Source organism: Diadema antillarum, unplaced genomic scaffold (genome assembly GCF_040938485.1).
Source record: "Diadema antillarum isolate AM-2024a unplaced genomic scaffold, OU_Dant_1.0 scf00000071, whole genome shotgun sequence".
Taxonomy (NCBI): Eukaryota; Metazoa; Echinodermata; class Echinoidea; order Diadematoida; family Diadematidae; genus Diadema; species Diadema antillarum.
The window spans coordinates 13,815,766-13,959,944 of NW_027270960.1; the positions used below are offsets into that span (position 1 = coordinate 13,815,766).

Sequence of the window (144,179 nt, forward strand, 5' to 3'; positions counted from 1 at the left end):
AGTAGCACTATCCTTTCAAAAGTTATTAGAGTTGAAAGTGAAGAGTGTGGACAAGGTTTTTCAGAAATGAAAAAAGGGATTCTGAAGACACACCTAATCACACTATTCTATCAAAAATGTTCGAGATAAACTGCTAAAAAACCCACTTTTCTGCCCGTTTTATGATACCAAATTTTAACACAATGTAAAAGAAGACCTACTCTTTCAGAAAAAATGAAAAAGTCAAGTTCGGCTAGGTTGACCCATTTCACTTATTTTCAGTCCTCACGCAAAATCAGTGTGTGCGACTTTATGTTCGTTTTGAGGTGCACGGTCACATATATCGTCTGTTGACAATGATAAGGGCATTAAGTTGTCACTAAACCCATAGTGTTCGAGACAACTTAACGTCCTTCTCATTCTCAGCCGACGATATGCTCTCAAGACTGATTGGGAATCAAATTTTCTACTTGAGGAGCAAAACATTGGGACAACAGAGATACATTGTAGAGAAGGTGGCAGAGTTCCAACTAAGAAGATTCATTTTCAAATGATATTCAAAGTTATCATGTTGCCACTTTTATGCACTGGCTGATCAGTCAGGCATTTTGGGCTCGCCACATCTTCCTCACATATCAGAGGAGTGAGTAAAACTTGCATCATATTGTGCTGATTCAAGTGAGAAGTAAAAAATTGATGTCAGAGGACGATAGTCCTGTCAGCTCTCTAACTGGCCTTGGAAGCTTCCGGTTTGCCTGCAGTCTATTTCTAGCAGACGCTGAAGGCACAAAATGTCTCGAAAACACACTGATGTCTAGGACCTCACCGCTATCACAGATGCGCAACATCTTGCTCAACGACATGAATGAGGCTTAAAAGCTGGGGATCACACAGGATGCATGCCCCTCGTGACGATCATTGGTCAGATGTAGTAGTGACTCCTCAGAAAATTGGCTCTTTTTGCTCAAAAATTCATGTAAACCCTAAAGGCCTTTTGATCTTCTTGAATGAGTTTTCATGCCATTTGTACTCCAGTCCATGTTATTGGTCAAGATTGTATTTATCCCAATGGAAAAAAAAAAAAACAATGAAAAGTTGTCCACGTCCTCTCCAGGGATAATACACTAATAAAGTAAGGGTTGCTGGTGCATGAAGCCACAAAGATCAATAATTATCACTACAGGCCATGCCCAACACAAATGGGTTCACTCAAAAGTTTTGGAAAAAGACGAGTCTGCAGGATGGAAGGAGAAATGGTAGCAACCCGAAGCTTGGTGAACGACAATGAATCTCACTCTACTGTCAACATCCCCTTCCCTTAAACATTGACCATCAGTCCAAACCTTCGGGATGAAGAAGTAAGCAGTAGACTCCTGTTGCACAGGGGGGCCAACTCCGCCTCCTCCTCAAAAGACGGTGGTCCAGAGGTGGTATCCAATGGCATTGATGATGTTCTCAATGTGCTTCTGTGTCTCTCTGGCCTGCGAATCATGGTCAATGTCTGGCACATCAGACAGGTAACTACTTTTGCTCAGCAGCTCCAACTCCTGGGGAATGGGGATAAAACAACATGGAGATGGTGTGAATATCACTGCACGTTTCATCATAGTAAAACAGATGCAAATGGATGAAGGGATACAAGAATGACACTGGTAGAGTAAAATAATAACAAGATATACAACGTGTAGATTACGTTGTATATGAGATATCAGGGTAGACTGAAATACCGCAATATTTTACAAATAATGCATAGGTGAGAGTGTGTTAGTGGAGATGCAGGGCACTGGAGGGTATTTACAATGGTGAACATGCATGACGCTGTGAATACCCAAGAGTGTGCTGCATCTCCACTAACCTCAAGAACTTGAATATGCACATTACTTTATAAGATGGGTCTATGATCTTTAGTATGATAATACCTGATAAAATTTTGCATTTTAATACATTTAGGCTGCTCTTCATTCCATTGCAGACAACCATGTAAAAGCGACTGCTTGGGTTTGTGCCGTGACCACTTACATACTCACACCATAATACACAGCTAGCTACATGTACTACAACGTAGCTACACGTACAATACACCACCAGAACAGCTAGCAGCTACATTTGTACACCAGGCAATCAGTAACCTGCCATAGGATAACACGCCGTGCTGTTATGCTTCTTTGCTGCACACTTTCTTGCATGCCAGTGTATGTTAGAAAGAGCATAACGAGCACACATGTGACTCAGTTCAGTGCTTCTGATTGGTTACATTCTTGAACCCATTTATACGACACTGTGTAAGAGGAACTCACTGCCATTTCAGTCGTCTCATCCACCGTTAAGAGAACCACCTCGTTGCAAGTGTTGGCTAGAAGGAGCACCAGGTGTTTGATCTTCCGGTCCTCGCTCTCCACGAACCTGGTGATGATGGGGTAGCGCCGGGCCCGCAGCGCCCGGAAGAGGTCGGCGTACCAGGCGTTGCTGTTGTGGAGCAGGTCGCCCAGGGTGGGGTCCAACTTGGAGAGAGGGGTGTGATGGACACAGCCCAGGAGTACTTTGAATTCTGGATAGGACATGCTGGTCTATGATCCAGTTGCAAGGGGGAGAGAGAGAGAGAGATAACAAATAATATGTCTACTCCTGCAATGTTAACATAGACCTGCATGATGCTTTCTTTAACCTCTCTTGCAGAATGCAAGCCAAACTGAACAAGGAAGAAAAAGGCCTGATTGACAAATTGCCCTACATCGACGTAAATGAGCACCGAATGAATCAGGTCGTAGGTTCAAATTCTGCCGCAGTATGTGTGTCCATGATTTTTTTAATCATGGCTACTTCAAAAGTCATTGGTTAACTCGGTGCTTATTTAAATCGATGTAGGGCATTTTGTCAATCAGTTGCAACAAAAGACGAATCGACACAAGAATTTCATTAATTTGAATACAGAAAAGGACCTAATTTACTGAGAAGTCTGCACAAGTGCAAAAAAGAAAACAAGAACAGCAAAAAAAAAAAAAAAACAGCAGTCTGGTAGTTTGTTTATATGCTCATTTTCATCAAGGCCAATTTCCATACTACAATCACTAAAAACAAACTAAATATTCAGAAGTGTTTCATCCATGATGTTGATGCAAGTTGATCAGAATTGCATGTGTGTGTGTGTGTGTGTGTGTGCCTCGATCTTTTTCTCTCCATCTTTTGTGATGACTTACATTAAAGAATTGGGGAAAAACCCTACCGGAAATCCCTAACTAAATCTAAACGAAATCTTTCCTCCATGCCAGTAATCTCAAATGAGGTTAAGAACTTGCAAAAGGGAAGTCAAAAATATGACCAGACATTCCCCTTGAATGAGACTCAGTGCAAATGGGTGAAGAATTAGCTGCAGAAAAGAAATGTTTTCAAACATAAACAAAACAAAACAAAACAAAACAAAAGCAAAATTGACAATTTTTTACTCCTGACCTCAAAATCATCCTCCTCAGCACTGTCCCTCTTTGATGCCTTCTTGCTGCTGGTGGTGGAGGCTGCCATGGCAACGTGCTCCATCTCTTCCGCCTCAAACATCAGCAGCTGGTCCCACAGCGTGTCCCGCCGGCAGTTCATCTCAGCGTTGGTCAGCATCGCCACGATGCGATCCCGAAAGTTGGCAGCCTCCGTCTCGGCGAGCTCGAAGCGCTGCAAAGTGACCGGCTTCTGGCTGAGGGACACCGCCACCTGCATCCAGTTTGGGAGGTCGATAGGTTAATGAAGACAATGGATGCTGATATATACTTCACAAGGATCCAAAACAAGTCAAAGAATTAACCTCTATGATAACACACATTGTAGACAATATTCTCATGTCTCACTAATGAAATGTATTAAAAGTGACTCTCATATTCACAAACGAACAGAATCCTAAACAACACACAATTACATTTACACAAAATGCATTCATGCAAATATTAGGTTGGGAAGGGAAAAGGGTGCCAAAATTCAATGAAAGATTTGCAGATGTTGCATATATTTCAGAGGGATCAACAAACCTCTGGAAATGGAAAGAGACTGGAGTTCTGCAGCATAGTATCCCCATTGCTCACAGAGTGATGAATGTGCTATGTATTTACTCTACAGGATATCATTCTCCAAGGCAACAGGTTTAGTAGGTTTAACAGATTGTACAAAGAATATAAAGGGGTTCATGTCATAAAACATTCAGACACAATGCATGCACACATACAATGTATAAAGATTTTTTATATAAAAAGATGCAAGAAAATCAACATAAGCATCTTGCTTAGTGTTGTCTCTTCCACGAGTATTGCATCTCAAATGTTTTTAATCACAATTTGTATGTCAAATACCTGTAAAGAACTTTTTCTTGAAACACAGCACCTTGACATGGGTAAGGAAATTAAATTAGCAGTTGGCAGGCTCTTAGTGCTATGCTTCCTGAATATCAACCTCACATACCTTCTGACTGTTGGTTTTGAGCGGAAACAGGTCTCGACGACTGGTCACGATGATGTAGAATTCCAGCTGGAGCATATTCTTGTGGTGCATAGCGGCTCCCTCTGGGGTCGCCGGCACTGACATCTCGGCGCCACCCACGGCAGGAGAGTTGGGCCTGGTCTGGAAGCGATACTCGGCCTGATCCCACGCCACCACCACACTCAAGTCCAGGTCGTCGCCGACCACCAGCATGTTGTGGAACCGCGGGTGGATGCTGCTGTGCATCAGACAAAGTGCCTGGTCCACCGGCCCGTCCTGGTTGCCGGGCAACCCAACCTCCGGCGTGGAGTTGGAGGATGAAGGCGGGGAGCTGCAGCGCATGGTGAGTTTCTTCCAGCCAGGCGGGCAGTGCCTGACCAGGTAGTCGTACAGCAGTGAAGCCTGTGTGTTCAGGCTCAGAAACGGGATTGTATCTGAAAGGTGTTGGAAGTTGAAAATCTGGATAAAGTGATCTACCAATTGTGGCAGCAAGATACAAGAGTCATGTCAGTGTAAGTTGGCCAAAGGAAGGGTTACAAAAGATTAATGCACAACAGAATTTGGCATAATTTGATGTGCACCTACATGCATCTGGTATCTGCTGTGGTCAAAGAGACAGTAATTAAGTCACATCGGGTAAAGATTTCTTGTTCATTCACGTAAGATAACACAGTAAGAAGAATGCACAGATACACAAAGAAATTCAGAGATGGAGAACAGAAATACATGTACCTATCACATGGCAAAGGCTTAAAAAGCTAGAACATGACACTTTTGTATGCTGACAAAAAGTACAGTGTCTATGTCTACAGTGTGCTACACACATTTTATGCACATAAAATCTATCAAAAAATTGATTGCTTTGTAAAAACTATAATACGAAATACTGAAAAGTTGTAACCGGTAGGAAGACTATAAAGTCGTTAAAAAAAATTTGGTGATCATGAGACAAACACAATGGAAATGAAAACCGGGGATTCCCCCTTGCAAATCACACAGTCATGATAACCTATATACCTGTTCACAGACTACCTGCAGAATGTTCTGTCACATGGCTATACGACCACGGAGATGACGTATTGCATGTATCGACCCTGCAATCTGGCAATGGTCATTCGACATTTTGACGTGTTTTACGCTGTGGAAGGTTTGCCATGTTGAATGATCGATGTACAAGATGCTTTGGTAAGTAAGGACTGCTCTAATTTTTGAACTTTTATATCCGTTAAATTGATGTCGAGCTTAAACTCACAAACGCATTTATAAAGTGAGGCGAGGGGGGGGGGAGGAAACTGAAGGAAGAACAATTATAGTGGTCTGATCAGGGGGGTGTTTCATCAACCTTTGTCATCGCAAAAAGTTGTCATCACTGACAATCACCATAGTAACAGTCAGTGACCAGATCATCTCAGCCAATCAAAACCAAGGATTTTGCTGAAATTGTCAGCGCTGACAAACGTTGATGAAACACCCCCAGGGTGGTGCAGTGTCAGGCAGTAGGCCTATAGGGCCTACTTATAAAAACATTCTGACATCGGCAACGAGAGTAGCTGATACATTGTGCAAATCGGCTATTGATGGGCATATATAGAATTACGTTGGCGTAGGCTACTTATCGCAGCGTGTGTAGAATTTACTCAGTGGATCGCACTGTTAATCCCAACTGTCAAAGGATGTGTAACAGTACACTTTACCAGCATATGTGCCTGGTATGTGGAATTATAGGCTGTTGATGTTTGTACTGCTTGATATTTTCACTTACTAGTATATGGTACACGTTTTTATATGCAGAGCTCGACAGAAGCGGAGGTCCAGGGACATATAAAGAACTAATGTCGGGCCACCAAACTTCCGAATATGTTGCATGCCTTTTGGTCGCCCGATCGATATATGTATAATATATATATATATATATATATATATATATATATGTGTGTGTGTGTGTGTGTGTGTGTGTGTGTGTGTTTGTGTGTGTGTAACCCTGGTACATTATGTCACAGTGGTAACGTCGTCATACGATGATGGTTCCCAATTGCTAAGCATTAAATTTTATTAAGAATTTCATGCGTGATGTTTGTAACCCTTCGTTTTGAAAATCATTTCAGTGGTATAGTAAGAGTGTGTATAGTCCCAATTTACATCAAACATCGCCCAGAAAGGAGATTTAATGTCGGTATATTAAGCTACTGTTAATACCACTAGGAGATTTGACGTACCAAACAAAAATAGATGTAGTTTGAATATCTGTATTTCTTATATAAAATTGGTTTTGGTGTTTGCAAGACACTTTTTGTGACCGATTTTATTACAGTAGGCAAAATCTAATGGCAATACCATAATAGCGTGATTTTTTTATTCAAGATATTATTAACATGTTTCGACTTGTCATTTACTTTTTTTTCCATCGATGTTAAAGTGTAAGGGTCGAGAGAACGACTACTGCATCATGGGTAAACTTTATAGACAAGAAACGAAAGCAGTGAGAATGCGAACTACATCTATTCCTTACAAACTTAAGACTGATGAGAAATCAATTAGCAAACTGAATTGTATCTCTATTTTAGAGTGTTGTCTCATAATGTATAGGCATACTCTGAAATATCTTCATGGGACAATTGCCGTTGAGTTCATATCGACAGCAAGAACAGAAAATAGAATTATAGCATTCTGCAAGCATGTTTAAAGAATGTTATCATGATATTACAAAGTGTGTCATGATGCAATAATATCCGATGATGACAAAGTAATACAAAAGCGTGAAGCGAAATAAGATGTAACGATGAAGCAAAGGGTCAACAACCTAAGGAAATCAAGGTTAATGAATGACATCAACCGTTTAATTGTTACAATGTAATATAGTAGAGCCTTGTGTCGCCATTACGAAAATGTTTCAATCAGCAAATTAAAATGATTCGAATGAGATTATTAGAGAATACTTGAATATGGAGAGAATTGTTGTTTTAGAAGACATAGTATTCCTCTATGAGCATGCAAGCAGCAGTGGTTGGCCTATTTTATAGCGAATAGCGCATACTAATATTTCAAATGATTGGATATTTTGGAATGTTGGTTAACGCCTCATGAAAAAAAAAAATCTTTCACACAGATGTCCTCGCGTGACAACGGTAAGAGAAAATACTGCATCGTCCCATCAGGACCATGGTGATTGTCGGGGTTTGCTCGTCCTCGGGGCGGGAGAGCATTCAGGCCTTCCAATCACAGCTACGATCCGAACAAGAAGTGGTGGTCAAGTTCATAGAGCTGCCTTACAACAACCTCGACGCATATCGCCTCAAACGAGACTGCGCGGACAAAATCATCCTGTGTCACTCCATCCACAATCGGAGATTCGCCATCACAGATGTAGTGGGCTCTCTCTATGACAAATTCTTGAATCACGCTAAATGCATCTTTGGTATGACGTTATACTCTTCTCGGGTGATTTTGATTTTTCCGAAGGTTCGTTAATCAGAAAATGAAATAAGCGTCGTAATTCCGAAACGCACAAATTCCGTATATATACCGAGATGTTCATTCATGAAAACAACTTGGGTGCAAGTGAACCGTAGGAACTACCAACCTCATTTCGTTATCGGATTAACAAACCATCGGAATAACGAACTTTATCTTATTTTCGGATTAACTAACCTTCGGAATAAGAAACCTCATTTCGTTTTCCGATACAACATACCCTCGGAATAACGCACCATATTATTTCATATTCGAATTGACAAACTTTCGGAATAACAAAGAGTAACCCTCTTCTGAAGAGGCTCTCAAAAGTTCCAAAGATAAGAATCTTCAAGTCAGCACAAAATGGTGATATTTTGTGCAAGATTATGCACAACCAATATTTGGACAGCACTTACACGGCACAACACCATGGCCCTTACAAAAAATGATGCATGTATGAATTTTTTTTACTAAAGTGTGTGTGAAAAAGATCTCGGAGAAATCGTATGACAAGAAAATGCATTATTTTGTTCAATATTTTTCCAACAAACAACTAAATGTTAATTCCTCTTCTATTTTCAAATAAAAGAAAATGACAGTGCATCTTTTTCACCCAAATATTCAAACGTTTTTCTTCTTGTTCTCATAATACTATAGGAAAAGAAAATGTAGCCGTGATAGCCCATGATTTCCCCCAACCAGAGAGCGGGGATGGCGAAGCACGCAAACGACTGACGAAAGTGCGAATGGCCAGCTTCCACATCAAGCAACCGACCACTTTCCAATGCACCGACCTGGCGTTGATATGTGGCAAGCTGGATAAAGTAGTAGATATTGACAATGGCGATTGGCTTCAAGTCGAGAGATTTTTGACACGGAGTCGACAGACTGGTGGAGATTCGTCCTCCTCTTCAACCGTCATCATCCAAATTCATAAAGATAATATTGCTTTGGCGTCATACCCACCAGACAATTTATGATGTAAAAATCTACACTCGTCTGGCAAACAGGAGTGCGTGGACTTGGATATGGAATGCATGACGCTACGATGTGATTCGACAGGGGAGGGTGGAAGACGGTTCTGCTTTTCATGGCTTTTCATTATTGTTATTATTATTTTTTGGAAGGGAGGACTGGTTTTAAATGAAATGAATTCCAACATACGAAGGGGGGGGGGGGGTAGTTGTCGAACCTTCAAAAATACGATCAGCATTATCGACCTACAAATAGGGCAAATAGAAATGAGTACAAATTTCTTGAAATTACTGCAGCAAAATGGAAAAATTGTACGAATATGAACACAGAACACTCGTAATAACTATTTTACTTTGAAGTGGACAGGAAAAAGATTAAACGCAATAAAGAAGGAAATGATGATGATGATGATGATGACGATGATGAGGATCCACAGCATTTGTATGGCGCCATATATCTTTTATAGAAACATTCAAACGCGCAGACTCCTTAGCAATAATTGAATGCCTGGTAAAAAATTTGAGGTTTTGAGGTGATCCAGTCAGTCAATTTCACGTAGAAAAGATGGGAGGGAGTTCCATATCACACATAGGCGAGGAGCAATAGAGGAAAATGCCCGGTCTCACCAAAAGACGTATACTCACTGCGTTGTTTGTTCATACAGTTTTCTCAATATTTTAGATCAATTTCGTTATGTATAAGCATTTTGTTTTTTGTTGTATTTAATTTGTTCTGATAAGTTATTGTATTTGATTATTTTATGGATGTATTATACAGTACTGTTCATGCTGGTTATGTAACAGCGCCATGAGCATCAATTCTTGGTGGACTTCAGTGCATTGTAAGAGGCCACTATTATGATTACGATTATGATTATGATTATGATTATGATTATGATGATGATGATTATTATTATTATCATTATTATTACATAAAATTAAAATTATTATTACATTATTATTACATAAAATTTGGCAACCTTACATCATCATTCTGGTCTTCTATCCGTTCTCCGTTTCTTTTTCACAAACACTGATTACTCGGGGCTTACAGCCAAACAAGCTAGCTTTCATGTAGGTCCCGTCATACTTCTTTTTGATCAACCCCATTTCGATTTCGATTTTGACCAGTTATCATTACATGTAATTACTGTGTTATCACCATGTATATTGTTTGTTTTCTGCACATTGTTCACAAGGTAAAAGAACTTGTCTGGTTTCTGTTGTAATGTTCATAAATGAGAAGTATGAAAATAAAATGAATTGAATTGAATTGAATTACTGTAAAAAACAAAACACTGTAAAACAAAAGTCGAGTGATTTGATTTTCATTCATTTTTCAACAATAGGTCAGTTTGGCCGATTTCTGTTCGCGCATTCCCGTAGGCTTGTATTATGTAGACCTATACAGCTCATCTTTTTGAAGCAATTAAGGGATGGCAAAAAGATGTTCCATCGTACGGAGTAGGCCTATATAGGCCTACTAGTATACAATGTACAATGTATCTCACTTGGCGGTGACTGTTTACAAACGTATAACTAATTTAAGGTTCAGTCAAGGTTCGTAAACAGTTGCAATTCGAAATTGTACGCAAACGATTTTCATCGTCTTAGACAGTGTTTTCTTTTCGTCTTGCTGCAAAGACGTTTGGTCATGTAGGTCTACAGAATTTCTTGGCGACATGCACGACAATACAAGCCATATATCTTAGAATTTGATTGCAACTGTTTTTGAATCCTGCAGAAGAAAGTTTAAATTCACAATGTTCGCAAACGTTCGCAGCTCAGTGAGAGACTCTTGAGACCAATGGCAGCCCAGTTTGAATAAGTGTATTCGATAATCCCCGTAAGGAAATGTGTGCAGCTTCAGTGGCGGATCCAGGCAGAGGCACACCGGGTACCCCCTCCCCCTTATTTTGGTTTAAAAAAAAAATAAAAAGAAAAATGGAGTGGGCGCATGCGTCCCCAGACACATTCTAATTTTGTAAAGGCGTCCCTCTTTGCGGAATTCCTGGATCCGCCCCTGAGCTTTATCACTCATCTCTGCATGAGGTGAGTATAAACTCATTAACCAATTCTCTGTTTAATGAGTTCACAGCAGCCGAATAATTATGTCGACGAAGGTATACCACCGAGCATACGCTTCGATGCACATGCCGACAGGTGTAATTGTTCATCTCTTCATCTTCCCTGAGAACAAAAGGAGAATAGTTTCCTTTCAAGGTATAGCCGTGTGGGCTTACACCGACCAGGGAAGGTGGCCCGAGAAGAAGAAACAACTCTCCTTTGAAGTCATGCTCGACACCGTACATAGAACGTTACGCGTTCAACACTTCGTGTAGCTATGTGCTTTGACAAGAGAGAGTGCATCATGCGGTAAGCAGGTCTTGAATAATTGGAGTAGAGAATCAAAATGCAGTGTAAAACTGTCGATTTTTGACGCCAAAGAGTTAAAAAAAAACACGCTGCATGGAACATGCTTGATTCGGCGGAGCACTTTCTTTCAAATATCACCTTACAGATATAACAAACAAAAATTACATGTAAGCAAAAAGTTTGCATCATGGATAAATATACATTGTAAATGTCTAGAAAAATCTACTTTTAATGGCATTTCGAAGAATCTAGAAATACATGTTTATGAATTCCAAATATCGAGCATTTCATTTAAGATTTTCCGGTAAAATATAGCTTGTAATTCAATGAAATTCGAAGCGCGTTTTTCGTCTCACAGAGTGGTGTCGGGCAGGACTTCATTTGAAGCGTAGCCTATGAATGTTGGACATCTTATATGGTATAAAAATGCATTGAATATGCATCGTGTTTGTCCGAATTACGAAGAGTTGCCACTCCGTCTACACCCCAGCTGCACAGACCAAAGAGGTCACACAGCTCTAAAATTTCTCACAGAGATGATAGTGTTTTCCTATAAAATTGGAAAAAATCCATTATAAGGAATCCCTCCTTTATGATAAGTAAGCTTTTCCGACTATGTTATTCATCGACAACATGAATTGTTTATGAAAATATTTGATATTATACTTTGATGAATAATATTCAGAAAACTGACTTCATGACTCAGGAGACAGCAAAATGTTCTCAAAATCCAGTTGGAACTAAACTTGAAGGGGATATAGAGATGAAATGACAATGTATACAGGCAAACATGAATTAAAAACACATTCTCTCATTTTCCACTGGACCCATATAGATTTGTGCCCGACAAGATACACATTTTCGAATGATTAAAATCATAGACTGTTTGCCCCTCGCACTATACGACTGGTAGAAATCATATCTCGCACGCGTGTCTCTTAAAAATAATAGTCGACATATTCCAAACTCGTCTATTATAGTTATGGAGCTGTTAAAACTGTGCGTTTGAAGAAAAAAATGAAGTATATTAAACGGTTTACTCGCGTAGTTGACATTCGTCACTGATAAGGGGATAACCGCATCATAGAAGTCGCATATAAGATCTCGAGAAAAAAAAGAGAGAAAAAAAAGAAAAAAAGGGAGAAAGTATTAGTGTCAAAGATGTCTGGGGGGAATCATTTTGCTAATCTTGGATTGTATAAGAAAACGTGGAAATAACCGCGGGACGATCGGTGGCTGCTTATACATTTCGATTGAATCTATAATAATGTAGTGTGTGTGTAAAAAATTTTATAGTGTGCATGTTTAAGCGTGTGACGTTCACTCCTGTTGCAACGGAGAGGGTAATATGACGATATTTTGCGATAACGAAGTAATTCATAGTTAAAGTTGCCAAATTTGTCAACATTAAAAACAATGGTGTAAAATTATTAGGAACACTTTTGTAAGTACACGGTTACAGCAAAATTCTTGTTGAAATAAAGTCATTTCCGAGCGTCATTGGCAAAGAACAAAAGAAACATGCTCCGTTCCAATGAGATGCCACTCCTCGCTTTCCTACATTGTACAAGAAGAAATTCACAGAGACTACATGAGCGAACGCTTGTTATTTATATTCGTTCACTTTTCTCCGTGGATAACTTGCATTGCATTAATCGAAAGTGAATATTAGGGCTCGTTATCACGAACATTATTTTATGCCGTTTGTCCGAAGGTTCGTTATTCGTATACGGTTCATCACTGCGAAAATGAAATCAGGTTTCTTAATCCGAAAATGATAAGAATCTTCGTTATTCCGAAGATTCGCCGATAGGAATATAAATTAAGATTCGTGAATCCAAAAGTGAACAAGGAAAAGTAGAAATTACGCGATGCGTAATATATGTCCCCGCCGGAAGTAGCATTTTGTAACAAAATGTGCAATATAGGTAAAAAATCAAGGTCAAAGGTCAAAGAAGTCAAAGGTCAAAATTCTGTGTAGAAGTTTTGAAGCCCTCACCTAGTGCCATCACATAAAGCAAACGGAATCGAAATCGGGTTAGAAATGGCGAAGGAGTAGCATTTTGTAGCAAAATGTACAATACAGGTCAAAAAATCAAGGTCAAAGGTCAAAGAAGTCAAAGGTCAAAATTCTGTGTAGAAGTGTTGAAGCCCTCACCTAGTGCCATCACATAAAGCAAACGGAATCGAAATCGGGTTAGAAATGGCGAAGGAGTAGCATTTTGTAACAAAATGTGCAATATAGGTAAAAAATCAAGGTCAAAGGTCAAAGAAGTCAAAGGTCAAAATTCTGTGTAGAAGTGTTGAAGCCCTCACCTAGTGCCATCACATAAAGCAAACGGAATCGAAATCGGGTTAGAAATGGCGAAGGAGTAGCATTTTGTAGCAAAATGTACAATACAGGTCAAAAAATCAAGGTCAAAGGTCAAAGAAGTCAAAGGTCAAAATTCTGTGTAGAAGTTTTGAAGCCCTCACCTAGTGCCATCACATAAAGCAAACGGAATCGAAATCGGGTTAGAAATGGCGAAGGAGTAGCATTTTGTAGCAAAATGTACAATATAGGTCAAAAAATCAAGGTCAAAGGTCAAAATTCTGTGTAGAAGTGTTGAAGCCCTCACCTAGTGCCATCACATAAAGCAAACGGAATCGAAATCGGGTTAGAAATGGCGAAGGAGTAGCATTTTGTAGCAAAATGTACAATACAGGTCAAAAAATCAAGGTCAAAGGTCAAAGAAGTCAAAGGTCAAAATTCTGTGTAGAAGTTTTGAAGCCCTCACCTAGTGCCATCACATAAAGCAAACGGAATCGAAATCGGGTTAGAAATGGCGAAGGAGTAGCATTTTGTAGCAAAATGTACAATATAGGTCAAAAAATCAAGGTCAAAGGTCAAAATTCTGTGTAGAAGTTTTGAAGCCCTCACCTAGTGCCATCACATAAAGCAAACGGAATCGAAATCGGGTTAGAAATGGCGAAGGAGTAGCATTTTGTAGCAAAATGTACAATACAGGTCAAAAATCAAGGTCAAAGGTCAAAGAAGTCAAAAGTCAAAATTCTGTGTAGAAGTTTTGAAGCCCTCACCAAGTGCCATCACATAAAGCAAACGGAATCGAAATCGGGTTAGAAATGGCGAAGGAGTAGCATTTTGTAGCAAAATGTACAATATAGGTCAAAGGTCAAGGTCAAAGGTCACGACTGAAATTCTGTGTAGAAGTTTCAAAGCTCCCATGTAGTGCTATCATAAAAAGCAAACAGAATCAAAATTGGCTCATAAATGACAGAGAAGTAGCAAATTGAAGATTTTGATCACACACGGACGCACACACGGACGCACACACGGACACACGGACGGACGGACGGACACACGGACACACACACGTACGGAGCCCGTTTCATAGTCCCCTGCTCGAACTCGTTCGGCGGGGACAAAAAAGAGAAGAGTACACTGACACAATTTTGGAATTACAAATCTAAATCATCGTATCCGTTTCTATAGCAAAGTTACGCCTTGCAGAACCTTATTTCATTTTCGGATTAACCACGCAACCTTTTGAATTACGAATCCTGGGAATATCGAATCTTCGGAATGATCCTCCAAAATAAAGTCGGGAATAATGAACGTTCGTAAACGTTCGTAATCGACGAACTTTGGAATAACGAATCAGGCCTTTAAACACATTCCTTAACCATCACTTTTTTATATATTTTTTTCCAAACTAAGCATGAAAGTACAAACTATACTCTGTTTGAAATCGGTTCCAAATTGCTTTTTCATCCAGTGCAGCGTATTTGATATGACCAAATATTACATTGTGTACTAAGCATTGAATTACGCATCATGCGTATCGTTGCCGTCTTTTTTTTTAACATACTCAGAACTGTATTCGTTCGATAAGACGAAATGTCGTTATACTTTTTATGAAATTGCCAATCCCTAGGACTTCGATTATTTATACATGGAATGCAGTGTATACAAAATAGGCACGATCAGACTGGCAAAAGATCGAGAAGTTTAACATCGCGATCTTTATAAGATCTTGAAGTTTTGCCAGTCAGACTTCTCACGTGCCTTATGTTTCCCTGGGTGAGCTTCGACCACCGCTGAATTCTGACGTGACTACTAGTACATGTACCCCCGTTTATGGATGCACAACGTGCGTTGTTGCCTTGACACGTCCACACGAAGAGGAAAAATGGACTGTCATGTCACACGTGCGCACCGTGTGTATACGACGGACCATCGATTACGGTACTACAGTAGTAATTTATCAGGTGCATCAGCGGCGCGCTATGTATGCAGTCTGTACTTCGATCGCCTGTTCAAACGGTTGCGGTATACTAATACAATTACCAGTTGTACCAGCTCGTTTAGCTGACCAGATGAGCTCGAACTGTAGGTATACGACCGCAAAAAGAAATCTATTCTTCTCCGTCAGATTTGCTCGAACTTGGCCCCATTTCTTACTCGTTTGAGGCGCGGCCACGATTAGTAAGAAGCTGAGAGCTAGTACTAGCTAGCCGCGATAACGAAGCCACATTGTGTGCGCGAATGGATTTTACCTGCCGATGCATTGATGGCTAGAACAATACTAGTGGTCCAGAATGATTTAAGCCGATAATTAAGTCATAAAATAGCAGTTGGCTGTTCGTAGAAAAGTCATAGTTTTGAGGGAACTGCCCTGGAGGAAAATATAAGTGGTATCAAAAGACGGATTATCGCCGTGAATAGCTAGTGGTCTATTGTCCGATTTTCACACTGCATAACAAAAGACGGCGATCTCGGTCGCGAGAGCGGAGATGCGGAAGTCGTATTTTGTGCTGTGGCAAAACTACGACTTTCCTACGATTTAATCCTCACTAATCCACCCCTGATCTACAACCACTTTACATTATCTACGCCTCTTTCACTTCTTAACAACAACGTATTCAACACTAAGGCACGAACACGAAGAACCACGGCAAAACTACGACTTTCTTACTATTTTTCAGTAGCAATCTACAGCAAAACTGTGTGCCTTTTCAACACGTAAGTACCACGGTTAGTGCTGGTAGTGAATTATCTCGAGTGGCATGTTGGTCATGTTTCTGAATGTTATAGGAAAAGGGCCGAATGATCTGAGTGATGGTGATGATAATTACTGATGCTGGTGTAAAAGACAGATTGCTGAGCATACTTCTTCTTTCCCCTCCGGCCATGAATGATGACAAAAAAAAATACATACACCTCACAACAAGAACCACATGCTAGATTGCAACCTTCGTAAAGTTAAATCTAAATGCTCATTACCAGCAAAGGGGGAAAACACGACAGTAAATACAAGCGAAGAGATTGTGTATGCAGTCTCTGGTCTTACGAGAAACTTGTGGAAATTTCCACAAAACCAGGTGCCAGACGAAAGAATGCGCGCACTGGAATAAACAGCGTGTAAATATAGCCTGGAAATATTGATCGAAGAACTAGCTCGTGAGTTGAGTTCAAGGAATCATCGCAAAGATCATGATTCTATAAGCAACACATGGTTCTCTGGCCCTTCTTTTGACCCATAGTAGAAATATCGAACAGTCGATTACACTTTAAATTATAATAGTGTGCTTGATCGAGTATTTTAAATGTTTACTGAACTGTAGGAAGGGATTGATTAATCACTCGATTAAAAACTAAATCACAGAAATATATGAAAGGTCTCGTATGCCGAGACAAATTCACTATCCGGTTAGACAGTGGGAAGAGATTCTATCACCTCCCTGGGTGTCGGGAAATTTTCACACACTCCAGGATCACCCCTCCCCCTGCCAACTCCAACATGTTGCTCCCAAACGTGCATGGTGAATGCATGGCGTCTCGATGTCACCGTTAGGTACCCGAGGCTGCTTTGTTTTTGTCTTGGAATATTGATTCATTTCTTGTCATGACATGAGTGTATATTAATCTTTTTGCGTGACTATGTAAAAATTTATGATACTAAACTCGTCTTTTTTTTTTTCCCTTTCAGTCCAAAAGTATCATGACGTTTCAATTGTTCAGAAGGTCTGCTTTTGATAACTCACAGACTATGTAAACACCCTTGCCTGTTCCCAGGCCCTAGCTCCACCCAATCCAGCAATCTACAAACGCGCGCAAATTCTGCCATGTGGTTTTGCCAGCCAGCTGTCGGAATGTGCTTTGAAGTTACATGGCAGCCTGGCCTGGCTGGCATGAATGGGTGTCAAGTTTCAATCAACATCTGCTGTTGTTTTATTCTTTCACCTGACAGAAACACGGAAATCAGAAAGGTGTAGGGAAGAGGTTTTTGTTGTGTGTGCGTGTGTGTGTGTGTGTTGTGTGTGTGTGTGTTTTCTCATTGTTTTTTCTTCTTTTTTTTCCAATGGGATCGAGGCCAAGGCGTGGAAAGATCAGAGTGAAATGAGTACAACTACACAGTGAAAGGAGTCAGGTAGAGGGGAGATGGAATAACCAATTACCAGAAGCATTTTTAAATATTGAAGTACCATTATGTGAAAAAAAAAGAATGCTACACCTATTTTAGTGTTCCTGACAAGGCGTAAGGAGCGTGGTAATAGTCCTCCTGAAAAATGAAACCCTGATAATTGGCCTCAAATATGCTATTTCTCTCTTTTTCTCAACCTCCGCTGTTTATCAACTTCACTTTCTTTCTTTTTTTCCATTAAAACCTTGACATGCAAGTGATTTTTTTTTAATTTTTATATTTTCTGATTTTTTTTTTTGCCTGTTCGGGCAAGTGCTTTACACGAATTTGCAAATCTGCTTGCCCGATCGGGCAAGTGATTAAAAAAAGTTGTGTAGCACCCTGGTTTATGATGGTGCCTCAAAAAATGCTTAGCTTAGAACGAATCGACCATTAATTAGGCCTGTATTTGTCACTACTGAAACGTTTGTTTGGAGAATAAAAAAAGAATGAATAATCGACCTGTTCTTCACTTCTTGTGAATGTGTTGGTGTGATTACGGTGTGCGTGCGTTCATAAATAAACATCAACATTTCCGAGGCCTGTAGGCTGTATGTCTTGCCCCTGACCCGGAAGACAATTCAACCTGTCACAAAACAGTTACAAAACGTAGTGATGATGAATGATGATAATGAAGTAATGATAATGAATATGATATATAATACAGTAATTGAAATGTCGTATTACTTGGGGCCCTCCCCAAAGTGACATTAGTCATGCGATTAAAAAACAAGACGGACTGTTGGCCAGTCAAAAATTTTGCGGACTAGCCAAAATTGAATCTAACTGATCTGCCTGGCTAGTTAAAAAGTTAAGCGCGACCCCTGAAGAACCATTTTTCATTTCTGATTGTAGATAAAAAGTAAATATCCAAATGTTACCGTTATCATTTTCGAAGTATTTAATCAACTTACGGAGCCTGAAATGTTACCGTTTATCATTTTACCGAATGTAAAAGCAAACATCCGACATTTATTTTATTATCGTATACGGAGCCGAATATTACTGCTGTCCACTTCCGAAAGTGAAATGAATCATCTGACAATTATTTTAGCAATGTACTTAACCGAATGTATACTGTTTTTCATTTTTGAAGGTCAAGGCAGAGATCAGACACTTAGCTAACCATATAAAACGCAGCTAAATGTTACTATTATTCATTTTGAAATTTTATAGCAAATATCCGACATTTATTTTAGCATCGCATGGAGCAGAATGTTACTCCCATTCAATTCCAAACGTTAAAAGAATAAAACAATCATCTGACATTTATCTTGGCATCCTTCGGAGCCGAATGTCATTGCTGTTTACTTTCAAACAAACAGGCAAACATCCGGCATTTATTTTATCATCGTACGGAGTTGAATATTAGCTATTTCATTTCCAAATGTTAAGTCAAAATCATACATTGATATCACCATCGAACGCAGCTGAATGTTACTGTTATTCATTTCGAAATATAAAAGCAAACATCTGACAGTCATTTTAGTATCGTATAGCCCGTATGGAGCAGAATAAATACTGCAATTCACTTCCGAACGTAAAAGCAATCATCTGACATTATTTTAGCATCTTCCGGAGCCGAATGTTATTGCTATTTACTTTCGAAAGTAAAAGCAAACATCCGACATTTATTTAATCATCGTATGGAGTTGAATACTATTGTTATTCATTTCCGAACGTCAAAGGGATCATTTGATATTTACTTCAGCATCTTCCGGAGCTGAATGTTATTGCTATTTACTTTCAAACGCAAAAACAAACATCCGGCATTTATTTCATCATCATACGGAGTTGAATATCATTATCATTTATTTCCGAACGTCAAAGCAAACATTCGACATTTATTTCAGCATCTTTCGGAGCCGAATGTTATCCTTATTCATTTTCGAACACAAAATCAAATATCTGACATTTACGCTGTTCATTTCCAAAAGTACAATAAAACATCCGTCATTTTTTTTTTTTTTGTGTGTGTGTGTGTGTGTGTGTGCCCTGGTTTTTGTCACCACAGAACCCCAAAACAAATGAATTAAAGAGGCACACTAACGACAAAAAGAAAAATGGCACGTCTTTGATCACAGGGGAGCGACGTCAAGAAGAAAAGGGGCAGGTGTAAATTGTATGGCCTAGAGAATATCGTTTTCTGCCACATTCTGGGGGCATCACGGCCAAGAGCATCGACGGCTAATTTTCGAGGTCTGCTCTGACAATGGCACGCGAATTTTATTTGTTACGATCAAGAATTCTTTCTTGCCAAATCCGATAGTAGTATTTCATGAAGATAGCGTCAAACACGGAAGGGAGGTAAGTTTCATGTCATAATTTTAAGGAATACGCGGTCAAATAGAGCATGTCAGTGATGTGCTTTCCGTGGAACGCTCGATAACCCTTCCTAATTTCCGCCTTTTCATTCTTATTGTACCACAACACAAGCACCATAGCCTCAAATACGATGGAGAGTTCATTTCCCATTCGCAATTTCAAGGTACGCAAGCACTGTAGAACGCAAGAGCATTCTCTTATTGTGTGTACACTGTGGATAGATCGTTCAAAAGCGCGTTTTGGAGGAGTAGAGTCGCAATTTCTTTAGTGGATTCGCGAACAATAGCGCACAATCTTTTCGTGGAACGTTCAAGAACCCGTCCTCACTAAATCGGTAATGACTTTGTTCTTGCCCGTTCCGCAAACAATAGCGAAATTTCCGTTAGTTTTCCAGCGGAACGGAAGGTAACGCGCCTTTTGTTTCATTTAAGTACCCCGTTCAGAACGCGTTCAGAACGCGAGCAGAACTGCAGTGACTTAATTCCCTGACGCCTAACACAAAAAAAAAACACTGAAAAAAACAACAACTACATAACAGAAAAAGATCTGGCAATTGGCAACTCTTGGGATCGGGAATGGAAAAGCAAATTTATGATAAATTTACAGCTTCTGCTGCAATCAACACACATTCAGCATGCAACCACACTTTACTATTAGTACTGACTTGTCCCCCTAGGTAGAACCTGTCAACCACAACCTCACCTTTCTTGATGCAGTTCTGCCTGAAGTTGGGCGGGTGAGCGTAGAACTTGACGAAGCTGGCCAGAAACGAGGAGACATGGTAGTGGGACTGGAAGCCCATGTCTGGGTCTGCCAGGTAGGCCTGGATGGTACGAAGGTGGAAGTCATAGGCAAAGGAGTGCAGGTGGATCAGGTCCTTGTACTTGTCACAGTCATTGGTGAACAGGTTGGCCAGCTGCAGTTTACAGGTGGGAGGGAGGAGGGAGAGCAATGGGGTTAACCCTTCCCTTACAAGATTCTCAAATACCCCTAGAGCCTGTACACAACTCACTAGGTTTCCAAAAGGCAGTAGATTAAAGGTTAAACTCTGTTTCCATATGACTGCATTAACTGTCAATTTTTTGCTCTAAAATAGAGTCATACGCAAGAGAAATGTGTGATATAACCATGTGATAACACAATTTCAGTTGGGTAACAAACTACATTATATTACCCCACAAAGTACTGTAAGCTGAAAGCATTGCAATCGCAGAGCATTCTCAATCGTGGTTGCTATGTGATGTTTAAATATTGATTATGCCAACTACAATATATTGGGCCTGGGCAGTATCCATCGAGTGAGTAAATCGCATGCGCAGCATGTTATTTGCATGTGATTCAATACTGCTACATTGTACTTGGGCACATTTTGATCATCACTTACGAGTCATGCTCTTCCTACCCACTTCTGGAAGGGGGCGGGGTGATTCAGGAATAAAAGACGGGTACACCCACTTTGATTATTTCACACTTTTGATCTCAAAATACTCCAAAACGCATTCTCCTGGCAAATCAAGTCAGCCAGACACGTTTCTTGGTAGAGCCCTTTGTCGTAATTTGATAATTGGAAGTAAAATGGTGGACAATGAACTTTGAGCCCTTCTGAGAACTATAACTTAGCCGTACTATTGCACACTTGGCAAGAGTTCGCATACAGCTGTACGTACAGTAGCAAGAGATGGCTAGCCATGCATCCAGTTATTTTGCCATGTATCAATTATTACCAGATGCATGATTGAAAACAAAAATTATTTTTTAGGAAACAAATTCCACCCTTCTATATAACAGATGATGCACGTATATTTCGGGTGTTGGGAGGAAGTGTGTATGTCGTTGCTATGGAAACTCATCTATGTCCACAACGGTTGAACAATTCCATACAATGTAGTTACCTCACACACACACAGTTCCTACTGACATACTCAGATCTGAGCATCATTTGTATACTAATGCAAAGAAAAAAAATGATCAGAGTCATTCATACTAGAGTACGCTACACACCTGAGCATTGATAGTCTTTCCTGCTGGGACTCTGGAACTCTCAAAGGCATAAAGCTTCACGCAGAAGTAGGTGTGCTGGAAATACAGAAATCATATAACACCATATTATAATACATAGTTTTGTATATCACAGGTATTCAGTGATATAATCTCAGTTTACAGAGAAACATGTAATCATAGAACAAGTGGCTGGAACTTTCTAAAGACAAATGTCAAAGCTTTACAGAAGCAACATATCTATCTATCTATCTATCTATCTATCTATCTTTCTATCTATCTATCTATCTATCTATCTATCTATCTATCTATCTATCTATCTATCTTTCTATCTATCTATCTATCTACATCTATCTATCTATCTATCTTTCTATCTATCTATCTACATCTATCAATCTATCTATCTATCTATCTATCTATCTATCTATCTATCTATCTATCTATCTATCTATCTATCTATCTATTTATCTAACGTTGTATCTATCAGTATACATACATTGTACATGTGGCTGCATCATATTCATATACACAACGTACATGTACCACACACAGCTGTGAAATCATCGCTATATACTGGATCTTTTTAAAATCGCCAGCGCTGGTTGAAGAATAATAGTGCCCCAAGGAGCTCTCACCCTGAATGACAGCTCAATGAGAATGATGCCTCCTGGCACAGTGATTTGAAGGTGACCTTCAGCCCCCGGCTGGGAGGTCCTTAGCATCAATCTCCCAAACTTGGGCACCTCGGGGCCTCCTGGACGGATGTGGGAGGATCTGAGCAAGCCCAACGAGAGCAGCAGCAGCAAAACAGAAACCAAAAGCACAGGGAAATTATGAAAACATATGGTAGCATTGGGGGAAACATATGTCAAAAATCATGTCGGGATCAGAGGTAATATTCTCATGTGTCGTTCAATTTTTGAACAGCACCCAACTTGCGAAATTTGCAAAAATAAAAGCCCCATGAAATATGTGCAATATAGGGTACACATGTATCTGTACTTGCTGCATCGCCACAATTTTTATATCATGTGATATGATTTTCTGTTTGTATTTCATGTTGAAATGCCAAATAGATAAACAATAATGATAATAATAATAATAATAATGATACTAATAATAATGATAATGATAATGATGATAATAATAATGATAATGGTAATGATAATGATTTATAATAATAATACTGATAATAACAATAATGATAATGATAATGATAATGATAATGATAATAATAATAACAACAATAACAATGATGATAATGACAATAATAAAAATGATAACAATTATAATAATGATGATGATGATAATAATAATAATGATGATGATAATAATAATAATAATAATAATAATAATAATAATAATAATAATAATAATAATAATAATGATAATCACACACAGTTATAATTCAACCAGGGGGTTCATACCTTGGTCTTCCCTGGGGCTGTGTCTCCACGGTGTTAAAGCCAAGGCGCTGCAAGAAATGCTTGTACTGTGACACCATGCTGTTCTTGAGGTCGTTGTGCCACGGAGCCTCACTGGTCAGTCCGGCCGGCCGGCTGGACACGCACTTGGTGCCGTCCGAGGAGGCGAGGACGTGGTCCCTCCACCGGGGGTCGAAAAGCAAGGGCGTGGCACAGTAGTGGACCACCCGGGAGCGCTGCTTCAAGAACTCCAAAGTGTCTTCCTGTGAAAGGTACGGTGACAGGAAGAAGATCTCATGAATGGAAGACAGCCGATGGTTTGACTCAGTCTGTTTTTTACATGTGAATTTCAGAGCTACTGCTCACATGGGTTGTGAAAAACAAGTGATCAGCTTTGAGTATTTATGATGCTGTCGTGTGGTTACTGCAAACATTGACGATGATGATAATGATGATGATGATGATGATGATGTACAGCATTTGTTTAGCGCCATATATCTGATGAAGAAACATTCAAAGACATTTTGCCTTACCAAAGATTGCAACACCTATATCAAATAAACTGATGTAGGTTCTTCTCATTCAGCCAGTCAAATAATACAACGATATTTATATTTGAATCAAAGCACTGCACAATCTCAAACATTATAAGGGCTATTCCTTCTGCTGGATGTTCATTCGCCAGAGGAAGAAAACTAATGATCGGTGAAAGGTACTTTTAGCTTCAAGTGAGTTTATTTCCAGTGCTTTGATTTAAATACACATCATTACCTATATCAAATAGGCCCCAAATTTGTGAGATGACTGCAGCCCATTGGAAGCTGTGTAATACGGCTATTGGTGCAATGGTGTGTAAATCAATTACAGTTTAATCGGCATGGCAGTTGATAAGTATCATATCATATCAAATATTCATCCGTATTGGTATCACTGTGTATCATGTTCAGAGATTTTCTGTCCAGTCTGATTTTAGGCACATAAACATACATGTCAATAATTTTTTAAAAAAAATCTGTACACAAAAGGTACTAATGTGGGACCAAGTAAAAGGCACCCTTGATGATACAACCTATCCCAAGGGGTGTACAAACTCACTGTCAAAATGAATCTGACATTGGTGATAGAGTATAGGTTGTTTTGGTGTCAATAGAGGGAGCTGGTGATCTGGAGACAAATATTTTGGAATAATAATTTAAATACGATTTGAATAGTATGTGACAGGAATGTATGGTTAGGGTGTGAGTGTGAAGTGAGGGAGCAGTGAGAGTGAACAGTTGCATTTGAGGCTTGCTGGCGAGAAGGTGCGCAGACGGGTTGACAAGCCAAGAACAGGGCCTGAGCATCATTGCATTTAATTCGGCTGCGTCGCTTGGTGCATTCCCCGTAGACACCGCTGGCCGTCACTCAAAAAGGAAAAGGAACCGAGAAGCTGTAAGTTTGCAGGATTTGGTATTATTACTCAATTTAGCACCCGGTAGGAAAGAAATCTTTTTTTTTTAATTGATTAGAATAGTAATAAAGAAATGTTAATGTTAAAGAGTATAAAGCACATACACCACGTGAGGTTTTTGAAATATAGCTTGAAATGATGCTTGTTTTTATGTACGTAATGAGCCAAAATATTTAAGCCAGAAGGAGAACTGGTTTGGTAGCGAGAGGGTTAGGTTATTTGTATTACGTCAAAAATGAGATCATTTGAGTGAAAGAAATGGCAATTAGATTTTAATCCTGAACGATGAGTTTTGTTGCTGGTGTAATTGCTACGACATTTTTTCTGATAATTGTAATAATTATGATATTAGTAATATTATCGATTTGTGTTGATACACATATCTACGCCAAGGACGATATGTATGAGGATCGATAAAGCGTAGCTGTGAATCGATTCAGACACAGAAATTAATGTTAAGAGAAAGTATGTTTTTTTGTGAAATTCGGATATGAATGTTGGAACGACGATAGATACAGTATAAAGACCATATATGCAAAGTTAGTAAAAGCAGCTAGAAAAGAGTGAGCTTTTACGGGAGAGATCTGTATTGCTTGGTAGATGAATTCTATCGCTGGATAGTGATAACTGTCCCATTAATGGTGTGAATTTTTATCTATTCGCAGAGGTTTATTAAAACGAGTACTTCTGTGCTTATGTAATTCATTCTATGGCAATTTATTGCAACCGAACCGAAATGTGCCATAATTTGTGTGTATTTTTTTGTAAGAAAGGTCAAAATGAACAGGAAAGAAGAAAGTTAATGTGATAATAAGCTGAGGATGTTCGGATACATTTGTACCTTAACACAGTCCTGCAATGGTGAACACAAATGGTGTATTATAGGAGTTGAGGATTAATAGTCGGGTAGAAATGTATTTTGACAAGGGATTGTTGTTATATTCATAGCCGTCCGTATCCAGGCACTGAGTATCCGGACTTGTCCGAGGACGTATCCGGAGTCGGATACCGCCCAGTCTTTGAGTCTTCGAGTAATCCCACGCCCAGCTGTGGACAGAACCAGGCAGACACACGCGAACCGGACAATACTCACGCCAATCGACCGTGCGTATCCGGCCACGCCGTGCTGCCACACCCGTATACACTTCACGCCGCGACGGACTGCAGGAACAGGCGTCAGCCACCTCGCGTGAACCGCGTATCCGACGCCAGGATCCGGCTTCGCCTGAGCTACACTGTACAGGCATCGCGCGGTTATCGACAACGTGAAAGTGCCTTGGATAATGTAGGGACTTTATTCATAGGGGGGTTTTCATACGTAGAAATGCATGTGCTCATATAGGGACTTAGCAGAAAGGAGGATAATATAACAAGTTGTTTATATACATATAAAATTTTGTTTTGTATTTTGAATTTTCTTTCGGTGACTCTGTGTTGATATTCGGGAGACATTTTACATTGCACCGACTTTGGTTGAATAAAAAGGTCGGATGACCCAATTGAGTTGAAACGATAATTCCCGGTATTCAGTTTATTATTGCGGTCGTCTTCCGAGACACCCTTTGACAATAATTGGCGACCACGAAGGGACCTTTCGAAATAATTCTAAATTGTTAGAGGGGGCATCGGATAGGTGACACTGTTGTCTCGATAGTTGTACTTAATCTCTCCCAGTTGATAATAATTTAATTACTGCTTTAAGTATATATTTGTAATTGTAGCCTGATAATCCAGTGTATAATTCTGTGGGTATTTTGATTGTGTTTCAGCTTCCACTTAGTTCTTCTTCCGGCCTGTGCCCACGGGGAAAGCACCGTCGTTCACGCGCTCGTCTGCTTTTGGAAGTGCCGGGTATATGTTCTGCCGGTGAGGCTCTGTTGGTAAGTCAACCCTGTGCGAGAGTAAGAGAGTGATTGTGATGGATCTAGAAAAGTTAGCCAAGGTAGGGCAGACCTTAGGGTTAGAGGGGACAGAGTTGCAAGAGTTTATTAAGGCGGAACAGGACAAGGCGAGAGAGGCACGAGCGGAAGAGAGACAGAGGATGAAGGAAGAGAAGGAACTGACTGAACTGAAACTTAAGTTAGAACAGGCTAGGTTAGAAGAGGGAGGTAGTAACCGAGTTCAAATAAATACAGTTAGGGCTCCAAAACTTCCAGCATTTCAGTGTGGGAAAGATAATCTAGATGTGTATTTACACAGGTTTGAACGGTACGCTAATGCTCAGCACTGGCCACGTGATGTGTGGGCCGTTCATTTGAGTGCTCTTTTGACAGGTAAAGCATTAGACACATACTCGAGACTGGATGACGACGAGGCACAAGACTACGACCGAGTAAAGGCCGCAGTACTCAAGCGCTACTCTCTCACTAGCGACGGCTTCAGGCGGAAATTCCGTGGGGCAAAGCCGGAAACGGGAGAGACAGCAGCGCAGTTCGTGATACGGATACGGAGCTATCTCGAGAAATGGTTGGAGCTATCCGGCCACAAGCCAACCTTCGAGGAGATGGTGCAACTGGTGCTCATCGAGCAGTTCTACAACGTCTGCTCCAAGGATATGGAGACGTTCATAAAAGAGAGACAGCCGACTGACATAGACGACTTCGTGGACATCGCCGACAGGTTCATTGAGGCCCGCTCGGGATGGCATCTCGGAGGGCAGACGGGTGGTAAGTCCCGAGGTCACATTAAACCTGAATCTCGTACTAACACTTCCACAGGTGATGCTCGACCCCAACCGGGAGGAGCAACGACTCCCCGCCCGGACGGATGCTTCATCTGCGGAAAGAAGGGGCATATCGCCAGGTATTGCAGAAGCCGAGAGACCAGGAAAGAAAAGGCTGCAGTCGGAATCCAGGGTGGACAGAAACCGGATCCGAACCGGAAAGCTGACGACAAGAAGCCCGACAACCGCACTCCGGAAATGCGAACCGGAGCAAAAGCTGGTCGACCGGATGAGACAGATGTTAGCCCGGTATCGACTCGTAGCAGCGGTTCAGAGGGTAAGCGTCAAATGTCAGAGCACGGTAACGCATGCCTCGTAATCGATTCATGTTTTTCTTGTGCAGAGCCAAGTCCGGATATCCGGATAGCGGATTCGGATCTGCCTCTGATGAGTGTTGCGTGTGGAGAGCAGCCAGTTAGAGCTATGCCTGTGAGAAAAGGCATAGTAAACGGAACGCACGTGGACGTACTACGTGACAGCGGTTGTTCGACAGCGGTGGTGCGCACGGAATTGGTGAGAGCGGATCAGATGACCGGATCGCAACGGACATGCATCCTGATCGACGGCTCCGAGAAGCAGTTCCCAGTCGCCACAGTCATGATCGATTCTCCCTTCTTCGTTGGTGAGTTAGAAGTACTGTGCATGAATAACCCTGTGTACGATGTTATTCTGGGCAATGTTGCAGGTGTTCGTGAGCCTAACGACCCGGATAGCAGCTGGCAGGCGGATAGTGGGCTAGCCGTGGAGACTAGGGCACAGCGCAGGGAGGCAGCCAAACCTCAACGAGCGATGAAAGTGCCACGGCAGGCCGACATCGCAACAGCTGACGAGTTTCGTCATGAGCAGAGCACCGATGAATCGTTGGAGAAAATTCGACAACAAGCGGAGAGTAGTGAGGTGAAGACGAGCCGAAACGGGAATCGGTCACGCTTCATTGCGAAAAAGGGCTTGCTGTATCGCGAGTTCAGAGCAGGATGCGGCGAGCGGCAGGAAGTCTCGAACCAACTGGTGGTTCCTCGCAAATATCGACGTCAGATTCTGAGTCTAGCACACGAGTCGATACTCGGAGGCCATCTCGGCGCACACAAGACAACGGAGCGGATTTTGCAAAACTTCTTCTGGCCCAGCATTGGAGCAGACACAGTCAGGTACTGCAGATCCTGCGATGTGTGTCAGCGTTCTTTGCAGAAAGGGAAGGTGAGCAAAGTCCCCCTCGGAACCACGCCTTTGATAGACGAACCATTTCATCGCGTGGCGGTAGACCTTGTGGGTCCGATAGTGCCGGTGACGTCACGCGGGAACAGATACATACTGACACTCATGGACTACGCCACTCGTTATCCTGAAGCAGTACCCCTTAGAAACATCGACACCACGTCAGTCGCGGAAGCATTGTTCACGATTTTCTCACGAGTAGGCTTCCCGCATGAGATGTTAACGGATCGCGGAACGCAATTCATGTCCGACGTAATGAAGGAGGTGAGCAGACTGATGTCCATCCGCCACATCACCACTACTCCGTACCACCCGGCCTGTAATGGTCTGGTGGAAAAGTTCAACGGGACCATGAAACAGATGTTGAAGAAAATGTGCGAAGAGCGTCCCCAGGATTGGGATCGGTACATTGACGCGTTGTTGTTTGCCTACAGAGAGGCTCCACAGGCGAGTACGGGATTTGCGCCATTTGAACTCCTGTACGGACGAGCCGTACGCGGACCTCTGATGATTGTGAAGGAGCTATGGACCGACGACAACCCAGAGCCAGAAACAAAATCGACATATCAGTATGTCATGGATCTCAGGGAGAAACTGGAGGACACATGCAAAATGGTGCATGAACATCTGAAACAGTCCCATGACAGGTCCCGAGAGCAATACAACAGGAAGGCGAGACCCAGGTCATTCAAAGTCGGAGATGAGGTACTATTGCTGCTACCAACCGACCACAACAAGCTCTTAATGCACTGGAAGGGCCCCTTTAAGGTAGTAGGCAAGATTGGAAGGCTCGACTATCGGATCGACCTCGGGACGAGGACGACGACGTTTCATGCCAACCTGCTCAAGCAGTATCATCGCCGCCACGACGAAGATGCAGCAGGACTGGTAAGCCACGACGTCGCTGGCGTATCCGTCATCGAGGAAGACGAGAAAGACGAGGACGTCGACGACCTCGGCCCCGAGCCCACGTCGAATGAGCACCTCATCCAGACGCCAACATTCAAGCAGACGCAGACCATAGCCGACGTAAAGTTAGGCAGCACTCTGTCTGACGAACAGAGCCGACAGTTGAGGAGACTGATCGGAAACTTTCCCGATGTCCTGACTGATCTGCCTGGCGTGACGAATCTAGGCTGCCACGACATCGAGTTAACTGATCCACGACCGATCAAGTCCCGGCCGTACCCGCTTCCGCATGCTCTCCGTAGAGTAGTCGACGACGAGGTAAAGGAAATGCTCGATCTCGGAGTGATCGAAGCATCATCGTCGCCTTACGCTTCACCGATAGTATTGGTGAAAAAATCGGATGGTACGAACCGATTTTGTTGCGATTTTCGCAAACTCAACTTGGTCACGGTACCAGATGCCGAGCCTATTCCCGACCAAGATGAGATCTTCGCCCAACTGGCGAACGACAATTATTTCAGTAAGCTAGACCTGACCAAAGGCTACTGGCAGGTTCCGCTTACAGAGAGGGCTAAGCCCCTCACGGCGTTCGTGACGCCAAACGGCTTATACCAATTCCGAACCATGCCGTTCGGGTTGATAAACGCCCCTGCTAGTTTTAGCCGAATCATGCGACAGCTTCTTCGAGGGATGGAGTGCGTGCACAATTTCATTGACGACATCTTAGTGCACACCACCACATGGGAAAAACACCTGGAGGTTCTGCGAGAGCTCTTCAAGCGTCTTCGCCAGGCAGGTCTGAAGGCAAAACCGTCGAAGTGTTTGCTTGGGCAAGAGAGCCTGGAGTTTCTTGGGCATCAACTCGGCAGAGGCAAGATCCAGCCGCGGACCGAGAAGGTAGAGGCCATCAAGCAGGCAGAACGACCGCGAACCAAGAGGCAACTCCGCTCATTCCTTGGCCTAGCGAACTATTACAGAAAGTTCGTGCCGAACTTCGCGGCCCTCGCGGTACCCCTCACCGATCTGACTCGGAAGGGGGAACCAAACCAGGTGAGATGGGGGGAAGCGCAAGAAAATGCGTTCAAGTGTCTAAAGGGGAAGATTGCAAATGCACCCATTTTGCATCTCCCAGACGTCGATCGCACCTTCTTCCTCCGAACTGACGCTTCGGAGAACGGAATCGGTGCTGTGCTACTTCAGGAATTTGACGACGAAAAGTTCCCAGTAGCGTTTGCCAGCAAGAAGTTGCTCGATCGAGAGCGAAGATACTCGACGATTGAGAGAGAGTGTCTTGCTGTCATATGGGCAGTGCAAAAGTTCGAGCCGTATCTCTACGGGAAGGAGTTCGTCCTCGAAGTCGACCACGAGCCCCTCCTTGCTATGCGGCGAGGCAAGCTCGCCAACGGACGAGTGATGCGGTGGGCTCTCGCTCTGCAGCCGTTCCGTTATCGGATCGAAGCTATCAAGGGGAAGGAGAACGTTGGAGCCGACTACATGAGTCGCATCCAGCAGTAGCACTGATCAGTAAGGAGTCAGGTAAACGGTGACAAGGATGAAAAGGTGTAACAGAGAAATGTCCAAACCAGCGTTTTTCTGTTTATACACAGAGTACGTAGAATGATAATGTCACACGGGCAATCTAATTTCACCAAAATATTTTCTGAAAAAGGGGGTAAATTGTCAAAATGAATCTGACATTGGTGATAGAGTATAGGTTGTTTTGGTGTCAATAGAGGGAGCTGGTGATCTGGAGACAAATATTTTGGAATAATAATTTAAATACGATTTGAATAGTATGTGACAGGAATGTATGGTTAGGGTGTGAGTGTGAAGTGAGGGAGCAGTGAGAGTGAACAGTTGCATTTGAGGCTTGCTGGCGAGAAGGTGCGCAGACGGGTTGACAAGCCAAGAACAGGGCCTGAGCATCATTGCATTTAATTCGGCTGCGTCGCTTGGTGCATTCCCCGTAGACACCGCTGGCCGTCACTCAAAAAGGAAAAGGAACCGAGAAGCTGTAAGTTTGCAGGATTTGGTATTATTACTCAATTTAGCACCCGGTAGGAAAGAAATCTTTTTTTTTTAATTGATTAGAATAGTAATAAAGAAATGTTAATGTTAAAGAGTATAAAGCACATACACCACGTGAGGTTTTTGAAATATAGCTTGAAATGATGCTTGTTTTTATGTACGTAATGAGCCAAAATATTTAAGCCAGAAGGAGAACTGGTTTGGTAGCGAGAGGGTTAGGTTATTTGTATTACGTCAAAAATGAGATCATTTGAGTGAAAGAAATGGCAATTAGATTTTAATCCTGAACGATGAGTTTTGTTGCTGGTGTAATTGCTACGACATTTTTTCTGATAATTGTAATAATTATGATATTAGTAACATTATCGATTTGTGTTGATACACATATCTACGCCAAGGACGATATGTATGAGGATCGATAAAGCGTAGCTGTGAATCGATTCAGACACAGAAATTAATGTTAAGAGAAAGTATGTTTTTTTGTGAAATTCGGATATGAATGTTGGAACGACGATAGATACAGTATAAAGACCATATATGCAAAGTTAGTAAAAGCAGCTAGAAAAGAGTGAGCTTTTACGGGAGAGATCTGTATTGCTTGGTAGATGAATTCTATCGCTGGATAGTGATAACTGTCCCATTAATGGTGTGAATTTTTATCTATTCGCAGAGGTTTATTAAAACGAGTACTTCTGTGCTTATGTAATTCATTCTATGGCAATTTATTGCAACCGAACCGAAATGTGCCATAATTTGTGTGTATTTTTTTGTAAGAAAGGTCAAAATGAACAGGAAAGAAGAAAGTTAATGTGATAATAAGCTGAGGATGTTCGGATACATTTGTACCTTAACACAGTCCTGCAATGGTGAACACAAATGGTGTATTATAGGAGTTGAGGATTAATAGTCGGGTAGAAATGTATTTTGACAAGGGATTGTTGTTATATTCATAGCCGTCCGTATCCAGGCACTGAGTATCCGGACTTGTCCGAGGACGTATCCGGAGTCGGATACCGCCCAGTCTTTGAGTCTTCGAGTAATCCCACGCCCAGCTGTGGACAGAACCAGGCAGACACATGCGAACCGGACAATACTCACGCCAATCGACCGTGCGTATCCGGCCACGCCGTGCTGCCACACCCGTATACACTTCACGCCGCGACGGACTGCAGGAACAGGCGTCAGCCACCTCGCGTGAACCGCGTATCCGACGCCAGGATCCGGCTTCGCCTGAGCTACACTGTACAGGCATCGCGCGGTTATCGACAACGTGAAAGTGCCTTGGATAATGTAGGGACTTTATTCATAGGGGGGTTTTCATACGTAGAAATGCATGTGCTCATATAGGGACTTAGCAGAAAGGAGGATAATATAACAAGTTGTTTATATACATATAAAATTTTGTTTTGTATTTTGAATTTTCTTTCGGTGACTCTGTGTTGATATTCGGGAGACATTTTACATTGCACCGACTTTGGTTGAATAAAAAGGTCGGATGACCCAATTGAGTTGAAACGATAATTCCCGGTATTCAGTTTATTATTGCGGTCGTCTTCCGAGACACCCTTTGACACTCACACTGATAGGTTGTCTGGAGAGCTGTCCCCTCTTCTGCCAGGCCACATACAGGTTCTCCAAATCTTTCTGGACTTCAAGCTCTATGGAAGGCAACATGACACACAATACAATTCTTGATGAGTCACTGTGGACCTACCACACCATCAAACAGAAAACTCATTAGTAACTTTTTCTACTACTTATGCCAGTAGTAATATAGTGATATGGGAGTGACATATGCCACCTGAATACGAAAACAATACACTAAAAGATGCATCAATGCTTTCTGCTGTTTGGTGCATTGACTACTGTAAAAGTGGAAATGTTCTTGTCAATAATTTTCCACACTCAGCTGGAAAAGATAGATTTCATTTTTTCTTTTTCCCCAGAATCAAAACATCAGCATTGCATAGCATTACATACATGTATAACAAGCAGGAATACTTCCACGCTTTTATTTTTGTGCTAGTTTCTAGTCATGTAAAATGTGCAAAAAATTTCCTCAAGCAAAAATTTTTGCTTTTACAGTACAGGTCTCTACTATACGATTTGAAGACTGCCGCAAATACAGGTCACTTCAAATAGTATCTTCTAATCAGGCTAAAGAACAATATGAATTGAAAGTGTTGTGGTTTTAATGAATGAACATATTGCTTTCAGCGGCGAGGTCCAGGTTCAAGGATTGCCATGGCACTCATGTCCTTGAGCAAAACATTCTATCAACAACATTCCCTTCTACCCACTGGATGATGATTGTTAATCTTGAATGGTGACTGTTAACCGGTTTAAGACGAGTCCCAAGAATACTCAGGCAGGTGTCCATGGGAAATGTGTGTTACAGCAAAATCAGTCCATCTTCAACCGGTAGGCGTGTGCCACAGAGAGATAGCCAAGCTGAGATTCCCCTCACAGGTTCCACGATGGGGTGGGTGTACTATGGGTGTAGTCTTCATTCCTACGCTCAGGCAATAGTATTTTGCTTTGATAAAAAAACAAGAACTAACTTGTAATTCAGTTGACAGAGCTAGTCTTCTTTGAAGAGCTTTTCTTGTTAGAAAGTCACTTGCATACACATGTTGTCTTCTTCTGTATCGTCAAGAAAGTAAAGCACAATCTCTAATTCGCTAAATTTCTTTCTGATTAGGTGGCCTTTCATAACATTTCTAAGGTTTTGGTGCACATAAGAGTGACCTCTGACCTTTGCGTGTGTTCCTGCAGACAGTGGCAAACTGGGCGCCGTTCCGGAGGACGGGGTCGTTGAGGAGCCGATAGGGGGAGCTCTGCAGCGGGTGCCGAGGCCTCACGTTCTGCAGCGTCTCGTCAAACGGGGGCAGGGCGGGGTGGAGTCGCCGCAGGTGGGAGGGGCGTGACGAGGACCCCTGGGGGCGGGACCCAAACTCCCTTGAAGGAAGGCTTGTCTGTTTCACCAGGCTATCAATTGCTTCCAGGGAACGCGAGAAGGGGTTGTCACTCTGTGTGATCAGCCAGTAATCAAAATTAATTCTTTGTATTCTAACACAAACAATATAAAAGTACACAGCAAAGAGCATCACAATGTCACATTGCAAATTGTATGAAGAAGATTAATGTATTGACAAGAAAGTTGAGGCCACTATCCTACCTGTACATAAATGCAAAATAATGTACTGAGTAGGTCCATAAGAATAATTTCACAAACTTTTTTATAAAATCAAAAATATTCTTTTTTTCTAGAGTATACATCATCTTAGTTACATCAATTATCTTAGTTTATTTTCAAACTCCACACACAGTAGAAAGGTTGACATTCCGCACAAGTCCATGGTAGAAATGTTGATGTCCAGCGCTGCATCCAGATACTGTACATACTGTTAATTCCACAAATCTGTAATCTCATGAATGTTGAAACTATACATAAACACCTTCTTTTGAGAATCTGCGGTGATGCCTGTTTATCTCACCTGGTGGGCACCAAAGCGGCAGTGCTGGTACAAGCCCATCTTCTGGCTGACGAGGCAGTCCAGGAAGTGCGCCCTCGCGTTGTGCCACTTGACCAGGCGCTGGAAGAGCTTGTCCAGGGCACTCAGCTTGTCGTTGGACCAGTTGTAGACGAACACTTTCACCTGGGACAGATAAGGGGTAGATTGTTGGCGGGATATGCACATTCATAAGAAGTGAGGATCTCAGTGTAAAACGGCAGAGAAACATAGCACATGCATAAAATAGCAGAAAAAAGTGCATTCAATATTTCTAGCATTTACTAGATTGTTTGATATGAAACATCATTGACCTATATTTCAATGGACTATTCAACTAATGTGTGTAGTGTTCAGAGTGACTCTCCTAATGAATGTATCTACAATGCACAACTTGTTATATCCATAGCACACTGTATATTTAACTGATCTGACACAGGTCTTCTTGATATCATTTCAAACTCCACATACATCACGCACGTGTACATTGTATCTGTGCAAGACACGACAATACAGCTGTATATACCCCATTTAGAAATTAATCTATTCTGACTTCTCATTTGTTTATTTCTAGACATGATGATAATGTAACTGCTCTACTAACCCATTGCAAACAAGTCCTGAGTATACTCAGGCAGGTGTCTATGGGAAATGCATGTTATACAATGTCATGTAGCAAACCATCTCATCCATGATAGTTCAAAGATGGGCTATAGTACATTGTACATTGTACCACTGGCAATGGTATCTGTGCATTTGGAACAAGGGAATACAAAAAAGAATAATATGTACATTGTATAACTGGGCATAGACTCCCGCAAAAGGGTGTTAATATCAAACATTCTTTGGTTTCAAGGTTTTCATTCCTTTAGATGACCTGTCTACCACGAATGACAAGCCCTAGTAAATCAGAATTCAGTATTTCAATATCCCTGCCTACCCCTGCGCAGCTGCAAAGGTTTACACCTGTCCCACCAACAAGGGTATCACGGACACCCTTTGTCAGCACCAGAGAAGTCTTGACCTCTCTGAGGGGAGGTGAAAGCAGGAATGTTACTCTCATTACCCTAAATTTTCTATCTTACCAAACTGGGAATTTAAGACTAAAATTTAGAGTACAAAAGAAGAAGCTCACAGATTGAAAAGGGGGAGAGTCTGGGAGACTGATGGTAGAACTAACCTGTTTGTTGGAGGCTTGGAGCAAGAGGAGGCGTTGCCGTGGCACTATGAGGCGGAGTGACTGAGGATGCTGTTTGAGACCAGTCAGCCAGGAGGGTAGCAGACCCTTCTCACTGACCCCACAGCTCAGGTCAAGGGGGTCAAACTGCTGCAGGCTTTTCTGACCTGGTCAGATGGAGAGCACGATTAATATATCATCACCATCACTGTCATTATGATCACCTCCAATATTATCACCACTATTAGCATCATGATCATGATCATGATCATCATTATCATCATCATCATCATCCACATCATTATCACCGTCATCCACATCATGACCATCATCACCATCACCATCACCATCACCATCACCATCACCATCACCATCACCATCACCATCACCATTACCATCATCCTTATCGTCACCACCATCATCATCATCATCATCATCATCATCACTATCACCATCAACACCATCGTTATCATGACAATTGGTATGATTATCCTAATTATTGCATGAAATATTGATATATACACTTTATAATGTTCAATATGGTCTCTTCACTGAAACTGCATTTGATTATTCAATATCCAGTTGATCTGTGTGTGAAATGTGAGAAATCTGATTTGTTTTCCCAAAAAATGTACTGTCTTTGTGATTCTGATGAGGACATGTAGAAGGAATGTAGTGTAACTAAAAATAACATGGTCAATAAAGAAGGTACATATGTACTAACAAAATACAAACTGCAGCAATTGTGACCCAAATAGATAAAAGCTTCAGTGACAACAATGTTACAGTCTTAATTCCAAGACGGCTTGAGGACTCTTCTTGACACCAAGAAGATATGACTTCAAGAAATTCACACCAACTGATATTTCTCAATATTGACGGACCTCACCTGGTAATCTATGGCTTTGATTGACTTGGTTTTAAAAAATTCAAAGGTTCTCCTGTTTGTTTTGGCCAATGAAGGAAGCTCCCTTATAAGAATGTCTTACTTTTTGGATTGGTGAGGTTCGGGGGCTGAACGACATCATCCAGTGGGTTTGCATTCACGCTGTAGCGCCACTGCTGGACATTCCGGCCAATCAGCACGAAGGTCTGCTCACTGCCAGGTAAATGGAGGCTGGATTTTGAAGTCTCTGATTCTTGCCTCTGTTCAGAAATATGGGGCATATTTTCATATGGATGGATGTAAGTTACTGATCATTCTCCTAACATCCTACATTGTATGAACACACACAGTTCAATATATGAGCACTTGCACATATGAATAACATCACTAAACAAGGAATGACATTTAAATCATTTTATCTGTACTACTCGCTTTTCAGGTGAAACACACACACACATACATTGTACATACAACAAATAAAAAGAGAATGTAACACATTTTACACATGCAAGTACTAGAATTCTTTGTGACAATGTATAACATGTGAATTACAAATGTGCTATCAGTTCTGCCTGAGAAAAGTGCCAGTATACACTTTCCTGATGTCAATTATACTGTACATGTATATACATGTATGGATGCAACCCTCTCCTCTCCCCTCCCCCCCCCCCCCCCCCCCATCACATACCAAAGCAATATACAAATGTATATCCAGACCTCCTTCCCCCAGTCCCTCAATAGTGATGTCATGTAACTATGATAAAAAAGCCTTTCACAGTTCAAGTGATTTGTGCATAATCGTCTCTTTCATAAAGATCAAGCAGTGCAAAAAGGATTTTGTGAATTAACAGAATCGTTGTGGTCCGTATGAATTGAGAAATACATACAAATGGTAATTCCTTTCCCCCACTTATAGAAAGATACGGGGTGATAATGTTAACATTATGGCACACTGCCATTAGCCATGCAGATGTGTTTAAATAGGGGAAGCTTATGAACTTAAGACACTCTCTTCCAAAATACAATGTGTACCTTAGTAGGTGGTAGGGTAAAGGACTTGAAAGTCTCCCCGTCAGCCTGGTAGAGCTTGTGGACAAAATCTGTGCTGATCTTTCCCAGCTTGTCCAGAAACTCCTGCAGAAAGACCTCCAGGCTGAATTGTCTGGACAGGGTGCCGGTCAGCAGACTGACCGATGGAGTGTCTGAACGATGCAAAAAAGAGCCAACTGATAATGAAATCCCATGTCGATATTTAGTGCGCCTTTTTATTTCAGTCAAACAAAATAACATACTGTAGTTTGTACATAAATGCTGGCTTGTATAGTACAATGTCATTCAAATGCATGCACAAAGTTCCAAGCTAGGTATCAAAGAAAACTACACTTGTATCAAAAGTTCACATGATTTTGACAAATCATCTAATTTTTTTTTAAACCACATGCAACACAGTATGGTAGATGTTCAACCCACCGACCGGGTCCATAACGACCGACCGCGCATTATAATGTCATTGCGCGTACAGAAAGAAAATGTACGCATGGGACTACGCGCAACGGTGTTCGATTCTTCACTGGGCTACGCTACCGAGTAAAATGTGGCGAAAACAACTAAGTATTCCCTCTAAATTACCGAAATTTAGCAAAATCGAATAAGGTTTATCGTGTAACTACATATAACTAGGCCTACCTTTGCTGACTCGTTGTTAGATGTAGAGTATCCTTCCGTAATAAATTTGACGATTTTGACCGCAAAATTGTCACCGCTGCTTGTACGATCGTGCACACACGTTACACATACACATGACATAAACATTTTGTCGCCCGCTACGACCGTACGAGTTGATGCAGAAACGAGAAATGAATGTGAAAAAACAAACCGACTCATCTAATTTATTTCAATTACGATGAAAAGTTTCCTAATGAAAATCAAGTCAAATTCATCAAACACTCCTTCAAAAGTAATATCGAAGGATTCAAAATATATTCAAATATTATTGGGGAAAAAATGACGGCTAGAAAAAAAACATCGGCCTGTCGAAAAAACGCATTTAAGTGCTCTTTATACGTATTGTCAGGGTGGTCGGTAAAATGAGCAGAGCAACTGAGTGCGGAAAAAATGACACCCCACGCGTTCGAAGCCGCCATCTACGAGCGCGTCCCTCAGATCGCATTTTCAGTGCGCGCTTGTGAATCCGGAGTATTTTCTCCACACGTGAGTAAAATTTCAGGCAAATTGTGAGATTTTTCACGTTTCTATTGATAGCAAAACGTTAGGTGTCCGGTATTATGAACACCCAACCATAATAGCTGGTAAGAACATGTTGTTGCTCATATTCTTGGTGTAACCCACAAATCATTTGGAAACACATATTCAATATTGCAGTACCTCGATGTTTATATGCGCTAGACTTGCAATGAAAAATTCTGTTCTATTGTCATTCTGTTACTACCCATGAAACAAAGTGTCCTCCCAGAAACAAACAAACAAAAATCAACAACAAAACTTGGTCAAGATATACCGGGATAAACAAACCCACTTTGATGTAACATTACAAAGAATTCAATGACTACTAGTACAATGTACATGTAGTTTGATATACCAGGAATGATTGAACTATCCCTCTTTATTAACAGTAAGTTTGGTATCAGTACATATTTTTAGACCAGAAAAACAAAGCCCATTTGTCCAGTGGAAGCACCATTCGATGATGAAGGCCCCATAAAGTTGAGAACAATACAGTGTAACAGATCATTCCTTGATACACGTAGGTATTAAAGGGGATGGCTAGTAACTGATCAGTGGGAATCAGTGGGAATGTTGGGTGATGATTGTCCCAATCCTTGTGGGATTTATTTAAGAGTACATTATATATCTACTGTTGGGTGAAAATCATTTGCTTCAGAATGGTCTCATATTCAAGTAATGTGCAGTTCAATGCTTCCAGGTTAGCATGTCTGTACATTGATGGTACATTAAACTGTACATTAAACTGCACATTACTTGAATATGAGACCATTCTGAAGCAAATGATTTTCACACAACAATAGATATATAATGTACTCTTAAATAAATCCCGCAAGGCTTGGAACAATCATCCCCCAGCATTCCCACTGATTCCCACTGATCAGTTACTCGCCATCCCCTTTAAGAGCAAAGCTTCAACCTCTGATGGGACAGTTACTCTTACCCAAGTCAGCTAGGAACTGGAACCAGCGTAGTGCCAGCCCTGAGTACGTGGGATGAAGCGTGCCAGCCTTTCCTTCTTCCGCCTCTTGGCGGCGCTCTCTCATCTCTTCCTCAAGACGGCGATCCATCTCCTGAATCTGCCAGCTGGTTCTTCCCTCTTGGCCATGTTCCTTAAGCCAGTAATGAAGACATCACCAGAAAGAAGTAAAAACCATGCGAAGAGGTTATTTAAGATATGTATTGTACAAGCGTTGTATGTAAAGGAACAATAAGTAACTCATTCTTCTGTGATCCCAAAGAGTCAAAATGATCTTCAGGGATCAAACTGCAAGCAAAGCCTACGTATGCAGATCTAAACAGTCAAGCACATACATTGTACATGTACAATGTATGTAGCAATTATCTACCTGTAAGCAATATCACAACCCCCTAGCCCTGTATTAATTTTGTGTGCATATATGTACCCACATAATAAATATTATAATATGAATCAAATTTGAAAGGTGTCGAACCATCACCGCATTCAATGGATGTAATAATATGCAAGACACAAGTAGCATTGATATTCCTGATTAAAAGAATAGGAAGCACCTACATCCCACCAATTCAACAATACCACTTTTGCAAGGAAAAATGGCATCGAATAGAATCAATTAGTAAAACCCATACACACCAAAATCTAAAAGCAGGACTACTTGCACAGCAAAGATATCTACAAATATCAAACTACAGGCTACACGGGTTAATGCAAAATACTGCAACTACAAATAAGTGTTATTTACACAGTTAAACAAAGAAATCGTCGAAGAGTACTCACAACTTTTGGCCACAAACTTAAAAGAAAAGAACTTTTTAAAAAAATGATCAGAATGTAGTATTTCCTTGTGATGCAAGGCACATGAGGAAAGGGGACAAGAAAAAAAAAAATCAAATCATGAATGAAATTTCTGTCTAACACAACAATGAACTGTATGTTGTATCTTCCTGGACTGGTCACTGTCTTTGAAGACACCTGCTCAAAGATCATGAAATCCATGAAATATCTTCCGCTGAGATAACAGGTGGGACTAGTGAAGCGAAGATGCAATATTATGATGAAGTCACGTCATGAACATTTCTTCCTACTCATCTCATCACACTAAAAGGGACAACAGAGCTGGGCACAATCCATGAGAGCTGGGTCCTACTGGTGGATGCAGAAGGCAGTAACTCCAGACCTAAGATGCAAGGTAGAGATTTCTTTTACTACCATACGTAATGGCACTGCTAGTGAGGTGGTGTACCTTAAAGCTCAACTCCCTGGCTATCCTGGACTTGGTAGGGGTCAGAGGTCGAGAGGTCGAAGGGGACAGTTGTGGGGAAATCCCCCCAATCAGTCGCCGGGTTCGTCCCACGGGTCCCGAGGGCGTGCTCTCACCAGACGACGTGCTGCCACCGCTGGCGATGAGGCCTGGGGTAACTGACTGGGAACGCTGTAGATTTTGTCATAATGACACGCACAAACTCTTGTTAGAAACAGTACAACATGTTAGTAGAATTACGATATTTCCCTGTGAATTGTACACTCACAATGCTGTTTAACCTCCATAGTTTTCTCTTCTTTTTTTCCCTTTGTTACAAACAATCAATTTTCCATTCCACATGCATCCTCAGAAGTTTTTCTTCTTTTTTCTCCATCAAGCAGAGCCTTTGCAACAAAAACAAACAAACAAACAAGTAAATGCAACTCAACCTTCAAATACATTTATAGAGAAGTTAAAAGGCATACATTGTAAGTCAAAATTGCCAAGAGAAAGAAGAAATTTACTGAAAATACAGTTAAATGGCCTTAATATCAGATTGTTTTAAATGTTAAAGAGTAACTGCCTTTAAGTTGGAGAAGCCTACTGTATGTTTGTAAAATAAAAGGGGCGATAAAAACAAAAATTCTCGTTCCTACTTTCCAATAGACAAGATACAATCATCCATTAATGACATTATAATAATGTCCATGACAAACACAAGTGCTTTGATAGTTACCGCCCAGTTTGCCACATGCTGCTTTCTTTTTTCCCTTTTTTTTCACACAGCAAGGGACTGCCACAAAAAGAGGGGCTCCTAACTTTGATGCCTGTTAAATGCACTGCCCAATTACATTTTTTTTTTAAACAGGCAAGAAACGGCCATACACAATGTTATTCAAGTGTGTAGGAGGTACAAATGTACATGTGTCTTGTCTTGTCTGCAGGAAAAAAAAATCCATCATTTTCCGGAATATAGTTACTTTATGAAAATATCAATGAGAGTCAAGAACCACCTCAGTCTATATTGGTTCATGACAGACTCTGTAAAGGTCATTGTCTTGTTGAAAAGGGGATTGTGATACAAATGATGAAAATAAAGATAACATCTTTTAATGGACAGACTGAAGAGTGGAAAAATTAAAAGGTACGAAACAAAAACGTGGAGAGAATTGCTGAAGATGAAGAAGTGCCGGCGACTGCAAACTTTACACTCAGGCAGGAAAGAAAACATATAATGTATGACATTATAGTGATCCTTTGAGAACGAATCAAAGAGCAAAGAGAGATCGTGACCGTCATTCAAAATTTGCTTGGATTATTTCATGCACTGCAGCGCTATGAGTGGGCAGAACCATGAAAGCATGCAATTAGTGTGTGGTGATGAAAACTTTCAAAAGGCAGTTAGTGGAGCTGAATTTTTAAACGTGTAAGGGTTTTTTAAAGTAAAAAACAAAACAAAAACAAAAACAAAAACAAAAACCCAACCCAGCCAACAATACATCCAAACAAGTGGCACAGAATATTTCTATCACAACACAAATTTCATTCAGTTGCACCAAAAGTGCCTACAATATGATTCATCTTTAACCTCAGAATTGTAGATGGAAATTAATGTCACTATTAAGGCATTCTAAATCTACAAAGATACCACTGAATAAGCATGATATACATGCACATGGTATTTGTTCACATTAAAAATATTCACAAAATATCTAATAAACATACATGTACATGTATCTGTTCATATAATCCCTTTAAAGTATTGAGTCTTGCCAATTTGCTTAGTGATCAATACCATGTAACATTCTTGCATGTGATCATACAACTGTAAATATTTTGAATTTATGCTGAATATAACTCATCTTGAACACACACATAACACAACTGCCTTATACACTATAAATGAATTAGATGGAACATATGTTGGATGTACAATATATTCCACCTTACACACATACATGTACGTGTATATAGGGATATACACCGATGTATCACCTTCAAAAACATTGTGACATCAAAAATAAAACACATTCCACTTTGTTACAAATGTATGCCATCCACAAACCAATTAGTTCACATGGAAGAGATCACAGCGTCAAGTGGCAAATCTTACATGCTTTCTGTTTCCACGTTCTAATCCTTAAAGGGACATACATGTAGAGCTCATAATAATCAGTTAATCACATTATTAGAGTTACATATTCTATGCACCAAAACCCCACAAGCGAGGGATTAAAGTTAACAAAATGATAGTCTTTGCTATCAAGTTGGAAGAACTCTGCACAATTTGCAATTTTTCAAGCAATGGGTGCCATTCCAGAAAAAAAAAAATATAATGTGTATAGCTGCTCCTCACTTATTCATAAGTACAGAAAAACAAACATGATTTGTTACCCTATACAAAGAACATCACCAGAATACACAAGTACTTTACATCACACACACCTGAAAATGGCAAAACTACAAGAATAAAATCCTAAACTGCAGCAGCTGATAGAATAGACATTGTATCATATGATACTATGCACAGCTGTTGTACGTTTTGTACTTGAGCTAAGATTTTGATTTGCTTTGATCACATTCCAAGCAACATACGAACAAAAACTGAATTTAGTGGTGTCTGTTTAATAAGGACACATAAAATTGTACCCTCATCAGCTTCCATCAATCAAGCACACATTAAAGACAGAAGATGTTACACACAATCCTGTGACTGAAAATTTCTGGCACGTAATTTTGAATACTTTCAATTTGTTGGCATTCAGGTTTTCAATGAATTAATTTCGAAGCATCTACTGGGAACAATAGAACACACAAGCTTTAAAGTGGGACAACAGTGTTCTCAGCAATTCACAAATATGTATACACAAATCTGTTCAAGTACCAAAAAGAACACACTACCACAAATGCAAGAAAAAAATGTAATTATTTACTACTGTTATGCAATTAGGTTTGGCTGATAAGCTTAACATTTTCACGTAAGACGCTTTTGGTATCATCCACAGACTGATTTCCTGATACCAACACCATTACCTTCATGTAAATGGGATTAGCACACACATTGCACAAGTTGTATATTCCCTGTACAATATACATACACAAATATCAAGAAGACCACAAATGTGCAAAGCATGGCACATAAAAAAGAAGTTAGATATTAAACATTATCTTCGCCCGAACAGATATTTGCTGTAATCTTTTTAGTCACTTTGCTATTCATTGATTCTTGTAACGTATAAATGCAACAAATCAAGAGAAAACAGCCTACAATAATGCACAATTGATTCGCCAGAGGTTACAGTAAAAGTAGAAAACAAAGGCGTATGCTGATCGTATGTTTGATTATAATGCAGAATAGCGCAGATACCCCATGTACCACAGGATATCATATCACAGTACAAATTGTTTCCAGTGCCCACTAAAGTGCTTCTAGCCCACATACCTTCACTGTACCAACTAGAACCCATTGTTAGGCATATAAAAGTGCAAAGGACATTTTCCCTTAAACTATTCTCTACTCTTGACAAATTGCTTGACTGAGCAAGTACAAGCTGTAGCAAGTGAAAGAGAGAAAAAAAGTATGTATCAGGGTCCAGCAGTAACTTTTTCCTCTGGCGGTCAGTTCATGTCACTTCCATCTTTAAATTTCAAATTTAGGTGGTCCAAAAAAGAAAAAAATGGATTGGCCCACAATAAAAGGAACATATCAATCTATTTTGAATTCTATTTACCCGATCACGCGACCAAGAGATAACATACTTGGAAATTTGGTGGCCCCACATCAATTTTTAGTGGCCCCGGGCCACCATGCCACCCAAAATGTTGAGCCTTGTTTATATACACTGTGTATCTTTTAACATCCCATCCTTCATTGAAGTCATACATCTATTGTTATAAATACTACAAATCACAATAGCAGCACACAAACATTTGCCCCACACAAATGAAGGGAAGTTGAAAACACTAAAAACCCTCAAGGCAACCTTGGAAGATTCTAAAATTTTGGCATCAAGAATTTCGAGACATAGGGATGATTAGGTTACCCCCTAAGATGTCATCAATAATAAAAAGTTAAATTCACATCACCTCACAGGTGGTTAGTTAATTCATTCCCCAAATTCTATTATTATTGCCACAAATAGCATACAAGTGTAATAATAATCATCCCACATGACATGACTCCGGACAAGGTTATTTGTTTGATTTGGTTTTGAGCAACATCAGACCAACTATTGTGATTCCATTCAAAGAACGAGTGCACCTTCATATACATGTGGATTGAGTGAATGCAACAATATTAGTAGAACACATCAGTGAAAGTTTGAGGAAGATTGGACAATCTGTTCAATAGTTATGAAGTCTTGAAGTTTCAGTGCCGCCATCGCTGTATGAGAAGACTACTACAGCTTGTGATGTCACATGTGTAGAACGGTACACAGTATATTAAGGAAAGTACATTGTATAAAGAAAAGTCAACATATTTTCACATTTCTCGCATAATAATAGAGCACATGACTTGCCTCTTTCAGAAGGCAGGAGGAATAATATTACCCTTAACATATGTCAGTAGCGAGTTGAGGGAATGAGTACTTTTTTCAAAACATGAAGTTTTGTGGAATTCTCTTTATGTTTTCCCTATATCGTTTCACGCATGTGACATCATACACTGTAGTAGTCTTCTCATCCAGCAGTGACTGTGCAGAAACTTCAAAAATGTGAAACTTTTCAATGGATTGTCTGAATTTCCTCAAACTTTCCACAATGTGTTCTACTGATATTGCTGCATTCACTCAATCCTAAAATGTTTATGAAGGTTGACTTGTCCTTTAAGACCCTAAATACCCCTAGTACCCTACACTTTGTTTATTCATTCCACATTATTAAAAAAAAAACAACAACAATAACATTCAGCATCAGTCATTTCTAAACAAATTTCAAAATGTTTTTCTTGGAATACATTTTGTCACATATACATTGCTGTAGCTGTAAAGAGAACACCTTGACATTAATTTCATTCCATGACAAGTGTTGTGCATGAAATGTTCTGCTTTCAGAAATCCTCCAGAAGTTGTACTCTGAAATGTTCTCATTTACTCTCAAAATAAGAAAGAAATTTAAAAATCTTTGCTCCAAAGCGGTGAGTGGCTGCAATGCTGATATGAGTTGCGATTAATTGCACGTAACATGGCTGATCTTGTCGAAGCGTTAATGTGAGTTATTTGTGGCACATGCAGGCTGAAGCGCAGACTACAAGTTGCTATACATGTGTATGCTCAGAGGGGAAAAAAAATGGTATTGTCATCTTGAAATTTACGATCAGAAAAAGAGTTTGTTAAAGAGACACTGCTCCACATCTGGACAAATTTTGTCACTTTGAAGCTACAATATCAATTGTCAACCACTGTAGAGCTCAACATACTTCGCTTTGGTGATACAGAAAAAAACTGTAAAACCAGCAAGTTGGATATCTATTCAATCTTTTTTCGAAATTTTTTTAAAGAGAGCAATATGTGTATATGGGCAATGCTTAACTGTTAGATACAGTTTATTCATGAATGCATCGTAAACACAAGCTTTGATATATTTGAAATTATCAAGATGCGTCATATGGATATCATTTCAAGTACATGTACTTGCGCAGTATCTGAGCAGAGTTTGTTCCAAAAGTACTCTGCTACTGCCGACGACAATACCACTTTTCTTTCCCGATCAGGCCAAAAAAAATCACATCTTTCCATATAATAATATAGAGAAACAAACAAAATGGAATGCAACACCACCAGAGGAAAAAAAAAAGAGTCTCTTGCGAATGATCGGCACTCTGTGTCTACCTTCTGTATTCTCTTCAGCAGCAGCTTTATATCAGTGCTGAAGAACTGGGGGCTCTCTCCGACTGACATGGAGCGCTGCAAATTAAGCGGTTAACGAGCAGTCATGGAAAAATTGGTTAAGACGGGACGTGTATAATATGCATGGTGATCGTACATGATGGCCAGTCCGTTCCATCTCATCATACAGCACAGCTTCTGGTGCCAGGCGAGAACATCACAGCCTTCTCAACAACAACAACTACATTCATCCTCACACGAAGACACATGTATAATAATGCACTACTGCCCTACCATACACTTGTGTGTTTTTATCTCTTTCACTCTACCACTGTCCTACACATTAAAGATAATATCGAGTTTTGGTACCTCAAGTTTCCCTGAGTTTCCTTGTCTTAGTTTGTGTTTCAGGTTAAAGTACCTTTCATATAACTAACACTGTGAGACTTACTCGCCCCAAAGTGCTCTCATGTCTTAGTAATCATGCAATAATGGTTTCGTTACAGAGCAGAGCGGGCTCTGAAAAATTCGAACAAGCCGTTAGTTTGACTCGACGCGGTATTGCGAGAATCAATATAAACGTATTGTACGAAACCATTATCGCATGATTACCAAGACATGAGAGCACTTTGGGGCGAGTAAGTCTCACAGTGTTAGTTATATGAAAGGTACTTTAACCTGAAACACAAACTAAGACAAGGAAACTCAGGGAAACTTTTGAGGTACAAGTACCAAAACTTTATTATCTTTAAACATACACTTGTATGATAGTGATTTTCACAGTACATGTGTACAGCTGTATGTCTATCGGGCCATGAACCCAGCCCTACTTCATGCAATGAAAAAACAACAACAACAATATTAGAACAAAAACATGTTTCTACCATCTAATTACGACTTGCTGCTTAAATTCTTAATTTTCAGGAGGCAACTTTTCAGTTCGTTCATACGATTTTCCTGCATATTGACTCAATTACTTTGTCGGCCGACAAAACAGGCAAAAAGGATGTGCTTAAAGAAGTAAAAGTTAAGCATTTTGCAAAGCCTCTTGTGCTAGATGGACCAAATGAAATGTTGATGTGTCTGCAATTCAAAGTAAATGCTAAAAATCATTGTCATAACTAAAACGTGCAGATTCTAGCTTAAAGCTTTAGTATAACAATATCATGACTACACAACATAGTTTGATGCAGATGTAGAGTGTGTGCCAAGAAAGCTCTGCAGTTTAAAGAAAAGAACGGATCATAATGATGCTGAAAAGCATGTCTTAAACAGATTCATTCCTTTCTCTTTTCTTTATACATGATGGAAACCATCAAACAAAACTAAATCATTCAACTTTTTTCAAAAGGACATGCAACTTTCAAACAAAACTGGAAACCAACAAACCCTTTATACAATTAAAGGCAGTTTCTGAGGAGCAAAATATTGAAGCAGTTACAGCGACGCAAACTAGTGTTATGAACTAGAGTGAGGTTATAACTGGCATAATTCATTTTCAAAGTGCATTGCCCTCTAAGAGGAAATGTCATGGATGCTAGCAAGGTCAAATTTCTGCAATTGTAACCATGGTAACATCATTGAAAATACTGGGATGAAAAAAAATAGTGAAAACAACATTCTGTTTATAAAATGATGCTGTACATATTTGGACTGTAGGCATATGATCATTCACATGCAATACAGCAAAGGATTGATGGCTATTTGGAATAAGCATGTAGAACAAGCTCGTTGAGCATTTCTTTTCTGATAATCTTGAGTTACTTGCAAAAAAAAATGAAGCTACAGAAAAGCAAAGTCATGTAGAAAGACAAGATAAATTAAGGAACATTTCACCTACACATCCCTCAGCATTCCTAGTATGGCTAAATGTGCCTTCTACTTTTCCTGGGTCACCAGACTGACTGGCCAAGTTTAATAGGTTTGGCCATAAGATACATGTACAATGTACCATCTGTGATGGTCTATTAAAAGTGTTATTGTTGTCATACGGTAGTTTGGAGACGGCTTTCATTTTCAAACTTGATTCAAATTATATCATACCCTCCAACTTCTTCATTCAAAACAATAACAGAAATGCTTCACAGTATGCTACATGTACTTGGAGAGGAAATGGGGACCAGAAAGCTACATGCTTACACGTATTTCGACAATCTACATCGTAATATCTACATGTACTCGTGCAGATATATTGTACATGACTTTTCCTACAGTGGCACAGAGGTATAAGGTATTATCATATAATTGAAGGTCACCAGTTCAATCAAATAGGAAACACAGCTAAAACTAAACTGTAACAATGCATAACACTACTGATATTATATGTGCAAACCACTTAAAGGGTAAACTATGTGTAGGTACATTATGTAATAACTGGGTTAGGTTCAACTAGTAGAGAACAATACAGAGGTTACAGATATTTCTATACACTGCAGCTCAAAAGAATTAATCATAGACAATTGAATAAGCACGATTTCTCACAGTAACATGGATATGCACACCGGGAAGGGGAGAGGAATTTGTGATATGTTGTCTCTAATCTCTAATACTGATATCTTGTGTTGTTAGTATACTGACATTTTATGTAATATATACATGCTAACAAAAAAAAAATAACTACATGTAAAATATAATAAGCTGCTTCTCAGTTTGTATCAACATAAGGTATGTCCTATCATGAATATGAAATGTACTTGGTAATGAAGATTTATGCTTTAATGAAATATAGAACAAAGCAAGTCAAAGTCTCATCAAAGTCTTTTTGTCTCTTTTTACAGACTTTCTCCTTTCTCACTTTGAAAAAAAAAAACAACAACACAATAATTCAAGATTCTCAAAATCCCTCACATTAATCTTTGTTATCCCCCAACCCTCATGCATGTTTTATAACTCAACCACTCACAAAAAAAAAAGAAAAAAATGAACAGGAAAATATTCGAACAAAATTCACACCAGAGAAGATAAAACAATACTCAAAATTTCTTTATAATTTTAGCAATCACTGCACATCACATCAAATAGTTTTTGACCCAAGGAATGAATCAGAACTGTGAAAGTGAAGTGTGCAAGATATATATCTTCATCACCAAGAAGGATGAGGTTGCCTTGGAGCCCAAGTCTAGTGCTGAGTGCAGTTTACTTCTGGGACTTGTCGTCGGGTGCCCGTGCATTGGCCGCTAGCGCAATACAATTTGTATTGCGTTAGCGGCCAATGCACGGGCACCCGACGTTGTAATGTAGCCAGCAAAAACAAGTTTATGCTGCTTAATGAGGCGGCATTTTTGCTATTTACCAAGAGCAAACTTGGCAACTGAAATATCAAGCCTTGGGTTATTCAGCAAGAAAATCTAAATGTCTGTGAGATGTGTGCAAAACATTTTGTAGCATTTGTAGCATTCTATTCCCACTACCTCACTTCCATCAACTTCCCCCTCATAGCAAAAAAAGAAAAGTATCAAGGAAATGGTATTACACAAAACTACCTACTTTACCAAAAATAAGGTTTTGCCTTTCCGTTATTTATTTCAATTCAATTCAATTCAATTCAATTTTATTGTCCGTTTCTGGAAATTTGTTTTGTTTGCATGCATATCCTCACTTTTATTTGTTAGTCAACCTCACTCTTTTCCATTTCTCTTGAGTGGATATTCTATTCAAATTTTTGTGAGTCAGCATCTGCCTGCAGAGAATCAACATGACTATTATGTCATTTCTACCACTGCTTTGTGTAGGTCATTATCTTTTTAAAAAAAATCATTTCAAGGTTATTTTCTAGCCATTTTATTTCACCATATCATCCTGTGTTTATGTGCATTTTTCAATGCACACGCTCATTACTTTGTATAATTTGTCTGTCTACTGCAAAGCAAATGTTGCAGAAAACATTACTGACAGACTGTGATGACATTTTCTGAAGAGCTTCATCAAAGACCAAAAGATATATACACAGATATTTCCGCGAATGAGGAGGTCACGGACATTTTTGCGAGATGTTGTTTTCGCGAATCGACACAGAGGCCTACATAAGCGCACTACTACCTGAGCATATGGTGACAGTTTCGCGTGTTGTTAAATTCACGGTCCAACTGTGATTCGCGAAATTCGCGAAAATTAAACCCTCGCGAAAATAACAGCTTATACAGTACCTAATCAATTTAGCAGTGATTTGGCTCACAGTCTGAATTAAGACTACTTTGTCCCATTACCTCCACTAACCTGGCAGGTTCTTTACAACCTCTATTTGAAACTTACAGGCAATGAACTTAAAGTGTATCATGTCATCACCACACAAGAAGGGCATAACTGACATAGTGGTCATTGTGTCATTTTGTCGTTGCACAGACCAAAGCTGTGAAATGCTCTTGATCGGTTATAAAAACTCTTTAATCCGACTTTGCTGCTGCAGGCGCTTTGGAGTTTCAATAGCACTGATATTATTTGCAACTGAATGCATTATGGTTTGTCAAATGTTTGTGTCGTGATTTGCGAGTTAGTATTCCACAACAGATAATTCACATAGACTATAACATTTCATTATGCTAAAAGTATTCATTTGATTATTGCAAATTGTTAGTAGCTAATGGTACATTCCATCTGTTCCCCATTATTCACATAAACACCTTTTCCTGGTACTCTTTAATACTGTCATGATATTTACATGAGGAGCATTGTTTGGAAACTCTAGAGAGTAAAATATGGATGGTAGACACGAATCTCACCTTCATACCAACTGGAGAAGAGGTTGGTCTCTTTCTGGGGTCAGCCAATGCATATTTCCCTGGTTCCACATGAACTTGAAAGAGTGGTTATGGATGTCACATATAAAAACATAAGCACAAAACTTTAAGTCAGCTTGAATTAAAAAAAAAACAGACCTGGGTGAACAAGAGGTGTCAAAACTACTGACATCAGAATATCAACTGATAATCTTCCTGTACTATGCCATTAGTAGCTGATTCAAGCCGTACATTTAAACTTAAGTTTGCTCTTGTTTTCTGAGATTGTCCAACAATTCCACCTGAAACTAGGCCTATAAAAGTAGAACATGTCAATTCAATGAAATGACATCAAAAACATATACTTGCATTGATACAATCGAACTACAGAATATCAGACTTTGACTTTGATCTTTCTCAGATTCAGCCAAATCTTTGTTCATGAAATTCACTAGCATACTGCAATAATATAATACAAACTGAATATGAAAAATATTATATGGAATGCTTGAGCTTTTTTCTCAAGTTTTAGCCTCATGACCTGCACACCTTTCCCCAAACAAATAGGCGATTTACCTACAACATTCATGTGCAATGTTTGATGTGATGAAATTTTTACAACATCTATATAACACAAAATACATTGTATGTCTAGTGAAACTATGATGTTCATTATATTTCATGGTCTCTTTTCAAGAAGGTGTTCAGAATATCATCCTACCCAACATACATATAATATTTTCTTGCATTACTTGGGGATATGTATCAGTCAATATAATTGACATTTATACTTAAATCATTTATTAGAGTGCCAAGCAAAGGAAGTACATTAGCAGGCAATATATATACATGTGGTCCTTCCTTGCAATATACCGGAATGCCTACCATGAACAATATAACAAATATTGCCTGGGGGGGGGGGGGGGGGGGGGATATCTTACCTATAGTGGGTGAAGGCGGAGGGGAGGACACATGTTCCCTCTTCGGCCTTGCATCCTCCCCCGGGATGTGGGCCATGGGGGCGGTGAGGACGTAGTATTCGGTCAGCGTGTCGCAGAGGGCGTGCTCCACTGCATGCTGCAACTGGAGGGCGAGGTCCACGCTGCCCCGACACCAGATGAAGAACTGGATCAGTGCCACAGGTCCTGCAGCACGTACATGTACCAAATCAGGAATCAGAAATGCGACAGATATCAGAAGCATATTGACAGCAACCTGCCTTTACCTCATTGTAACTGACTACCAATTAGGAGTTAAATACAATATGAATGATGTACTGTATACGCCATATATCTAGCAAGCCTAATTTTTTTTTTGACAATTCTGAGAGTGGTTAAATTCTCAATAGTGAAGTACAGCTATACTAAGGACAGAGATATATACGTGTGCACATCACGTTCATGTCAGGATCAGAATCAATATGTTCATGTTTTCTTAACCCTATTTTAACTGGGCTATTTGAGACCAAGTTTTTACTGGGGGGGGGGGGTCAATTTGACCCCCCCTTCAGATCTCAGTCGCCGATCGCGCGATCGCCTCAAAATTTTGCCTGAACATAGAGGCGGATGTCAACTACAAGATTACATGGTCATACAAAAGAAAAATTTTGATTTTCTATTTTTAGTAAATTAATTATGCAAATTTACCCATGAAATCATATTTTCACCTATAACTCCATTAAAAAGACTGAATGATTGCTAAATTTTTGTGTAAGAGTTCCTCAAGACACATTGAACAATTTTCTTGTAAAAAAATAGCACGATCAAAATCAGTTTCTTTTGTTTTTTATTGTTTTGTTAATTTCTTATGTATTTCATTGTTTTTTTACCTTTTGTTTTCTATTGTTTTTTTTTTTGGCCAAAATTTGTTGCAGGCACTTTTTCAAGCTTATCTACATTAAAATTGGTTAATTTCAATGGTTAAAAGTTGACATAATCTAATTCATATCAATTTAACCAAAAAACACAATTTGCATTGGATTTGCACACGATATCATGAATTTGAGCCATTTTCGGGTTGACATGCATACGCAAAACATTACGTACATGTAACTTCAGAATGGTGTACCCGGACATCGCAAATTTGGTCTCAAAATATGCAGGAGACTTCGAAAAAAAAAAGTCAGGAAACAACGTGGCAAAATCTTTGCCCATTGCGGAATCACGGCGCGAAATGTCAAGGGGGGGTCAAATTGACCCCCCCCAGTTAGAATAGGGTTAAACTTGTGGATAGCACTTCATTCCAGAATTTGTGAAGATAAAAAGAAGATGCTGTATACAGAATCATATGACTCTCTCATGCATACATGAGCAAACTAATCACAAAATACTGTGCTGTGTCCATCGGACTGCCATTAGAGTCACATGCAGTATTGTTCTCTATCTCACTGAAGATGGGGAGAATGGTGTTCTTTAGAGGAAATTGGTAAAGTATTACACTCAACTGCAGTCTACGGTGTACCTGGCTATGACTGAGAGCCCTTTTGGGTGAGGGTGGGGTGAATGCGCAGTAGGCTGTACAGTGCTGTTTTCCATCCAGAAGTACTTTAACTGAATGATGTCCTCTTTCTTATACTCCAAACCACAGGATTTTGTGATGATTTCAAGCCCAGTAGACATTAACACAGAGCAGACTGAGAACTACACAATTCATGCATAGAAGTACAGCCGTATATTTTTACACTTTACACTCATGAAATCATGCACTGCAGTCAGTCAATCACACGCACACCAGTGGCGGATTCAGGCGGGGGCGTGCGCCCCCTCTTTATTTTTTGTTAAAACAAAAGAAATTAAAAGAAAAAAAATGGGGGGGGGGGAGCGCGTGCACCCCCATTCAATTTTGCAAAGGCGCTTCCAATTTATGGAATTCCTGGATCCGCCCCTGCACACACATACACATGTACAACACTTGGGTCCCAACCTGCGTTCAACCTACCTGGCTTCTTGGACGGGGTCTGGTTGGGTGCATACACACTCGTGTTGACCAGCGTCTGGAAATCCATCTGACCAAAGGGATCCTTGTGGGAGATGACCGATGGCAACGGGCAGTCCATCAAGACCACAGGGTTGCCACACCCATCTACCAGGCTGGTGGCCACACAAGCAGTACCTGATACAATGAATGATAATTGATGTGATTAAGATGTAGAGTGATCAGAAAGGGAGGTTTGTTCCCTCTGCACTCATTTACACACTGTATTAAAGTAAACACATACATGTATTTCATAAGTCACATATTCACATTCATATTCACATTTACTACTGACTTCCTGACTTCCTTTACTACTAAGTTCCTGGGATGACGAAGGATACTAAAAAATTCCATTTGTAAAAGTTTAGCAGGTATCTATTAGAGTATAACAATACCAATGTTGTACACTTCTTCTGTTTTGAAAATGAGTGTGTGCACAACTAGCAATTTACTGTTCTCCTTTAGCACTGAAGTTCACAAAAAAAAAACCTTCATATATTACTGTACTGAGAATTGACAATGCGTCTCAAGCTTCCATTAAACTTTGTTTCACTGCATGGATATTGGTCTTCCTTCAAAGTTTAACGGACAAGTTCACCTTCATAGACATGTGGATTGAGTGAATGCAACAATATCAGTACAACACATCAGTGAAAGTTTAGGGAAAATCGGTCAATCCGTTCAAAAGTTAAGAATTTTTTAAGTATCTGCGCAGTTACTGCTGGATGAGAAGACCACTACTACAGTGTATGATGTCATATGCGTACAACGACATAAAGAAAATAAAAAGATAATTTCACAAAATTTCTCTTTTTGAAAAAAGTGTACATTTCCTCAACTTGTAACGGACGTATGTTAAGGGTAATATTATTCCCCTTGCCTTCTGAAAGAGGGAAGTCAAAAGACCTTTTAAGCGAGGAAAGTAAAAATATGTTGAATTTTCTTTATATTTTCTTTATATCGTTGTACTCATGTGTCATCACAAGCTATAGTAGTCTTCTCGTCCAGCCTTCAGTGAGCAGAAACTTCAAAAGTTCATAACTCTAGAACAGATTGTCTGATTTTCCTCAAACTTTCACTAATGTGTTTTACTAATATTGCCGCATTCACTCAACCCACATGTCTGTGAAGGTGAACTTGTCCTTTAACTGATAGGACATTTTATAGTATTACAGACATCCACATCGCAATACAACCTCCTACATAGCACCAATGGCCAAGCACGGGAATATCTAACTCAGATATACTATGCTGTGACTTTTCAGAGTGAGTATTGTTTCATCTTTCGTCACTGGACATACCAGTTCCACCTTCTGCTTGGTGCGGCCTGTTGTACAGGAAGACGTCCGCCTCACTGGGCTCCATTGGAACCCCATGCCCGGTCGGGAGCTGCCAGCTGTGGCAGTCCTGGAAGTGGTTCTCAGGCTTGCCGTCGATGTACTTGGGCGGGTGCAGGAACTGGTTCTGGAGCAGGTTCTGGCGCAGGTAGTAGCGGACAGAGTTGAGGTACTGCATCGCCCACTGAGGGATGGTGAATTGGTAGGACTCGGTGGGAGGCTTGTTCCATGGCTGGATGAACTATGGTGGGGAAAAAAAATGAGACAGTTGACCGTGGGAAATGTGTGTTATAGCAAAAAAAGCTTGTCCTTAAACAGGTTGAAGTATTGAGTTACCTGGACATCATCTGGAGTCAGCTTACACAGAGGGTTCCTGGCCAGCATATCAGCAATCACATCCAGCGTGGCAGACTCCAACTTCTTTCTCAGGAGATCAACAAGGTCATTTGTGATCTCGGGACCTGTGGCAGTTAGAAAGATATTTTTCAGAGCTCATGTTTGCAAAATATTGTGAGAGATCTTTCACCTGTCAAAGGCTACTCCCAAGTTCTCGGGCAGGTGTCTATGGGAAATGCACTTTACGGCAAAATCAGGTTGTCCTCAACGGGTTTTGTCAAACAAGAGCAAAGCATCTTAAAATGTTCAACAATGGGTTCAGTAATAAGATCTTCAAGTCAAAGCAGTAATATTCATGTATGTACGTGTGTATATTCATATGACTGTATGTTTGTGTGTGTAAGGCATGTCTATATGTGTGGGTATACATGTACAATTGTATATGGATAGATGAATGGATAGATGTATAGACAAAGGGATACATACGTGTCCATTGTAGATGGATGGATATAAGTACTGTGTAGATAGAGGTTTAAGTTCATGCACGTTTGTATATCTGAAATCCTTCACATAAAGGATAACTTAAGAAATATGTTTTTGTTTTTTTGTTAACACACCTTACGCATTTAAATAAATAGCAGATTCATAGCATACTATTATTTTTCACAGCATAAGAGCAAATACAGTGGTTTCAGCTTTAAATGTATCTCACAGTGTTCTGCCCTTAAAACCAAATACGACATTCAGATAACATTTAAGCAAAATGAGAGAGGTTGCAAGAAAAGGTTATGGATAACTTTTAACCCTTTGCAAAACATATCTTCTGGTTTTTGACTGTGTGTATGACTCTGCTCCTAAATAGTGATCACAAGTGTTGCAAGTGGTTATAAAATTTGTGATTGTATAGAGTTCAGCAATGGGCATAGAAATGCATACGTACAGTACATGTTGAATTCATGATGCACTCAAAGTTCATAGTTTGTGTGTGTGTTGTTTAATTTGCAAGTAGCATCCAACTCACAAAATTTGCAAAGATAATACCCTACAGAATAATACAGCTTGAGTATAAAATAGATGACAAGCTAATGTCACAAGCCTACCTGCAGTGGTGACGCCAAAGACGTCCACCCTGATGATGTGATGTCCACCCTGTAGACTGGACGCCTTGGTGGTCACTGAGGAAATGGACTGGGTGTCAAAGCCGGAATCACTACGAGACCCCTGAAAACAAATGAACAAACAAACAAACAAACAATTTAGAATGAATTTGTGCCTGTAATTCTCCCTACTACAGAACTTGATATATGAACGTAAGAACAAGAAACTGAGCTTACCAAGCATCCAAGAATACCCCGGTATGTCAATATCATTGGTCAAACATCTATTGATACTTTTAAAGGATTTCCTACTATAATTTTCTGTCCTCTGTATTTACCATCATTTGAACATTAGGAAGTGCTAACAAAAATAAAGTTACATTGAGTGCATGTATGTATCTTCTCCAAGTGATACAACTATCCTGTGTTAAATACAAGTTAATATACGGTGTAGCTCTCCACTCAAAAAACTACACCAAACAGCATACAATGTAAGCAACATAAAATGATCATGACTCTTGCAAATATGTACCGCCTGTATTTGCTCTTGTAACAAACTGCATGAACCAGTCATCTCATACTACTTGTGCTGATGGAGCAGGCTTTGGATGTGAGTCTTTTACAGTATTTTTCAAGTAAGTTTTTTTTCAATGGATTATGGATAAATTTTCTGTTAAAAAAAAACTGTTCACCTTCACAATAAACTATTAACCTGTTGAGGATGAGTCCCGAGTAGACTCGGGCAAGTGTCTATGGGAAATGCGTGTTGTACGTAGCAAAATCAGTCCGTCCTCAACGGGTTAAAGTGACATGAGGACAGATCTCCATTATACAATGTACTTTGTGTGATCTGACATTGTCAGTCACTGATTGCTAACATTGTGAAATTGCCTAATACTTTTTTGCGCTGGGCGGGGTAAGATGACTTTGGCGTGTTTTTACAGTACCATTCCGCGAAATCAAGATATCAACTACTGGGACAATGTAATGCTATGGCAAGCAAAAATATTCATGTGCTTTTATTTGTGCGCTACGTAGTTTCTGGTTGCGTGAAAATTTCAACACCTCAAAAATCTTCACTTTTACAGTATTTCTTGGATGTCTGTTAGCATCACTCACCATATGTGAAGACACAGAGTCATCCTCAAGGTAAATAGATCCAGGGATGGTGTTCAGGGATTGGATGGACGTCGCTCTTGACACTGAAAGCATACACAACGATTAAGATAGGATCACCACTGGTAAATCAAATCTCCTCTAGGAACAAGGCAGATTAGAGTGAAATATACATTTTTGCATATAATGATCTAGTATTTTCACATCTTTGATCATTCAATTTCACAGAAAATATTGTGCAGTAATTTAATTCACAATGTCAACAGGATGCCACTAGACTTTACACAGTGACCGCTGGTCACACATTCACTTTCAATTTCAAAGAGTTTCGCTGGACATGTGTACATTTCTTTTACGCACATTAAAAAAAAAAAACCTACAAAATGCTGAACAAAAATGAGGAAGCTAGACGAAAAGTCGAAAATAAACTGAGAGGGAATTCCCATTCCTGCAGCCAAGGAATGCCCTCATCCCAGCCATCCCATCTGCTCTTGTCCCTCTCCTGAAGATCACCAAAGAAGAACTGCAGCTATTAAACATCACCACATGAAATGTTCTATGATAAAGGATCCCCCCTTCAAACATCCTACCTGACTGCGAGGCTGGCTGAGAGTTTGGTTGTGAGGCGCTGTGAGAGGACTCGGCTATCGAGCAGAGGCGAGAAGAGGCTGGGTGGTTTGATGCCACTGTCGATTCATACAGTCTTGGCAGTTATAGGAGAAAAAAAAAAATCAAAATAACAAATCAGAACACCTGGAAATGAAGGCCAACACTCAAAACAGTGTATTAGTACACCTTTTCACAGGGAAAGGGGTGGGTCTGAGAGACACAAGTTTGCCTCTTGCCAAAATTAATCTCATCCATTTGATATGCAATGCCAAATGTAAATGTGATGCAATACTTGAAACTTTATCTCATGATATATTTTAAAAGCAGTGGTATGAATCAAAGCAAAGTATTGTGATCAGTATCAAAATATTTAATAACATACCTCTTTACATTTCTGTGGGACAATACAAACAGCAGGAAAAATATTTCAATCTTACATGTGGTTTAATACTGAAGACAACACAACAGGGAATTTTGAAGATGATGGATAACAAAGTGACACATAAGTGATTGATATGATTTCGGTCGAAGAAATTAAGAATTAAGATCTGACAGATGATTTTCTGCATCACTGTGACTGGACGAGGCAGTTGTGACATCTCATACATGTATTATCTTCTTTCATCCAATTTCCATATTTCTTGCATATATACACTACCATGGAAGTCACAAATAAAAGTATGAAGACATGACAAGAATGTCAACTCTTTTATATACAATGTAGGCTACCTACCTGAGATAGAATACCTCCCCTGAGCTCTCCCTGTACACAAAGAGATTTTTCCTATCTTGGACCGCAAATGCAGTGAGGGCCGTTTTCATCGCCTGTAAGCCTAAATAGGGTGAAGAAAAACAAGAACAATCAATGACAATGAAAATGCAAGCTGTCACTTCACTATGCTTGGGGAAGGGATATGCGGGAGAGGAAACCCAACTGCCAAGAAGATTCCTTGGTATTACTGAAAACATATAACTGCAATGCAACTTTCACAGATATTATGCAGAGTTTGTCTGCATTTGCCAGAGGGAAACTATACTTTCAACAGTCTACCATAATGATTCATTTACAATATTCTTTTGAGCATATTACAATGCAACTTTAATAGAGGTGACGAAAGGTCTGACTGCATTAGCCAGTAACAACTAGAAGAAATCATGTCCTTGATATTCAGTCTAGAGATGTTGTGGTCTGTCGCTGTAAAACTATACAGGCCCCTTCCTCAATACCTGCAATCTCTTCACTGTGATAAATATTTTTTTCATCTGAATAACTTGCTCAGATCAAGCCGTAATCTCTGAAATCTTATAATGCCGATGGATATTTCATGTCTAACATTCTTAAATATCAAGTAGTTATCATCAAGAGCCACATTGGCAGTAAATTTTTGGTGGTAAATTTTGCACTTGATTTGCATTCTAACAATCAAGTACACATGTACAGCTGTATGAATTTCAAATACTTACTTCTGTGAGTTATATTTTTACTGGCCCCTTACATTCTCACTATGAAGGACAAACAGCTACAGGCTACATCTACATGTACCCTCTTTGTATAACAAATATTTTCTATGAGATGTGCATTTTCATGATCACATGTTGATTTTCAGAAGTAATATGTGTTTATCTCACATTTGAGTTGCAATTCAACAATCAAATCAAGGCGTAAAAGGTATCGCAATGACAGTCATATCCAATGCATTCTAACAAAGCGACATGAAATCTTAGACAGTTACCCCTGGATGCAGCCCCGTGTCTGTGTGAAGGTTTGAGTCGTGAGTGCACTTGGAGCGAGGTAGTGAAGACCCTGTCACAGGCAAAGTGGCCTGGGTTGAAGTCGAGGGTGGCAGCCAAGTAATCCTTAGCTTCCTGCTCACTTTCATCAGCATCTGAAAAAGTGATGAACATTCATTTCTATCATTTGAACACTGTCAACGGTAACTCTTGATTACATAATATTATATGCAAAGCTTTGTCTTCTTCTTGTGTTTTTCTCTTCATACTGATTGATAAATATCAGTTGGAATTACAAACAAGCCCAACCTCATCAAAGTGACAGATTATGAGTTTACTGCTTAAGAGAAATCAACTGAGACACAGTACAATATATCAAAATCACAACTGAATAATGCTTGATGTGAAAATTGGAAAAAAAATAAGGTCTTGATCTGAAATCACTTTAACCACAGCTTTGAAAAACAGAAGTCAACTTCATTATTCAGTGTCAGATCATTGTATCTCTAGAGTCCGATCAAATCAACGGATCTCTAGAGTCCGATCAAATCAACGGAATGAAACATACATGTTGTACATGTACCAGGTAAATCATTTCAAAAGTAATGCTACATTGTACCATTTCTTATATTCATTCTTTCTTATGAGTATGGTATACCATATTACAAAATGCTACCATTTATTTGTACAGAACTTCAATATGAGGGTTATACACGTGTATGCTCTCAATGGGTGGGATGTCTCTTCACCGTGAACCCACCTAGGTCATCAGAGAGCCTCCTTTCAATGGGAAGGGTGTGGTCCTCCTGCTTCCAGATGTCCTCATCACTCTCAGGGACCAGCAGCCGGTTGCACACCTTACGGTTGTCAAGCTCCTGCAGCAGCAGTCGCTATGGATACCAAAAGATGCATGCCATCATGTTATCATCTTTCAATTCACTGGTCCCCCTGCTTCATTGTGAGGGATTAGGAGACAAACTTCTGTCCTGCTTAAGGTGGCTACAACTTATGCTGTGTTCTGTACTAACTTGAAAACTACCTGCCCAAAACACAGTACGTGGGTATAACAATAAACCATGCACACTTATTGTGACACTTGACACTCACAGCAATGGGTAGACGCCTGTTAAGATGAAAAGAGACATCATAGCTATCGCATGGCAAGTGATAACACTGCACAATAAGCAATTTTCTACTCTGTCTGAGGAACATTTCAAATAAGCCACTGCAGTGAAGAAAATGAAATGCCTGCATTCAGTTTGTCAGGGTATCATTAGTAACTACACATCAACAAGGGACAGTGGTATTTTTCAGCAAACGTACAGTGTATGACTGCATTTTGCAACTTGTAGTCTCTATTTTGTGATGACAGAAATATATTACAGACATTACATAACATTTTGTTGTACTAAAGCAGAGCTGCCATAGGTCTGGCTTGCAATTACTGCATGCAAGCACAATATCAGCAGATTTCACACAGAATGTGATGTCCAACTGCATTTGCTTCAATATAGAATTTTAGATGCTAATAGTAATACAGGACAACATTAACGCATGACTAGTGTGCACTACAGTGTATTTTTCTTGCAAATGTTACTGTAGTATCACTAGACATTACAATAATTCTATTTGGAACATTCTACATAAAAATTATCATTTTCATCATTATTATATCATTGATTTAAATTCAAATACAATACAATACAAATACAAATGAATGCTTTGTCATATCCAACACAAAACCGTATGTGAAACACAGCTCACAGCAGAGCTTTCACAGAATAATGAACCAGGGAGCTGTTTCATGAAGTCATCACATGGAAGTCTTTAGATAAATCTCAGAATGACCATAGTTGCTCATATACATGTATGTATTGTAGCTATGTAAAGTAAAATCCATTTCATTAAGTCTCTCATAAGTGCATCTTATGAGCGAAAAGTCTCCCATAGGACTTCTACAAAACGAACCCCAGGTGTCATGTGGCACAGACAGAGAGGTCATGTGACACAACACTTGATATGTGAGCAGATCACATGACATCATTATCATTGAGGGAGACTGTGATCTATAAATGAAAAGGTGTGTATAGTCTTACCTGGTTCACCAGTCTGCACTTGTTGGAAATGGCCTCTGACACAAACTGGTAGGTTTCCTTCTGATCCAGTAACTTTTTGCTCTCATTTCTTTCTCTGCATCAACACAAAAACAAGCAACAAAAAACAATGACATAGTACGAAAATAATCCAATTGTGTATGATGGCTAACACAGTAATTTCAGCAGATACTGTAGACTACTAACAATAGCTGCACTGTTTACAGTGCACAATTACGAGTAATTGAGGGTAATGTGTAACATTTTACAGAAAATATATTTCATATATACAAGTACGTATATATGGGTGACTTTTGGAGTGGCAAGACAGCATGTCACCTAAAATGGGGCGGAAAAAAAAGAATGAAATATCAAAAAGACATACACATGTAGGTCCAAATCTGCAACGGCACTGTGGTTGTTAATGCAGTAGCGCCATCTACTGAGCTAAAAACCGGTTCATGGCAGTAACACAATGAAGTGAGAACAAATACTAAATACATGCACATCACCTCATTTCATTCTCTCTGATACATGTATCTTTTATAATTCATCAATTGGTGTATTTGTGCATTTAAATGCGGATCAAGCATCTTAAATTACTTAACCCTAACAGGGCCGCTGGGGGGTGGGGCAGAATCTGCCCCCCCCCCCCCCCCCCGACGTTTCGCGCTATAATTCTGTAACGTGAGAAGGCCTCGTCGCGAGGCTTCTTGACTTTCTTCAATCAGGTCTCGCGCAACTTTTGAGACCAAATTTACAACGTCCGCGCATACTTTTTTGAAGCCACGCCTATTTTTGTAATGACATGTCGCCCCAAAACGGGCACAATTTTGTGATTTTGTGTACATTTCCTATGGAAAACAGTGCTCTGTCATGAAAGTCAGAAAAACCTGATTATTTTTACAATTAATCACTTTCATTGATTGATTTTATGCTAATTATGGTAGAAAAGTGGTCAGTGACAATTTCCAATAAAAAAACAAGGAAAAAACAAAAGATGAAAAACAAAGAAATACGTAAGAAATTCTGAAAACAATAAAATACATAAGAAATGAAATGAGTTTTGGGAGTGTTTGTGATTTTTAATTGTTGAATATGCTAAAACAGATTTACAGACCAAAAAGTAGACTCTGAATGCTTTTAATTAGGCTAATATATGATCTTGAGCTTAATTTGCATAATTAATTAATTCAAATTAGAAATTGATCATTTCAAAAAATCTTATAACACAATCTTGTAGATTATGACGTGGGTGTCACGCATGCCAAATTTCGTCGCGATCACACCATCAATGGCTGAGATCTCGGGGGGGGGGGGGGGGGGGGGGGGCGGAATCCGCCCCCCTCCGGATTTAGCTTAGCCAAAAGAGCCCGGCCTGATTAGGGTTAAAGAGGGTAACGGCAAATGAATAAAAAATGAATAAATGAAAAAAAATATATACATATACAGCGTCTATCAGACACAAAAACAAAAACAGAAAGAGATATCAAGTCATGAGCCATTTGCTACCTTGTGTGAAAGAACAAGTTGACCTTGTCCCTGCAGAGTTTGAGAATGAGCCAAAAGTCCGGCATCGTGCCATGGAAGACATCCATGGAGGTGGCGAGTTCTTCCGGATCGACATCACTGGAGCTGGCCTCGTAGCCTGCACATTCAGGAAAGACAATTTTGTGCCGCAGAAGCTTTCACTTATGCATCAACTGCAACCAGACGTAGGGATACTCTTTTCTATCCTTTTCCTTTTCTATCATCTGCAGTGTCAAAGTGTTTTCATGTTTGTACAGGGAACACACATCTTTATTCAAACTTTGGCAAGTTTTGCAACTTATGTTATTAGAGAGCAAATACTGGTCTGCTTGAAGAATGAGGGAAGTTTTGCCATTTTGATGGTACAAAGTGTTTTAAAAAAATCTGAAATATATAGATTCCCTTTTGACTCAACAAGATAGGCATTCTGATACATTTGAATTTGATAATTAGTAGAATCAGGATTTTTGCTTAATCATACTTTTACAACAGCTCTGAATACTTCTGTTGAGACATTGACAATGATTTGGCATTCAACTAAAGATTCATTCAATCTGTAGTATCAAACACTTGAATTTCTTCAGGACATACAAAACACTATGTACAGGAAGGCCACAGGTCATTAACTATACAAAGCACAGATACAGGATCACATATGGTGCAACCAAGAGAGCAGCCCTTGACAATCACACACGCACCTTCTTCATCATTATCTCCTGTGCTACCACTCTGGCTGACGTAGCTCTGGAACAGGCTGGAGGGCCCGCTGGATATACCCCCACTGCCTTGTCGGCTGTGGGTGGGCCTCTTGGTCCCCTCCTGGCCCCCGGACCCAACCTGAACCCTGACCGGTGAGCTGGAGGTGGAGGATCCCAGAGGGGAGGGGCTGGTCACTTGGCTGGTAGGCGAGGGCGTGTCGTCCGGAACGTGGGACAGAGTGGTTGATGCTGATTGGAAATATTTGAGAGGAAAATATAAACAGAATACCATTATAAGTCAAGGAAACATACAAACCAAAATCAACAGACCTGATGATATACTACTATATGACACACTCACTCACCGATTTGTACAGCTGTACAAGGAACTCCATTTAACCCGTTGAGGATGGACTGATTTTGCTACAACATGTATTTCCCATAGACACCTGCCCGAGTATACTCGGGACTCGTTGTCAACGGGTTAACAAATATAGAGACAAATATTATTAAAGCACAAGCAGGTTTGACTGCATATATATATACCTTGCTGTATGCATTTCCTAAAATTCTCGCATTGATTCCTGTTAAGGGTGTATACAATGCCTGACATTACATTACCAAGAGTGTTTTGAAAACTATCCTGCTTATAAGACACAGAGATCACACGAATTGACATCGCATGGTTTGAATCAGAAGTACATTGCACTTGAAATCCAGAAAAATGATTACTATGCAAGTAATTCCAACTAGTACCTTTTGATAATTAGCATTCACTAGCTAGTTCAAATACCTTGTTGTTGAAACTAAAATTGTAATTACAGCACAGCGTATACCAGAATAGGAACTTGGATGTCATCAATTCTTTCACAAGTGAATACCACAAAGACAAATGTCATTATAGGCACCGAGCAAAATCTATGCGGCCACAATCGATGAACAGGTTAATGCATCTATGCAAAGTCCTGATCAAGCTTTATGAACATTTTTTTTAAAAGACATGACCTCTCTTTCTCACCAAGTTCTCCATCTGATAGCACAGCCTCGTCGCTCGCCCGGGTCAGAACCTCAAAGCTGATGCTGCTCCTCCTCAGAGTGCTGGTTCCCTCTGAGCCCTCCCCGCTGAACACCTCCTCTTTATCACTTCCATCCTCATCATCATCACCTGGCTGGTTTCCCATGGCAACCTCAAGGTTGGCATCTGGCTGGTCCATGCAGCTAGGGTCTTCAAGTGTTGGCTCTTCAGACAGCACCTTTGAACAAGATTAAGATGGAGAGGTCGACAGGCAGACAGGTAAACCTAACGATTGCATTAACTGGATTTTATATTGAGAGTAGTCACATAATATTCCAGGCATGTATACATACTTCCTTAATATGCAAACAGGAACAGAGAAAAAAAAATGGTAGTGAATTTTTGCGGTTGATCATTCATCCAAATTAGTAATGATAAATCTTTCTACCTCTTGATATAACTCAGAAGGAAATATATGAACGAATGAATGTACACAAGACAAATGTGACTTCAGATGTCCTTCTACGTAAATGTCTTCTTCTCCGGAACATACCATTATCATTATTATCATATTTCGCATCCGTAAAGAACAAAGACTCATATGGGACTAAAGCCATGAGTACAGACAAAACTTTCATGTCAGAGTTGTGGAGATAGTCCTCACATACCCTTTGGGAAGTGCGTTATAGAAATACACGTGCTGTGAGGTATTATAAAATTTTCTTGCTCAAGAAGGCACTGTCAAGCTTACAGGTCATTTGCCATATTTACACAGATGAACTCATCAGAGATATGTGTAAGAAAATACTCCTTTCCACTGTGTAACACAAGTGATACACATACCATGATAGAGCTGCCGCTGCTCCTTGAGATATTATCCTCCGCATGTCGGACCATGTCATCTCCCTCCGCCCCTTCAGTGGGAAACTCTCCCTCCGTCTTGTCCACGTTCCCCTCACCAATTTCCTTCTCCTCCCTATCTTCAGCTTTTCCCTCCCCAATCTCCTCGCCATTTGCCCCATCATCAGCTGGCAGGGGCTCGGTCTCCATAGCGACCAGTGTCACACCCTCATCCAGGGTTGCCTCATCCTCCACATCATCCATCTCCTCCCCTGGCTTCCCATCCTCCTCCTCTTCTTCCCCACTGTTGCCATGGCGATGACTTGCAACATCACCGTCCTCCTTCTCCAGTGAATCTAAATCAGATGGATGCCGGTCCTTGCTCTCTTGCATCTTCATCACACTACCCGCCCCTTGGGTCAAAGATGGGTCAGAGGGAGCATCTCGCTTTTCATCCTTGGTCCTCTTGGCTGGGTGCTTCTCAGGAGATGGAGGGGTGTAGATGATGGTGGTGGTTGGGACGACCAGTCCTACAGGTGGATTCATTGCAGTAAAATATCCATTTTCGGTGATTCTGCTCTCACTCTTTGATTTTATTGGCATTATTTCTTTCACATCATGTCATTTACCAGCAAACTATCCCTTCAGCACACTGTTGTCACTCATGGTTTCATTCACTTGGAATATGCAGACAAATGATTTCAAGCTGAATGTCATTAACTCTAACAAAATATCTGCATTTGGCAATAATCTTTAACATGATGAATGAAAAAATCCATGAATAGAATGGTAGAGAAGCATATTTAGTTGTTTCTTGGCATACTTATCATCATTTATATTCCCCCATTTGCCATATGCAGAATGAAGTTTAAAATTTAGTGGTTCTAATCAATCACAAAGTCTATCAAGTACAATGTAAGTTTCAGCAAAAGAGAAAAGACAACATATATAGGGAACTGGTTTTTGTTCAAATATCTGACCTCTATTCTCAGTTTATCTGTGAAAATGTAAACAATTTTTTTTCCTGAATATCTGAGATGATGTGCCACATACACTGTACGACGATGACTCAAACATAAACAGACAAGAGAGGTCTTGTTGCACAGATGTGAAGGAAGAATAAGAGCAGGAGTCTGGCTAGGGTGACAGGGAAAGTGAAAACCAGGGACGTGTTGCATAAGACTATGGTAACTTTACAATAGATGGTATATAAATCTGCAATCAATGATAACTACCATAGCAACACTATTCTATAGCTAACAATCAAAGCCACAAAATCACTGATGGTTACCAATAATTGCAGAATTACCATTAATTGTAAAGTTACCATAGTTTTACACAACAGGGCCCAGAACATAACAGGGAGCAAGAGATAGATTTAAAAAAAATCAAGCGATGTTGAAGAAATTCAAATTGGGTCATTTGAGTTACCGCCCTACATCACCAAGTAACTCAAATGACCCGAGGGCCAAACTGACCTTGACCATCCTTGGCTGACCCCTCATGGTGGTCAGTCTGCCGCTGCGCCTCCTGGCCCTGCTCCCGCAGCTGAAGACAGGACTCTAGAGCCGTCTTGATGGCCTCACTCTTCCGCAGGGTCTCGGCGTGGAGCTGGTCTAGGGACAGGTAGTAGTAGTCCTGGACCTTGCTGAACTGGTACTTTGGGATACTAAGTCTCTCAAATTCCTGGATAATGACATGAAAATTCAAGGACTGTTTACCTCATATTCACAAAACACACACCTGAAACAAATGCAGAATGCTACCATCTTTGATGTCACAGCATACAACTACATGTATAACTACATTTCTAAACTCATTCAATTTGCAGTCGCGCTAGTTGGGGCAAACAGCTGAGCACAAAACTCACCTTTTTGCCAATCTATGCATTTATGATTGACACTATCAGTACTTTTGAGCTCTTGCTGATTATCTTCTGAATATTCAAAATCATTAACATTTTCATCTTCTCTACTGTCTGTTCTCATCACTCCTGATATGAGTGTCAATTCTGACAGATACGTGGTAAAAAACAAACAAACAAACAAAGACATATTAAATCACTGCATTAGAAATGGCTACATTATAAATGATAGAGAACAGAAGAAAATGATGTATCCTACATGTGTATGTACTTTTACGGAATGCTTATCTGTGTTGATATCACCTTCTTGACATACAGCTATACAAAAATCCAGACCATTTAAACCATAATGGTGTTGCTGGTACTGATGCCAGAAATTTCTTACACTCGTGAACTTTGCCAGGCTCTGCTCGGAGCCAAAGACAAACTGCAGGGCCAACTCTTCAGCTATGCAATTTGCCTTCCCAACGGAGTGTTCCACGTGATCAGCCACCATTTCTAGGGTTGCCATGGTAACTTGTTTGGTGTAGAGCATTGCGGACACAATCTCATCTTGCAGAAGCCACTTCACCTGTAAGTATCAAAGACAAAAACAGTTCTTTCATTTCATTTTCATACATTTCATGTACAGTACTGTATTTTCCTTTGGCTCATTTCCAACAAAAATGGTATTATAGTAAAACATTTACAAAAACATACTGAAAAACACAATATTTTTGTGGCATGAAATTTTTGCAAATGGGAGCCGACGGCCTTTATATTCACAGCATGGAATTTTCGTAAGTTGTCTCTAAATTCAATGCATATAGTGTAGACAAGATCTTTAGTGTGCCTTTTAATTTCACGAAACTCAGGTCTCGCAAAATTCGCGAAATCACAATGCACGCGAACATTCCTCGTTTTACAGTAGTCATACAAAATCAGTACAATATTGTGATAAAGGGAAATACTGCGAACGGAAATACGATTTTATGCTGTGACTTTATTCCAACTCATTGAAATCGAGAAGGATGTTGTAAAAATAGATACACCTTCCTCCCAGGTCTCTCTTTTCATAAAAAGTGAGGATAAATAAATTCTCCTTAAAGTGAAAAACAAAGTTCTGGTAAGGGCTTGAAAACCCGTCTGGCACCATTTCATATTTGCTTGCAATTTATCGAAAGGGTCTACAAAGAAACTTACCTAGCTGACGTGGTTTGCCGGAATGATGAGTCGTTTTGGAGTATTTTGAGAAAAATAATAAAAGTCGGAAAACCGACTTTTATTCCAGAAGGCTCCAGACTAACTCGGTCTCAGAGAAAACTCGACCCTATTTCAGACAATTTACACGCAGTTCGTGATCGCCATTTTCTACTGTAAAATACGAAACGAGGCCTAACTGAACAGACAGGAAAGTGCGTGCTAATCCTGTATAAAACAAATGGACAGCGCGCGGTCCTCAAGCCTATACGCACATCACCTCAGTTGCTGAGACGCGCGGTCTTTGAAGTTTTTGTTGTTGTTTATCAAGCGTCTTTGATTGTCTTTAGAGGTGCTTGACAGGCGCACAGTAATTTTGCATGCGCGCCAAAGAGGTTTTTTATGTGCGAGTTGTAACAATTCGGACCATTACTGCGAGTACTAGTAGCCATCAGAACGCGAAGCGCTACAATGTAGTTTATACAGGCCGCTCCAATAGTAGGACACTGTACAATCCAGAGGGACAACCAATACAACTCAGCCCGCCGTCAAAGCGAGGCCGAGTTATCCCCGAGTCCGAGTTTAGCCTGACCCCGTTCGGGTGAGTTAAAGTTCTGAGACTGAACCTTTTTGGTTAATATTTCGCATTTTCGTCGTTGCCCATCGAATATCTTGTTATTACAGCGTTATTCCGCACATTTCCTACAAGGCATACGTTCACATTTGGGAGCGAAATTTGACAACTTTTGCAGGCATACCAGAACTTTGTTTTGGTTTTAAGCATCAACTTCTATGGTGCAATCGGACATTGTGACTACGTACCAAGCATCAACATTAGGCAAAAAAAAAACATTGTTGTATTGGCGTAACCCGCCCGACCCTAAAAATCCCCCCGACCCTGAACTTTTCAACAACAAAAAAAAGGAAAAACATCGTTTTTACCAAGAGAGGGCGCGATGCGGGTTTGCGAATTATAAAAAACAACAACAACAACAACAGCTGGTGTCGGAAAATGGCCGCGCAGTACAGCGTGTCGGCGACCGGCAAGTCCGGTTCGAAGATTTCATTTAATATTATTCGGAGAATCGATTTGTCTGTGGCGCTGGGTGATTTAGCCCAGGAATTTGTCCGTTCGTATTCTGACCGGTATGTCGTGACGGCTTTTAAACCGGTGATATAACAAACTTTGGATGCAACAGACCCTCTCTATCAAATGGGGTTTTATTAAATACGAGTTTTACACGTAAAATACGGTCAGGTAGCAAAAAAACAAACAAAAAACAAAAAAAAATCTGCCCGCCCGACCCTATTTGAAAATCTCATGTTACGCCAATACAACACTTTTTTTTTTGGGCCTTATGTACTTCAGTGTAATACGTATTTGTTAGGATCAAGAAAGGCGTCGAGTTTTCATCTTAATAGTGTCACTGACCTCCACTTCAGTGGCATGGATCGCATCCCTCTGAGCATCTGGAAGACTTCCAAGGGAGTCCATCATATCATTTGCAAGCCTAAAAGTAAGAGGACACATGATGTTTGAATAAAAAGTATGTACTAATCAAAAAAAAAAAAAAGATCAAGTATATAATTATGCTATATTCCCATTCATATTCCACAAGAGATACAATGTATGATGATGGACTGACGGCAGAATTCAGAAATTTGGGACTAGTGCATACACTTCATCAAGCCAAACTGCATTTGCTCCTTGGCTTCCTATGAGTGTATTTTCTCTTTAACCCCTTGAGGATGAGTCCCGAGTATACTCGGGCAGGTGTCTATGGGAAACGTGTGTTGCAGCAAGATCAGACCGTCCTCAAACAGGTTAAAGGAAATGAATTTAGCATTCATAATCAATATTCATATCATATTGGCTGGCCAGGGAATATGAAAACAATCTGCCTGAGACAAGACTACATCAAGTACGTTGGAAATTAGTGAAAAATTACACAAAAACAAAAACAGAAAAAAAAAATATTTGTGTGGTGGTAAAAAACAAACAAACAAACAATTGTGCGCTACCATTTCACCAGTTCCACATAGGAACCTAGTGGCCTGCGTATTAAGTCTATGGGCATTTCAGAATTCAGTATGGAATGGGTTAAAGCAAACTTTCTCCTGTGAAACATAGCAAAGAACCAGCAAAGAGGGAATACATGATTCAATGAACCTTTCCAGATGGCTGGAATTTAAGAACAATATCCATAAATCTAAAGAATATCCAAGCTTTAATTGCATTTGTAAATCAGGGTGTTACTGAGATATGATCATTGATAGATATGCGTATAAAGAGACAATTGATTGGCTTCAACTCACTCCCCAACATCTGAAGTGGAGAGAGTGTTGGCACGGAGCTGGTCCGGTGCATCGGGGGCGGGGGACAGGGGAGGGGAGTGCTCCGTGAATGAGGCTCCCCGGTACATGTCCTCATCATCCAGCTCCCCGATGTCCTGGGGGAAGTCCAAGTCAGGCGGCAGGGTCAGGCAAATAATGTCAAGGGTCATGGAGAGGTTGTTGAGGTCAAAGTCCTTGGATGGCTGAGACTCCAAGCATGTGATCAGTTCACCTACAGAGGAAAAACACACACAGACTTTGTCAGAAATTTGACATCAGGGTGCTCACCATTACTATACACACTGCATACACACAGGCAATCAGTTTGTTGTTGCTACATCTACATATGGTTTTTGAGCCTCAGGTGTAAAGGATATTGACAGTGAAACAATTATAATGACAACATGAATGACACAGGCTGAATGAGAGGGAAAAGTGACGTCGAGGAATTACAAAACTGAAAAGCAGTGGGCTGCGAAACATCCCAAGATATTTTTTTCTTTCTTTTCATAGGAGTGTATTGACCATAGGATTTGTTATTTTATCAAAGGTTCTACATGTACTTACACTTTGAAGCTGTATGTACTGTAACTGTAAATATTGGTTTCACCATGAAAGGACTGAGGTACTGTATGCTAATGAATAACTGCTGTCTTTGCAGTATGCTTTTTAACACATCTGATTCAGTTTTTATCATTGTTTCATTAAAGTGTAAGTGACATGTCAGTCAGCAAAGCAATGCAATCACTTGAAGGATAAGACATACATGTATCTTGTCCCTCAATATATAAGAATTTTGACTTACCCAAACATGTTGGAATGGTCCTGACCGTCAGATGACCCATGTTGGTCTGCAGCTTGACGGAGCATACCAATGTGACAAAGAGGGGTGAGATCTCCTCCTCGTAGCTGCCCATGACCGACTCGACGGAGCTCCTCCCGTGGCTGGGATCCGAGAGGAAATCGATGCTGTGATCGTTGGACTTCTGGTAGACGTCCGGGATGGAATTAATCTTACTGTCGTATTCCTTCAGGTGGAAATCGTCATCCTGCTCGTAATCCTCTTCGTTTTCTTCATCCACGGTCCCATCAGTGTATGAATTCACTGTCCAAAGACAGGAAAGAGAAAAAGAAAAGATAATAAAATCTCACATTCAGAATGACTTTTTTTACTTTTCTCTTCCTTTTTTTTTTTTTTTTTTTTTTTTTGGGGGGGGGGTTAATTCTTCACAAAACATGCAGTGTACAAATATGCTTGACTAATTTCCAATGACCCTCATATCCTACAGTCTACATGTAGGTCCATAGTAGCTCAAAGTCTTGCATGACTTTTGCATTGCCAATACAATATAAACAACAGAAGTATTAAAGCTGAACTTCAGGTTGCACAAGTGAATAAAATTGATGCTCTTACTTTACATGACATTGTACATTTGAAAAGGGAGAATTTTAACATAACTATGGTAAAGGTTATGACTTGACACTTTGACAGATGAACTGTTGGACTGTTATACTGTTAGACAGACACATGGAAAATACTTCTTTTTTTTTTCTTTTTTTTTAATGCAACTGTCAAGAAATACTGATTCATGATCTCTAATTGTTACCAGTATATAACGAGCCTCATGTAATACATGCAATACGAGAACATACCACTAACCATGCAAAGTACATATGAAGAGTTTGATCGCAAAAAACAACTTAACTCCATTCATGCTAAATTGAGATATTTGTGATTAAAGCTGCTAAATAGTAAAAAAAAATGACACGAAAGTTTGGAGTACAGTGTATCTTCATGCATAACTTCACGAATATTCATTTATAAATTACATAACAACTGAGGTATCCTTGGAAAGATTTCATTTTGCTCTATCTGAACATGGACTTACTCTAAACCGTTTTAAAATGGCACTTAGCCCAATTTGCAATTAAACTCTTCATATGCAGCATCATACATACATGTAAGTGTGTCTCGTTCATGCAATTGTGCATACATCGCACCACATGACTGACTGAAGATGCGTGTGACTATATAGTGAAGGGTGAGTGGTTAAGAGTGGGACGAAATTCTGAAACCAGGCATTGCTCACTTTTAAAGCAATAAATACATACATGTAGGTGGAACAGATTTCAATGCTGGAACACACAGATATGCAGACACACACGTTACACATAAAAATAACAAAAATAACAAAACAAGAAAACAAAAGAAAAAAAAATAGCTGTGTACATGCATACATTGCACTTTCCAGATACAATGCATTGATCCGTGGGTCAAGAGGTCAAAATCTGGTCAAAATTTTATGGCCGTGCCCGTGCCGACATCAGGGGTGTATTCCAACTTATCAAAAAGACACCATGCAAGCAGCACACAAGGGGTCAGCTATGTATGTGGCCTCAATATTTTTAACTATTTTCCTCTTCATACAAAGAAATTATGCATGTCCTTTTGGGCAAAACCTCATGTTTTACCAGCGACAAGCTTCTGGTCTGGGTTACGGCAATGGTCATCAAATGGCAGCAAGATTGATTAAAGCTATTAATGTCTCTGCAAATCAACATGTCTTGCATATAATGCTTTGAAAGTTATGGGAATTTTGCAAAGCCTACATCATAAGGAATTAACATAGAGCTATATAAAGAGATGATTGATATTTTAGACAACCCCCAAACTTTGACCGATGAATATTAAAATATACAAGCACTATTCAGCTCCATGTCAAACGAATCTTTGCATTGGTCTGTACTGAAGACAAATGTAGAGTGCTATTGCAGCACAAACCCAGAAATATTCAGCTCTCAGTAGTTGTCACTGATAATGATTGGAAACTTCAGTCATATAATTACACTCTGCATACATAGTGAAATAATCACATCTCTGCATTTTACACTAAAAAGTTAAGAGTTAGACTAGAGTAACACACAGCACACACTGCATGGGGAATGATGTTCATGATAAAGTGTGTTTATATGTGTGTTTGTGGACATGCTTCCTTTAAATCGAATATCAATGTGGAATGTATGACGTATTTCACATCACATAATTATGACTGGCCTGGAGGTACATGTATACATATCGCATACGCTGTAAAGGTGCATACACTTGTAGTGGAATATTTTAGGGTGGGTTTTTCACAGGCAGATATGTACATGCTCAATTTACTTCTGTGTCTGGCTGATGTACGGCCGTTGGCAGGTTTAGCCAGGTTTAACATCGACGGTGCTACACACATCAAACACATCATGAGAAGAGTGGGAAAAAATTAAATTAATTCCAGTACGTACATGTACGATACATCAGAAACACTGTGCACACAACCCAACTCAATTGCAATCTCTGAAATCGCTCAATCTGAAAACAGCTTTAAAGATCCATTCCCAATAAATACTCAAATGGAATGTCTATACCTGCAATATCATCATATCTTGAACACACAACTGAGCTCAAACAAATGTGTCCAATTTGTAGTGTTGTTGTCAGTGATTAACACATTCCCTACCAGATTCTGAATCGCCAGTGACTTTGCATAGGGTCTACCATAACATGCTACCTGTATGTAATTCCTTTTAGCCATTCAGATACTGTCTCTACCATGCAAGTCACACCAGACTTGGAAAAAAATAGAGAAGCAGAATACTCTTCACAAGTTTACACACTTAATTAAGTGCAAAGTGTATGAAAAACATGACAATATTAATGCATAAATCGCTAAGAAAAAAAACCCAGAGGAAAATAGAGGAAAAGAAACACCACATATACAAATCTGTAGATCAAAAGGCACAGGGGGGAAAGAAAGACATTTGTGTTTATTTGTGAAACATACAGTTTCGCAGCTTTAATAAATATAAGTGACCATGCATCTTATAAAATGTAGAAAAAGTTGCCTGCATAGATTTTTGAGTGGACAAGCACCGTGCTTTTTGCGCTTCAAGGAATACTGGCAGTTTGGGATATTATCTCGAGAGGTAACCTTTCTTTCGAAGTTTTTGGTTCCAACACCAAAACTTTGAAAATTCATAACTTTTGCATTGATTGTCCGATTTTCCTCAAACTTTCACTGATGTGTCCTACTAATGTTGCTGCTCTCACTCAATCCACATTGCTATTTGGGTTCGGGTTTCCTTTAATATGTATTCCAAGCTGCAGGTTAATCTGTGCACAGATGCTATCATAGCTAGACAAAGGGAGATGTTCTCATAGAGTGTATGGATCCCAAGCTAGTTCCACACACAATAGAGGATGAATAATAAAGCACACTTTGATTAACGTTTATTTTAAATCATTCTGTCCAAAAGTGTCCCAGTCCTGCAGGTTAAGCTCAATTTTAAGTGGGTTAGGAACAGCCAATTTTGATGACCAGCATGTGACTTCAGAGTATTAAATCTCATCTTGCACAATTTGACCTCAATTTAATCATTTCACTTGACAACTTGACTTTTGTGATGCAAAGCATAGGCAGATACATATTAGGAAAATACAAGAGTACTGTAAATATTACAGATTTTTTCTGATGTTGACACTTTTGTGAATTTCACTCTCTACTGAACTAGTGTAAAACTAACAAAATCAGATAATTTTTGGAAATACATGGATATGAACAAAAATGTTATAGTATAAAAATCATAAACAGGAGTATGTTTACTGAAACAGGTCCAGCACAAAATATTTGCTCCAAACACACACACACACAAAAAAAATGCTCTGCACACACTCACACACACACAGAAAAACAGTTATAGTAAAAGAACACTACAAGAGGTGGGAGATACGTACAGCTGACATTTTCCGATGAAAAGACCTCCGGTGTGTGGGAGGCAGAGGGGCCGAGGCTGCTCCTCAAGTAATCCATGTGAGCTTCGCTACTCTCGTGGTAGTCCCTCTCAAGAAATACCTTTAGGCAAAAATGTGAATGTGAGCTTATAAAGCACGAGAAGTTGTACCACCACGACATTAACTGAAAATCCCCAATATACCTCACTATATTTATTGGTATGCAACGTACATTTTATGGTGACACAACATTTGCTCCTTCAGCAACTGCTCTGTTTATATTTTCTCCACAGACTTACAATCCATGTAGGTTTAGGTTTAGGGTTGTGATAGGGTTTTAAGGTTAGCTTGATTACGATTAGGGTTAGGGTGGTGTTTGTGGGTAGAATTTATGTTTAGCTTAGAGTGCAGGTATTTCACGGGAGGAGCAAATTGTCACAGGAGCAAAATTATGTAATGGAACTATATTTTACAGAAGCTGTGAGGATACAGCTCAAGCATGAGATGTTCAAACCTTCACGGCATTACCGAAACACCAATCAAATGTCCTATGTTTATCACAGAGAAAATACATTCAGTGAATACACAATACTTTCCTTGAGATGCATTGGGCATAAGGGAAGAGTCTTTGGACTGTTTACTAATAAGGAGGATACATTCATGGCATACACATAGTTGTGGATGCACTGTGTGGACTGACAGGTTTTCTCAACAAACTCACTAAAAAATACATTTAATGTGAATAGCAATGATGCTGTAGCATCGCCACATAAAGTAAGATTCTCTCACTGAAGTACATAGGAAGAAGACTTCTTGTTGGCATGATCATTCATGATCTCACACCCAGGAAAGCGAGTGATTGTGATATGTGCATGACCTTCACTCTTACATGATCTTCGTCATCCTCGGCATTATTCTCATCCGCCCTGTCTCCCCTAGCAACATCTTCCTCCTCCTCCATCTCCTCCTCCTCTCCATCTCTCTGCATGTGGTAATACCAGATGTCCGGGTTGGAGGGCACCTGTTTAAAGTGGGCACCCATCACCTGGGTGAAGCGTTCCCGGGCCATGGCGTGGAGGCCCTTGGTGATTTCGCACTGGCAGCCGGGCATGGCCGTAAGGTCCTCCAGCGGGATGACGATGCCAGACGACTTTCGGCCGGCGATGCTGGACTTGAACTCTGACCTGATGTTACATAGAGACACAAAGTAGGTGATGAAGAACCACTGAACCGACAACCCTAAGATCTTTTTTGTTTGTTTTCAAATTAAAGTTTTACTATGGATGCAATTGTACCTTGGGGACTTAAGGGACCGATCTAGAGGCTTCTGTGCACCATCTCCTTCCATCTGGTCTGCAAACTTGATCTTCTTCTGTAGCTTTTCTTCAGCCTGCTTCTCTGCATCCACCTGTGATAACAGAGTCCAAAGATGAGTTGGTATGAGGACAAACCAACGGCGACACCCAGGAAGAAAAATTCAAAGTTTTATGTACATGCAATTGACTTGTAAATGTGTACCCTATAGAAGTACAGCACAGAACCAGTGATATTCCCTCTACCCACCAATTTACACTTCCCTTTAAAATTACACACCATAACTTACAAGGTGGGAAAGGCGACATGGATTGGCAACAAGCAATTCTGATTCTTAGAAACTTTTGACATAAGGGAAGACATTAGTATTGGCGAGGCATCTTCTTGTCAACTAAAGAGAAATGAGCCTTCTTTTCCAGGTAGATTGAGCATGAGCAACACAAGTTGAATCTCATGGAATGTCCACACAAAAGGATTTATCCTATTAAGATAAGGCCACATTTTCTCAAGAATTTCTCATGGAAGTTTTGTAAATGAGGGGTACAATGTACTGTATGTAGTAGCTCTCAGACTCATCATCAGATAATACATAAATACAACACAGCAAAACTAACAACTTCACAAAAACACTGGGGCTAGAAAACGGCAAAAGTAATAAACTTATTTTGAAGTTAGTGTGGCTACATACCTTTGCTCTCACTCTGTAGACATGGCCACAAACAACTTGGACAAACTCTGCGATGTCGATCTCATGCTGCGAGTCCACGCACACCCAGTCGATGGCAAACTGGACGTCACGACAGTCCACCCACTGGCCCAACTGGAGGCTCTTGAAGAGGCCAATGACGAAGGTCTTGTGGACTTTGTCCGAGAGGTGACCGCAGAACCACTCCAGCGCCTTGCCGACATTCTGACTGGGCACAGTGAACAGATCTGCAGGATAAATAGGAAGCAGCAGAACAAGACTAATGATATAGTGATTACAACCATTTCTCAGACTGCTTTTAAAGCAATTATGCTGCACATCTAATATCTTATCATATTTTATGGTACAAAGAAACTGATTCTGATAATACATGCATGGCAAATATTCTATATTGCAATGTACTTCAAAAACAATAATGTGAAGAATGCAATTAATCTCATAATGCACCAAAAATGATTTACCTTGAGCACATTCATAAATCATATACATCGTGTGTACATACAGAAAAAACATGTAACAAGTATACAATGTCTTGTAAGGCATAAAGACACTTTCCATTGTAACTATCACTACTTTTTCCAACAGCAAAATACAGACTGTTTGACACTTTGTTTGTCTAAGCATACAAAGAAATCACATCATGTTAGTCTACTGTTCATCACTGGAGTATTATAAAATGCATACTAGAGAACAACATTACGTCGTATCCTACCATTCTGCTCACTGGCCGCACGAGACCGATGTCTGGGCACCGCCCTGGGAGTGGGCGGGGCCTGGGCCTCAGCCTCCTGGGTGGCAAACGTCAGGTCTTTGAAGACGTTTTTCACTGAGCGCTGGTCCAGCCGCCCCAGCAGGTGATTGGTCAGGTTGGACAGGGAGCAATCGTAGATGAATATCGGGAGGGCCAGGCTCTGCTTGGCCGACCCTTCCTCACAGGGTGATCGTCCATCAGAAGCTCCAATCTCCGACTGGGATGCTTCCACACCAGTGCCATCTGAACTCTCAACATTGGGGTCTTCCTTTTTCATCATTTCCTCTTGGTCAACATCATCCGTCCCTTCCTCCACTTTGTCCTCCACTTGCTCTTCTGGTTTCTCCATGAGAAGCTGCAAGTCCTTGTAGGAGGAGGGCACAAAGGCTAGTATCAAGTGGTCCTTCCCAACGTCCGTCACAAACATCGTCCACTTGGGGATATTCCGTGGTGCGTCCACCACCAGGCTGCTCAGGCCGTGTTCTGGGGCCTTCACAGTATCTTCCATGCCGTCTTCATTCAAGTCCCTCAGCAGGGCAGAGATGTCCGCCACCGTCAGGGTAAACGGGAGAGATGCATCGTCACCCTTGTGGCGGTCAAGGATGGACTGGGCGAGGAGCAGGCTGTCCCGGGCCGAGAGGTCTAGTCGGACACTGGTCATCGCCTTCAGGGAGCCCAGGAGCAGAGTGAAGAGGATGTCGTTGGGTTTGGGGTGCTGAAAGGGGTGGCCTGACCGGACATTGGCATTCTCACTTTTACCTACATTGTACAAAGACAGAAATGGACATGGCACGCCTCTTACGGTACATCATATAGGAAGCTTTACACTCTTACGTCATACCAAAACCTTGTGAACACATGGTTCTGAGAGCAAAGCAAAGCAAAGACATTATCAATCAGATGTGATAACATTAGATCATTGTCCTCCAAAAATGGGACTAACCCCCATCAGCAGAAAAGAAAAATTCTCAGAACTTGCAATAAGTTCTACAGGTACACAACAAATATCCTTTACCTGACACTGCAGGAGGCAACTAAAGTCTTCAAAGTCACATAATTTATTCTGAGATAATTTCACTGAACAAAGGTGGCGCTTGAATTATAGAATCATTCAATCAAAAGATAAAGGCAGATACATACAATGTATATACAATTATATCACAAACACACAAACAGACATACACACACAATACAGTATATTATATATATATATATATATATATATATATATATATATATATATATATATATATATTATATATATATATATACATATATATCAGATAGATAGATAGATAGATAGATAGATTTATTATGATGATCATAAACCACAAACGAATCAATGCTACACTGGTGCCAATGAAACGACTACATCCTACAACTGTGCCGACAAACTTGTGAAGCTGTGAAACTAACCTGGTATGAACGTGGAGCACACGACATGGGCCTGCTGGCACATTGGTAGCAGTCCCAGGTAGTCGGTGGAGTACGGCATGCGCTGGATGGTCTCGCTCAGCGAGAAACCCTGGCCGGGGGAGCCCTGGAATGAGGAGGTCGAGGCCATCTCCCGGTCATAGTCCGAGGAGCACATGACCCTTAGATGCTCAAAGTTTAGGAGAACAGAGATGATCTTCTGATCCATGGGAAAGATCTAAAAACAAGCGAACAAACAAACAAAACCACAGAGTGTAATGGGAAATTCCATCATAATATTACAGTACCTCGATCTTCTCTACTCCTATTTGATTTGATTTATTCACTCTCCGTATGGCATCATTTACAATTTTTTTTTCAACATAATCAAACATAATAATATACAAATATGAAACTCATTATAGCTAGTTTCAACAATTTCAACAATTTTGATTACAAATACATTTAAGACTAAATTACAATACATGTGTTATGAATTACCGTACATTTGAGTCTTGAGCAATCAACAGAGTGGATTTGGCATCATAGATCATACCAATTATCATTATTTATTTATCCATTATGTTGCTTTACGTGAAAACAAAACAACCAGGGAAGAAGAGCAGTAAAAATTTGGAGAAAATATCGGACACGTAACAAATGTTATGAATTGTAAGACTTTTAGAGTATTTTTACAGCAAATTGGAAATTTTGTGCGATCAGTGTGTTGAGTGTTTTGTGTCTAGATAGTTTCATGAATTTCCATTTTTCTACAATGTTTAGGCACAGACATTACTTATTTGCAGGGAAGCATGTATAAGAACAGCTCTGAAGAAAGTTTTCTCCCAAAAAACTTTAAAGTGGTGAACTTTTTTGTACGAATTGAATGGAACTTTTTTGTACGAATTGAACTGCTCAACAGCTACATATAGATTTGTACATGTACACGTTTGTAGATCACACAGAATTACCAATTTGTTTCTTACTCTGGACTTTAAAGATTTATAGCTCTGTCTTATGTTTCCAAGTTCCCCCAAAATTTTTAGGTACAGTATGCTCCTCTGTTTGTTTGTTGTTGTTGTTGTTGTTTGTGTGTGTGTGTGTGTGTGTGTGTTTTCATACAAAGCAACATAATATCAGAATGGAATTTCCATGTAAGAGGGAGGTTCAGCATAATGGGTAACAGTTAGGAGCAAGTTCATGCCTCTGACTGTAGTTACCACAGTTTGGATGACTACATATATCACTAATCATCTAATGACACCAACAGGAAATAGACTACATTTTCAATGAAGCCAGATATATTGGGAATCCACAAATACATGTACCTATGTTCTACCATTTTTAAAGTGCATAAAGAAATATGTATAAAAAGAAAGAGCTCTGATAGCCCATATCAGGGTTATTTGATAAGAACAATGAAAAAATGAAAGCATGTGAATTGATACACACTGTACAGTATATGCTGATACTATGCATATGAGGATATTATGTATTTTGTGTTCAGTCTGCTTGTATACTTTATAAGGCATGATCATCAATGCTATGACCATGTAAACAAAGACTAAAAAAATCCTATCAAGAAGATCAAAGATCCTATAAGAAAACACATTGAGAGAGCTCTTCTACTCAAATGCTACTGACTACACATACAGAACATTTAAGTTAAGTGCATTATGCCAAGGCATCATCATATTCACCACAGACGGAAGGGCGGGGTAGGTGACCCCATCGAAGAATGGGCACTGTTTGGGAGGGTCAAAGATGGTGCCACTCTGGGGCTCAATCCAACACTCGGTCACCAGCTGAAGCCGGCCATCAGCCTCGGATGTATCCTGACCATCTCCATCCTCCTCGTCCCCACCCCTTGATCAAGAAAAAAAACCCGAACATACACATCTTCTTGAGATAAATCAGCATCAAGAGTAACTCTTTACATCAAATTGAACATATACATGTACGTAACTTTTCAGATTTGTAGAAGGTAATATGTCATGGGCAAAAAGCACTTTGTTTCGGAGCATGTATCATATGATGTGATACATTTGTATACAAAGTCAATTTCAACTTCATGATGTACAATGTTCATGTGCATACATTAATTTTGCTTTCTGCATCTAACTTGCAGAATTTGTTTTTGGAATATACATGTTGTATCATGATTCATTTCCATGCTTAAAACCTGTTATTCCCTCCAGGAAAGATGAAGTTGACTTTTGCATATTTGCAGTACAGACTAATGTTACATTCACATAATACAGTCTCAACTACAGAACTGAATACACCAAAATTTTGACAATAGAATGATTTTGTTTTCTATTATCTTGACCTTAGGTGACAACAAACACCAAAAAGACAAAGAACTAAATACTCTCATTAGTTTTGATTATTTTGAGCTATACACATCACACTACAATCTACTAATTCATGTAAAGGTATATTTCAAGCATGTACAGTGTAGTCTCACAATGTTTACACACCATTTTCATCGGATGAACGTGGGGTAACTTTCTTCTGTATTAAGAACAGCTACAAATATTTTGAAACGTTCTCAGTTTCACTCACGATATCGTCCTGTCCCTCTTGAAGGTGGCTGAATGCGGAGGAAAGATGATGTACTGCAGGAGGCACGGGAAGACATCATGGCCATTGGTGGACGATGTATCCTTCGGGGCGGCGTCCCTGCTACCAGCCATCTCTGCCTCTGTCTTCTCGCTTCTTGGCTTCGTCTTCTCCATGATGCTGGCAAGTGGGTTCTGTGTCGTAATTGGGTGAGAGCACATTGCCAGAAAACGCCACTGTAACATGACTGTGAAATGCCTGTCAGTGTAAGCTCAGATCCTCTTCTGCTACAGGGAAACCCTGTTACAACGAGGTTGCCGGTACCTCCTATTTTACCTTGTTACAAGTGGTACCTCACTGTAAACAATTAAAGAGACTACAGTAGCTAAATACTGTAATGGAAAATGGAAACTGCTGAAATTACCTTGTTAAAAACAGTACCTCGTTGTAATACGTGAACTCTTCATCAGATTTAGATTATTTTTCGCTGAACAGCACTATCCATAATTACGAAACAAGAAATTCTGCAAACTATCATCTATATCACATGCGCACCTCATTTTTCAAAAATTCAGTTATATATCAGGGCCCTCATACAGTATATGGTATTCTATCCCTAGAGAAATTAAAGCATCAAAATCCATAAATAATTTCAAAATTAGATATAAACACTTTTTATTGGAAGATTACAAACATAGTTAATTCAAGGCGTATTTTTGTTGTTGCTGTTTTCTGTGTTGTTATCGTCCATACCTCTGTAGTTTTCTTTTGTAATGATTGCATTGGTTTGACTTGTTCTGTTTTGTCAACTTAACTGACATTTTTTCCTTAAATCTGTCAAAGGTATGTATATTACAGTACAATGGGTCAGCTACTCACAAGGGCTTTTTCCTTTCTTGCTGCTTCCCCCACCAATGGCATTGTCTCTGTATGTAGTCATACCGCCACATTATTTTTACTTGTATGTTGTATGTCCTATGCATATTTCTCTTTTTGTATCTCATTTTGTACTTTCATGTTTTATTGTATGCTCTGTATATTTTTAATGCTTGGTGCAAAATACATTAAACTGAAACTGAAACTGAAACTGAAGGATAAGCCATTTTCACTGTTCCTGCATCCATTACTCAGGTACAGAAGCCAATGACAAACATAAACCCCACACAACGCAAACGAGACGGTAGATAGGGTAAAAGTAGAATCCTCAACCCCCTCCCCCAAAAAAATAATAAATTAGAAAATGAATAGATAAACACACACAAAAAAAAGGAAAATAAATGAATAAATAGATAGATAAATGAGTAAAAATAACGACCAATTCCAGAGTTTGACATGAGCTCTTCATACTTGATAGTGAATTACATGTACCTATCAGGAATCTCAGTATGCAGATTTGCACCTCATAAATAGTAGTAGAGAGACAGAAAAGTAAATGTATTTGGATGCCCTTCTGAAGTCTAATTACATTGTACATTTTACTGGTTGCTTGAGTACTTGGAGTATACAATTGTACATGCACTCTTCTCGTCAAGCTCATTGTAACAATCCAGAATGCACAAGGTTACCGTACAGTAATAGCTGAAGCCAAACCTTCATCTTGAGCTCCATGACGAAGCTGAGAATGCCACTTGTGGAGTACGCCACATGAAATCCTTGCTGGAGACGTAGTCTGCACCACAAGATACAAAGTCGATGTAGGGCAGTTTTTCAATCATGTGCAATAAGATATAACAGTGGTTGGCAATAGAGGCAGTAAAGAGCAATGGTGTTTTTCACATTTGTGTATTTTACTGAAGCAGTGGAAGCTATCATCATGTAAGATTGTAATGGTCATGAACATGAGAGAGACCAGTAATATAGGTTTTCCCACCCAATTTCATCAGATTTGCATTCGATTTAATGATGCAAGCATTCATTTTCGAGCGAATTTGAATGATCACCGAGATAAACATTCAAAAAGCTAAGTAGTTTATTCAATCTAATTTCATCAGCATTCAAATTCCTGATTTTGTCACATACTGTAAACATGTAAACAGCGCGTTCAAATTAAAAATGCACGTGAAACGCATTCAAATTCGCACCAGCACAGCTGTGATGAACATTAAGGAATTCAAATTAACGAATAGACGAACATTTACAGCATCTGGGCAGTGTTTTTCGTTGCTGCTCATGTTCTTTGTAAATTCTCCATCTGTTTGAATAACACAGTACAACCACTCTCAGACGTACATGCCAAGGTGCCTGGCGCGTTAACAGATCGACAGCTGAAGAGACTGAGAGACTGAACATCGAAATTATGAATAATTATGTGAAAGAAAGAATATCCCAACGCAGTGTATCTAACACACATTTCAAACCTCAAGCGTGACTGAAAACAAAATCTGTAATACGACTGTAATCACACTTGACATATCGATGTTTTCATGTGATCTCTCATTATGTGAGCAAAGTCGGAGTTTAACCATTCTGTAAAATAATGTGATATCCATCTTGATGGGGATATAAAGTGAAACTAGCCGAATTAAAAAAAAAACATGAAAAGGAGATGTTAAAATTGAAATGATAACACTGAAAGTTGATGAATTTGACATTCATCAAAGTAAGAATATTTGTAAGAATTGCATAGAATTACAGGACTTGGTTATGCTAACTGAATTTGAACGTTCAAAGGTCGAAGTTGTGTGCCCATAAAGGAAATTGAAACTGGTATTTGGTGCGAATTTGAACGTCTGTCCAGCTGGCGCGAAATTGAATGCCAACTTTGAGCTGTTAAATTGAATGAATTTCTCTCTAAATTGAATGAAATAAAATCTACAAGGAATGACATGAAATAAAATTGAATACTCAAACAATTAAAATGAACCGTGACAGTAGAGCAGTGACTAAAATCCCTTGAATTTGAATGCCTTGTCATTAATTCGAATGCAAATCGGATGAAATTGGGCGGGAAAACCTATAGTACAATATATTTCTTAACAACAGATTATGAAGTGTATGGTACCACTACCAATGTATACATACATGATTATTCACATATGGACTCTTGTTTGCTTGCTTGGTTTTGAATTGTATTCATATGCTGGATTTTTTCATGAACATTCCGGGCACACTGTCAATCAAATTTGCTACTGGATAAAGCTGCATTCTGTCTCAATCTACCTTTCTTTCTATACGTCTCTTTAGCTACTCATCCATGCATTTTTCTATAGATCTATCTAGATCCATCTAAATGAATGCATGTATTTGGCTTCAGCTACAATTGTATGATGTAATGTTACAGGTGGAATTGTGACAAAATAAAATCATGAAAATGTATTTAAAGCAAGACTTTAACGCATTTGTGCCACATTAAAAAGTTAACAAATTTGCACTCCCTTTTAATGAAACCCTTTCCATGTCGATGACCCTTCAGGAAATTCTCTCTTTCTCCCAATCTCTCATGGGACTCACTTGGTGAGGACGTCCAGGATGTTGGCCACAGCCTTGGTGGACATCTGGACGCTGTGGTCACCCTGGGCCTCCCAGATCCAGCGCCGGTGGTGGAGGTAGCACGCCAGGCGGTTCAGGGTGCTGCTCGGCGCCTTGCTATTCATGTAGACGGGCACCGAGGTGGCAGTCACCTCGATGGAGGTCTTCAGGTCGGTGAAGTCAGCCGGCATCTTGTCATACCTGGTGTGTGGGCAGGACAAGGGGGGAAAAAAATCATCAGTGTTCATTGATGTAGGCTATGTAATCAACAAATCCTTGTCTACAGCCAGATCACATGACTGCATAAAACAATAAAAGCAAAAGGCATATAACTATCTTACAATTTGATTCCCAGTGACTATGCTTTTAAAATTTTCTGCAATAAGTTCTCCTTGTTACCTCCATCAAATGCTTTTGTTCCTTTGAATAACTGGTATCCACCCCCTTCCTTTTCTTTTCTTACACTGGATTTTTAAAAATAGGACCTATCCTTCTCCTGCTCCTGTGCAACAGATATGTAATATCTGAATTAGCCCATGAAAGGCCTGTATTAATTCACACAAACATATTCCAACAAGAACTACAGTGAGTGCATAATACATTTACCATAATCAGTGCATAACATATTTACCATAAAAGAATGGTACAATTCTGTACGTAAATGATGACAGGTTCCCCCTTTGTGACTTTCAACTCACCTCATGAGTATCATCTCAATGGGCCTAGAAAGGAGTACGACACAGGAGTCGTTCCCCATACCAGGGGGCGTGTCGGAGTCTGATTCGTGGACGACCGTGGTCTTGGTGCCGTGCTGCTTGTCGTAGACGTACGTGGAGACTTTCTTCTTTGGCATGGTGAGGGCCAAGAGGTCCTTTTTTAGCTCCATCACAACCTGAAAGAAGAAGACCGAACATTTTAAACACAGCCTACAGAGGGCGCTTTCGCAGTGGTGACGCAGACAATAGATTGTGCCTGTCATGTGCAAATTTCTTCAGTTAGCATTGCTATGAGCTTGAAGGTCCCCTAAAATCTATGGCTGTCCCCCAAAACAGGGTTGTACAAGCCCCGATGCAGCCAAAGGCATGATATTGTTTATGGCATTTACATGTACATCTGGGAACATTGCAACTTTAATAGCTGAGCTATATCGTTGGACATTTATGAAAGAGCTCGCATGGCACAATGAACTAAAGGATGCAGTACCCTCATGGTTGGTCACCTCATGTACATGTACTGTACAGCATCAACTTGCAAAGTTCCCTAATGCTTCCATTAGAACACCATAATAAGCTCATCAAATATCCTTACATCAGGACAACCTGCTCTAAAGTAGTCAAAGCAGTTAACTCTCCCACTGCCAACATAATACTCATTTGTGTACATTGTCATAGGCGATTGAGGTGGGTGGTTGTGAAGGGGTTAACGGAACATAATACAAAATTAATCTGTTTTTACAGAGTGAACATTTCTCATCTCAGACCAAGTAAAGCCATAAAGGAACAAAAGCATCATCATAGTCCATTTACATTCTCACTGAAGAAATGTGGACAAGATTGGATTACTATTAGGCATCGACCAAACAGAATCATAATTATAGGAATTGCGACTGTATGCAGAAAATTGCTACTAGAAGATTCATGAGGAGATGCATAAAATTTATTGTTTCAGGCTAAAATGGCCTCCACAAATTCTACTCTGGTTAATATGAGTGATTTTTGCTGGAAATAGGGATCACTGAAAATACACAATAACATCTAATGACTGTCCTCAATACAAGATTTGCTGCCAAACAAAAGGATGAACTGAACAAATTCACAACAGCAGCAACGACTGGAAGTCAAGGTCACCTTGTTTCTCTCGTGTCCTGGGGTGCCTCCGAGGAAGGCTAGTCTGAGGACCAGTGGGGTCTTACTAGACACCCTGATGATGTAGAATGATATGGGTGGTCCTCCTGATTCACTGTAAAAAAGATGAGAAGAGGTAAAAAGGAAGATAGTCTTTGGTGGGTTTCCACGGTGGTAGGACATTTAGCGGTGGGTGGTTTCAATGTACACCCTGTACGTTTCTCTTGGATCGTGACACCATCCACCACTATTATAGCAAAATAAGTGCTACACACATGGATCTCAAATGAAGAGGACCACAATGACATACAGTACAAGATGGGGCCTCTGGCTCTCAAAACAGCAGATCCTGCATTTGAAGCTTTCTTGACCCACATGTAAAAACGGGTCCCCCCTCCCCCCCACATACACACACCTAACTTCAAGAAGTGCTGCCTCGCATAGTGTAATCAATGATTTATATATTACAATTTAGACAGTAGAATAGGCATGAGAACAGCAAACATGGTATGAATAACAAATTTACATTTGAATACCTTTGAAATACTCCCATGCAGTTTCCAAATTACCTGTTTTCATATCAGCACCAAACTTTCACTGAAGTGTAATTACATTGTATGCTATAGGTTGTAATTATTACACTGGCACAATTCCACTGTTGTATGAAACATTCAACCGTTCAGAGGCCAAGAGGTTACAGGACAAGTGCCCTGATGTTGTATTTTCCAATGCAAGGCTTACTTTGAAAGTAAATGTTCAATATCCAGCACTGAGATTGCTCTCTACTTACTGTATACGCTATAATTTTCGCGTACATAAATTTTCGCGAATTGCCGCTGTCACACATTTTCGCGAGTGGTTAAATTCGCGATTGAGGGACCAGAGAAAATATGAAGTGGCAAAGAAAGTGTGAATTTTCAACTTACTAGCAAATAAGAATGATACTAGTTATACACTGCATAAAAAAAAAAAACTTACCAAACTCTGCTAACTAGTAAGTTAGAATTCAACATTTTTGAAGTGGTTAAGTCCATCGCGCTAGATTTCTGATGAGTGGTCCCCTTGCGATAATGGATTGGCTCTCTACAGTATTCGTAAGTAGACGTGGACATGCTATATGTACGTAAACAAGCTTAGCCAGTACAGTACTAGTAGTATATGGTCTGTTCGGTAAGCCATGACATGGTACAGTTTACTACTAGTACTGAAATTTTCGTATCATCAAGGCAAGGGATTCATTTTGGAAGGTAATATTTTCGCGTGTTGTTAAATTCGCGAATAGCTCCCGACTCGCGAAATTCGCGAAAATAAAACCCCCGCGAAATATATAGCGTATACAGTAGTTGGTGCTGAAGAAGAACAGAGCTAAACACACTGAATACTGGGCTCATTAGTGCATAAGATGCAGTCTACACATCACAAATGCCAATGCAATGACTGCTTAACAACTGCATGTACAAATGAACATGGCACTCCGTAGTAATTGATTATGCACGACCTTGGTCTTCGTCAAGAGTGTAAGTGTGCAATGGAGCTGGGCAGGTTGAGGGTTAACATTGCGAGCAAAATGCACGCCCTGAGAGATGCTCTTCTTGGAGACACAGTGGAGGGTGTGAACTCACGTAAAGTTGAGCTTGATGTAGCTGTGGTTGTCGAGGAGGATGAAGGTGCTCTTCTTCTTCAGGAGGCTGTTGACCTCCTTGAGGGCCATGCGGTACTGGATGCTGGCATACCGGCCGCTGGAGTTGGGCAGGTGCAGGTGCTTTGGAAGGGGTCTGCAGTTATTAACGGGGGGGTGGGGGGGGGGGAGGGGAGAGTTGACGGAAATGTGTCAAAGACATAAACGCAAGAGCATATACCACTCAAAAGAATCTGTACCTCAAGGGAATGTAATATACATGTACCACTTAAAGGAATCTGTATCTCAAGGGAATGTAATGAAATGCATGACAGTAGTAAAATTACAGAAACAAATTCACTGTAAATGGCAGTTTGTGTTAAAAGTGAAACATCTTCATATTGTAGATTAGAGAACAGAAAATGGTTAAAATCAGTACTCAATGGGCGCCTCTCCAAAAATATGGTCACTACAGGACAGTAAAAAGATAATCCAGTGGGGGTGGGGAAGGGGGGCGGTGGTGGAATTGCATGAATTTTCACTTATTTGCCATTTTCTCAATGCATGATATTTTTTCTTATGAATCCATTTGTGTCACATTCATAGAATGGTAGAATACCACTCACATGTTTGCCTACACATCATTCCACTGCAATGGAAGCTACATATTGAATCATTCATTTCAATCTCAATTTTGTTTAATGTTGAGAAAGTCAGAGCTTTGCTTTGATCCAATAAGATTCCACTTTAACAGAGTTCACTGTGTACTTTGGTTTGCATACTCACAGGTCTGGCAAGAGGAGCATTCCGATGCGGTGAGTGTGAAGCCAGCGTTGCCTGCATTGTATGAGATGTACAACTCAGTGATAGATGCAGTGACAAGAATGCTTACACCCAACAGACAAACTTCTAAACAGACTTGGTAATAAGTACAGTTGCCTCCTCTTCATTTGGACAGACTGGGTGTAGCGAGCATTGTCCAGACAGGGTGTTTTTTATTTTCTAGATAGGTATACAGTAACTGCCTCACTAGCAGAACAGCTTGAATGTTGAGAGGATAGTCCTAGTTAGGAGGTGTTCCTCATTAGCTGACAAAGAATAAACAGTGACCATTAACACTGGGGTGCAGTGAAAAGGCTTCTGTCAGCAATTCCCTATGAAGAACTTCCCTTCAAGACGTTTATGTTGAATTCACAATATCCTATGTACATCTTCCTCCCCTTCTTCTTATCCTGTCACATGACCAGTGAACAAGACGATTAGAAAGCCTTACCATCTCTTTGGTTCCATCAGAGCGATGCGTTTCCAGAAAGCAGCAAACTGATCCAGCCCGGAGTCCCTTTACAAAAGAGAAAATCACAGAATATGATGCCATAACATTTTACTAGTTGAAAAGTGATCAGAAGACTATGAAATATACATAAGAAATTCTTGTAAGAAATCTGTGGAAGCCGAGGGAAGCATAATGTCATCCTTGTTGAGTACAATGCAGCTGCACCATCAAAGTGATAATTTGCATAATGGTAAATATTGTAAACAAATATGTGCAAGAACCTACAAAACACAATGATTCTGCAGCATCTTTGATATAAATGGGTGCAGGAACAAAAGAGTGTTGTTTCAAAATACAACACTGCTACACGTCAGTTTTGAGTTGATGTTAGTGCTTTTTGAAAGTATCAATAGATGAGACATATCGACTCACATGTAGCCAATACACCAGTCTGTCATAACCTGTTGAGGACGAGTCCTGACTTTACTCGGGCAGGTATCTATGGGAAATGCGTGTGTATAGCAAAATCAGCCCGTCCTCAATGGGTTAAAGAGCCCCCTGTCAGTCTCATGTGGATCGCAATGTTGGCCAAAAATATGATAAAAAGATTCATACTTGATCTTTTTAATGATTGGCCTTGAAAAATATTAGAGGAACCACAAGTGGGCCTCTGGTTGAAAAAGGTTGAAAAACATGATTATGGAGGGCACTAATATGCAGAGTTTAACTTAAAGGAGATGAAATTATCACAAACCTATACCCTGTCACTAAGTCTTGCAGAAAGGCAATTATGTTGTGGTAGCTGTGTCTAAATCAGGGATGCCAAACATAGAATGAAAAAGGAAGCCTGAAATACATCTAAATGAAGCTACTTTGTACACAAAATGCTCTGAACTTGGATACTACCAGGGCCTGCATTTAGGCTTTTGCCTGAAAACTGACATCTCTGCCAAACATAGATGCAATGAGTTCTACACCAGGTCTCCTGTCAGCAAGAAGCAACAGCATCAACAAAACCCAGCATCCTCATGTCACCTTCCCTTCTTGATTTAGTCAACTCAACTCACTTGGGGTTGTGGGGCTGTTGGGCAAGAACCGGTGAGGTGGAGTTGGGGGGCATGTAGAACAGAGGCATACCCCCCTTGGTACTCTCTGGCACTGTGTAGTAGATGGGGTTGGCCGCAAAGGACTGCAGGTGCACTAGCAGCTGGTCTGTCTCTCGCAAGCTGTTGGAAAACAAGAAAACGGTCGCCAGGAATATTCAGCATTGCGGAATTTTCCAGAAGTGTCATACTCTACTAAATTAGCCAAAATGCATGAACATACACTTTTTTTTGCTGCTGACATATCAACATATTTACTGAAATAGTGTTGAGTCTGTAATTCCATTACCAAGTCCACTGACAAAGATCCAGCATGTAAACAAATTAAAAGTTGCTATATTTACAGATCTAAGCTACAGGGGTGTAAATATCAAAGATGACACCAAGTATGAACACGTGTGTGTGAAAGACAAGAACAGGGACTAAAGGATGAGTCTTCCCAAACTCCTTTCCATTACAGCATGTCTCAGTCCGCTCAAACCCACACTACATTAAACATCCACACTGCAAATCTTCCCCTCCCTCCCCCCCCCAAAAAAAAAAACAACAAAAAACAATGTTGCTTCAAATGTCCTTGAGAACAATCATACAAGTGTACTGTAAACAGGTACTCCGCAAGTCAACTGAAAAAAAAAAATCAACAACTCACAAAAAATATTGCCTCCCGTAACACAAATGCACTATGTATTTTCTCCACGGTGTGGAATCACTATTAAACTTTTCATCTGAAAGAGATATCACTTTAATATTTATCATTCCTTCTCACTTGTTTTTGATACTTCTTACCTGTATTTGGAAATTTAATCACTTGCAACATTGTCTTAATATTCCCAATTAATCAAATGCTATACCAGTAAAATATATGACATACACACTAATAAAGTTGAAGCTCCTTTTTTCCTATCTCTCTTTTCTGCATACTGTCACTAAATTGTACAGTTTAGATTGGGCTTGTGTTTTCTGTGAATTATCAAACAAATTGCAATGACATACTTAGCACTTTGTTCAAGTGGAAAACAGGAACCAATGAAATACCATATAAAAAGCAAAAAGTTACATATCAAATTTATCAAAATAATCGATCAATGCCATCAAATGTGACTCCCTTGTGACTGACCCACTTGACTATGATGTTACCACGGGCAACAACAACAACTAACCTCTGCAGGGTCTGCCAGAAGTTCCTGACCACCTTGGTGCGGTAGGTGTTCTGACGGCTGTTCTTCATGGGGCACGTGATGTCGTGCAGGAACTCGTAGCTACCTTCCATGATGATCTCCACGTGTGTGACGTGTCTGGGACCCATGAGGAGGGGGACAAGAGCACAGAAATAAAAAACAAGAACAAAACAAGGGCCAATTATCGGTATCGCCAATACCTAGGTGCCGTGCGCAGAGCAGCATTTTAGATGCATTATGGGATAGCTCAGGGGACAAACTTGCCCCCGGTTTCGGCTGCATATGCACTCAGTCACATACTGTCTTTATCCAGGGGTATTTTTTGTTGAAGATTTCTTCGCTTTCCATCATGTGACCAGTACATTGAAGCCTAGCAGTACTGAACCATGACTCTAGCGGCCGCAAATCAGTAAAATTTAGAAACTTTCAACTCTTTTAAAGCTGAATTATAGCCAAGAAAAAAGGAGTAACAACGTAAAAGCAGACAAATAACTCCATTGAATCGTATGGGAACTGCAACGCGAGCGAGACAACCAGAAGCGACAATGGCACCGAGGAATCCCACAGTGCATCTGTGACAGGGCTCTTCAGCATGAACAGAAGTTTTCTGCGCATTGGCAATACCGAGAATTAGTTACAATTGTATAAGTCCACCATCTACGAAACCAATGAAGTGGAAATCAGTCTGAGCTATTGTACTGAAAGGCATTCATGGGAAGGCATTAGGAAAACATCGCACAACATTTGGCAGATTATCTTTACTGTAAGCCAAAGGAATACAATTGTTCATAAAGAAAGACAAGGTGTACACCTAATATTAATAAGAATACAATACACTACAATTGTAAACAAAAACCTTTAGAATCTTAAAGCATATTAAACTGCCTTACCTGCTGGTATAGAGAGGCCATGGGGCTGTCGCTATGTACTCTATCCTGGCATTGTACTTCCATGGCAACGCCAGACGTACCTCAATGTCATTCCCATCTGTAAGGAGATAAAATTTGAAAGCTACGATTGATAACATTTGTACACACAAAGCCTAATTCATGCACTTACATGTATGATATCTATGATTATACTCTGGTATAATTTGGTTAACATACATGTATCATGTCACAATGGAAAACTAGCACCAAAGATACATTCTATAACAGAAAAAAAAACATTACAGGTGCATATCAATGCTCATCATCAACACACGTCATATAACATTTGCTGGGCACCAACTAAAACCACTGTGCATTGCCTGTCCCAATTCATATGACATGCTGGAAAACAACCACATGAAATGCATGATTCATGTTTACAAACTTAGCATACATGTTGCAAATCTTATCTCAAGCAACTTGATAGAAGGAAGTGTATTCACAAGAAAGAAAAAGAAGAAAATAAAAATTCCCTTGCTTAACAACTTTCCCATTATCAAAGAAAGACTATGTGTACATGTACATGCTACAAAAAATGGCATAAATACCAGGGGGTGTGTTTAAGTTTGTACAGTTGTGTGCATGGGTGTACAATGTATGTACGGAATGTATATGCCTGATTAGTCAAAAAGGGCCTGAACTTTTGATCCTAGCAGAATCGTCATCAGGGGCAAAATGACAAACAGGCAGGGAAAGCAATCACATATAAAGACTTCACACAACAAGAACAATCATGGGAGGGCTAGGGACACAGAACAAAGAAAACAAAAGGAAAGGGTCGGAGGTTATGGGCAAGGAGCCAAACAGCTAAAGGTAGGGGGATTAAAGCAGGAGGGTGGACAGACAAAAGGCAGAGGTGGGTCAGTGATGATCCTGGGGATCGAGGGGGGGCAACCTGTGAAGGATAAGGATGAATAGGAGGCAAAATCAAACAAGATATTAGGAACAACAGACGGATAATGAAAGGAAAAGAGTAAAAGTAACAGCAGTATTAGTGGGTGGGGGGGGGGGGGGGGGGGAGGGAGCAAGCAGCGAGCCCTAACCTGGTGTACCAAGAAGAGGCAACAAAATGAAAGTGAGAGTCAATCAACAAATTCAGGTTACCAAACAGACAAACAGATTCAAAGTATATATGAAATAATGATAATAATAACAGTATCAATAATAATAATCAATAATAATAATAACAATAATGATACTAGCAATACAGTTGTAATAATGACAATTATAATTATGAAAAAAAAACACACAAAAAGGGGGGAAAAGCACAAATTTATTTGACTGACTGTTGGTCAGGAGTGCATCCTTGATGGTGTAGCCCTCCCGGAGTCGGATCGAGAGGACGTTAGCCAGGCCGGTGTGCAGGGTGGTGCTGTTGTGCTTCTTACGGATGAGTGGGATTGTGCACAGTCCCTGATCATTGAAGGCAAACGAGGGCTGGATGCTGGAAGAGATTTTGGGGTGTTTTAAAAGAAGTCACTCCAAATTACACATTTTCTGGCTGCTGATATTGACCGACTGACTTGCCACAAAACAATCTAACCTGATATAGATACTTTGTATATGAATGGATGAATTCATAATCATCTCACAAAATTCAAACTCACAAAAGGAAACGAATACATTGGCCTATACATTTGTGTATCCGTCAATGAATTCAAAACTCGCGAAAGGGAATGAGTACGTGGACCTATCCATCAATTAATCACTAAATCAAACACACAAATATTCCAGTACACTTACTTTTATAATCTATATTGCCAAAAGTAGTTCATGCCCACTGCATTTTTATTCATAAAATCACTACCAAACCCACATAGAAATTCGCAATTACATAGCTTTACACATTTAAAAGATTGATAACAGTAATAATCTGTATTTTAGAACATTTTACAGACAGCAGTTGGATCCATGGCATAGTGTAGTTTCCATATTGAACTTATCAAGTAACTCAAACTGCATATATCTGAAGAGAAAATTACAAACTTTTCAAGCACATCATATTAGATACACCAAGGCTCAAAATCAACATCTTACCTTTCAGCCCATCCAGAGTCAGAAGAGATTACCTTGTGTTGACGGCCTGAATTTGGGGGAAAAAATGACCGATGTTAGCTGAACAAACAAGTCTATTGACAGCTATTCGGAGCATATTCTTACTTTATTATGACACACACTATGGTACATCTTAGTGGCGCATCACAATCAGGTTTTGACAAAGTTCCTATATATGTCTGCACTTCTCTGAAACACAAGATCTGTGTACAATTACACTGTATTTGTTTCGATCTATTCTACATGGCCACTAGGAAAATACTTAAATGCTTATATGCAAGCCATCATGGGACTGACAGTCCCCTCCAAATGGACAACACAGTATGGACAAAATGCCTCGCCTAGAGGCACAATTGCTGCAGCCAGCGGTTTAATCATTCTATTTGACTCTGCTTTACGTTGTTGAATAGACGTTTAAACTTGCTTTAATGTAATATTCGGAAACATCGCACTCATAAACATTGAATATTTGTATAATCATTGTACCATACAACATGATAAAGTGATGTTTTCACCTTTGATGAGATCAATCTTGATACCATCAAGTCCTTTTTGGAAACTCCATGACAAGAAGGCTCTGTGGTATTGATTCATCTTCCCATCTTCCAGAGATTCCTGACATGGATTAAAAGCAAGGTCACAGACATAGGTGTAATCAGATGACTAATAAGATAAAGACGATTCATCTCTACTTCAACAACAACTCTCTTGTTTAGGTGTAATCTCATGACTGATAGATAAAGATGTTTGATTTTTACCTCAACAAAAACTCTCTTGTTTGTTTATTAATTCATTTATTCACTCACTCATTCATTCATTCCTTCTTTCCTTCCTTTCCATCTATACCTCAGCAACAACTCTCTTGTTTGTTAATTCATTTATTCACTCATTCGTTCATTTCCTTCCTTTCTTCCTCCCTTTTCATCTATACCTCGACAAAACTCGTTTGTTTAATTCATTTATTCACTCATTCATTTATTCATTCATTCACTCATTCATTTATTCATTCATTCATTTATTCCTTCCTTCCCTCCCTCCTTCAAAAAAATGAACAAATCGCTTCAAAGGTACAAGTACACAAATACAAAGAACTGAAGATAACTAATGCAGAGAAATGGATATGTCTGATAAGTACTTTCTCACAAGGTTTTTTTTTTCCCCTGCAAATCTTCACAACAGCCAGGGATTCACAAACTTTTGGTCTAAGCACACTGTTTGTGTCTAAACCTTACTTTCATACAGAAATCTTCCCTTTAATGAGAGAGTGCAATAATGTTGAACCGACATTCTATCATTTTCCTTTTCCCTGCATTTTGTTTGTTTGTTTGTTTGTTTGTTTGACTGGGTTGTTCTTTACTCATACATGTAGCTTTTTTTTTAAAGAATACTCAAGGTCTAGCAAACATCCTTTCACTCAAGATTCGGCACTCTGTATACTCAGGCAAGTGTCTATGGGAAATGCGTGTTGTAGCCAAATCAGCCTGTCCTCAATGGGTTAATCAACATTCTTTGAGTGAGGAATAGACTTCACTTACAAAGCTGGGGCAGCTGGAAAGGAAAGCTCCAAAGGTTGCCGTGGCGATGAACTGCATGATCTCTGTGTGGGGGACATAGCCGAAGCCGGAGTGAGGATGGAAGCCCTTGCCCAGCTGGATGAAGGAGCATGCCGTGGTGCTGGTCCTCATCTGAGACAGGAGAGTGTTCAGTGTGGGAGCATCTGGGACTGCAGCCACCCCGTCGGTGATCACTACAATACCTAGATGGGCAAAGCCAACAGCACAACACAGTGTGTCAATACCTGTCTACCATCTTGTTTTATCTTGTGCAACTATGGAGGGCAAGATGGAATGAGGGAAAGGTTAGTTTGACAACCTCCTCTTGAAAAAACAAAAAAAACAAACAAACAAAACTATTCTTCGCCCCATCTCTGTAATCTGATCACAATTACCTGAACAGTAACTACACTTCTTCCATGTTGCACAGAATACAGTGTTTTAGTGTCATACCTGCACTCGTGTTTTCTGGCAGGAGCTGTAAGGCAAGGACGCCACACCACAGCATGTTGACGAACGTAGCCTCAGGGTTGGCCATCTCCACCTTGGGTGGAGGCCGGTGACTGGTGCTCCCCCTCCCCCTGCCTGGGCTGTCTGTGTGACCACTCCCAATAATGGTGTCCAGCCCATCGGTCAGCCAACCATCCACTCCATCGAGGGCGACTGGTTCAGGGTTGTTTGGCCGCAGCATACCTGTATGACAGAAGGTCAAAGATCATCTCTTAGAGTTTGTTAATTATCCCATTGAGGATGGACTGATTTTACTATAACACACATTTCCCATAGACAATTGCCCTAGTATACTCGTACTCAGGACTCATCCTCAAAAGGTTAAACAGTTCAAACTGAACACTACTGTAAGATACTATGTAAAATTCTTCCTTCTTCTTTTCCCCCATTGTTTTATAACTGAAAAGTTACAAATTTTCTGCAAACTCTATTGGGATTTCAGATTCTCAGCAGAACAGGGTAACCCTGACAGGGCTTTGTTCACTGATTAGCAGCGATGTCTGGAAACTAATGGCCAATAAATAGAGATTACCTAATCCCCCTAATCCCTACTAAGTGTCACTGTGTCCTTCCCTGTTGGACTGAGATACATTGATACACCTGAGTAGGCTTGAAAATCTACAACAAACTATAGGTTAGATTACTTTAATTGCTTTAACATGAAAAGCTTGGTAAGTTGAGACAAATGCCTGGTGACATAAAGGGTTAAGCAGTGATACAGGTGCAAGTTAGAGTACCGGGTACACCTAGGGACTGTATTATTAGCCCAGGGAACCTGAAGTATGGTGGTTGGGAAATGAACTCTTGCTTAAACTTCTTTTGAAGAGTTACTATTTGGTTCATAAACTTTAACAGGACTTGCTCACTGTAAAATGCAAAGTGAATGGACTCTTTCTTTGAAACTGACCACTTTGATTGAGGAGATACTCTTTGATTCACTGGTACTCCGCCCACCTTTGCGAGCAGACATACTCAAATGTTTAGTATCTTGTGAGAGATGAAGGCAGTCAAGCCAGTGTTAATTAGTACACTCACTATTGTAGATCTTGTTCTCAAAGTCCTCCAGCTGTGAATGGATACGTTCGAGGAACACATCAACGTTCTGAGTTGTCAGAAGGCATCCTTGTACCAAAACCTGCAACAGCAAAGAAGTTTCACACACATGTTTCTTGGAATCTGCTACACCGACAATTTTCTTTTATTTGCAAAGAATGTAATACGTTCAATCTTTTTACATGGTAGTGATCTTGATTTGCATTAACCGTTTCTGTGGATGTAGTGAATCAATATTTCCCAGAGTTGTTTATACTTATAAACTGCAACTGAATCATTTTCATGCTATCTTGCTTTACAAATAGATGGCTAACATTGTTATCTCTTGCACTTCATACTAAGACCAGGGACATCTCTTCCATATCCTGTTTTAAAATAAAGCTGTGGTTGTTACAAGTTTGTACTGGTAGAATTTACACACACACAATAAAACACACAGACACAGATACATACAATACACACATACTGTGTACATCATACATACATACAAATGTGCAGACACACACATACACAAACACGTACAATATTTCTGCTTTGTACATATACACATGTACATATCCCTGATGTATTGCGCACAACTGCTACCACTATTGCTTGCCTCACTACTTCAATGCTGACCACCCACTCGGTCACTCACCTGCTGAGTTGTAAGTTGAGCCAGGGGAGTGTAAGCGATGACCGTCACATAGAGGTGGGGCGAGAGGAGAATGGGACTGCCCGGTACACAGAACTATGTACGAAATGGGACAGGGAAAATCACAGGAGAATTTAATACCCAAGCAGGTTCATTCAAACTTGCACAGGAAGTTTTGCCTCTGACACCCTTCACATGGACACATGTTTTATGCATACAATTTTAATCATTTCAAATTACTAAAAATTGCAGTTGCCCCATCAACAGCTTACTCACCCCAACTGATTGGTTGTTCTATGGATGTTGCCATTATAGTTAGTGCAATTATCACAAAATGATAGAACTGAAAACTCCTTTACGACACATGCCCTGGCACTGAGCATGACATCATACACTATAATATCATTCCTTCTGAAAAAAAAAAAAACACTCTAATGACCTAGGAGTACCTTTCTACTTTATTGCCTCATTTTCCTTATTATTTCATAACTCCTCCTCATGGAAAATGAAAATGAAAGGAGGTTCATGATATGGAGGTACTGCTGGCCAAACTATGCAGTCCACGGCATTGTGATTTGAAATAAATGAATGGAGACTAAATATTCCTTGAGACTTTAATCTAAAAAATCTACAAACAGTACGTATCTTATCTGTAAATGCATGCATAAAGCACGCACTATGATGCACCTCACTTTTGCCCTACACCTCTATTACCATTGTAATCTTTAACATACTGGTTCATTTTTTTTTTTTTTTGTCTAGATATTGCATAATATTCTGCAAATCAGGCATGCTCTAGTATCTTAATTTGAGTCTTGCTTTTACGGCATAATACTCACTTTACTAAATGGAAATAACATTGTAAGCTCTTACATGAAGGTAAGCAAAATAACATCTGCATTCTCTCCATTAATGTGATAGCATGTCATGCAGAGATTTCATTCACTGGCTTACTGGTCCATTAAAATATCCACATTTTGCTGTTCAACTTACTGGCTTTGTGATTCCCTTCAGGTATTTCTTCAGCGCTGCGTGACACTCGGCTATGTGGATGTTGCCAGATAGAATATCCTAGAATTAAAAAAAATGACAGGAATATTCTTTCATATTTGCAAATAAGTATTCCTGTGATGATCTCTACTACAGCCTAATTACTGTTAATGCACTGGTCAAGCATATGTTATGTGTGTTGCCCAGTGCTTGGCAATACAGATTCACACGCGCATTATGTACGTATGTCAACATGATGAATAGCACTTTATTTGCAACAACTTGGAAAATATACACTGTACTACTTTACACAAATGCTGACTAATGTGGTGCAAAATCTTGTCATTTCTGAAATGGAGCAATTTATCTGTGGGAAACATTCAATTTACAATGCTACAGGGGTACAAGAAATTTCAAGAATAGAAATATGTATCAAATACTTCTTATTTCAATACACCAATAGACACAGATTTACAATCCTCACAAAATATCTAAGTTTCTGTATTACATCAAGTGTGGGCCTGTGTTACTTTACTTTAAAGGAATGGTACAGTATTGGTAGAGATGAGAATTTGGCTTTTAATTTTTTGCGAGATACCAAGATAACACTTATAATATAGTACAGAGCATGCCATTTTAAGAGGAATTCAAAGTTTATTTGATGAAAATCGGGTTTGGAATGACTGAAACATCCAAAAACAAAGTAAAACAAAGCAATCGTTAGTCCCACACTTTATTAGAATCGCTCTTTTTGGATATCTCAGCCATTTCAAAACCAATTTTCACCAAATAAACATTGAATTCTTCATAGAATTACATGCTCTTTCATATTTCATAAGAAGTTTCTCATTATCTCACCAAATAATGTTAGAAACCTGAAATTAGGTCTCAACCAAAACTACAAAACGATCCCTTTAATATGATACTGATGTATCTCCATATTGTAATTGAGCGCATTTAGAAAAGATAAGCTTCTTCCTGACACCATTTACAATCTACTCATATTACAAGCAAACCAAACAAGCTGTGCACCACGAATAAACTCACTACAGTGGTCATTGATGGACTTAAATCCAGTACAATGACAAGGCGGTAACGACGGGCCAGGAAGGTTACGTGACAGGTTGGCAGGAGACGGTACTGGACTTGCTGTCCCGGCGCAGGTTCCTGGGCTGGAGCTTGCTTCTTTGGCATCACAGAAAGTATCTCCAACTCTTCCGTAGAGTTCAACTGTGAGGTTAAACATTGTATGTACCATGTCGTAATTACTAGTCTCATGCTTCTGTTAAATTGTTTCTATCCACAGAATGCTGTACTTCCACAAAGTGGGACATCCTTCCTCTATGAGATTCTAAAAGCTCAAAGATGTTAGATTTTTTCAAGTTCCAGTGTGCAAAGGATTGAGATGATATATAATATGCATGAATTGAACAAAAAAAAACACAACAACAACAACATAAAAAACTGGGAATGATAATGATAATGATAATGATAATGACCTCTTCCTGCACTGGCAAGTAACAGCATAAATGGATGAAATGATTGTAAACATTAAACTACATTTTGTGTGATTGCTTACTTAGGACCAAGGAGACTGCATAGTATACGAATAATTTATGAGTTGTGAGTGCATAGGGCACGAATATCGCACGAGGCACGAGATAAGCCACTGGTCTATTCAACAAGGCGCGTAGCGCCGCGTTGAATAGACCAGTGGCGAATCTCGCGCCGAGTGCGGTATTACGTGCCCCAATGCACGAACAAAATCATAAATTATTCGTTTTATACAACACCTTGTCCACAATCACAGTACTAAATTAGTGACCGCTTACTCAGGAAGGCCCAAAAATAAATGTAACATCAGGCAGAGAATTGTAAACCACCCTGTGTACTGCTTTCAAACACTCGTCATGATTCGACCACGACACAGGAATCACAAACTCCGCAGGGTCTATACCCATTATACGCTTACGTTAGATCGAGTTAGGCCTGACTGTTAGGCCGATCTGAGATGTCGGTAGCTCTAGTAGTAGGTCTAGACTTTGTCTATTTCCGAAAATGATTTTGTATAAAAACACAGAAAAATAATCAAATTACGGTTTCTCAACTTGAAATGAAGTCTTGATTTTGGGATCACTGTGGTCCACGTAGCAGATCAGAGTCAAAAGTAAAAACACAGCAGGAGGTGTAAAGGCCGCGATACATGCAACTAGCTAGGTAAAGTAGCTGCGCGTACACGTTAACGTTGCAGTACTCCGCCGCGCCTGGTATGGGAGACTTACCGGCAGCGCAGCGCAGCCGGCCAGCACGTACAATGTACACTGTAGTTTGCTGGCGCTTTGCTACGGGTGGGTGTGAGCCACAGAACATTGTGAGCGGCCATGCATTAGTAGCCCCCCGCGAAGCCGTGCTATAGTACCTTCGAGCCATGCAATAGGCCCATGCCAGGGTCCTATTGTATGGCTGTCACTCTCAATGAGTTTGATAGGTATTTTCTATTGAATGTCATGTGACATGTTCTTGGCCAATTACAATTCGACATCATTCTGAGGTGTTGTATAATAATGGCTAAAACTGAGCAATGAGCTATGTAGGTCAAAGGCAAGCATATGGACCAAATGCATGTTTTTGGTTTTGTTGCTGTTTTTTTTTCTCTCTCTCTCTCCCTTACTTTGATTCATTGAAAAAAAAAAACTATATGACAAGAGAGATTGATACTTTGTTATGATAAATGCAGCATACTTGTTCTAATACAAATATCTTTTATTTATTTTATTTTTTTATTATTCATTTTTTTTTTTTGGTAATGGGTGCATTATAGGGAATATAACAGACTGCCATTGTAGCTCCTCAAAAAATATAATTTGAAAAAACACTGCAGTACCGGTTGATGGATATGGTTATAATGCCTTCAACTGGTTGCATCTGAACAATTACTGTTCCACCTTGACACCACTTCAAATAAATAATTTTGTATACCCACTCTATGGATAATTCCTCTCTCAAACTGCACAAAATTTGTTTCTCAAATTATTCTGGACAGCACTCCTGGCACAAGAAAAAAAAAATAAGAACACAAAAAGAAAAATAGTGACTCCAGTCAAGACAATCTTAGGCTTACCAGATGTTGCTCCTCCTTCACAGTGATGCATTTATTGATATTCCTAAGAAACCAAGATGCCCGGATGTTCCTTGAGATGCGGTACTCCTCCTTCATCAGCAAGTACACCTCAGCAGCATCCAACACCTGGTAAGGAGGAAACATCACACGAATCAAGTGCACCATGTTACAGAGATGCCAGCTTCTTGACATAAAAAACAGACAGAACATCCTAAAAAATATGTGTATGATTTTGGAGAGGAATATCAGATTTTCATAAAACCTTTATACCACCACTACGCACTAGCCCTGGGCCTGTAAAATGTCAAAGCAAAAAATGTTTCCCTGGTAAGAACGGGAAAGTAAAAATGTTGCACTACACATGTAAATGTAATTACTTCATTAACTTTCAGGAGAAAATTGAACAGCATCCGAATAGAATCTACTAGTTTACATGTAACAGTTAGAGGTCTATTTCCTGACATTTATACTCGTCACAAGGTTTTTGTGGGGGTTGCATGAATTTATTTCTACTTGATAGAATAATGTGGTTTTCTGCAGTTTTCTGTGGTTTATCTACAATCTTGATCTCTATTTAATAACTTGGATATATATAGCTGTCTAACGTCAGGGTTAAATTTTGTCTGTTTCCAGGAAAAATGTGCATGGCAGTTGAAATACACCCATGCCTTGGGTGTAAATATTTCAACTATTTGTAACATGTCATAGAAACTAGTGTAGACGATCTAGAACTCTAGACCCTAGGCTACGGGGCCTAGGCCTACATACTCTAACGTAGAGTCATTTACAAATGTAGATCTACATCATAATTCACACATGTTTAAACTTACACTGTATTCTGTAAATTAATCTAGCAGGATTGTAGGAATCTACATTGTATCTATATAAACTACGTTAGTTGTATAATGCTCTTCTTCTTCTTCTTCTTCTTCTTCTTTCAATAAAGTACAGGCCACCTTGTGGTGTATCAGCGTACTGGTGTGGTGCTACAGTATTGTAGGTGCAGCCATGCATATACAGTGCATTTCAAAACGTTTGCTCATGAAAACACATATGTACAGTGCTAGTTAAAATGTGCTGCTAAAAACTGCTCCTGCCATCTAGCAGAGCTGGAGATGTTTCACCTCTTCCTTGAACATCAAAGGAGAGGTGCAATTGATGGCTTGGTCTGGTAGGCTGTTCCACAGTCATGTTGTGTCCGGAATAAAACTTCTCTGGTAGATGAGGGTACGTGCATGAGGAATGCTCAGCATCTGGGAGTGGCCCCTGCGGGTCCTGGGATTCGTGGATAGAATTGTATTGGATGGGATGTCTACACAAGAGTTCATAACACAATACATCATGTAGACTTTCGCTTGAGCTCTACGTTCCTGGAGTGAGGGCCAGCCCAATCTATGAAGCATGTCGGTGACGCTGCCTGTTCGTTGGTAATCCTGAAACACAAAGCGGGCATAACGGCGTTGTACAATCTCCAACCTGTTGATATTGACCTGTGTAAAAGGGTCCCATATTATGCTGGCATACTCCATGATTGGTCTCAGGAGGGTCAGGTAGCACAGCACTTTGATCTTTCTTGGACATGCATGGATGTTTCTTTGAAGAAAGGCACTGGTGGAGTTGGCCTTCTTGGCAACTTGATTGATATGGTGGTTCCAGCTAAGGTTATTCTGAATGTGAATACCAAGGTATTTGGCTGTGTTGGTGTTTGCCAGTGGCTGGCCATGGATGTTGTATGAATTAAGAAGTGGTTTCCTCTTGTTGGTGAGGTGAAGCACTTTGCACAGTTTGTTTGGGTTGAACTGCATTAACCAGTCGGTCTCCCAACACTGTAGGGCATCAAGATTTTGCTGTAATATGTGGGCATCTGCTTCTGACTTGATTGTTTTATAAATCATGCAATCATCCGCAAATAACCTCACAGTGCAGTCGGTGGATAGACACTCAGGCAGATCGTTAATAAACAGAAGGAACAGCAATGGCCCTATGACACTTCCTTGGGGTACCCCTGAAGCAACGTTGACAGAGCTCGAGATGGAACCTTCGAAGATCACCCTTTGAGTTCTGTTGTGGAGGAAGTCAGCAAGCCAGTTGTGGAGTGTTCCCCTTATGCCATAGTAGTCAAGCTTGTAGAGAAGTCTGGAGTGAGGCACCTTGTCAAATGCCTTTGAAAAGTCAAGCAGTATGACATCAATCCGCTCTCTATTATCAATACCCTTTGCAAGGTCATGAATTGCTAGGATGAGCTGGGATGTGCAAGACCTCTTCTTTCGAAATCCATGCTGGACATCTGACAAGATGGTGTGTATATCGAGATGGTCCATGATGTTACTGTGAATGATGTGTTCAAGCATCTTACAGGTTACTGATGTCAGTGAGATGGGCCTGTAGTTGGAGGGATATCGGTCACTTGATTTAAAGACCGGAGATATATTTTCTATTTGCTGCTTTCCAGTCAAGAGGAATCTTGCCTTGATCAAGAGATGCTTGAAAAAATATGGTAAGGATTGGTGTCAATTCTTGGGCTAATTCCTTCAGAAGTCTGGTAGGAATTTCATCAGGACCAGTGGCCTTATGGGGATCAAGTTTGGATAAGAGCTTAAAAACACCAGCGGGGGAGACTGAAATGTTTCCCATGCTTGGATATGGACTTCTATCCTTGTAAGAGATCGTAGATACATCTTCATTCTTGTTAAAGACAGAGGAAAACTGTTGATTCAAGACATTGGCCTTTTGCATGCTATCCAGCTGCAAGAAGGATCCACTTGGTGATCTTAGCTATTCGTTTGATCGTTTGCTATTGATGTACTGCCAGAAACGTTTTGCTACTTTACACTTGGGAAATTTATTTCAACGGATACACGTCTAACTTTGCTGCATTGTACATCTTAGTACATCTTAGACAATTGGGAGAATATTGTAGGTCAATAGTAGTAGATGCAATTAACAACAGAAAAGTTAGCGTATGGGACCGTGCAAACGTATCGCCGCACTTACGATTGGCTGCTGATTGCGTCCTCCCCCATCATCACTGGCACGGCTTTCTTGAAATGCCATTCCGAAATTTATTTGATTATCTGCGTGATTGAGAGGTGTAGTACAGCATTTTGGTGGACATTGCAGCTGCAGTCAAATTAATCTGAAAATGGCTCGAAGAGTTATGGCAACACTCGATTTTGCCTTGCACCTAGTGCTTTACCAGCTGAGCTGAGTGCTATACATGTCGCCGATTGTGATTGTCCCGTCGATTTGGTCAATCACGCACTCAAAATACAGTGGCGTGTATGATACCCTTGTTGTACCACCGGGCACCGTGTTAGCAAGTTTAGGCCTACGCATTTTAATTGTGATTGATTGATTGATTGATTGATTGATTGATTGATTGATTGATTGATTGATTGATTGATTGATTGATTGATTGATTGATTGATTGATTGATTGATTGATTGATTGATTGATTGATTGATTGATTGATTGATTGATTGATTGATTGATTGATTGGTTAATTGCAGTTGCGGATCCAGAGGAAGGGGGGGGGGGGCAAACCGGGCGCGCACCCCCTCTTCATATTTAGTTACAACAAAAGAAATAAAAAGATAAATTGGAGGTGCCCCGGCCCCTTTAATATTGCAAAGGCGCCTCCCCTTTACGGAATTCCTGGATCTGCCACTTGATTGATTGATTCATTGATTCATTGATTCATTCATTCATTCATTCATTCATTCATTCATTCATTCATTCATTCATTCATTCATTCATTCATCGATCGATCGATTCATTGACTCTAATTGCTCACCGTGGACATTCTTCATACATTCGATATTACAACGCAAATATTCACACATAAAGTATAACAGGGTACACTCCAAAATACTTAGACCTACAGGTATATTCATAACACATATATCACATTATGTTTGCCTACTGCCGTTGAAACTGAAGCTGAAACATATTGACATATAGAGTATCATAACACACCCCACAACGTCTGACATTGAACCGACATAACTAACACAAGGACTATTGACATCATTTTTCTCAATTTACCCTCCTTATAACTAATCACGTCAATGTTCGATCATTACGCCCTATCAACCTTTCCTGGAGTGAAAACAAAAAAATACGGGTTTATTTATCATACCTTACGAAAACAAATAATAAACCACAACCGCACTTTTGGGTGACTGATATACCCCCCCCCCCCCCCAAATCGACGCATAAATCGGATAATCCGTTAAAACGTTACCGTATTTTTTAGAACATCCGTGCAGTCACAGCTGGATGAGAAGACTACAGTGTATAACTGTCACACGCGTAGAACGATAGAAGGAAACGATATAAAGAGAATTTCACAAAATGTTAATTTTTGAAGAAAAAAAAAAGAACACATAAGACACACGCACATTCCCTCAACTTGTCACTGACGTGTGTTTAGGGTATGCCCCGTGCTGATCTATAAAGAGGTTAACTCAAACAGACTCAAATTCAAACTTCTTTAATTATGAGAGAAAATTGCAAAAATGTAGAATTTTCTTTATAACTATCTTCTTAGTATCGTTGTACACAATATCTCTCGTGCCATCACAAGCTGAGTAGTCTTCTCATTCAGCGATGGCTGCACTGAAACTTCAAAAATTCATAACTTCAAAGTTTGAACAGATTGTCCGATTTTCCTCAAACTTTCACTGATACGTTTTATTGATATTGCTGCATTTTGCATATATCAATTCACATATACAGAAGCACACACTGTGTATTGATTTTTTTTTTTTATGAGAGTAATATTCTCTTTTTGTTTTCTCATATTGTACAGGGATTTGTGCATTACTATCCGGCCGGATTCCTGCACGCAGGACATTGCTATTGGTGAACCACTGCTCGCACAACGTAGTGTATAGTGCAATGCAGTGAACATCCTCACGATCACAAGCTGCACACAAAATGGTCGCAGAGGGAGCTAAATATACCCGAGGACAGCTCTTTTTCCAATCTGTCAGGAACTGTTATAATTGGCACAGTACTCCGCGGTACCACGGCGATAATATCCCAAACCATTATTGCATGATTACTATTAAAGATATGAGAGCATTTCGGGGCGAGTAAATCTCATTGTAAATGAAATGTACTTTAACATGAAACACAAACTAAGACAAGGCAAACTCAGTGAGACGATGTAAAGGTACCAAAAATCTATATTATCTTTAATATCCAGAATTTTGGAAGAAAAATATTGAAGGGATTAAATTGTTCCGTAAATACCATGTTACTCACGAGTTCCACAAAGGAATGCAACATGTCTTTTGAAGCAGAGCTTAAAATTTGTTGAAATCAATAACATCTCTATAATACGTCTTCTATTATCCAAACTCTATGGGAGAGTGGCTTAAAGCATGGAACGTCAACCGGACAGTCAGTGGAATGCCCTACCCAGATTTCACTTTTCTGTCAACGCCGAGAGAGAGAAAAACAAAAACAAAAACAGGACAGAGGGTAAATTCCCAGGGAAGTTGACACGACTTTTGCTCGTGTTTCCCCCTATTTTTTTTTCTCACTCCATTTGTCAAGTTCACTGCAACATAAATACAAAAGAGTACTAAACGCGTTTGCACTTACAAACCACACACACACACACACACACACACACACACACACACACACACACACACTCTCTCACACAATAGTTTAATCACCGTGGTAATACAAATTTTAATAGTGTCAATTGGCCCCTGTGAATATAGATACGACAGGAAAGTGAGCTCCCTCGATAGAGTAACATCTATAACAGTGAAAAGGACGTACCAGCTTGTTGACCCCTGCACAAATCGTAACCAACAATCTTTAAACAGTGTTTGGATGTATAGAAATAATGACAAAGTGCAATTCAAGTCTTGACACCTCTCTAACATGTGTTTTGATGTTTGATGTGGAAAGCATTATAACTATCGTAACTATCATCTTTGTCTCCATTAACAACAGCTATAGGTCAATAGTTTCCAAATACTGAGTATCTTTCTATTAAAAATAAAATTGCGCGCAGCAGCAGTTCGAGATGAATACACCGGTCACTTTGGCGTATCCAAACATATCAAAGTCCATACCAGAGAAACCAGCTGCTGTGTAGGTTAGCTCTCTTTCCTTCTTGCCTGCCATTGTTGTCATTGGTGCTGAAGCTGTCATCGGCCGCATTTACACAGAGAAGAAGTATTCTCTGTAAAACGGAAAGTATATGACTATAGTTTCAACTTTATACAAGGGCTCACATCTCCATAGGTTACTTTAGAGACGCAAAACCCTGTCACACGTATAATACTCTCGGTGATTTTATGTATGTACGGTACCTCGTATACCTCACATTCAAACATTTTGACCAAACGGAGCTCTAATCCACCGAACTTGCTATCTTTGCAGTTGATTTTTATAATGACACTTAGATGGCTAAACAGTATATTTTCCTTGAATTTATGAGAGGTGGCCGATCTTTTCCTGCCTGAGAAAGAGTATTTAGCAACATCCTCATTGTGTATCGGATTTTTCAGCAAATTCAAAAATTAATGTGCCCATCATCTAAAAAAAAAACACCTATCAATAAAGGCAGAAATCATATTGGGGGTCGAATGTCGATGCAAATGACCTCTTCAAGAGAAATATGGCAGTGCCCAGCATAAAATACATTTTTAGCGTTCCATCATTCCTCAAATTCGCTTGGTTCCTGTGTAGGGCCTAAATGTGGCGATTTTACTTCATTGTGCAAAGACTCCCTACAGATTGACCTCCCGATCATAACTTGGTAAGTCGATACTAATCAAGATGAGCACACGACCTCCTGCTCGAAGGGTTGCAGTGATCGGAGGCGGACCCTCCGGCCTGGTCGCCATCAAGACCTGTCTGGAGGAGGGTCTCGACGTCGCGTGCTTCGAGAAGTCGAAGATGATCGGAGGCCTGTGGTACTATCGCGAAGATCGGACGGAACAGTCCTGCAGTGTCTTCCGCTCCACTGTTATCAACACCAGCAAGGAGACCATGTGTTTCAGCGATTTTCCGATCCCGGAGGACTGGCCGAACTTCCTACACAACAAGAAAGTCCTCAAGGTAATGATCAGAAAGAGGGTGGAAGTAATGTTCATTCTAGAAATACTCTTGGAATGAACTTCAAGGGCACAACTTTTAATCCCTTCCTCCTCCCCTCCCCCTCTCTACTTGTATGTAGGCCTATGTATATGTATGTAATATAATTACATAATGAATAAATGAATATATATATATATATATATATATATATATATATATATATATTATATAAGACATAAATGCATTTGTATAAACTTTCAAAAGTATTTTTGTTTACGATCTAGATAAGCCCCTATACATTATTGAGGCTGCTGGTAAATACATTGTACTTTTAAAAAGGGCAATTGGAGTGCATGCCAAATAGAGTAGTGTGGAACATAACTTGCTCAACAGATATAAAATGTGTTTGTCTCTCATCAACATATTTCATAATTTTGTATCCTGGTCTCAAACACCATATTTGATGACACTCACAGACAGAGGTAGGTTAAAGAAGTAAATGTGCAACAGATTCTTTAGAAGATTCATAAAAAAGGGTATTTTAAACAAATCTGAATCAGAGTACAGGTATAGCTATACACCCATATCATGCCGTTTATACCACATTCTCTCCTTGAACGTAGATGGACATAGCGTTGAAATGTGAATGCTTATGTGAAAAGTATAGAAAAAAAACTACCACCTTCATTCATGCAGTACTCAGTATCAGGATTACGTGGAATTGCATTATGATCATAATCACCGCCAGTATTATTATCGTTTGCAGTCAGTCAACATTAATTTCCAAATGCCTTTTTTACCATCGCACCCATGCAGTATTTCGAGATGTGCGCCGATCACTTTGGCCTGCGCAAACACATCAAAGTCAACACCAAGGTCAACAGTGTTGACCCCGCTTCCGACTTCGATGCCTCGGGAAGATGGACGGTATCGGTGAACTCGATTGATCACGATAAAACGTGGGAGGAGACCTTCGACGCGGTGCTTGTCTGTACCGGTCATCACTGCACACCAAATATTCTACACTTCGAAGGTATTTTATCTTTGTCCGATTTACAAAATTTAGCTGATAATGATAATGATGATGATGATTATGATGATGGTGATGATGATGATGATTAGTGATGATGATTATAAAAAATGATAATAATGACAATCACCACCATCATTATGATCATCATAATCAAGCAAAACATAACATAATCATAGTAACAAAAATACAAATAATTTGACATGGTATTGAATAAAGTATCATTCAGCGATCAATTGAAAATTAAATCTGGTGCTATATTTACTTTTACATTTACGATTCCGTATCGCATACTTTTCTATTCAAGGTCCTGGATTTTTTTCACTTCGGTCCATCTGTAAAGAAATGGATCAAGCTAGTTTATGCAAATGCATCCTCTTGTGTATTAGTTAACGGATACTATACAGATAGATTTGAAATAGGACGAGGGTGTCGCCAGGGAGATCCTTTGTCCCCCTACCTCTTTTTGTTAGTCAGTGAAATACTTGGTATCCTAATACGACACTCGGATTCTTTAGTTGGATTGCATATGAATGGGAAATCGCTTAAACTTTTGCAATATGCAGATGATACCCTTTTGACACTCAACGGTTCAACCCAGGATTTACAAAGTGCTCTTACAATACTTAATGAATTTGCAAATATGTCCAACCTCAAAATTAACGTAACTAAAACTCAAGTAATATGGATTGGGAAGAACAGAACTTTCAAAAAAGAGATTTTACACGAGTACAAATTAAACTGGATATCTGAAGGATATTTCAGGTACCTGGGCATTGATTTTTCAGTTAAATTATCTGAAATGGTTAATCACAATTATCAAGAAAAGGTTAACGAGATAAAACGTCAGATAGCGATATGGCTGAAAAGAACATTGACTCCCTTAGGGAGAGTAACGATAGTAAAATCTTTATTGATACCCAAACTGAATTATTTGCTTTTATCTCTTCCAGAACCAAAATTAGAAATTATGAGTGATGTTAACCGATTTTTTTATAAATTTATATGGCACGATAAACCTGATAAAATAAGTAGGAAACAAATGTGCCAATTATACAGTGATGGTGGGGTTAAAATGACAGATATTTTTATACATTCTAAATCACTCAGAATATCATGGATAAGAAGATTCTTTTGTTATCCAAGTAACGAAAATTTCATTTTACATATGTTCCAATCATTCTTGCCTCCATCATACACATCTCTCCACTTATTCACGGGGGCTGAACATTACAAAGAATTAGCCATTTCAATGCGCAACCCATTTTGGAAAGAGGTATTATTAGCCTTTTCAGATTTAACCCAGTCCATTGTAGATAATATCGCATGTCAACCCCTTTGGAACAATCCTAGAATACAAGTTAATAATAATGTAATCTATTATAAGTCATGGTGTGCTAAGGGGGTACGTTTTGTTAACGATGTTCTAGAAACAGATGGAAAATTTCTTTCATATTTTGATTTTCAACGTAAATACAATGTACAAGTAAACTTTCTTCAATATTATGGTTTGTGTAATGCTATTCGATTTGGTTATAATAAAAATGTCATACCTAAGATTATGGAACCTACATGTATTATCCCTGAAACATTGTTTTTAATACTGAAAGTGAAAAAAGGTTGTGCACATATCTACCAGGCTTTCTTGAAACATAAGACAAAGGAATGTAAAAGTCTTATAAAATGGAAACAGGAGTTTGATTTTGACAATATCATTTGGAGTTTTTATTACCAAATTCCCTTTTATTCAACTGTCGATGTAAACATGAGATGGTTTCAGTTCAAGATGCTAAATAGAATTCTTTATATGAAAGACGCTTTATTGAGATTTAAATTAGTAACAGATAACTTATGTACTTTTTGTAATAACAGCGAAGAAACAATTATGCATATATTTTGTTCTTGTATATATTCAAACGAGATCTGGTCAAAACTTGAGCTTTGGCTGTCCCGTAATGCTATTCATATTAAGCTTACAAATCAAAATAAATTATTTGGTTTTTATGGACGTATTAACAGTGCCCTCAATTGCATTATGATTATAGTAAGGAAATAAATTTTTACAGCCAAATGCAAAAATTGTTTGCCAATTTTTGAACAAATCATGTCAGCGATAAAAAGTTATTATGATATGGAAAAGTATATATGTAAAACAAATCTGAAAGAAAAGAAATTTATGAAAAAGTGGTTACATTTTACTAAATGTTTCTGATTGTGTTTTCTTATGAAATGATTTGTCAGGTAATTTTCTGACACTTTGAAAAGAATTTGCAATTTATAATTGATTTTTGTAACTGTTTGCTGTTCTTATTGTATTTAGAATGGCCAAGAATATCATGTGTTAAATCTGCATGTACATACATATCTCTTTTTGTATATATTTGTGTGTATGATATTATTCAATAAAGGAACCCTGTGGAAGGGGGAAAAATATTTACTTTCCGTTAAGGCTCACATTTTCACAACTTTGCATGCAAATGTTGTAATTGTCTGGAAGTGGTACAATCAGGGTTATCAATCCCATATTTTGATATATTGTAACCAAATCTCTCTTTGGATTATGTATATTGTATATATATATATATATATATATATATATATATATGCAACCCCCATACCCCTTAAACTCTGTCTTAACGGGGCGACCAATGTTGTACAGAGGCGGATAAATTTTGGTCTGGTCTGTTAGCTTCTCTCTGTACTGGTCGGGGGTTAGCGAATCACATAGACACCAATCATCAACAAATTATCAAAAGTTAGAGAGAGACTAAATATTGCTTCACAACAACAGTGAACATAAAATGCGGGAGAAAGGTAAAATTTACATGGAAAGTGTCAATGCTGCTAACAGCATATTTATTCACCGACCTGCCTTCTCGTAGGTCTGAAATAGATAACTTGTTTACAAACACCAATTACTTCCCTTACAACACAATTGAACACATCACTTATCAATTAACTCTTCTGTTCTACACCTTTGGAGACCGGTTTCATATTCTACTATCTTAATCTATGGGAAAGGGAGGGATTTGGTTAATAGGGAAAATGATGTTAGTGGGTGTGGCCACTTATCTCGACATCGGCATGGTCGCGGGATGAGGTTCTCGTCTGCATGTTGATCGAGCTCGTCCACGGGGCTGGGCGTCTGTTAACCGGTCTGCTTTCACTGCTTCCTTAAACCGTTCGTCACCATTGCAGTCCACGTTGTGGCAACCTGACAGGACGCTTCAACATCTCTGCTGACATCAGTCGACTATTTCGAGTTCGTTACACCCCACATTGGTGTAAACCAAAGTTCTGTTTTGTTGTGGTGTACAGTTTCTCGACTTGTTGTTGTCCACCGGTTGACTCATTGACTCTGGGGCAGTCCAACCAAGATCCTCGTCACATTCACAGCGTCGATAGAGTTTAGTTGATTAATATGGAGGGGAGCATGATGTACAAGGAAAGGGGATCTCCTGACTCTATCTCTGTTGTCTCCAACTATTCAAAGTTCCTCAAACTTCCAAAATATTTTGCAGCCTTTGCTTCACTATAGTGTGAAGCCGCTCCCATGATGCTCGCAATTCTCCAACTTCTCTCTCTGTTTCCCCTCTCTCCTATCAATAATCTAACTCTCCTCAAACATGGTCTTTTATAACAAATTTACTATTGGCATCCTTTCCCTAAAATTATTTCATTGGCTAAATCTTATTTTGGGGTGTGATCTTCACTGGAAATTAATTTCTTATAGGTCAGATCTTCCATTAGCTCCTCCCATTTGTTTCTGTGGAACTCCGTTTTCTCTGATTCACGGGCATCTCAATTTCTGATAAACTCGCCCACTGTCTTTTGGTTTCTTTATTTCCTTCTTCTCTGTAACCACTGGTCAAGACTTATTGTTTCTTGGATAATAAAATCATAAAACAAATGAATGATAGTGTCCTTATGACGTCCAACGTCATCGTCATCATTTTTCTGGGTTGTTGTCCCTGAATTTGTCTTTGGAATTCCTGTCTGACCTACTGCACTAAAGTACATCAAAATAAAGGAGAAGTTCTGGCTGGAGAACGACCTTCCAGCTGAGAGGGTCATTCATGTTTAGGGATCAGAGGGCGGAGAACTGACCACTAGCTGGAGAAAATAGCCAATGTCAAACTCATAAATTCCTAGGACCAATAACTTTTCTTGGGAGAGGAGAATTGACAAAAAAAAGGAAGTCCAGCTGGAAGCAAAATAAAGGGTTTCATAAACTCCAAGAAGGGGAAAAGACTGATTCATTGACGTCACAGGGTGACTTGGAAAACAACTGTAATGCTTCTGTTTTCTTTAACTTTCTATCCTATTCTATTCTTTTCTTTATTATATGTGCTAGTAGCCATCTGGGCTACATATATATATGTATATATATATATACATACATACCTATTAGTTCCAGTCCAAATGTGGCAGTACTACCAGAAGATGCAAAAGTAGGTGGCGTCAGTGATCGCAAAATTAGCATAATGAAAATTAGAAGCAAAATAGAAACGATTGTGAGGAGTGGATCTTTAGTAGAAATGGTAGCGATGTTTTGTTTTGTTTTTCTCTCTCTCTTTCATCCAATCTGGGCATTTTAAGAGCGCTCTCTTCCTCTCTCTACCTTGCAAGTGCGTCCAATACCCAAGGATTTTATCTACTGTAGTAATTTACACAATGGTGTAAATTCGCAACTCATGCAGCTATATGGTATCATATTTTCCCACTATAATACACCATTCTTCTGTCGTGCTGGATATATCAATAGAGAATCCATGTATCTCTTTTGAGATAAGCCCTGGTAGAGGCGGTATGGTGTGTGTGTTTTGTGTGTGCGTGTGCGTGTGCGTGTGTGCGTGCGTGTGTTATGTGCACTCGTGAAATTAATGCTACATCATGCCAGGACCCCTTGTGGCCATACCAGAGTAATATATAATATGTTTTCGTCAGGATTAAAAGATTTCTTGGGCTGCGTGATACGCACCCACGACTATTTGACACCAGAGAAGTACCGTGACAAGAGGGTGGTCATCGTCGGGATCGGGAACTCAGGAGGCGACGCGGCTGTCGAGCTCGGGCGAGTAGCATCCGATGTAAGTTTATTCCTTCATCAATCGTCTTTGAAGTGAAGTCGTGAAGATAGAATTTGACGAGCAGACTATAAACCAGTTCTTTGGCGACACTGAATCGCAGCACCGGAAGTGCAGGAGAATAATGATTATATAACAGTGCTAATGACAATACTATAAGAACTATTGTCATCAAAGTTATTATCAATAGGGGCCTGCTGTTAGTGGTATCATGTATAGTGGCAATGATTATGAAGTCAATATTCAGTGGCGGATCGGGGGGGGGGCGTAACTGGCGCTCGCTCCGTCTTTATTGTTTGTTAAAACAAGATAAAAAAATATGGGGGGGGGGCGCCCCCTTTTAATTTTGTAAAGGCGCCTCCCCTTTACGGAGTATCATTTGCCCCTTACTCGAACTCTTTTTACAAAATCTACGTTTATCTACAGTGGCCCAAAATTATGGAATTCCCTCGAGAAAAATATAAAAAATTCTACTCGTTTGAAATCATTTTCTAGTAATTTAAAGAGATATCTGATTAGTTTATATGTACCCCATGATTAGTTTGCCTGATTTGGAATTGTTATTCTTTTTACTTCGCCCTGCATCGAGAATACTGACCTGCCCTTCGCTCTCTCTCCTACCCCCTCTCTCCCTCTCTCTCTCTCTCTTTCCCAACTCTCTTCTGTGTGTGTAGACCTATGTATGTGTGTGCGTGTACGTGTGTGTGTGTGTGCGTGTGTGTGTGTGTGTGTGTGTGTGTGTGTGTGTGTGTGTGTGTGTGTGTGTGTGTGTGAATGTGTATGCTTCATGTTACCATGAATGTAATGAAAAGTGTATACTTCCAATGACTAACTTGTACGATACATGTATTGTATTATGTGATAAGCAGAGATGTATTAAGGTATTGTAGTAATGTAACGTAAGTGAGGGGACTGCACTATACAAGTTCGCTTTTTAGCAGCCCCTCAATTTTCATTTCCACCAAGACCTTTATGAAACAAGATGTATTATATGTTACAAGGTATGTTATCATTTCACGTTTGTATTACCTATGTATATTGATTGGAAATGAAAATAAAAACATGAATGAATGAATGAATGAATGAATGAATGAATGAATGAATGAATGAATGAATGAATGAATGAATGAATGAATGAATGAATTCCTGGATCCGCCTCTGGTACTGATTGCAGTGACACTAATGATTTATATAAACTCCACATTTTGGGACAAGATCATTGCTATAAAGTCATAATGAGGGAGAGGGTCAAAGCTGTGTGTATACGAATGAGTCTTTGAATGATCAAAATAAGAAATCACCACAGATATGTGAAGTTTTAGTAGAAAGTTCGATTTGATTTCTTTCACTATCAACACCGTTTGTTGTTTGTTGTTGTTTTCTTATTTTAGTCAGGTTTCTTTTTGTTTTCTTTTGTTTTGTTCAGGACAACTTATCCGTAACGCGGCAGTTACGATGCAGTGAGATCGCAACTGAGCATCGCGGGGGGGGGGGGGGGGGGGGGGGGGTCAAGGAGAGGGTTGTAAGGTGTACCTCCAATAACGTTCATTGAAAGTATCTGAAGACCTTACTTACTGGAACGCGCCTCCTCAAATTTCAGTATTTTTTTTTGTCTGTTTGCCTGTCTGTCTGTCCACAAGCAAGGCTAGCGGTGGTCTTATCCCATTGGTTACTGAGATTTGATACTTATATATACGACAGATACTCCTTTCATTTTGTCTTTTCTTTTCGAGACAGGTAAGAAATAATGTAAATGATATTAATCTGGGTTCCTGCTCAGATGTGCCATGTTCACTCTTCTATACTCTGCTTGCCTTTTTGTTTGTGGATCCTCTCCTTAGTTGTTTCTGAGCACGAGAAGTGGAGCCTGGATCAAATACAGAATCAGTGACAGAAGTCTCCTCGTCGATCTCACAAACCGTATCCAGCGATCAGTGTCCATCCGCCTCCAAGAAAGAATTCTACTTAATCGGAGCAGGTTAGTAGCTCGATGCATAACAACTTGTCTGTCTGTATAGTTCAATGGACTGATGCCGACATTAAATCATAATCCTACGATGCGTACCCGAATCAGATCGATCGCTCGTCCATCATCCACAGCTTACTTATGTTGATCTCATAGAAAACCAACGATTTTTTTGTAGAATGCTAATGATTATAATTCATAATATATATATATAAACCCCTCCAAAAAAAAAAAAAATGTTTGGAAATCTGAGTTTGATCAATCATTTCTCATTTTTCTTTAGAAATGAATTATTTGTGCTTAGTACCACACAAAGATTGTTTAATTCTCTTTAAGATGATACCGTACTTGTTATGATTATCGTATACATGGAGGTGCAGTGTTTACAGAGGTAGAATAAAATGGCCCAATTTTTGATGTTCCTGATGGAGTTTCCTCGTTATGAGCGAGTTCCCCATTGTTTATTTGGTATTCATTTACTGTAACATCAGCATTTTTATGGAGTGAAACATGTATGCGTTCAACCAAACAGATAAACAGATAAACATACACACACACACACACACACACACAACACAACACACACACACACACACACACACACACACACACACACACAAACGACCATGACTCAAACCATTTTATCTCACAGAACCTCGCCACATTAACCACAACAAAGACATAAAGAAGTGAAATGGCATGGTCTTGGTATTATTGGAGTTTCATCTTTATTTTGTCTTCATTTTGTCGTTATTTTTTGTCTTTACTTTATGTTTACTTTGTCTTTATGATAAATGAACATGATCGGGGCTCAGAATCTGGTGGACGACCGCATGGCACCGTGTCCTCATACTGTTGATTAGCTTCGTGATTCGCTGCTGAGGAATGGCGTTCCACTCGTCAACCAGTACCTGACGGAGTCCTGCCAATGTCGTTGCATTTGTGACGCTCTTCCCCACAGCTCGGCCAAGTTAATATGATCCCAAAGATGTTCTATGGGGTTGAGGTCGGGGCTGCACGCAGGCCAGTCCATTCTATAGTGATGCCCTCTCTCTCTCACAAGAAAGTTGCGCACAAGTCTCGCTCTAAGTGGTCTAGCGTTGTCATCTTTTTGAAGCATCTCAGCTTCAGTTTGCCCTATGGCGCGGGCTTTTTGAACATTGCTTACACGTGGCATGATGTACAACCATAAAACTTGATGAGCTATCAAAATTGCCTGGCATGGCACCACTGAAAACTTGAATGTGAAGTTACGATGTCTATGGAAATTTGCCTTCATGGCTGACCAGTTGAGAACAAAAGACATAAAACAAAAGAACATGTTCTCTGTTTACTCTTCACGACCATTCTCATTCATAAGGACCGTTCTTGTTCATTTTGCAGCTTTTCAATGCAGACCTCATCAGACACTTTTGAGTACAGCCCTTTACTTGATAGCATAATCATAATGAGTAGGATATCATTTCAAAAAGGATTTGATGATCTTTCCATTGATATCAAGCTTGTATTGTTTATAGTGCTTACAAGCTGGAGAAATTTACCACTGAAGTCAGATTTCCAAACTTTTTTGAGGGGTTTATATATATATATATTTGAATATCATATGCGTATCTACCATGATATGTATGTATATTAAGTAATGACACAAGAGATCTAAATAAAAAAAACAACAACAACAACAGCCGGCGCGTCCGTGACAGTGTCAGTTCTCTAAGACACTGAAAGTTGATCCACGGCTCTTCAGGAGGTGTCGCACTGTTATCCGGTCAGTGTCCGATTTCCAACCTGATTCAGTTCGGTCAGACTGTGTTGGTCGATTGCCAGAAGTGTCGGGTATTATGGAGTCAGATGAATCGGAAGCCGTAAACGGCTGACAGACTGGGACGGCTACCAATCTTTTATCCGATGTTTGATCTTTTTGTCGGATTTACAAGAAAACAAATGACCTCAAACGTAGCTTGCAGGTAAAATTTCATCTTGAGTCATCGCAACGCTGACTCATTTTATGCAGATTGAGATCAGAATTCTAATGAGCCTGAGGTGATCAATAGGGCCTTCACACGGACTGCGAAATGTTGAGTGTGCAGGGCCAGTGTGAGAGCCATGGTCATGATGGTTGTGTGCAGGGCTGGCATCGGCTGATGTGCCACTTTCCGAAAAAAAAAAAAATGTTACACCGCATCGATGTTAACAACAATTGGCAAGTACTCTCTGGTCTGTGTGCAAGTGAAGTAATTTATTATTCTAGCCAAGTGCCGTCCAAATGAAAACTCTCTTACGACATCTGACAAAATAACGTGCGATGTGACTTTCCGTGTTTCTAGGAAACGTGTCGACCACGAACTCATTGGCCTCAAGCCCGACTTCGGCATCACTGCCGCTCACCCAACCGTCAACGATGACCTTCCGGGCTGTATCATGAATGGCCTGGTCACTGTCAAGCCAAACATCCGTCGCTTCACCACGAGCGGAGTTGTGTTCGAAGACGGCACCACGGAGGATAACATCGATCTCGTCGTCCTGGCAACAGGCTACAAGATCTCCTTCCCTTTTCTCTCCTCTTCCGTGCTTCCGGTCAACGACAACCGTGTTGAGATGTATCGCTACGTCTTTCCTCTGCACCACAAGCACCCAACCTTGGCAGTACTCGGTCTGGTTCAACCCCTGGGACCTACCATCCCTTCATCTGGGCTGCAGGCACGTTGGGCGACAAGGGTGTTCAAAGGTAACTATGTAGCACCCATCTGCCGTTACTCTCTGTCACTTTCAGCGGATTGTTTAACGTTTTCATGACTATCTCCGTCTCAGTTTCTAGACGTTAGACCAGGAGGTTAGGGAAACATGGTACGTGTAATGTATCAGATATGCATAAAGTCAAGAAGTTATTACATGTCTACTTCCGTAGATTAATGAAGAAAAAGCACCACATTAATGTTTTATTGATTAACATCGTGACTTCATTTTATTAATCACACTTATTATTTGATTTGCGATTTCTCTAAATTCTCTAATATTTAGAGCTGCAACTCAGTGAAATTATGTTCCAACACGTAATTAGTGGCAATTGTATAATTATTTAGAACTGGAGTCAAAAGGGGCCTGAGCTTTCGATCCTAGCAGACTCTTCGTCAGAGGCAAAATTAATCGTATAAACACTTCGTCACCCTTTTATGTCCAACTGCCGCTTTTTCACTTAAACATCTTTTACAACTGTGTGATAGGTTTTAGCTCTGTAATCAAAAGAGCAAGTCACTTGAAGGTTATTCATCGCAAATCACATTGAGATGCATTCAAATTTTGCCTCTGACGAAGATTCTGCTAGGATCGAAAGCTCAGGTCCCTTTTGACTCCATTTGACTCCATTGGCTCGCCTTTATTGGATAAGCAGTTCTCAGCAGCTTTTTTGCTACATTATTTAGAACTGTAAGGTGATATACTGGATGATGATAGGTGAAAATGTGGTTGACCATAGTTTAAAGGCTATTCGTCTTCCCTATGGTAACTTTTACTATTTGGTTGTGTGGCGTCACACTGTCCCGAAATTGACACGAGTTGGCAATACGAATATTGAATTTTCAATTTCGCGCAAAGTGGCCGCTAACATGGTCAACAGCCGAGTCAAGTACAATGTCTACAGACGGTCGCACAGTGGCACCAGACCGCACTCACGAATGACCCAATGTTATGATCAGAGCTGAACTTAAATATTTCCTCATCGTGTATCCATCTTTGCTCAATTTTGGGACAGTGAGCAGGGGCTGATCCAGGAATTCCGTAAAGGGGATGCGCCTTTGCAAAATTAAAGGGGGCGCACGCACCCTATTTTTTTATTTCTTTTGTTTTAACCAAAAAAAAAATAAAGATGGACTCCTGCATAAAGGATGTTGTTTTCGGTAATATGAGAGGATATATTATTTTATAACTATGACAGGTGAGAGTCATCTTCCGACCAAGGATCAAATCAGAGCGCACATCAGACGCACACAGGAAGCCATGGACAAGCGCTACAAGAAGTCTCCACGTCATACAATCCAGGTATATTATTATATATTATCACAGTCTCATTCATTAGGTTGTAATGACGATCATGATAATGATAACAATAACACAATGAAGTGATATCAACTTAAACACAAATGATGATATAGAAAAGAAAATAAGATGACCTTTCAATAACGCTCACTTTACAAAATAGGGCCTACCACTAGTGCCTTCATCAAAATTATTTACTCTTCTGCAATATCTTGGGTCTTTTTGCGCATCAGTTTGCTATGCAGTCCATGTCAGTGTCATGCATTCGAGTTCACGCACTGTTTGAATATACACCCTGCCGTCCGTCACAGATCGACGTCATGCCGTACTTGGATGAAATCGCCAGTGATATCGGCGTCAAGCCCAACCTACTCGTGCTCCTTGTAACTGACCCGGTCCTTGCCTACCACTACATCTTCGGTCCCTACGTCCCCGCCCACTATCGTCTCTATGGCAACCATCGTTGGGCGGGAGCACGCGAGCACATCATGACGGTGTGGCAACGCGTCCATAAGCCGTACAAAGCCAGACGAGGCGGGGCGTCAATGAAGGAACTTGAGGGGGCAGGTCCAAGGTTCGGACTCTTCCAACTCTTCATCGTGCTTGGCATCTTGGCGGTCGTCTACTTCCGGTTTTTCCAAAAGTAGTCACGAAGAGCGCCACAAGACCCCCTTTGTAATAAGATTAGATTAGTGTGCGGCATGTTACCCCGCGGAATCTCGAAAGCGTGTTATTTAATTTTTTTTTTCATACCTGGAATAGTAGTAAAGAGGACTGGTGTAGGGCTGTATTGTGTTGCTGGCAACATTTTTTTTTTTCAAGGAGTTTTACAGAGGTGCATGATAAGTATGATATAATTACATGACATGATAATTTTAATTTTGTTTATTTTCATTTCATTCTTCACTTTTCTATTTTTTCTCTTCTTTCATAATATGAGCTCCCCTTCCAAGACAGTTATTAATACGAGCTCCCTCGTGGGGACACTTTATTAGCATAAGTTAAGTGATAATAATGCCTACTCTGAAAGAAAGATGGGCCTATTATTCAGTGGGGTGAAGGTTCAGATGTGAGTTGTTGTTGTTGTTTTTTTCAGTTTGTCTCTCTCTCTACAAATTTAATATGTAGAGGGAGACAAACTGAAGAAACTCACATCTGAATGCCTGATCTGTTTATAATATTGTTTGATTTGAATTCAGTACAGTATTGCCTAGGGCAAATTGTTCATCAGTAGGGCCTCATTAGTTTTATGATAACTATTCAACATATTAAAGTCCTTGGTATTACCAGATAATCACGTCGAATCATGTAGTGTCATTATACCGCTACGTATACATTGTATTTGCAAGCATGAATCACACTGCACGAGATATAGACGAGTTCACAGAAAAACTTCAGATACAACATGTGTGACTCACGCATCCACACACACACGTGCACACACGGGCTCACACCCTCATAAATAAACATTGTAAACCTAATACCGCACTGACAACAATGATACCAGCAAAAACAACAACACACAATTCCCCAACCGACTGACCTTTTTTTGTTTGTTTGTTTATTTTCAAGAAGTCTGGGAAGTGTTATTAACATCAGTATCTAAATTTCGTCATAGTAGGCTCCTAATATCATATTTTTGTACAACAAGAATGATACAGTGATATGTTGATTTCATATCATATAAAAAAACACTTCATAATTTATTTCGCTGGAATACAATACACACACCCACATACACACACACACACACACACACACACACACACACACACACAATGTTCTGGTAGGCTACAGGTTCATACATGTGTATATAATAATGATAGATTACAATCTCATTTGTAGTCCCCAAAGCGCATAATTTTCAGTCCCTATAAACCCATATTTATATATATGCGCTCAGGAATATTAGGACTTGTGAGTGGGTAAACGGGTTTTCATCGAGTTCTCAAATTACACGGAAAATATCTTTCTGAAAAGGAAAATGTTCACAACCTTTTACATAGTAATCAAAGAATCTTCATCCCTTATAAATGTTATGATCTGACAATTTTCATTTTTTAATAACGCAGAAAAAATGAAATAAACATAACCAACAAAATTTCAAAGTTTAAACCAGAAGTCATCTGGACGAAGATGTCAGACTTTGATCATTGTTACCGAATCGTAATTTACTACTAATAAAAAATTACATGTAAATACAATGACAGGAGAGCTGCAAGGAGCCAATTATGAAGAAATACATTGTACAGTATACATTTAACAAGATTAAATCCTTCCTTCCATTTTGGTTGGTGAGTTTTATATCACTGTATACGTGTATGTCCTAACATTGACCATTTCTGTCGTAGCTGGCGTACTGATTGTTGTAAGGCACGGCCGCCATACACATTGCAGCCCGACGGTCACACTCGCACAGTCTCTGCTCACATTTTGAGTTCAGCTCTGAGTCTATATATCGAAGAAGAACAATAGGAACAAAAATTATACATTATTATAATAATATGCCTAATAACAAACATGACAGTATGACAAACCAAATCTGTAATACCATAAATAAGAACTTGCCACTATGATTTTTGTAATCAATTTAGGACCTGTTGATGATATTGATGTTACTGTTGTTATTCCTATAATGATTTACTGTTATTCTCATTATTTCTATTATTGTTTGAAATACTTATGTATAATGTTAGTTTTTCTGTTACTTTTATTAGGCGTATAGTAATACTATTGCTGCTATTGTAAAATGGTTATATGGATCCATGATCATTTTGATATGCCTAAGAACAATCACGTGACGGGTCTCACGGACTGCGTGTAAAATATAGTTATCAGAGACTCCAACCCCAAGCACCTTCTGATCTGGAGATTCTCCCGCCCGAAACCCCTAGCAAACGGGAGATTCCAAGTTGATGTGTGCGAAGCGCGAAGTTCCTATAGAGTTCTAGATGTTATCTGGTGCTATCTAAGGCTTATTTTTTCAACATACGATAGCAATAAGTAAGAAATCCTTTCCAACGGGAGACACAGAGCCAGGGCGGGAGAAATCAACTCTCAAGCGGGAGAAAGGGAGATTTTGCAAAAATGGGCTTTCGGCGGGAGATCTCCCGTCGAAAACGGGAGAGTTGGAGTCTCTGAGTTATTGTCTGAAATAGTGGTGTTCTCCCCGAGTCCAAGGTTGCCTGGATCCTCCATGGATCTATACTTCTATATTTTTGATATCAAAATATTCCAAACTACTTATCCTGGCAAATCGCGTCAAGCAGGTAAGTTTTTTGGTAGTCCCTTACGAAATATTGCAAGCAGAATATGAAATGGTGCAAGACCGGTTCTCAAACCCTTACCAGAACTATGTTTTACCTTGTTCAGGACGTCACTGGAGATGCTTCTGACCCTCGGGTATACACTTGAATGTTATGCAACATGCACTCGGTGGCGCCTCTTGTATGTCTTGTACACCATTGCATACCCTCGAGTGCGCTGCATCTTCACTAACGCCCTCTTATACTTGTGCATTATTGTATACTATTGGGCCTACATCCTACTATCCACTAGTACTACATGTACTATAACTACTAATAAGAAATGAAAACAATATGATGAACTCACGACATGTGATCACCGAACGACTGAAGGGACCACCGCCCCCTTGGGAGACGCAGTTGTTGACCGAGTACTGGTAGACAACATCGTAGATGTTGATACCGCTCTCGCAGTAGTCGAGAGTCCCGTCGAGGAGGGCGTTGTAACAGTTGTCGTGTCTCTGACAGCACCTGTAAGCGGACAAGGAATGACGAGTGCACGTCACGAGACCGACACCCACTAGTCATACAGCCCACAAGTCATACAGCTCACAAGTCATACAGCCCACGAGTCATACAGCTCACAAGTCATACAGCCCATGAGTTCGACACTAAGCCAACAAGGCCCACGAGACCGGCACATTACGCGCCGTGTTGTATCTGTCGAACTCGTGGGCTGTTTTTACTTAGTGTCGAACTCATTTTACTATACTAGTGTCGAACTCATGGGCTGTATGATTCGTGAGCTGTATGACTCATGGACCTGTTTCAATGTCGAACTCGTGGGCTGTATGACTCGTGGGTGTCGGTCTCATGGGATGACCCCGGAATGACGAGAGTGTCACTGAGAAAATGACGGTTGACTTTTTTTTTTTTTAATTTAGAGAAAGGAAGATACATTTTGGAAGGTGCTATTCTCCAGTTTGAAAAAAAAAGTGAAGATTAAAAACACATACCAAATGAACTGACTCGGCGTAGTGCATCTTTTTTTTTTTTTTTTGGCCCTGTATCGAAAATATCGTATTACCCTGCTTTTCACTTATTCTTTAATACTCCTCTCTCTTACTTTCTCCATTCATTTCCTTTCCTTAATGAGTATTTTTCGTTGTTCTTTACTGGGGGATCGCACACTTCTGTCTTTCTTTTGTTGTTTGTTCTGTTTTTGTTCTGCGCCAGTGTGTGTCTGTGCGTCATGTTACCACTGGTATAATGACGAGAATATCTTGCACTGGTTAATTTGCTTTATGTTTGCTGATTTTGTAAGTTTAGCGTAAATCTATTGTTGTAATGTACCGAAGTGAGCCGATGGCATTATTGTATATATTTATTTTTCATATTTTTTTAGTTTAAAGCCCTTTAAATTGTCCTTTCCATTCTTTAATGAAACGCGATGCGTTTCCATTCGATATTATTATATGTTAAATGAAACAATTAGACTATTATTGCCGTACATAATATTCGTGTATATCGTTTGGAAATAAAGATACAGGTATGAAAGAATGAAACGCTTCTTAGAAAAAGGACCAAATGATTATGACAAGGTCAGCGGAATAAGGAAAATTGAGGTTCTGCAAATTTTGATAAAGAATTATAGGCCACGCGTTTTAGATACAACATACTAAATGACAATACGCACAGTACGCATAGTATAGGAAGATTCGAGATTTGGTTGCTCAGTGGGAATATAACACATACCTAAATTGACCGACAGACAGACAGAGAGACAGACAGATAATGACTGACAATTGCTCAGTAGAGCTTGGGTAGGATACTTACTTATCAAGGGCATCCACGGGATCACCGGATCCACCAAGTCCACAGAAGCAGCCGTAGTCACTGTATCGAAGGACGGACTGTCCGGTCGTGCACACTAGCATGTTGCCGAACTGCGATATGCTCCGCTCTGTTCTGGATGAGACCGGACCTGACGTCAAAAATCAGATTTGAGAAGATAAAAGTACAAAATTCGATAGGGTCGTATAAAAAATACTTCTCACATAACTCACGTTACATGTCGACAAGGAATACGAGCTCGATCTTTCTACCAGATATCAATTTCGTTTCATTTCATTTTTTTTCCCATTTCATTTCATTTATTTTCATAGTAAAAAAAAAAAAATCATTAGGGCCTAAACAATTTCATAACGGAATCCCATTCAGTGTTGGTTATCAATAAAAACCTATTTGGCTTAATGTGAAAAGGATAGAAATATCGGGGCAAACATGAGAAATTGCTTCAAATTGGTATTAGGTTTCCTTCATGCTTTCAACTTTATTGCCATCTTAGAGGCATACTTTACCATTTGCAGATGAAACAAAAAACCCAGTATTAGTGCTTCAAAATAGTTCTAAAATGTGAGTTAGGGATGGAAACAACCAATTTAAACATTTGAACCAGTATCATCTATGTTAAGTATCGTTGAATATACAAAATGTGAACAATAGTTATGATAAATGTGCTTCCAGACTAATCCTCTACAGTTATGGTTAAATCGGAAAAATAGTGATATCTCCTTATATTTTAGGCTTTATTGCAAAAATATTATAGGGCGTACAGTATATAGGAGGTTTTTGAATACAACTGTCCTACACAATAGCATATGCATCAAAAGTGATACATGTATCTTGAGCATTTTTTAAATCACTGCTCCCAAAGGTAAATAGGACCCTGACCTTTGAACAAGGCTCGTGACTGAGGTTTATAGGTCCGGCTGAAATTAGACTAATAGAAACAGACGAGACCTGGATGAACACTTGGGCGAGTGCATGGAGCATGTTGCCAGGACTTTTCGAAATTGGTTTCGATTTCTTAAATAACTTCCTTTTTTTTCCACGATGGGAATTCTCGACATCCGTGCTATGACTATCTTTTCTTCAGCCAACAAGAAGCTGTTCATCAAAATCCATCTCTCTCGCGATTCAGGGACGACATACTTATAGTACTATAATAGGCAAATTTGAGTTCTTTTAAAAGCACTGAAATAATGGACTGTGATACTGCTTTTTTCGATTAGTCTTCCTTTGTGATGGGTGATGATAACAAGCAACGGTGATGACAATGATAGTAATGATGTTTGTATCCTAAACATCTACGTGCTAATGGTTATAATGATGAAAGTTCACAGTAATGATATCATAATCATCAGAAACGAAAACAAAAAGTAATGAAACAAGACCAGTATGGACTTCACAGTAAACTGATGATCGCTTTAACATCCACAATTTGACAAAGTGAGAAAAAAGTGAATGGGTGTATAGATAAAACCTAGGAACAAAAAAAAATCAGTATTCATGCGCTTCCATTGTCTGTCAGATTTTATTATATTTCAATGAATACAATGTAAGATTAGGGAGGACATTATAAAGGATAGGATGACTATCATGAAAGCTTGCCCACGGTTGTTAAATGATTGATAAAGTTCTCTGAGTATCAAAAGAGAGAAATAAAAGTTAATTCACAGTAATGCATAATAGAGAGAGAAAAAAAAGAGGAAAAAATAAGAAAGTTTTATTACCTGCCGTCGTGTATGACAGGACAAGGAAGCACACTAAGGCTCCAAAGCAACAGCCAGATTTCATCTTGACGTCTGTGTCGAGAACACGCTTCAGAACAGTTTAAACGGCGAGGCGGGATCAGATTCTCTTCTTTGGCAGAAAGCGTTTTTGCGACTGAGGAGTGAGACCCAAATCTTGCTCTATTTAAGAGCTTCTCCTATCTCCGTTTATATATCTCTCTCTCTCTCTTTGTCCTCCTTTTTCGCTTGTCTATCTATCTCTCCTTTTATTCAGTTCCTATTCAGTTACTTGTTCCACACTTTCTCTCTTGCCTTATATCCCCTACCCCCCCCCCCCCCCTTGTGTGTCCCATTTCTGGAACGAAGGAGATAAGTATTATTCGCTTGAAATGCAGAAGCTATATTACGATTGTTCGCGCCCCATTGACGCAGAATAAAAAATAAAAAGAAGACTGGAGCTCTTTGTGCGTGACAGTTCTAATCCATTATTGTATCCGCTTGACTATCAGAGCGTTGTATTCATGGAAGTCGTGTTTTGCCCGTGCTCAGAAGCACTGTGCGTGAAGGACCATGGCCCGAATCGATTCCAGTCTTTAGTGATCACATTGAGGTGCCATGTATATCGTTTTGTGTTTATGTTCCAATGACCTTATGAAGGTTTTAGCTGGAATCTAGCATATAACGCCAATTGAGGTCCGCAAGTCCGCCTGAGGTCCGAATGTGGTATCAGTCGGATGTACACTGTACTATTTCTTTTTTTTTTAATACGCCCCAAGGTGTTCAAACGTGCCACAGAAGTAAAAGGTTCCGGGTTTGCTTTGTTTGTTTGTTCGTTTTATTATTGCTCTTTAGCTGAGAATGTTGTTCCGGTGTTTAGAGAGGGAACTAAGAATGCTCCTATATACTCTAATGTGTTCCTTTTATTGCGGCCTTACAGTGAAATTGTATATTACGACTACTTGCTAATATAAGTACGTGACAGTCATAGTTCCTTGGAATGCAAATTTCAGAAATACAATACATAAACACTACAAAATAAATTTTGTGAATTGTTTTAGAATCGCCATATCCATACAGTGCTTTTTGTTGAAGGTACGAAGCCCACTCGTAAAATGTCATATTCCACAGCACGTGCCTCCATTATTTACCAGCATCTTAAAGAGGTTGGGAGCAGAAGTTTTCCTCCAATTTTTAATCGAACTGTTGTCAAGGTGACCAAAACTTTCAAATCAAGTTTTGTGGAGTAACTCTTCACGGAGGAATTGACAGTTTTCAGATATGCGATAGTGAACGAGAATTGTAAAAAAAAAAGCAATATCATGGCCTACATTATTTCTTAGTAAAAAAAGAGTGAAGAATTTACTATCTTGTTCTTTGAAATATCATAATAAAATCTTTGAATTAAATTCACCATGTGTCTTCAGACAAGATTAAAACAGAGTATACCGCGCTTCAACAAAACTATGGCAACACCCCTCCCCCCCCCCATTTTCCGGGAGTGATGATATCACATTTATAACGAAAATAATACTGAACTGAGAACTGATATAACATGTACATAACTTCCTCAAGTGTAATGAATGAGTTATCACTATATGCAGAATCATAGGAACTTTTACTGCGTACTTCAGTGTACAAAGATAAGACAATGATTTATGTCGAATTTTATAAGCAGTAGTTATGTCTCTTTATTGTCCAATTTGCAAATAAATGTATTCGAAATAATAACATCATGAACTTCCTTTGTTGATTGAATCTATACACTTTCTAAGAACTTTTGTCTTTTTATGTCTTGTAAATAATTATATTATATCCATCACAATACCTTCAGAAATATTCTAATTGAGCTATTTTTCTATCAACACGTAAAAACATACATAAGCAATGTCTAGTTGCATGGAAGTTTTTCTTAATCCATCACTTTCGCCTAAATCACAATTATTTCAGCAAGAGTCTGCACTTTATCACGAGGCCAAATCATGTGATGTGTGCTGCTAAATCTCCTTTAATGATCTGTGACATCGGTATAGAGATAGTTATCTTATCTTATCGACCAGGCTTCCTATTCTGATACCTGTCATGTGTCTTTGACTGTAACAGTTGCTTTCCAAACGAGTTAATTTTATGCATCCGCCTTCATAATATGCCCATATAGAGGGGATGGGGGACATACTGATACAAAACAGGATCACCACTGAAGCGAATTACAGAATGATGTGAAACCTGCCCACTTCACCATAAAAATCAAGGAAGTATTTACTTTGATGACACCTTTGAGTCACAATACGTGATGATGTCAGTGCATGCGGTTATTATGCCCTAGAGACCATACTGAACAGGTGAATAACTTACTTACTCTTTTGTAATGAAATGGTTTTCAGACAAAATTGTCCGAAACTCGTTTGATGATATCTATACGATCAATAATAATGATAGGCGCAAATATCAATCTAATAGACCATTAAAACATTCTAGTGATATTTAGCTCTCGGCTGGTAACTGGAGTGTCTGTTTTCGTAGAGGTATAATAATTTTTGGAGACAGCCTAAGAAGTGAACCGACTCGAACGACTCACATGAGAGGGTGACGACCGTGCCACCTTTATCCATTGCCACTCATTTCTATACATCACCAGCCTTTATAGCTTATAGGCCAATCGAGCCTGAGCAACGTGTATGAAGCCCCGGTCACACAGCACTCCACGTCCAAATCACGTACAAAAACTTATGAAAATCTGGTGGACGTGGTCGTAAGTGGTAATTTTTTGGTCAATTTTGGTTTGGCCGTGCTGTATACGGGTTATGGCCGTCGGCGGCTGTTCCACTGCTGAAGCACTGTCTAAACTCGGCTAACCACGTCCAGCCATGTGTGTGTACGCGGAAATATCCATTTGTCTGCGATAAGTCGCTAAACACACGCTATTCCCGTGATACCAACGCGTACCACGCGTCAGATGACCGTGCTCTGCCCGTGACAGACCGCTAAACTTTCGCGTCTTTACCGCGTCTCCCCAAGTTTTAATCACTTTCGGAACACGGATTATCACGTGCTTTTCACGTGTGTTGCGCGTCTTTACTACGTGTGCCGCCCGTGGTTGCCGGCGGAATAAAACCTTGAGCAGTTCAAAACTTTTTACCGCGTCCGACGCCGTTCAGATTTTTCCCCGCGTCCTGCCACGTCTATAAATCGACCGTAGCTCGTCTTAAACTCGACATCAACGCGAACAACATCGTCTCCTGCACGGGAGACCACTTTTTGACGTGTTTTGGCCGTGATTAAGCCGTAAAGCGCTGCGGGTTTGACATCAGTTTAGAACTGAAGACAGAGGCAGCGCAGTTACAACGGGTGCACGCCCGGAGACCGACACCCACGAGTCATACAACCCACGAGTTCGACACTAAGCAAACAAGGCCCACGAAACACAATTGTGATGTCGAACTCAGGGGCTGTATGGACTGTATGGCGCGTGAGTGTCGGTCTCGTGGGACAACCCCGTAAGGACTGAGTCTTTTCTAGTAGACTGTCTTTGCCATCTAACAGGGTATCATTTTTTTTTCTTTTTTCTTTTTTGCTCCCGGCCTGAATGCCTATACATTTGTAAATGATGTGATCTGTTAGTATAGCAATTACTCGAAATTCCTTTTTTATGTTTCGTCAAAACTGGTAGAATTGCAGGCAAGAGGCATCGGAAATAAAGCTTACCGTTATCTAGACAGCGTATTAAAAGTAAACAATAGATATTACCGTTAAAGAATCAGATAATCCCGCTATTGCTTTGCCTATTACAATGTGACAATGATGCAATTATGTCGTGGAATAACCATTCATTTCAACATCACATCAAAAATTATCTTACTGATAAAGTATATGTGTTGTTTTCTTGTTTGCTTTTGTTTGTTTTGAATGTCACATCATTTCAACACAAGCTTTTCTAGTACCTGCAAATTTCCACTCTTTGAGTATAACAAAGACGCATCCGGATTCGCGACGTTATGAGTGAGTGAGTGAGGCAAGAATCCGACCCAGAGTCTATTGATACAATTGCGAAAACTATATACCTATTCGAATACTGACTCAAAAACCTTATCAATGCAGACGTCCCGACGTTCCCCTCGTCGGTTATGGGCTTTATGATGTCATAATATTACCAAGAAGTATAGGAGTTATCGATCCATAGGAGCAAGAATACTACACTGTACCAACATGAAAACACGGAACAACGCAAGTGGCTTTGTCCAAAGTACTTTCATTGGCTTCACTCACACACAACAACACGTGAAAGCATTTCTCTTCCTAGAACTGCTTAGCTCTGAATAATTGAATAAAGTGACAAACTGGGTCAGAGCTAATAAGTTATCACTTAATGCTAAAAATCGAAATATGTGATTTTAGTAATATACTGTTGCATAGGCGTACCCAGGATTTTTTGGAGGGGGGTGTTCAGTGGCGTACCGTGGGTCAAGACATTGGGGGGGGGGGCGCACCTCATGGAAGCAACATCAGAATTGCATAACTGTACAATTAAATGCGAGCAAGCGGAGCGAGCGAGCTTGAAAATTTTGACATTTTACAGCCCCAAACTGCCGTGATAATTGTAGCTATATATAATAATATATGTATTTGCTTTGGAAATTAAGGGGGTTGCACCGGGTGCAACTGCTGGCAGTTGCTGGCAGTAACATCAGGAGAATGGCATAACGATTAAATGCGAGCGAGCAAAGCGAGCGAGCTTGAAAATTTTGACATTTTACAGTCCCCAAACTACCGTTTGTAGCTATATTTTTCGCCTTAGAAATTAAGGGGAGGGGGCGCACCGGGTGCAACTGCTGGCAATTACTGACAGCAACATCAGGAGAATTGCATAACGATAAAATGCGAGCGAGCAAAGCGAGCGAGCTTGAAAATTTTGACATGATTTTACAGTCCCCAAACTGCCGTTTGTAGCTAATTTTTTTCGCTTTAGAAATTAAGGGGAGGGGGCGCACCGGGTGCTACTGCTGGTAATTACTGACAGCAACATCAGGACAATTGCATAACGATTAAATGCGAGCGAGCGAAGCGAGCGAGCTTGAAAATTTTGACATTTTACAGTCCCCAAACTACCGTTTGTAGCTATATTTTTTCGCCTTAGAAATTAAGGGGAGGGGGCGCACCGGGTGCAACTGCTGGCAATTACTGACAGCAACATCAGGAGAATTGCATAACGATAAAATGCGAGCGAGCAAAGCGAGCGAGCTTGAAAATTTTGACATTTTACAGTCCCCAAACTGCCGTTTGTAGCTAATTTTTTTCGCTTTAGAAATTAAGGGGAGGGGGCGCACCGGGCGCTACTGCTGGCAATTACTGACAGCAACATTAGGAGAATTGCATATAACGATTAAATGCGAGCGAGCGAAGCGAGCGAGCTTGAAAATTTTGACATTTTACAGTCCTCAAACTGCCGTTTGTAGCTATATTTTGTCGCTTTAGAAATTAAGGGGAGGGGGCGCACCGGGCGCTACTGCTGGCAATTACTGACAGCAACATTAGGAGAATTGCATATAACGATTAAATGCGAGCGAGCGAAGCGAGCGAGCTTGAAAATTTTGACATTTTACAGTCCTCAAACTGCCATTTGTAGCTATATTTTGTCGCTTTAGAAATTAAGGGGAGGGGGCGCACCGGGCGCAACTGCTGGCAATTACTGACAGCAACATCACGAGAATTGCATAACGATTAAATGCGAGCGAGCGAAGCAAGCGAGCTTGAAAATTTTGACATTTTACAGTCCCAAAACTGCCGTTTGTAGCTATATTTTTTCGATTTGGAAATTCGGGGGGGGGGGCGCACAGGGCGCAACTGCTGGCAATTACTGGCAGTAACATCAGGAGAATGGCATATAACGGTTAAATGCGAGCGAGCGAAGCGAGCGAGCTTGAAAATTTTGGCATTTTACAGTCCCCAAACTGCCGTTTGTAGCTATATTTTTTCGCTTTGGAAATTCGGGGGGGGGGGGGGCGCACCGGGCGCAACTGCTGGCAATTACTGGCAGTAACATCGGGAGAATGGCATATAACGGTTAATTAATGCGAGCGAGCGAAGCGAGCGAGCTTGAAAATTTTGACATTTTTCCGTCCAAAAACTGTCGTTTGTAGCTACATGTATATTTTTTTCGCATTGGAGGGAGGGGGCGCCCGGTGCGCCCCCTGGATCCGCCACTGGTAGTCAAGGGTGTCGGTTTATGTTCATGATTGGGGGAGGTATGACCAGCGAGGGGGCGTCGAAGTGACCAAGCGGGAGAAGGATGTCCAAAATCTGCACTTTATACAGAGCATCCCCTAATTTGTTTGTGTTTGTGAGTGTGTGTGTTTCATATAGATGGAAAAGTTAGGAAATAGCCAAGGTCAAGTCTTATTATTGGCAATGCAAGGCATTTTAATATAGACTAGTATGTAAAGCAACACTGCAAAATCAATGATCAAGCTTTGATAGCAAATGTGTACAACCTATCAAACATTGCGCAACATTGCAGCGACTCTTTTTGTCATTCCGATATTCTGAGTACACTGCGCACATCCTGCTTGTATTCAAAATGCCAACCAGGAATCACGCTGAATCACAATCTTTTGTCGTCTCCGGGCTTTTTGAACAATGTTATACCTCTTTAATTATAATATGGTTAAAAGAAATCTTAGAAAAATATCTTTTTTTCTTGATCATCCTTTCATGTCGATTTCAAAAGCAGTTTACTAACCTTTGAATTACCATTTTCGTAGGTTTTTTTTCTTTTTTTTTCCTTTTTTCTTCTTTGAGCCGAAATTTTTATATTTCCACGTCATCATTATGTTTTGCTCTTCTTACTTTTTTTTTTTGGGATAAATTTTGGCGAGCGGGCGCAGCGAGCGAGCCGAAAATTTTTATATTTCAGCGTTACAAAACATGGAATTCATGTTTTGTTTTTATCTTGTTTGATTTGGTTTTCTGCCCCCCCCCCCCCTCCCCATTCTCCTTCCCCCCGTCCGGGCGAGGTTTTTTTTTTTTTTTTCTTCTTCTTTTTTTTTTTCACGTGCCCCCTTGCCCCCCCCCCCCCCTAGATACGCCACTGTTGGTAGTTGATACTACTGACTTAGCATGCAATGTGCCTGTAATAGGCTGCAGCGCAGCATGCATTGTACACACATAATATTATGCATCATACACAATTTACGGTACCGAGTACAGTATAATACCGGTAAACGGTGAACATTATCGCAATGTATCTTCGCGATTCGGTCAGAAAGCAAAGCAGGGATCGGGAATGTCTACTGTTGCGCGTCATAAACAGCTTCGCGCGCGGTGCAGTAACGTAGTATTAACACGTACTGTACACGAGTTCTTTAGTGTGTATAATATTATGTAACTCCATGATGTATCATCATCCACACAAACATAAAAACAAGGAAGAGAGAGAGAGAAAATGAACGCAAAAGAAAGGAAAGGCGGAATTCAAAACGGAAATAAAAGCGGTAAAGACAGCTTTTGTTTCATTTGTCAACATCTACGCATTGCTGAAGAGGGGTGTTGAATAGCTCAAACACCTCCCTTTTGCCCAAGGGGGGTGTTTTGAACACCTTAAACACCCCCCTTTTGGCAAAGGGGGGTGTTTGAACACCCAAAACACCCCCCCCCCCCTCGGTACGCCCTTGTACTGTTGATAGTTTAAACACATAATATATAGTTTTAGGTGATTCTCATCTACAAAGAGTATCAAATATCAAATTCTTGGAGGTCATTGTAGAAATGATAAACTTTCCTGGAAATCACATGTTGATAATGTTTGTAACATAATATCGCGTAATATAGGCGTGATCAATAGATTGAAATTTCGTATTCCACAGAAATCATTACTTATGTTATGTTCGTCGTTAACATTGCCTCATTTGAATTATGGAGTTTTAGTTTGGGGCAAAACGCATCAGAATTTACTTGAAAGATTTTTCCGTTTGCAAAGAAAGCTCTCCGCGTTATCTGTCATTCCCGTGTATACGTTCTCTTACAAATACGTTGTTTGCCTCTAACAAGCTCTTAAAAATCATAGAGCTGTTTTTGTACAATTTAGGGCAATTTATGTACAAGTATTGCAACAATTTGCTTCCGTCTATTCTTGATTCTATGTTCCTCAAAAATCAATCATTTCATGAATATCCCACTAGGCTTTCCAATGAATTTCATTTATCCCTTTTACGAACGATTCTTGCTAAAAACACACTTATTTATGTAGGCCCAAATCATTGGAATTCTTTGAATCGTGTTATAAAAAACGCCCGATCCATATATTCTTTCAAGAGGAGACTAAAATCCTCTCTATTGCAATCGTATGACTCTACAGTACTCAAGTAGCCATTTGGCCTTCTTTCTCACTTACTGACTTACCCACTTTTTCTCCTCTTTGAAGAATTAATTGTAATCTTTTGGATTCATGTTGTCATCTATATGCTATTATCCAAAGCGTCTAAGAGTTGAATTTCCGTCTGTTACTCCTGTCCATACGTCCTTCTATTTCCTTGTTTTTCTGTTTTCAGGCGTTACAATATCACTTTTTTCTCCACAACTATCCTCTGTTTCTCTTGACATGCTTCTGCCGAAGATTGCTGTCTACGTTGTGCGTTTTTGTCTGCTATTTTGTCTTTTGTTTGTTAGTCTTGTCCTTTCCGTTTTGTCCCGTAAAGCCTTTTCTTCAGTAGTTGTTTTGTTGTCTATATAGTCTTGCTTCATCTTTGCTCGCGTTTGTTAGTCTTGTCCATTCTGTTTTGTCCCGTACATCCTTGTCTCCAGTAGTTGTTTTGTTGTCCGGTCTTGTTCACGTTTGTTTGCGTCTATGAAAGTAAGTGTATTTATCTGTGAATCTAATTCTCAGTGGGCTTCCAGACTTCTTCCTCTCTCTTTTTTTTTTTGTATTTATATGATGCATCAATTAATCTTCCCATCGATGTTCTTTTCCAGAGTGGCCAACATTCTTTACAAGCTCTGTCTTTTTAGTTGGTCTTTCCATTTTTCGCACTTTAAGCAAGGTTATACATGTACTTCATTTCGACCACTTCTGTTTCAATTATGCTACAATGTATAATTACTATAAGGTCCTCAATTATTGTACAGTCTTTTCATTACACAATGTTCTGTTTACCTTATTTTCTGTTATCAAAGGAAGTGAAACATATATGTTTTGTCGAAAAATGAAATAAACTTTGAATTGAATTGAATTGAATTTAGACAAAAGTGATTTATTTTTGTTATGATTTCTTTTTACGCAATAACAAATAAAGTTCAAGACGCGAAGACATAATTACGTTTTGAAGTAACTTAACATTCTATACAGCTATACAGCATCTCTGTTTCATCAGATTTCTACGAAAATATACACAATTTGTTGTCAGATTTTACTCACTTGAAGGAGTTACTTATCATTTGCATGTGAAACAAAAACCCGGCTTCAGTGCTAAAACAATAGTTCTAAAAATGTGAGCTGGGGATAGAAACAATCAGTGTAAAAAATGTTAATCAGTATAATAAGTATGTTTAATGATATGAGCAATATCTATAATACGATTGTTTATAGAATGAACCGTCTACAATTATGATTTACTGAGAAAAATAAACTAGTGATATTTCCTTATATTTTAGGCTTTATTGCGAAATTTTTACATGGTAGGATGTTGTGTGATGCATATGCATCAAAATGTGATAACTCGAACATTTTTAAATCACTGCTCGCAATGGTATTCAGTACCTTTAAGCTTTAAGTCAGTGATATACAGTATATTATACATTATGAGATATGAGAAAGGAAGGAGAAATCGGTGCGTACCTTTGACATTATCATTCCTCTCAATGTTCCTCCTTTTCGGGAAAAGTGTGTGTGTGAGTGCATTTATTTGTTGTTGTTTTTTTTTCATATATATTACCTCGATGGTGATATTGGTAATGGACGGTAAAACCTGTGTTGATAACTGTGTTGATAACTGACTGGGGAGAATTGGGGCTGCAACCCCATTTCCACACGCTGGGATATCCCTCCCCCCCCCCCCCCCCCCCATAAGGAAAAACAAATGAAAACAAAAAAGAATAAAAATTAAGATCTGAGAATAAATCTGTGAATGTATGAATAAATGAGTGAATGAATGAAGACATCATAAAGGATCTTCGAAAGTTAAACCCCTGATCTCACCCCCCCCCCCCCCCCCCCCCCCCACCAACACACACACACCAATCCACACACGCCTGAACTGCTTTAACCGACGTTGCCGGATTTGCCTTGACTTTATAGGGGCAGTGTCCGATGACAAAAACTTGATGACATTGAGGTATTTTATACCTTTACTTTAGGCGACTACTTCTGGTATTGAATTAACAAATACAACATTCTTATCGCATTATGTAGGCCTGCTTTATTCTATACACAGCTTTTGTTTCATGTCGTTGACAAGGTCTTCCACAAAAGCAAGCTGCCATGCCATTGCGAGCATGGATCTGATATGTGGTTAGCCTCACTGGCACGCTTAATTGAGGTGACTGCAGCGTTACAAACTACCTGCTTGCCAGAAGCTTATACCTCCTTGCTTAACTGGATTCAATAAAAGAAGTACAGGGACTAATCCGCGATTATGTGGTCAACAAAGTAAAAAGCTGATTCCCTGGTTTTATTGAGGCAATGCCAAGCAGATTGAGTACGTGACTGACAGACATGTAGATCCGCAGTGCACATCCCATTCAAAATTATTTACCTATCGATCCGTGGATTACTTTATAGAAACCGGATTTTACGAGCGCCTAAATAATATGCCTGTAGCATCAAGGAATACGAACAATATCTAATCATTGATAAAATAGTGCAGCGATGATGCAGAAACAACACATACCAAGTTAAGTCTGTGAATGTTCTCAGTCATCAAGGTAAAGTAACACATACCAAGCAAACAAAAGCGGGCTACTTACGATGAGAAATGTATTGATACATTTAACCAAGGTATTAACTATCAACCGTAGAATAGATCGCCGATGCGAGGGTAAAAATTAATTTTTTTTAAAAGGGAAAGGATTTAAACAAAAAAGGGGACCCACAATAAAATCGCAAATACACAGTAAAAAAATTGTATAGTAAGGATAATCATTGAACAATTAACCATCACAAAATAAGTCAAGTAATATGATCTATATTTTGACGAGCTTGCAACCAAAAGGCGCTAAATCCATCATTTTTCAATGGATTTGAGAAATGAGGGAATTAGCTCCTTTTGGAAGCAAGCTCTTCATGAAATATTTGATTCTACACGCGGCGTGACTCGTCATATTTGACGGGACCAGACCAAAAACGTACACATTGGTACATGGTACCTCCTACTGGAACTCCATTCATGCAAGTGCAGTTAAGTGCACCGTTCACAGCATATTAAAGAACGAGGGTTGGCAGGGGTCAGCAGTGGGGGCACACCGGGTTTCATGAGCTTACAAGCCCCCCCCCCCCCCCCCGAAAAAAAAAAATCGTCAGCCCAAAAACATAACCTTACCGCGCTCATACTTCAAGATCTCTATTTCTTTTTAATGCCACTTTCGTACTTGCGGGTTAAAAAAAAGTGGACCGAAAGTGATGACATATTATGTATTCCTTTGTATGGTGCACAAAAAGTGAAGGGGAGGGGGGGGGGGGGCGAGCCCCCCCCCCCCCGCCCCCGGTTCCGCCGGTTATGTATGAAAATAATAAAAGGGCGTATAGAGGATATTAGGAATTTCGCAAAGGGGGTGCCTTTACAAAATTAAAGGGGGCGGGGCGCACGCGCCCCCTGTTTTTTTTTTAATCTATTCTGTTTTAATGATAAGCAAGGGGGGGGGGGGGGCGGGGGACACGCCCGGTGCACGCCCGGTGGATCCGCCACAGCGTATAGGACATGTGAAACAGAGTGTCAGGAGAAAAGAAGACTTGCATTGTATTGTAAATTACTAATGATCGGACAGTTTCAATTCTTGGCATTGATGAGGAAATGGATCTAAAAATCACTGAGCGTCACGGTCTCCGTTACCCACTCTGCAAGTAATATCTGTCTTGCGGACAGAGAAGTTAAAAAGACAGTTTGTTCCCTGACAGATTTTAGAAGCTTGTCGTATTGTTTACCCAAATAGATTCATGAATAAAGCAGAATGGTTAATGGGAAGGCATCCTTAACCATTTGGCCAATCTGTTCGTCGAACAGAAGTCTTTCGCCCATG

The 144,179-nt window shown here is 39.8% G+C and overlaps 2 protein-coding genes across 2 annotated transcripts; one reads left to right on the top strand and one right to left on the bottom strand.

Annotated features, from left to right (window-relative positions):
* Positions 1-333: 333 nt before the first annotated feature.
* Positions 334-109,159, bottom strand: LOC139716862 (KICSTOR complex protein SZT2-like). The gene is made up of 69 exons (XM_071628391.1): positions 108,955-109,159; positions 105,961-106,086; positions 103,887-104,069; positions 102,843-102,920; positions 101,853-101,945; positions 101,198-101,297; positions 100,106-100,345; positions 99,635-99,855; positions 98,615-98,714; positions 98,082-98,127; positions 97,331-97,488; positions 96,006-96,102; positions 95,098-95,232; positions 93,902-94,060; positions 92,835-92,900; positions 92,348-92,398; positions 91,566-91,718; positions 89,947-90,058; positions 88,798-88,991; positions 88,082-88,300; positions 86,222-86,300; positions 84,635-84,825; positions 83,770-83,935; positions 82,073-82,307; positions 80,618-81,415; positions 79,888-80,132; positions 79,181-79,293; positions 78,775-79,069; positions 77,889-78,006; positions 76,278-76,337; positions 73,920-74,219; positions 73,097-73,346; positions 72,213-72,291; positions 69,987-70,172; positions 69,216-69,423; positions 67,741-68,267; positions 66,901-67,135; positions 65,883-66,131; positions 65,167-65,302; positions 63,658-63,751; positions 62,322-62,451; positions 61,564-61,716; positions 60,564-60,663; positions 59,812-59,924; positions 59,192-59,307; positions 58,109-58,229; positions 57,009-57,133; positions 56,637-56,913; positions 55,300-55,473; positions 53,304-53,507; positions 52,366-52,439; positions 47,651-47,725; positions 41,820-42,008; positions 40,538-40,706; positions 38,383-38,552; positions 37,454-37,610; positions 36,468-36,631; positions 35,273-35,434; positions 34,531-34,804; positions 33,350-33,433; positions 28,677-28,685; positions 23,455-23,710; positions 22,663-22,801; positions 22,031-22,105; positions 20,732-20,945; positions 4,420-4,871; positions 3,430-3,681; positions 2,277-2,546; positions 334-1,526 (listed from the first exon to the last, which is right to left on the bottom strand). The coding sequence occupies exons 1-69, from the start codon at positions 109,012-109,014 to the stop codon at positions 1,386-1,388; spliced, it is 11,994 nt and encodes a 3,997-aa protein (XP_071484492.1). The 5' UTR covers positions 109,015-109,159; the 3' UTR covers positions 334-1,385.
* Positions 109,160-112,764: 3,605 nt separating this feature from the next.
* Positions 112,765-125,787, top strand: LOC139716864 (flavin-containing monooxygenase 5-like). Its single transcript, XM_071628392.1, has 7 exons — positions 112,765-113,046; positions 113,842-114,058; positions 119,003-119,145; positions 120,984-121,120; positions 123,433-123,833; positions 125,040-125,143; positions 125,452-125,787. Exons 1-7 carry the CDS (start codon positions 112,765-112,767, stop codon positions 125,785-125,787), a joined length of 1,620 nt encoding a protein of 539 aa, XP_071484493.1.
* Positions 125,788-144,179: the final 18,392 nt, after the last annotated feature.

Excerpts from the sequence above, each read along its gene's own strand:
- LOC139716864 (XM_071628392.1), top strand. The coding sequence starts at position 112,765 with ATGAGCACACGACCTCCTGCTCGAAGGGTTGCAGTGATCGGAGGCGGA. Across the intron at positions 119,146-120,983 it reads TCGGGCGAGTAGCATCCGAT|TTGTTTCTGAGCACGAGAAG; the intron begins GTAAGTTTATTC and ends TCCTCTCCTTAG. Across the intron at positions 121,121-123,432 it reads ATTCTACTTAATCGGAGCAG|GAAACGTGTCGACCACGAAC; the intron begins GTTAGTAGCTCG and ends CCGTGTTTCTAG.
- LOC139716862 (XM_071628391.1), bottom strand. The coding sequence starts at position 109,014 with ATGGCATTTCAAGAAAGCCGTGCCAGTGATGATGGGGGAGGACGCAAT. Across the intron at positions 91,719-92,347 it reads ATGCTCCTCTTGCCAGACCT|ACCCCTTCCAAAGCACCTGC; the intron begins GTGAGTATGCAA and ends TAATAACTGCAG. Across the intron at positions 70,173-72,212 it reads TCCATGCCACTGAAGTGGAG|GTGAAGTGGCTTCTGCAAGA; the intron begins GTCAGTGACACT and ends TGATACTTACAG.